Here is a 113,602-nt window from a genome sequence, read left to right on the forward strand (position 1 = left end):
CCTCCATCTTTCCCAACATCAGGGTCTTTTCCAGGGAGTCTTCTCTTCTCATGAGGTGGCCAAAGTATTGGAGCCTCAGCTTCACGATCTGTCCTTCCAGTGAGCACTCAGGGCTGATTTCCTTCAGAATGGATAGGCTTGATCTTCTTGCAGTCCATGTGACTCTCAAGAGTCTCCTCCAGCACCATAATTCAAACGTCTCCTAGAACTGTGCTAATGCCTTTTGGATGCCTGGATGAAGAGATGTGGTCATGGGGTTGGGTTTTGTCTGGCTGGAATATAACCTACCTACACACAAAGAATTGCACCTGTGGATCCATCCACTTTGACCTCTGGCCCTGCACACCTTGTCGTGCTGCGCCAGAAAGTTGTCTAGTGAGGGAATGCAGCTTTAAAGCATCGTTTACATCAGGGGGAAAGTAATTCAGCCCAATCTTAAGAGAACTTTCAGGTGCTGCTTGCTTGCAGTCAGCCCAGAGATAAATGTGGGTGGAGCACCAGGTGTGACTATGACCTTTGTAAGGTAGGCTGCAGTAAAAGTGTCACCTGCTGATTTCTGGACATCAGTGGCAGAGACACAAGTCAAGCCAATTTCCCCACCTTCCTGCAAGATGAAGCAGACCAGTGCAGGACCAGTTTGACCCCTATTTATGTTTCTCCCACTCCCGTTCATACCGATGGTGGATCCCTGTCACCTTTCCTGTTTCTCCTTTCATAAAAACAGGCCAGCCTGTTGGTCTCCAACAGGCAACCTTCGTCATCTCACAGCAGAGAGCAAAACTCAAAGGCCGCGGGCCAGAGAGTGAGAAAGCGAGTGAGCCAAAGAACGGTTTCTAAAGCTATCAGCCGCATCCATCCTTAATCATCTCTCCCTTGCCCAGGGCAGCTCATGTGAGAGCACTCAGGAGCAGAGAGAGAGAAAGGCAAGGGGAAGAGAAATGGACCAAAACAGTAATCAGAGGCTCAGAGGAACAGGGGCTGGGCAGCCACAGTCTGGAAAGCACAAGGGCCAAGGAGCAATATCTCTGTCATCCACCACTTCACACACTTCAGCGTGCGTAGGGATAGGTGAACCTGCCCATTTCAGCTTTTCTCAGTTGTCTCATTTTTCAAATCTTAAGTTCAGTTCTCCCCATTTCTATATCAGTTTTTGGATTTCTTTGGATTTCTTTTTCATGTCTTCATGAAAATTCAGCAGCATTTCTCCTAAATATGCACATCATTGTTTGCATTTTTCTCCTGGAAAGCTGCACTGCAAAATTTGGAGAAGCGCATATTTGTTTTGAGAAATCTGGAAAACGGGTGGGTTTTTCTTTAAATGTGAACTCAGTTGATTCCCACCCACCCCCATCCTTAATGTTTGAGTAAACAACTTATTCCTTTTACCTTTCATGCCTTCCAAGGATGTCTTGTTCTTATCTAGCAGAATTAAGAAAGTATTTTCAGCTGCACCGCAGGATCCCTTGCAAATGTCACAGAAGAAGCATTGCAAGGAACACCAGGCTGCACCTCACAGGCTCTGCAATGCTTCACAAGTTCCTCCCCACGACCACTACTCCCAAATATTAGCATCCCATTTTAAGAGTTAGGCTCAAGTGTCTCCTTCTCCTGCATCTCATGTCCCCCTGTCTGAAGTCCAGGATGTGGCCCACTCTTCCTGCCATATCACAGGTGCGGCCAAGTGGTCCCAAATGTCCTTATGGGGAAGGGGCCAGGGCTGAGTGGATAGATCTTTTCATTCAGATGGTTCCAGGTTCAATCCCTGACATCATTTCAGCTAAGAGTAGCTCAAGTAGCAGGCAGCCAATCAGAAGGCACAGAACTGACTTGGTTTATGGAAACATCAGCAGCCGAAATGGAGGGGGATGTCCTTCCATTCCCTTTCAGGCAGATGTAATGTCTGGGGTGACATCCACACCCATACATTTGAATCACTCTCACACCACTTTAACAGTCATGGCTTCCTGGGAATGTGCAAAGTTGTGTCACGTGATGAGCCGGTGCCCTGAGCCTTTAAACACACTTGTCAATCGGAGGGAGAGCAATTGCCGTTTCTATTTATTGATTTAATGTTTATGGTGGTTTTCAGTCCTTCTCTCTTTTAATCTTCATTTCGCCACCGTCTTCTTGTGAGGAAGGCTATGGTATTCTCAGCTTAGATAGAGAAGCTGTGGCTGGAAAAAAAAATGTACTTAGCCAAGGTCACTCAGGGAGTCCCAGTGGGGAAGTGAGGGTCAGCAATCCTAGATTTCTTTCACCTGGAAGGGGCTGGCGCAAGACATTTTGCTGCCTGAGGCAAAGGGCAAGATTGTGCCTACCCACCTCCATCCCAGGGTACAGAAGCTGACAGAACTGGCAGCTGAATCTCATTTCAGCACTGGAGATGGGACAGCGTTTTCCACTGCAGTGCCCTTCAGACTTGGGTCCCCCAATGTTGTTGGACTACAGCTTCCATCATCCCCACCCAGTATCGTCAGGATGATGGGAATTGTAGTTCAGCAACATAGAATAATAGAATTAAAGAACATCTGGGGAGCACACATTGAACAACACTTCTTTAGTGAACCTGAAGCCAGCATGCTAGTCGAATGTGTGATGGGCCCATGTCACACACAGATCTTATATCAAACATGGAGAACAGCTGGTGGGAGGGGGGACTCGCAAGATATGACAGTGCCCTCCCCCCCCCAGCATCTGCCACCTGAGGAGAATGGCTCACTCTGGAGTCAGTGTGGTGTAATGGTTAAGCGTAATCTGGGGAACCGGGTTCGCGTCTCCGCTCCTCCACCTGCAGCTGCTGGGTGACCTTGGGCCAGTCACACTTCTTTGAAGTCTCTCAGCCCCACTCACCTCACAGAGTGTTTGTTGTGGGGGAGGAAGAGAAAGGAGAATGTGAGCCGCTTTGAGACTCCTGAAGGGGAGTGGAAGGCGGGATATCAAATCCAAACTACTACTACTACTACTACTACTATTCTTCTTCTTCTTCTTCTTCTTCTTCTTCTTCTTCTTCTTCTTCTTCTTCTTCTTCTTCTGCCTAATGGTAAAGCCAGACCCTCCACTGGCTCAGGCAGAGATCTCTTCAAATATTGCTGCCCCTGGGAGGATTATGGGATGAAGGCATTCCTGAAGGCATCATTTACCTGGAGCATTTGGCCGATGGAGCAAGTTCACTCCATTTCCTGCCCCGGCTTTTTGTGGTGTAACAAGGCAGCCAAGGGAATGATTTTCCAGGAGCCCAGCAGGAGACAGAATGCCATGCCTGACTTCAGTAGCGGTAAAAATAGCTTCAGAACATGGCAGAGATGAGAGAGGAAAGAAGCAAAGTAGACAAGAGGGATTCGTGGGCAGATTTAGATCTTGGTTCAACCACGTCCTAGTTCTCCTGAATCTGGTATTCTGCAGAGCCACAGCTAACATCAGGCAGAATGACCTCACAGCCTCAGGCACTTGATTTTGGGGTGTCATGAAAGGATAGCCAATGGCTTTTTATTTACTTTATGATTATTGCAATTTTGCTCCGAAGGAGTGGCGCTTGTGGCATTTTCTGCCTAATGTTCCGAAACAAATTGACTGCGACTAAGCTGGTGTTGAAAGAGATCTTCGGGTCATGATGGAGAACTTGATGAAGATGTTGACCCAGTGCACGGCAGGTTTGGGGGGAAAAGCAAATTCCAGGCGTGATTAGGAAAGGGGCTGGAAATTGGCACTGCCAATATTGTAATGCCTTCTTAACAGTTGAGGTTTCCTAGTTTCAAGAAAATGGTTTCAAAAATAGGGGGACAGGTCAGAGATTAATAAAACAGTGCAGGGTGGATAAAGCAGATAGGGAGCTTTTTCGCCCTCCGTCATCATAATGCTAGAACTCAGAGTCATCCAATGAAGACTAATGATGGAAGATTCAGGACAGAAATGGTGGAAGATTCAGGACTTTGCTTCCACATGATGTGGTGAAGATAGACGTCAACTTAGGATATTTCTAGACTATTGTTATTTTTGGGTGGGATTCCATGGCACCCTAGCAGATTCAGGTTTTGGGCAATTGAACGTTATTTTGGCACTGTTGTGCAACTCACCCAATTCCCTCCCCCAAAAGCAGACAAGGAAAGGGGATGGGGAAATGTGTCAGATAAACATGGGACAACGCTTGCTCGATGCATTGTGGTATAAACTGGCTGCCAACAAATTGGAAGGAATGCTCAGTACACAGCTGCCGCCATCTAACCTCCCCACAAACTGTATGTAACCAATCAGGATGAATGCTCAATATGCAAGTTGTCTCAAAGTGACCTTAGGTGGCTCTAAAAAGTCTACTCATGGGGTGGGGGGCGGCAGAAGAGGACTACTGCCCCCATGTCCTGCTTGCAGATTTCCTAGAGGCAGCTCTGGTTGACCACTGTCCAGAAAAATGCTCCTGCTTCAAAACTGTCATGCAAAGCCTGTGTTGGCAGCTGCTGTCCAGCACGCTCTTCTCTGGTTTTCACCTAGGTCCTGCCAGCCATATCCAGTAGCTGGATGCGCTCTGCTGTGTAAGGCTGCAAGGCACAAGGCACAAAGGACATTGCTCTGCCTGACCTGCTGCCCACACTGAGCCTCCAAGCAAGCTACTGTCTAGATTGCAGTCAAGCGTCTTGAAATTGTTGTTGTTGTTGTTGTTTAGTTGTTGTTTAGTCGTGTCCGCCTCTTCGTGACCCCCTGGACCAGAGCACGCCAGGCGCTCCTGTCTTCCACTGCCTCCCGTAGTTTGGTCAAACTCATGTTTGTAGCTTCGAGAACAGTGTCCAACCATCTTGTCCTCTGTCGTCCCCTTCTCCTTGTGCCCTCCATCTTTCCCAACATCAGGGTCTTTTCCAGGGAGTCTTCTCTTCTCATGAGGTGGCCAAAGTACTGGAGCCTCAGCTTCACGATCTGTCCTTCCAGTGAGCACTCAGGGCTGATTTCCTTAAGAATGGATACGTTTGATCTTCTTGCAGTCCATGGGACTCTCAAGAGTCTCCTCCAGCACCATAATTCAAAATCATCAATTCTTCGGCGATCACCCTTCTTTCTGGTCCAGCTCTCACTTCCATACATCACTACTGGGAAAACCATAGCTTTAACTATACGGACCTTTCACTACCCTAAGGAGTCTCAAAGCGGCTAACAATCTCCCTTCCCTTCCTCCCCCACAACAAACACTCTGTGAGGTGAGTGAGGCTGAGAGACTTCAGAGAAATGTGACTGGCCCAAGGTCACCCAGAAGCTGCATGTGGAGGAGCAGGAATCGAACCTGGTTCACCAGATTACAAGGGGCGTTGCTCTGCCTGACCTGCTGCCCACACTGAGCCTCCCAGCAAGCTACTGTCTTCCAGTCAAGCATCTTGAAATTACACTTCCTTATTATGTACAGGAGGCAGTTGGTGGGGTAGGGGGCAACATTACTCAGTTAAGCGCTGTTTAAAGAACTGTTTCTTATATATTGTGTGACTTTTGATACTCATTTCCATGCCCTGGCCCTTCCGGTTGGCTGGCTTGGGAGGGTGCAGAGTTAAGCTTTGCTAGACTGGAGTGATTCCCGGAAGGTGTGGGCCTGCCCCAAAGTTCTTGGGGAAGAGCAAGGGATGCGCGCTGGCGCACCTGTCTCCCGCACTCCTGCCTACCTGGGAGCATCCCTTGCACAGCAGAAAGGAAGGCAGGAAAAGCGGGAGAGGCGATGCAGAAAGGCGGAAAGACACCAGGAAAGGGGTGTGCGATGAGAAAGAGAGGGGTGGGGACTCGGAAAGGCTAGAATGGAAGGAACGGAGCCGATCTCTCCCTCTCCCTCTCATACTTAATGCATGGGGAGCGGAGAGGCGGAATTCACCGTCCTGGGTTCCCCCCTCCCATTTGCACTCCAATCCTCTCCAAAGCCGGGTGCATTAAAGCGCGAGGATTTTCCGAGCGGATTTCCCTGCCCGCCGCTTCGCTGCCATCTCCAATTCCAGCGGGCGCCCAGCGGCAGGGCAGACGGGGCGTCAAGGCGCCACCCGCCGCCGCCTGGGGACGCAGGCGAGCCCGGGGGAGCCCGAGATGCCGCGCGGAGACGGCGGCGAGAGCCAGGGACCCCGAGGACAGGCGACACCGGCGGGGGACCCCGGGGTCAGGTAGGAGGAAGAGGGCGGCGGGGGCGCAGAGGAGCGGGAGGGGAGCGCTTCAGCTCCGGGGACCCCCAGTGCAAAAGAGGGGGCGCGATCAATAGAAAGGCAGTGCCTCTGAGCGTGTGCAGAGGGCTTTCCTCTCGCCGCTGCCTTCTGCGGGCTGCATGCAGTGTTAGCCCGGATCAGAATGGACCCGTCGCGATCAAGGGACGTGACTCCCTCAGGTCCGTTGGTGTCAATGGGTCTACTCTCAGCGCAACTTAATGGTATATATACAGCCCTGATAATAATGTCAAGCCGGTTCCCACCAGATGCAAAAGAGGACTCCAAGCCTGTTTAATTTCTACAGGACAAAGAGGCGCGGCGGGTTCAGATGCGATTAGAATTGCTGCCGCCTCTGATCTGAAACCCTCCGCGGAATCACTCGGGGGATGAAGGAAATGCACTCTGTACCTGCTCAGAGGCACTTTCGTTTGTTTAATTTTCTAAACTGGACTCTGGGCTGGAGCTGAGCCCTCGGAACAAGTCAACGCCGCCTCCCTCCAGGACAAGGCTCCTTTCCTTAAACAATTGCAATGAGAGGTGAGGTTTGTTTGGTGTGAGGGGTTATAGAAACAGCTTGGGGGGGGAGAGAAGAAGCTGCCGTGGCTGTTGGGAGTACCTTCTTCTACACAACAGTTGTTCTTAGTGCAAGGCAACAAATTACAAAGAAATGAGATTCCGACTAAACATCAGGTGGGGGAAAACTTTCTGATCGTAAGGGGTGCTTGACAGTCTCCCTCTGGAGGTTGTGAAGTCTCCTTCCTTGGAGATTTTTAAGCAGAGGTTGGATGGTCATCTGTCATGGATGCTTTAGCTGAGATTCCTGCATAGCAGGGGGTTGGACTAGATGACCCTCGGGGTCCCTTCCAATTCTACAATTCTGTGATTCTATACCTTCTATGAACATAGAATATATGAAACAGACCCCCCCAAAAAAGCATGAACCAAAACAACAACGACACCCCACCTTCCCTTCAACTAACCACAACCCCATTTTACAATTAATTACCCTGTTAAAGAGGCACAGAGATGGCAGGGAAATGGGTCTTTGCTTTTGCTAACTTGGACAACAAAACCAGCAGGATTATTATTCTTGGGCCTTACAGGTCAGGGCAGAAGTGGCTTTTCCAAAGGATGAGGTGAGGATTGGGGGAAAGCATTAAAGACCGCAGCAGTGGCATGCGGTGCGATTTTTCATAGGGGAACAGTTAGGGCCAGAGATGCGCGTGAGCATCGTGCCTCCTCCCTTAAGCTGGGCAGAAGCTTCCCGGGCTTTGGGGAGGAGGCACCAGGCTGTAATACTTTAATACTCTAATTTACCAGGAACATTTAGGAGACTAGCCTAGTCCCCCTAGTCCACTGACCGCACGCCACTGGACCACAGGGTGGGAGAAGGACAGATCTGTTCCACTGGAGACAATGTACTGCACATGGTAATGCTCTTGTGCAGCTCTTGTTCATGTCAAATAATTTTGTGCAGGAGAACTTCCCAGTGGGCTGAGACCAAAGATAATTTCTGCACAAGGAAGTGCCATTTTGGATATTTCCAAGTCAGGCACAGGCTGGGCCCTGGGCCCGCATCAGCTCTGAGATCAGTGCCTCCTCTACAAAAAGACAAAGACCTCACACTGTCACTCAGCCAGCGAATTGGTTGGGAGAGTGATCATTGCTCCCACTTTGCAGGTGAACAAACCGAGAGGCAAAGAGCAGCTTCTGCAATGGCCTCCAGGAGCCACCATGCTGAATTCTGGTGTAAAGGCTGGTGCAGGAGGTGCTGCCTGGTGCAAGGGGTCTGGTGCAAGGCAGCAAAACGGAAGGGAAGAGCTCATCATTTCAAAGAGGCCAGCAGGGCACATGGGGAAGCAGCCTGTTCAGGGCAGCTAAGTGGAAAGAGCAATCCCTTTGGTAGCCAAAGCCCCAGAAGACAGGCCCAGCCCATGAGCCCAAGTAACCCAAGGGGCTGCTAGGGGTGGTGGTATCTTTAGCAGTGCCCATGAAGCAACACACTCTCTCTAAGGGAAGCAACCCGCAGGGTCTCTTGTGATGACATAGAAAACACACAGAAGTTGCCTTATACTGAGTCAGACCATTGGTCCACCCAACTCAAAACCGGCCCATCAGAAGCTCTCCAGGGTTCCAGGCAGTGAAAAGTCCCAGCCTTTACCTGGAGCTGTCAGGAATCGAACCCGGAATGTTTGCATGCCAAAACAGAATTCTATGCCTGGAGGGCTACAGCCCTTCCTCTTAAAGGTTTCTGATCATGTCCAAACTGTGCATGATCTCCCAGCTTTTGAAATTCTTAAAGGATCCTCTGGGTCAAATCTCTGGCATCCATTGTTTCATTCTGTTCTTATAGGAAGAGTCGTGAGATACTCCTATAAACACATGATCAGTCAATCGCTGCTGCTGCTGTGGTGCAAGAGAGCACACTCAGAGTGGGTGACTTTGCTAGAGTGAAGTCTACAGGCCTGCCATTCAGGGATTAAAAACTGGGTGAGTTTTGCAGGGCAGCTGTGCACCGGGGCATCTGAGCTAGCAGCTCTATGAGGTGAAGCAAAAACAAGAAGGTAGAACGTGCTAAAAGAAGTCAAAGGACTTAAAAGATTCCTCTTCGTTGCCTAACTGTGCCCGCCTTGTCGGCTGTCATATGGAGAAGACCAAGGGATGCTCTTTGGAAGTATAGATAGAAGGGCATGTTTGGGTAGTGGTGCCATCTCTTGACCATCAGAGACATCGAATCATGAACTGTAGCGTGGGACAGGACCCCATGGGGCATCTACTCCAAACCCTCTGCAGTGCAATGCTTTTAAAGCAGGGGTGGGGACCCGTGGCCCTCCAGATAGTGTGGGGCTCCAATTTCCATCAGGCTTAGTCAGCAGAGCCAATGGTCAGGGAGGGTGGGAGCTCTGGAGGGTCACGTGCTCCCCAGCTCTGCCCTAGAGCAGCTGGTCCTTGCTCTGGACTGGATCTCTTCCTTCCGACACCAGGGCCTAGTTCTCAGGCTAGTATACTTACATTCCGCCTTTCCTCCAAAGAGCTCAAGGTGGCACACAGAGTTCTCCCACCTCCCATTTTGTCTTCACAACAATCCTGTAAGGTAGGGTTGAGTGATTGGCCAAGGATGACCCTCTACAGTTTTAGGGTTTTAGGATTGCCTGGTGAGTTTCATGGCTGGAGTGGCGATTTGAACCCAGCTCTCTGTCACTTGAACCACCACACCACAAGGAAAACCTCAGGGTGACAGGTCAGAGCCAAAGGGGCCAGGTGTATCCTGTGAAGCTTGAACACTTTTGTTATTCACTCTACCTTGGTGCCCAACAGCCCTGTCCCTTACTTGCTAGTCACAGCCAGGTTCTGTCCTCAACCTGCCAAGCGATGTTCTTTGCCCCCTGCAGCTTCTGTTAGCCTCTCCTGCTGCTGCTCTAGCATCCTGCCCCTTCTTAGGAGCTGAACCTGAGGAGAATTGGCCAATGCCTCATCCAGGGGTGAGGAGGCCTCAGACCCAGGAAATAAATGCCTGGCTTTAGGAAGTCTCCCCAGTCCTCACCCTCTACCAGTCCTGATTCACACACTCCTTGAGGGTTTTTGCCTGCCTGGAAAGTGTCCTTGCCCTCCAATTTTATCTTCATCTGCCTCTGCCAGACAATCATCTGACATCTTGATCATGTCAGGTGACGGACAGGTGAGCGGTCCTGCCCAGCTGTCAAAGTTGACCTGCAGGGGGTGGGTTGAGGGTGTTTGCTTTGCCAACGTGCTCCCCACAGGGGAAGCAGCACCCAGCAGGATTGAACCCCAGTCCTGCAAACCCATCAGCTGAAGCCACCCAGTGACATCAGTTAATTGATGGGCGGATGTGGTTTGGGGGACATGGCCAAGCTGGATCCTTCTGGCAGAACCAGATTGACCCATGAGGCCTCAAAGTTCTGCCTGCACTGGCTGAACAGCAGGTCTGTTGGCCGCTCTCCTGGCTTGTTGCCCCAGCCTCAGTCCTGGACAATATCTGTGCAATGCCATGCAAGGCAGCAGTTGCAGTCGATCCAGGTGATCCAAGGCGGCCATCTCTGGACCAAACGGGGCAGGCATTGAGCCAATGCAAATCAGATGCTCTGAATCAGCCCAATAGAAGGGGCCCAGAAAGGAGAGGTTCAGTGGAAGAGTCCATGCTTGGCTTGCAAACGGTTCAGCCCTTGGCATCCACAGATAGGACTCGGAAAGACTCTTGTCCAAACCTCGGGAGAGTCACTGCCAATCACTGTAAACCAGGAGAGGGGAAGCTGGATCCAGCCAGATCGACAGTGGCGGCCAATCCACTGTGAGTCCACTTTCCAGCTGGGCAAGGAAAACCACTTGTCAATCACCTAACATCATATGGCGTCCAGTAATTGTAACGTCAAACTGCAGCTGCCAGTTCTGGGCACCACAGTTCAAGAAGGACACTGAGAAACTGGAATGTGTCCAGAGGAGGGCAACCAAAATGGTCAAAGGCCTGGAAACGATGCCTTATGAGGAACGGCTAAGGGAGCTGGGCATGTTTAGCCTGGAGAAGAGGAGGTTAAGGGGTGATATGATAGCCATGTTCAAATATATAAAAGGATGTCACATAGAGGAGGGAGAAAGGTTGTTTTCTGCTGCTCCAGAGAAGCGGACACGGAGCAATGGTTCCAAACTACAAGAAAGAAGATTCCAGCTAAACATTAGGAAGAACTTCCTGACAGTAAGAGCTGTTTGACAGTGGAATTTGCTGCCAAGGAGTGTGGTGGAGTCTCCTTCTTTGGAGGTCTTTAAGCAGAGGCTTGACAACCATATGTCAGGAGTGCTCTGATGGTGTTTCCTGCTTGGCAGGGGGTTGGACTCGATGGCCCTTGTGGTCTCTTCCAACTCTATGATTCTATGATTCTAAGGAAGAGTTGGGAGCACACACTGTCGATGTGGACCATACAGAGCTTGATGGTCCAACTTGGATGGCATGAGGCCTGCTTCCTGTATCCCAAAGTAGGCAAGGCTAGGCAGACAGTTGCTCTTGCCCAGGCTAGGAGTGTGGGAGGTTGGGGTTGGAAGAGACCGTTGATCCAACGCAGAAGGCAAGGGAAAAGGTTTGCTGTGGTTTTGGGGGAGGTGCCTGTGCATGAGAGCAGGTCCCCAAATCCTGCTTCCCTCTTCCCATCTGCCCCCTAACGTGCTTGCCCTGGGGCAAGCTCTCCCCCACCCACCCCTTGCCTGGCCAGTCGTCCTCTTTCCTTTTTAATCCTATTTGGAAAGAAGAGACCCTCCATTTTCATCCCCTGGCCCCAGCCTGATCTCCGCAGATGCATTCCCTTCTCTCTGCCTAATGTACTGTGCTATTATCCCAGTCGTCCAGGCTTTGGCACCAATCCCCTTTCCCCGGAGAGAGGGAGAGAGAGGGAGAGAGACCACTTTCAGCTTTAATCGGCTGCATTTCAGTCACAGAGGGAAGTAAATAAATAACACGCACAAACAGCGCTCAGAAATCGCAATTCCATATTGAGGGTCTTTAGCCCCGGGTGTCTACCGCTGCCTTTCCTCCCATGCAAAGCCATCTCCACCCTCCTCAGTTCTCAGCCTCTACCAATTCCACCCCCTCCTCTTCAGACAGATTCCAGTCCTTGTTTCTGGGTTCAGATCTGACTTGTTCATTTGGGGGGTTTTCATAGCGGTGGTGGTAGTAGTAGTAGTAAATAATAATGCTTCTAGTAGTTAGGACTTCAGATAAATCAGAAAATTATATAGGCAGATCCTGATGGCCGCTGGGTTCAGCCAGACTTTGGATGAGGCTCAGCACTCTGCCCAGCTTTTTGCCATTCCACCTTCCTTTCCCCTGTCCCTGCAGCCCCTTCCCCAATTCCTATTTCCCCAATTCTCAGTCCTTCTCATACTATTCCGAATTCTTGGGAAACCTGACTCTTCTACACAAATCAAAAACAATGTTTTTTAAGTATGTAGTTTTCCTCAATGTGTGCACTGTACAGTGGTACCTCGGGTTAAGTACTTAATTCGTTCCGGAGGTCTGTAATTAACCTGAAACTGTTCTTAACCTGAAGCACCACTTTAGCTAATGGGGCCTCCTGCTGCTGCCGCGCCGCCGGAGCACGATTTCTGTTCTCATCCTGAAGCAAAGTTCTTAACCCGAGGTACTATTTCTGGGTTAACAGAGTCTGTAACCTGAAGCATATGTAACCTGAAGCATATGTAACCTGAGGTACCACTGTATTCAGAATGGTGAAGTTTCTTTTGAAGCAGGGGAGGAACTGAGCAGCCGGGATCCAACCCTCTTCTATTCTATGCTCAATTGGTAAGAGCATGAAACTCTTATAACTCAGGTTTGTGGGTTCAAGCCCCACATTGGGCAAAAAGATTCCCACATGGGGGGGTTGGACTAGATGACCCAATGGGACCTTTTCATTCTATAATTCTATTCCAGCCTTGGATTCTCTGACACAGACTGCCTCTTCTCTCTTTGGTAAACACACAAGACGTAACCGGCTGTACGTTTGAAAAAATAATATATACTATTCATTGTATTGAATTGTAGATTTCCACAAAAGTAGCTCATAAAGTTCAAGGAAGAAAGTAGAAGACCCAGTGGATCAGTTCATTCTCTAATCAGTTTATGCATAAGGTCCATATACAGGGGTACCTCAGGTTACAGACGCTTCAGGTTACAGACTCCGCTAACCCAGAAATAGTACCTCGGGTTAAGAACTTTGCTTCAGGATGAAAACAGAAATGGGGCAGGAGGCCCCATTAGCTAAAGTGGTGCTTCAGGTTAAGAACAGTTTCAGGTTAAGAATGGACCTCTGGAACGAATTAAGTATGTAACCAGAGGTACCACTGTATGTGAAAGTGTCTGTTCATAGAGTCCAACAGTCCACACGAAAGGTTGTTGCAGTTCCACAGAATCCTTTCACAGAGTCTAAGGCAAGAATTTCCGGAATATTAGCCTTGTTTCGCCATCTTGGGCTTCATTAGTAGTACAAACTCATATATGATATCACAGGACAGTGGATCTTATAGCATAGTGGTAGCTGCTGACTTTTGTTGAAATCTACAATTCAGTACAATGAATAGTGTATGTTATTTTTTTCAAACGTACAGCCGGTTACGTCTTGTGTGTTTACTGAATATGTTTCACGTAACCAGAGGTTTGTTGTTTTGCGCATCTCTCTTTGGGGCAGGAGGAAGCATTCCTCACCCAGCCGTCGCTGAGAGCAGTTGCAAGCGGAGAGTCAGGCAGATTTCTGGGGGAGAGTCATATTGTGTCCAAGGACACTCAAGCCCCAGACATGCCTTCTGGAGGAACCACCTATAGCCTCCAACCTCTCAGACCAAGTGGGCTGCAATAATACTTTGACACAGGGGCCACACACTGAATTAAATTCCTGTAGCAATAATTTAAAGTGTTTGCAATAGAGTTAATACAAGACAATTTGTTGCTTGTTGTTGTTGTTTAGTTGTTTAGTCGTGTCCGACTCTTCGTGACCCCATGGACCAGAGCACGCCAGGCACTCCTGTCTTCCACGGCCTCCCACAGTTTGGTCAGACTCATGCTGGTAGCTTTGAGAACACTGTCCAACCACCTCGTCCTCTGTTGTCCCCTTCTCCTTATGCCCTCCATCTTTCCCAACATCAGGATCTTTTCCAGGGAGTCTTCTCTTCTCATGAGGTGGCCAAAGTATTGGAGCCTCAGCTTCAGGATCTGTCCTTCCAGTGAACACTCAGGGCTGATTTCCTTAAGAATGGATAGGTTTGATCTTCTTGCAGTCCATGGGACTCTCAAGAATCTCCTCTAGCACCATAATTCAAAAGCATCAATTCTTCGGCGATCAGCCTTCTTTATGGTCCAGCCCAGCCTTTCGCATGATGAATTCTGCATATTAGTTAAATAAGCAGGGAGACAATATACAGCCTTGTCGTACTCCTTTCCCAATTTTGAACCAATCAGTTGTTCCATATCCAGTTCTAACTGTAGCTTCTTGTCCCACATAGCGATTTCTCAGGAGACAGATGAGGTGATCAGGCACTCCCATTTCTTTAAGAACTTGCCATAGTTTGCTGTGGTCGACAGAGTCAAAGGCTTTTGCATAGCCAATGAAGCAGAAGTACTGTATTTTTTGCTCTATAAGACTCACTTTTCCCCTCCTAAAAAGTAAGGGGAAATGTGTGTGTGCGTCTTATGGAGCGAATGCAGGCTGCGCAGCTATCCCAGAAGCCAGAACAGCAAGAGGGATCGCTGCTTTCACTGCGCAGCGATCCCTCTTGTTGTTCTGGCTTCTGAAATTCAGAATATTTTTCTTCTTCTTTTCCTCCTCCAAAAACTAAGTGTGTCTTGTGGTCTGGTGCGTCTTATAGAGCGAAAAATACGGTAGATGTTTTTCTGGAACTCTCTAGCTTTCTCCATAATCCAGCACATGTTTGCAATTTGGTCTCTGTTTCCTCTGCCCCTTCGAAATCCAGCTTGCACTTCAAGACAATATTCACAATTAATCCATATAATCAAGCACACAAGTATTAGAGTTGGTGTATTTATTTTTTAAACAGATCAGAGGCTGCCAGGTGTGATGGGGGTTGCTGGATGCAGGCAGGACTCTGGTCAGGAAAGAAGGGGGAGGGAGAAAGCAAGAAAGCTCTTGCTAGCTCAGGGGGCGGGGCGGGGGAGGCAAAATTTATAGTAAGCTGTAACCAAGATGCTTACAGTGATGGCAAGGTGGACCAGCAAACGTACACCCCATACATGTAAAGCCCACTTAAAGCACATGGCTTCCTCCAAATATTCACAGGAATTGTAGTTTACCCCTCACAGAGCCACAATTTCCAGCACCCTTAAGAAACTATAGTTCCCAGTAATCTTGGGGGGAAGTTGTGTGCTTTAAATGTTTGGTGTTTCTGCATATTCCTAACTCATTCTGCCCCATGTGAATGAATGGAAATCCCCATTGGGGTTTTCCATCCCAGGCAATCAAATGTCTTGGCCTCACCCTTGGCGTGATTCTCCCATGAGTGATTTTTCAATGCCATCTGAGTGCAACATCCCATTCATGTGTAACAGATGGAGAAGGTGTTTTCATTTCCACTAGGAACAACAGCCTTGCTGTGGGGTACATGTACTGTACACAATCATGTTGCTGTCAAGCACTTTGCAAAAAAAATAACAGCAGCTAAATGAGTATTCATGAGAATGGGTTTTGCTGGAGAGGAATGCAAAAAGTTCAGAGAATAAGGCAGAAATGAAAGAATGTTGTTGATGATGTTGTTGTTTTAAAAATGAGATTGGATGTGGGGACAGCAAGACGAAAGCATCTGATGGATGTGCCTATGAAAATGGCTGTATCCAATGCTAGTCCTACTCAGAGTAGACCCATTGAAATTAATGGACACAAGTAAGTTAGGATTATTCCTTTCAGCAGGTGTGTGTTGAATAGGGCTAGCATTGAAGACAAGCCCCTGGAATTGCCCTAGCAATGAATGTGCTGTTTTGGAAGAAGCTTTGCATTTCCCCTGCAAGCAGATCAGAATGAATGCACGACAAATAGCCATCGTCGTTTAAACTCCCTGCAAGCTTTGTGCAAACAAATCAGGATGGATGCACAATAAACAGGTTCTCTGGAAGCAGCCACAGTCCACAAGGAAACTGCAGAATAAAAGCAGCAGAGCCAACAGCTGAAATCTATTTAAAGGAGACAGGGTGAGCTCCCGTTGCTTGGTCCCTGCTCCTGCCAACCTAGCAGTTCAAAAGCACGTCAAAGCGCAAGTAGATAAATAGGTACCACTGTGACGGGAAGGTAAACGGCGTTTCCGTGCACTGCTTTGGTTCGCCAGAAGCGGCTTAGTCATGCTGACCACATGACCCATAAGCTGTACGCCGGCTCTCTCGGCCACTAAAGCAAGATGAGCGTCGCAACCTCAGAGTTGTCTGGGGTCCCTTTGCCTTTTAAATATCATTAAAAGTGTGTAATAACTTTCCACTTTCCCCAAGAGAACTTACAGTTAATTCATTACCCTTCCTACATGTCCAGTCCAAGGATTCTGCCCACCCACCAAAGTCACTTTTCACTTCCCAAAACTTGTACCCTGAGTAACGGCATTCTTGTATTGCAAGGAACAGAAACCTGTATCCTTCCAGATGTTGCTGAACTTCCATCAGTCCCAGCCAGCATAGTCAAGGATCAGGAATACGGGAGCTGTAGCCCAACCACAGCTGCAGGCCCAGAGGTTCACCCTCTGCCTCCCACTGCCTTACTGAATACTTCTCAAGCTTTCATGTGGAATCCTTGATCTGGGCAAGCAACCACACTCATCCCCTGCTGGTGCACAGGGCTGTCGACAGGAATGGTGGCAGAGTCCATGTGGCAACAAAGACCAAACACCTCACTCAGAAGCCGGGCCAGCCAAGACATTTCGGCACAAAAGGGCAACACCCTCCCTGCCAGGGCAGAAGGGCCGAATGAACATTCCTTCACTGCAAGAAGTAAAGTTACAGGGAACCAGGCAGAGGGCCTTTTTGGTAGTGGCTCCCTCCCTGTGGGACGCCCTCCCATCAGATGTCAAGGAATGAGCAACTATCTGACTTTTAGACAACAACCCTGTATTGCGAGGTTTCTAATGTTTGAGGTCAGGGGTGCCAACTCACCCTCAGGATTGTGGGTGCCTTCTACGGACGTGTGACGTCACACACACTACGTGCAGGTGTGTGCATGTGACGTCGCACGTCTGTGTTGCAGCAGCTGGCGGCATCGCCTCCTCTTCTCCGCAGCCAGCGAGGTATCCTTTTCCGTGGCGAGGGGTTCGTACTCAGAGTCTGCCTTCACGTCCGAGCCCCCCACCCTGGTCGAAAAAAGGTGCTTTGCTCACTGGCTGCAGAGGACGGAGCTGAACTGCTTCTTTCTCGGCTTTCCCCACTGGCTTTGCGGGTGCCCAGCCCCCACAATTACAGTGGTACCTCGGGTTACAGATGCTTCAGGTTACAGAAGCTTCAGGTTACAGACTCCGCTAACCCAGAAATAGTACCTTGGGTTAAGAACTTTGCTTCAGGATGAGAACAGAAATCGTGCTCTGGCAGTGTGGCAGCAGCAGCAGGCCCCATTAGCTAAAGTGGTACTTCAGGTTAAGAACAGTTTCAGCTTAAGAACGGACCTCCAGAACGAATTAAGTTCTTAACCCGAGGTACCACTATGTAGTCATACCTCGGGTTGAAGTAGCTTCAAGTTAGGTATTTACGGGTTGCGCTCCGTGGCGACCCAGAAGTAACAGAGCGTGTTACTTCCAGGTTTCACCACTTGCGCATGCTCAGACGCTCAAAATGATGTCATGCGCATGCGCAGAAGTGGCGAAACGCGACCCGCGCACATGCAGATGCGCAGTCACGTGTTACATTTACTTCAGGATGCGAACAGGGCTCCAGAACGGATCCCGTTCGTATCCAGAGGTACCACTGTATATTATTATGGGTGCCCAAGCCCCCACGACCCCCTGGAGTTGGCGCCTATGTTTGAGGTTTTACTATGTTTAGAGTGGCTGGGGAAACCCAGCCAGATGGGTAAAGTATAAATATTGTTGTTATTATTATTAGCAGGAACAAGGGGGAGGGATAAAGATGAACATCAGGGTCTGCTGCCCCTGTGGATCCTGCTGCCTGAGGCAGTCGCCTCAGCTTGCCTCATGGGTGGGTCGGCCCTGCTCCAAAGAGTACCTTTTTCTGATTGCTCCACTGCTGCTCATGTGCACCGAAACAGAACTATGGGAAGTGCACATAAGGAGACAATAACTGGCAGGGTTGAAGAAGGCATGTTTAGCACTTTAGGGCTGCCTTGGTCTCCTGCAGTGCAGAAGCTTAGACTCAGTGGTGGAGCCAAAATGCAAGGGGCAGTGCTGTAAGATAGACAGTAGCAGCTATTGCCTTCTTTTAAATTCTCCTTTCAACACCAGCGCAGAATTACCCACTGCAGAATCAGAACCCTCTTTCCTTTGTGCTTTCAGAAAGGTTTGTTACTTGCAGTCATACAATGGGGGAACAGCTATAGCTCCGTGGCAAAGTGTCTGCTTTGCATGCAGAAGGGCCCAGGTTCAATCCCTGGCATCTCCCAGGAATTGTATGACTGTAACTAACAAGCCTGCTTTTTAAAACACAGTAAGAGAGATACCGTATTGGCCCTAATATAAGCCGCATCCGAATATAAGCTGCACCTTTAAAATTGGAAGGGGGGGAGGGAAAAAAAGAAAAAATACCCGAATATAAGCCGTTCTGTTCCTCGCTGCTCCTGGCTGCATACTGGAAAGTCGTGAATATAAGCCGCACTTTAACTTTTCATGGTCGGAATTTGGGGGGAAAGTGAAGCTTATATTCTGGCCAATACGGTAAGTGTCTCTAATGGCCTTCTTTAAGATGGTCAAAAGCTTCCTTTTTAGGGTCATAAATGGTTCCTCCTTTTCAAAGTGGTTTTAATTGCTGCCATTATATTATTTTTGATGGTGGTTGCGTTTTTAAATAAATATTTTTCTTGTATGTACCTTAGTGTTGCTATATTTATTGCTGTGGTCAAATTGTTTAAAAAATGGTTGCATTGCTGTTAAAGGTCTTTTGTGAGCCACTCTGGGCTCTTTGGCATAAGTGTTTCAGGCGGCAATCTTACGTGGGCCTTACTCTGCAGCAAACGACACCATCGAGTGTTCCCCCTCCAATTTCCATGGACTGAAGCCGGCCAGCCAGCCAGCTAAATTTAGTCCCGGCACTGGACTGGCAATGGGATGGCATTCTCCACCATGGCTTTCCTTCACCCCTGAGGCCTCAGGTGTTGTTGGACTACAACGCCCACCTTCCTCAGCCATCTCACCCAGTGGTCAGGGATGGGAGTTGTTGTCCAACCCCCCCCCCAAAAAAAAGAATATTTGGAATAGTAGTTTAAGGGTGCTGGGAATTGTAGCTTTGTGAGAAGCAAGCTATAGTTCCCATAATTCTTCAGGTGGAAGCCGTCCATGAAAATAGCTTAAAGGTCCTGGGCCCTAAAGCAGCCAGACTACCCTCCACCAGGGCCAGGGCTTTTTCAGTGACGGCTCCGACCTGGTGGAATGCTCTGTCCCACGAGACTAGGGCCCTGCAGGACTTGATCTCCTTCCGCAGGGCCTGTAAGACAGAGCTATTCTGCCTGGCCTTCAGTTTGAATTACCCTGATCCTCTGTTCCCCTTTCCCTTTCCCTTTCTATGAAGAAACCCTTCTGGGACCCCAAATTTAAACTCTTCCCTGGTCTCCTCACTGGCCCTAGTAGGGCCAACTTGGCCAGTTAGCCCTGGTGATCATTTGATGTTTACTGATTGGGGTTCTCCCCCCCCCAAAAAAAAAAAACCCTGAATTTTTGTATTTTATTGTCACTGATGCTGCATTTATGTTGTATTTTATGCTGTTTTTAGGTCACATTTTTAATCAATGTTTTATATCTGCTGTTAGCTGCCCTGAGCCCGGTTTTTAAACCGGGACGCAGGTGGCGCTGTGGGTTAAAGCCTCAGCGCCTAGGGCTTGCCGATCGAAAGGTCGGCGGTTCGAATCCCTGCGGCGGGGTGCGCTCCCGCTGCTCGGTCCCAGCGCCTGCCAACCTAGCAGTTCGAAAGCGCCTCCGGGTGCAAGTAGATAAATAGGGACCGCTTACCAGCGGGAAGGTAAACGGCGTTTCCGTGTGCGGCTCTGGCTCTGGCCAGAGCAGCGATGTCACGCTGGCCACGTGACCCGGAAGTGTCTCCGGACAGCGCTGGCCCCTGGCCTCTTAAGTGAGATGGGCGCACAACCCCAGAGTCTGTCAAGACTGGCCCGTACGGGCAGGGGTACCTTTACCTTATACTGTTTCTGTAATTTTTAAATTGATTTTCTTGTTTTTTTGTAAACTGCTTAGATGGCTTCCCCTTTTTAAAATGTTTGATATTTTACTATGTTTTATGTGTGCTGTAAGCCACCCAAAGTGGCAGGGGAAACCTAGCCAGATGGGTGGGATATAAATAGTAAAATCATCTTCTTCTTTACCTTTAGCTGCCCTGAGCCCGGTTTTTAAACCAGGAAGGGTGGGGTATAAATAAAAATTATTATTATTATTATTATTATTATTATTATTATTATTATTATTATTAAATGTATGCTGTGTGTGCAGTCAATGGGACAGGGGTTTTTCCAAGAACGCTGTGCCACCCCACCAGAGGGCAGCAAACTAGTTTAAGGTGCCAACCCCTCACTGCCACTCCTCCTGCACCCCAGCACCTGTCACCTGAGGCAGCTGCCTTACTCTGCCTCAGGGTAGGGCCGGCCCCGTCTGCCACAGGAAGAGGGGAGCGGAGATGGGTAGGCAAACAGAGGCAGATTTGTCTGGGATTGCTAGAAAACAGAGAGTCCCTCCCTCCCCAGTGGCCTCATTTCATCCCAAAGCGGAGCTGTATCTCTTGTTTCAGAGCTGAAGCAGCTGAGAAAGAGTGCCCTTGTGTGTCTTGGGTCGGGTACTAGGAAAAGCTTTTAGAGAGCCTTTCCTTGCAGCTTTCCCTCTCTGCCTTTTCCTCGCTCCCTCCTTTCCCTCCCGTCCCTTTTAAGCGCCTTCCTTTCTCACTGGTTTTCTTAGCTTTGGCCGCAAGTCGGTTGGGGACAACTCTTTCAGGCTGCGGGCCACATTGCCTTCCAAGCAGCCTTCTAGGGGCCACGAAAGAGTGATGGCAGGTGGGACAAGAAGAAGTGCGCAGAGCAAGGAATAGAAACTTTTGCCATATGTGGTGGGGGTGTAAGGTGGTTAAGACAATTTTGGAACGAGGTACATGAAGAGATCAAAGAGAGCCTCAGGAGCTCTATTTTTTTTAAAAAAACCAGAGTCATACTTATTGAGCTTATTAACAAATGACATACCCAAGGACAAAAGGAATATATTTTTGTATATAACCGTAGCTGCAAGAATACTTATGGCAAAATATTAGAAAACAGAAACGGTACCACAAATGACAGAATGGCAAGTTAAGACTTGTGAGTTTGCCGAGATGGCAAAAATGACGGCATCAGTCAAAAATTATATACAGAATGGGAATGCATAGGGGAATACATGAAGAAATATGGTGTTAAAGTAGAACTCATAATAGGCAATTGTTAAGTGTGTATGGACAAAAGAAGTAATTATAATTTATCAGTTTTCATGTTATTTTATTTTGTCAAAGGAACTAAAAAAATATGTTAGGAAGATCTCACACAGGTGAAGGGGAGCCGTGGGGAGGAGGGGAGGGTTAGGTTGAATTTGGGAAATAAAATAATATATGGGACAGCAAAGGATATAATAGATTCTTATAGAATAGTAATATATTGTAACCAGAATAGAAGTTCAAAAGGGGAAGTAAATGTATTTTTAGTATTTTCATTATTGTAATAGTTATTATTATTTCTTAGCGGTAGAAGGCAATGTTAACTTAGACTTATTCGTTTTGCTGTCTGTATAATTTTCTTAAGTCAATAAAAAAAAGAAAGGGGAAAAAAGAGAAACGTTTGCCTTTGTAATGTAGGGTAGTTTCTAAACACACACACACACTCCAGCCTCCACCCTGACAAGTGCAAAAGCATTCTCAGAGTTCACAGACACATTAAAGGTAAAGGGACTCCTGACCATTAGGTCCAGTCGTGGCCAACTCTGGGGTTGCGGCGCTCATCTTGCTTTATTGGCCGAGGGAGCCGGCGTACGGCTTCCGGGTCATGTGGCCAGCATGACTAAGCCGCTTCTGGCAAACCAGAGCAGTGCACGGAAACGCCGTTTACCGTCCCGCCGGAGTGGTACCTATTTATCTACTTGCACTTTGACATGCTTTCGAATTGCTAGGTTGGCAGGAGCAGGGACTGAGCAACGGGAGCTCACCCCGTCACGGGGATTCGAACCGCCGACCTTCTGATCGGCAAGACTCTGTGGTTTAACCCACAGCACCACCCGCGTCCCGCACAGACACATTATAGTGAGGCAAAAACACTCCAAGAGGGTGCAGAGTGTAGGGTTGCAATATGTCTGTAATTTACCAGACATAGCCACGATTTGGCTGTTGGAAGCCGTGTCCGGGCGAAAATTGCTGGAATATGGTAACCCATGTCGTAAGAGTAGATTTATTCCCTTAAAAATAGATCTAGAACATTCTTTGGGGGCAAAGCCCAACAACTTTGGTTCAGAAAAAAAGAAAAAGCTCAACATCTCTGCCCCAACCCCAAAAGCTTGTGTCCGGATTTTTTACTTTTTGAAATTGGCAACCCTAGCAGAGTGGGGCTGGTGATGAATTGCCTGAGGAGAAGGGCTGTGGCTGAGGAGGAGGAGGAAGAGGTGAGCCTGGGAATAATCTTGAGGGTCAGAGAGAGCGAAAGGCCTGGAGGGATACATTTGGCCCTGGGGGGTAAGCTTCCCGACCCCTGTGTTACTGCAGTGAAGGCGAAATGTGAACTCAACAAAGGGATTTTATTTTTTTTTAATAATCTTTATTAATTTAAATTACACACGTATACAAAGAATTTACAATCTCATACTACAAAAAGAAAATTTAAGAAAAAACAATTAAGAAAAAAGAAAAGAAAATACAGAAAAAAGAAAGAAGAAAAAGCAAACATACATAAAAAAATCTTCCTAATTAATACTTAATTAAACACTTAAATAAAAAAGACTTCTGACAAAATGAGTCTTCCCATCATTCTCATTGTACTGTTTATACTGTCATTTCCCCCCGCACAGTTTTATATTCTATAATATTGTTCCAGTCTACTCCACAAACGGTAATTGTTGTGTTTACAAGTATCACTCAAGTTCTGCCAATATGGTGTGATTGGTACAATACGATCTTATATAAATATTCTCCATTCTCCAAATATTTTCTGGTTTAATACTCCTCTAACTCTTCCCGTCAGTTTTGCTAGTTGTAAATATTCTAACACGAGTATCTGCCAATCTGTAATTGTCGATATTGTTTCGTTTTTCCATTTCCTCGCCACAAGAATTCTTGCTGCTGTGGTGGCATACATGAACAGCGGTCTTATGTCTTTTTTAATTTCTAATGGTAAAATGCCTAAAAGAAAGATCTCTGGGGTTTTTTTTAAAGGTAAGTGAATAATTTGTTAAATTCATTATAGATATTATCCCAGAATTTTTTTATTGTTGGGGTAAACATTCAAATGGCACATTCCCAGTGCTGGCTTCAAGTCTGAGGGTTCCATGGCCAAAAGTGCCCTCTGATGGACTACCTTACCCTGCTCCCTCTCCTAACTCTTCTTTCTTCCCAACCCAGACCGTAATCCTCCCAGCGTCCCAGCAAGACAACCCAACATGGACCCAGCCGGCTTCCTGCTGCTCTGTCTATGGTCACTGTGGACCTTGAGATGCAGCCAAGCAGCTACGCAAGCAGACTCGATCAAGATAGAAGGAGACATCACGTTGGGAGGGCTGTTCCCCGTCCACTCCCGTGGCCCCGCTGGAGTGCCGTGTGGGGAAGTGAAGAAAGAGAAGGGGATCCATCGGATGGAGGCCATGCTGTACGCCCTGGACCAGATCAACAGTGACCCCGACCTGCTTCCCAACATGACGCTGGGCGCTCGCATCCTGGACACCTGCTCCCGCGACACCTACGCCTTGGAGCAGTCGCTGACGTTTGTCCAGGCCCTGATCCAGAAGGACACTTCCGGCGTGCGCTGCTCCAACGGGGAGCCACCCATCATCGCCAAGCCTGAGCGGGTGGTGGCTGTCATTGGAGCCTCTGCCAGCTCTGTGTCCATCATGGTGGCCAATGTGCTTCGCCTCTTTGCCGTGAGTAGAGGGGCAGGACTTAAAAATGGCATTTCCCCAGAAAAGGCAGAACAGCTATGGGGTGGGGGGCAGGGTAGGAATGGGGGGAAATCATAGAATTGCAGAGTTGGAATGGACCACAAGTGTCATTAGTCCAACCCCTGCAGTATAGGAATCTTTTGCCCAACATGGAGCCAAACTCACATAATTCACAGCTTCTGAAGCAAAAGAAGAAAGCACCTAATTGTCAACACAACCTACAACCTTTGACTGGTTGTAATAGTTCTCTGGCTTCAGTATATTGAAATGAGCTCTTCTTAGCCATTGTTGTTGTTGTTTAGCCGTGTCCGACTCTTCGTGACCCATGGACCAGAGCACACCAGACACTCCTGTCTTCCACTGTCTCCCGCAGTTTAGTCAAACTTTCATGCTGGTAGCTTCGAGAACACTGTCCAACCATCTCGTCCTCTGCCGTCCCCTTCTCCTTGTGCCCTCCATCTTTCCCAACATCAGGGTCTTTTCCAGGGAGTCTTCTCTTCTCATGAGGTGGCCAAAGTATTGGAGCCTCATCTTCAGGATCTGTCCTTCCAGTGAGCATTCAGGGCTGATTTCCTTCAGAATGGATGCATTTGATCTTCTTGCAGTCCATGGGACTTTCAAGAGTCTCCTCCAGCACCAGAATTCAAAAGCATCAATTCTTCGGCGATCGGCTTAGCTCATACCCTCCAACATTTGTCCAATGAAAATAGGGACGTCCCATTCCATACTGATAATTTTACTGTTTATACCCCACACATCTTACTGGGTTGCCTCAGCCACTCTGGGCAGCTTCCAACATATATAAAACATAAGAAAACTTTAAACAGAAAAAAACCTTCCCTTTACAAGATTGTCTTCAGACGGTCAGGGGTCAGATAACTCCATACCCTCTAGCATTTCTCTAATGGAAATAGAGACATTCTAAGGAAAAGCAGGATCAAATCAGAAACCGTGACGGCTTCTCTGAATCAGGGACGTCCCTGGAAAATAGGGACACTTGGAGGGTCTGTTAGGTGATGTGTGTTACTGGGTGTTCAGAAACATTCCAACTGCTCAGAAGTCAGCACACTCAGGTTAAGAACCAGATGGCACTGTTCAGGTCCTAAGAAGGGAGAAACATCTCTATCAAAGTGACAGTCAACTGCTACTAGACCAAGAATGGGGAATCTGTGGCCTTTCAGATGTTGTTGGGCACCAACTCCCATTAGCTCCAGCCAGCATGGCCAATGGTCATCGTGAATAGTGGAAGTTGAAGTTCAACAACATCTAGAACAAGGCTGAGAGAGCTTTTCTGAATGGAGGAGAGAGAGAGAAAGTGTGCACGCTAAAAACCGATGTCTTGTGTACACATGTCTGATGCTGCCCGAAATGTGGGTGCCTGAGAATTTTGGCATTCATGTTTTTAAAAAGTTCCTCGTCCTCATGTTTGTGGAGATGTGTTTGAATAACAGGACTGAAACTTCTAAATTTATTTGGGAACTTCTCCCTTTCTCATGGCTTCCTCCTTTTTACCCTTACTGCTCTTGCACTTCATAGCCACATAGTTATGGTAGCTAAAGAGGTTTAAAAGTACAGAACTTTTATATTTGCAAATACATCGGAGAGGAGAGTTTGCATAGGTTGGGGACTGAATGTTCATTTTCTCCAGCAAAGATGGGGAGAAAAGCAATGGGACCGAGCATTTGATACCAGACCTTAAAGGCTACCATCCCTTTTTAACTCAACTCCTGTGCCTTTAACCCATGAGGCAGAAAACCAGCAGCCACATGAAATGTGATGATGGGAGAGATTCACCTGTGGAATTTGTGCCTGTCACGCTGCACCTAAAAGCACAGGAGGAGCCCTGCAAGTAGAGAGAAATTGAGGCAAGCCTCCCTGAGCACTTGATCATGGATGAGTAGCCCAGTCACACATAAACACATGCCTGACCTTTTAACTATACTCAGCTGGGAGTCTCTGGGGTGGTGGGGGGTAGCAGGGTCAGTTTGAGCTGTAGGACAGATGGCTTTTCCCTGACATGCCAGATTTGGCAGAGGAGCTTAGCAGCTGCCTAGGGAGGGAAGCTAGAACTGGCAGGGCTGGTAAAAGGGGCAAGGGAGGTGGGCTTGGGTGGAAGGGTAGGCAATAGTTGCAAGGCAGATAAGTGAGTGTGGCAGGGAGCATGGCACCACCAGAACACCACCTTAAAACCATTACAAACTGCAGGAGTTTGGGGCGTCTGCACCACACACATCTCCCCCCCCCCCTTGTTTCCCTTAACCTCCAGCCCAATGAAGCGTTCTGCGGAACCTGGAAGCTTGCTCATTATTTTGTGGCATTTTGCACAACGTCAAAGGAAGGTGCTGCCCTGTTGCAACTTTGGAATCATGGGGCTCGTAGCCAGATGCATGAACGCAATGCGATGGACCTGCATGTTTATCCATGGGGGCCCTTCCCCACACCCCACACCAGGGGTCAGCAAACTTTTTCAGCAGGGGGCTGGTCCACTATCCCTCAGACCTTGTGGGGGGCCGGACTATATTTTGGGGAAAAAATATGAATGAATTCCTATGCCCCACAAATAACTCAGAGATGCATTTTAAAGAAAAGCACACATTCTATTCATGTAAAAACACGCTATAATAATAATAATTTATTATTTATACCCCACCCATCTGGCTGAGTTTCCCCAGCCACTCTGGGCGGCTTCCAATCAAGTGTTAAAAACAATACAGCATTAAATATTAAAAACTTCCCTAAACAGGGCTGCCTTCAGATGTCTTTTAAAAAGAAGATAGCTGCTTATTTGCTTCACATCTGAAGGGAGGGCATTCCACAGGGTGGGCGCCACTACCGAGAAGGCCCTCTGTCTGATTCCCTGTAACCTCATTTCTCGCAATGAGGGAACCGCCAGAAGGCCCTCGGCGCTGTATCTCAGTGTCCGGGCTGGACGATGGGGGTAGAGAAGCTCCTTCAGGTATACAGGACCGAGGCCTTTTAGAGCTTTAAAGGTCAGCACCAACACTTTGAATTGTGCTCAGAAACGTACTGGGAGCCTAGAATGTCCCTATTTCCATTAGAGAAATGCTGGTGGGTATGGAGTTATCTGACCCCTGACCATCTGAAGGCAATCCTGTAAAGGGATTTTTTTTTATGTTTAAAGTTTTCTTATGTTTTATATATGTTGGAAGCTGCCCAGAGTGGCTGGGGCAACCCAGTAAGATGTGTGGGGTATAAACAGTAAAATTATCAGTATGGAATGGGATGTCCCTATTTTCATACGCTGGTTCCCAGACCGTCCGCAGGCTGGATTTAGAAGGCGGGCCTTAGTTTGCCTACCCATGCCCCAACTACATTGGGGCTGCAGGAGGTGGGGAGAGACAGTGCAAAGCTTTCCTGCCTGCTGTGCTCGCCTCATCCTTGTACTTTGGGGTTTTTGGGTTTTTTTAAGCATGCACATTCATTGCCTCCATGCCATTAACACCATATCTTGTTTGATGCTTCAATGGACACAGAGAAATGGAGGCAGACACAGAGAATGAACTTTCAATGGTTAATGGTTGAGCAACCTTTTTTTTACTATTAGCCAACACCCCAAGCCTTTCTAGAAACAGCTGTTTCATCAGGGCCAGCCCTACCATTAGGTAGATTCCTTAAGTGGCAGGTGGGAGGAAGGGGAGGTAGAGCCATACATGCCACACGGTCTACCCAGTGCCTCCAATGTCTGCTGAAATGGGTGGCAATGGGTGCCATCTTGCTGTTCCCCTCAAGCAGCAAAATGCCTAGGAGCGGGGGTGGGGACGTTTTTCAGCCTGGGGGCCACACTTCCCCAAAAGCGACCTTCTAGGGACCGCATGCCAGGGACAGGCAGGGAAAGAGTTGGCCAGGCAAAAGATAGTTAGATGGTCAGAACTAATGACTGATAACTAGTACCAGCCCCAAGGAGCAACCAATTTGTATCAAGTGTTCTTGAGTTTGCAGGAGCTGAGAACCGCAAAGGCGGGCCCAGGGGCTATAGGGACCTGCTGCTCCCTCCATGTGACTTGACAAGACACACCCAAAAATCATGAGCACAAGGGAGTCCTGAAGAACGCTCACAGGGGAAGAGCCTGAGATGCAAACCTAACAATTAAACCCCTGTGCAAGGAAATATCAGTAATATCCAAAGGCAACATGATGACCAAGTACAACAATGTGATGTCAATATAAACTCTTTATATAATCTATACAGAACATTGAACAATATGAAATATAGGAAATATGCACTCTCTGCAAAACCAAATAAACAGTGCTGCCGAAGTGGTCCTCAAACAGACGTCGTGAACAGTGATTCCAGATATACCCACTGTTTCATGGAATTCTTCTTCAGCACAGCAGAAGGATACGGAAATGCTTCAAAAACTGCAATTGAATTATTGAAATGATGACCTTTGGCAGTGTTGGACGTGATAAAACAAAGCATTACGGCTTGTTTCCTCCAAATAAGAATCTGACCCAGTGCTTCTTTCAGAGACTTGCATAGCCCACAAGGACTTTCAGAGACCTATAAGATTTATGTTTATTTGGTTCTATGTTTTCAAGAGAATCCATCAAGAGTGCATATTCTGTGGCTTTCGGAGATTTAGAATAATTCTGTTTATTTGGTTTTTCAGAGAGTGCATATTTCATATTGTTCAATGTTCTGTATAGATTATATAAAGAGTTTATATTGACATTGCATTGTTGTACTTGGGCATGTGTTGCCTTTGGATATTACTGAGATGCAGACCTGCCTGCCTTGTCCACATTCTTGCTATGCAGATCTAGGTAAATGTGCTGTTCCGCACATGGGTCCTGCTGAGCAGCCGCAGCCTTGCAAACTCCCCCCCCCCTCCTTCCCCAGCCTCAGCTGTCCCTGACTGGAGCTGCTGCTGCTCATTTTGCTAAAACCCCTCTAATCCCCATCACTAATCGCTTTAATGGGGCTTCTCACAGACCCAACGAGGGCGGGAAGCAGAGACATGCTGTGGAAAGGGAAATGGGACAATTTGGTGCAGCTAGGAGAGGAGGGTGGGGGTGGGGGGCAGGATAATGGAAGCCAGCATTCTCACCGGGAAACTGGATTTTGGTGAGGGGAACCAGGAGTCCTGGGATCCATCTGCCTCAAAGATTGGGAGACGATCCAGGAGACGTGGGTTGGAATTGGGAAAGAGCCAGGATGATCAGCTCAGTTCTGTTGGATGCCCTCTGCCCTCAGTTTCCTCACACTGCCCCCAAAATCTGGTATAAAACACCACTCTAATCTCTGCCTTCCATTTCCCATTTAGCATTTCTGTAATAATTATCAACAGACAAGCACAAGAGCGCTATGATATATGCCAGCTGTCCCCAGCCTGGTGCTCTCCAAATGGTTTGGGCTACATCTCGCAGCATCGCTGACCATTACCCATTGAGCTTCATCATGGACCTGGGTTTTGAACTGCAGCCTCCTGCATCTTCTAAACCCAACTCTCAGTCCTCTTCTGTCAGGGCGGCTCCAGCAGCTATTTTTCCGCTGCCTGGCCTGGTGCACAGCCTCTTGGGTTGCTTCTGCAATCAGCTGGAAGAGGGATTGTGCACCATGTCTACATGGCACTATGTTAAATGGCAATCTCCTTCCCCATGGTCAAAATCTTTCTCAAACGTTTACTTGCAATTGAGTGGTAGCCACCAATGTCCCCTGTAATGTTAACTGGTAGCTTCTTGTTTTCACATTCTGCTTATTTTATTCCTTCCTGTTCTACACAGCTGGAAGTTTTGTGATGCACTGCCCATCAATAAGTCAGGTTCTTTTTACTATTATGCAGGGAGAGCTTTAATTACAGGTTTAATTACAGCTTTAATTTCACTATTATTTTTCTTTTATAGCAAAATAACCATTTTTCTTTAAAAGAAAAGAAACTGGTTTATTAACTGCACCACTACTAGGCAGGAAACAGAAGCTACCTACCAATTAAGGGTCTCTGCGGGTGGCGCTTTGGGTTAAACCACAGAGCCTAGGACTTGCCTATCAGAAGGTCGGCGGTTTGAATCCCCGCGACAGGGATTCCCAGGGGGAAGGTAAACGGCGTTTCCGTGCGCTGCTCTGGTTCGCCAGAAGCGGCTTAGTCATGCTGGCCACATGACCTGGAAGCTGTACGCCGGCTCCCTCGGCCAATAAAGCAAGATGAGCGCCGCAACCCCAGAGTCAGCCACGACTGGACCTAATGGTCAGGGGTGATTTACCCTTTACCTAAGGAGCAATTGATCTCTAACCACCTGGCAGCACTGAACAGGAAGTGATAAACAGCACAGAACCTACAAAGAGGAAGCTTTTAATCAGAGCCACAGTAGTTAAAAGCCTCAATAGCATTTTGACTGCCTACAGTTGGCAGGCAGGTGCTGCAGTTATGCGTTATTGCAACCCTGCCCCTGAAAACCCCCTCAAAGTGTGGGGGGGATGCAGAAAACACTGGATTGGAAGAGGAGTATCATGATGTAATCTTCATTCTCTGAGAGGGGGAAAAGGCAATATGAAAGAAAGGGGCTAATCTGGAAGCTTTCCTGATCTCATCTGCTAGCAGCTTGGGAATACAATGCATATGAAAAAGAAAGCATATACCAGAACCTAGAACTGAGCCTCACATACCTCATTGCCCAGTTACAGCATCTTTGGGTTTGAATGGTTTCCTCCACTAGTCTGGAATTGTTTTGACAATACATATTTATAGGCTGGTACTTGGTTTCCTGTTTCAAGTGAATCATCCTTTTCAATTCTATGATAACAAAGCTTGGGTATTAAGTGCGCACATTGGGGCCAGACTAGAAACACTGTGTTTGCCATGTGACATATAGATGCTTCAATCTGCTCTGGAATTTGGCATGGCCGGGCAATGATAGTACCCCATAGAATTGTTGTTGTTGTTGTTGTTGTTGTTGTTACTATTATATAGGTTTCTTACCCACACTTCATAATGAGGTCCCCGGGTGAGTAGCAACCATTTTAAAATACAGTATTAAAATACTGATTGGCTAACCTTTGCCTGGCGTGCTCTGGTCCATGGGGTCACGAAGAGTCGGACACGACTAAACGACTAAACAACAACCTTTGGTTAGAGGGACACGGGTGGCGCTGTGGGTTAAACCACAGAGCCTAGGACTTGCCGATCAGAAGGTCGCGGTTCGAATCCCCGCGACAGGGTGAGCTCCCGTTGCTCGGTCCCTGCTTCTGCCAACCTAGCAGTTCGAAAGCACGACAAAGTGCAAGTAGATAAATAGGTACCACTCTGGCGGGAAGGTAAACGGCGTTTCTGTGCTCTGCTCTGGTTCACCAGAAGCGGCTTAGTCATGCTGGCCACATGACCCGGAAGCTGTACGCCGGCTCCCTCGGCCAATAAAGCGAGATGAGCGCCGCAACCCCAGAGTCAGTCACGACTGGACCTAATGGTCAGGGGTCCCTTTACCTTTACCTTTGGTTAGCATATTTGTGAAATGCTGCATCAGCCACTGGAAAGTACAGCAGCCCATTATCTATAAGGGTCAATTCATATGTAATAATTTACATATTTTTATATTTTATTAGGTTTATGTTACATGCACTCAGTGCTTTTTTTCTTAAAAAAAAATGTTTAGGGGTACTCTCATCTTCAAATATCTCAAGGGCTGTCACATGAAAGAGGGAAGAAGCTTGTTTTCTCCTGCTCTGGGGGGTAGGACACGAACCAGCGGCGTAGCATGGGGGGTGCAGGGGGGGCCGGCCGCACCGGGCGCAACATCTGGGGGTTAGGGTTAGGGGGCGCAAATCCACGGGTTAGGGGGCGCAAATTACTTGCCTTGCCCCGGGTGCTGACAACCCATGCTACGCCACTGACATGAACCAATAGATTTAAGTTACAAGAAGGGAGATTCCGACTAAACATCAGGAATAACTTTCTGACAGGAAGAGCTGTTTGACAGCGGAATATTGGGAGCTTGTGGACCCTCCTTCTTTGGAGGTTTTAAAGCAGAGGTTGGATGGCCACCTGTCCTGGGTGCTTTAGTTGAGATTCCCTTATTGCAGGGGGTCAGGCTAGATGAGTCTTGGGGATCTCTTCCAACTCTAATTCTGTGATTCTAATGGAGAAGGGAAGGATATTACAGGCCTAGAGAGGCCTGAGAGCAAGTCTGTAGCATAAATAGGGTAGGACAATGTACCAGCACCTAGCGATTCCCAGCGTGGTGTAGTGGTTCAAAGCGGTGGACTCGTAATCTGGGGAACCGGGTTCGCGTCTCCGCTCCTCCACATGCAGCTGCTGGGTGACCTTGGGCCAGTCACACTTCTCTGAAGTCTCTCAGCCTCACTCACCTCACAGAGTGTTTGTTGTGGGGGAGGAAAGGAAAGGAGAATGTTAGCCGCTTTGAGACTCCTTAAGGTAGTGATAAAGCGGGATAGCAATTCCAAACTACTACTCTTCTTCTTCTCTCCACCCCTCCAGATACCCCAGATCAGCTACGCCTCCACGGCGCCTGAGCTCAGTGACAGCAACCGCTACGATTATTTCTCCCGCGTGGTTCCTCCGGACTCCTACCAGGCCCAGGCCATGCTGGACATTGTCAAAGCAATGGGCTGGAATTACGTCTCCACGCTGGCCTCCGAGGGCAACTACGGCGAGAGCGGTGTCGATGCCTTCATGCAAATCTCCCGTGAGGCTGGTGAGCCAGAGGATACCTGACGGGTGAGGTGGAGGGGGGGCAGCAGAGCCAGGAGGAGCTGAACCCAGAGAGGCCTTTCCGCTTGACCCGCCACTTTCCTCCAGGAGAAACTGTGGTTTGGCGCTGAATCAGAACAAATGGCAATCCGGTTTTCTGCAGCTTGCTGTCTGTTCCGATTGAGCACCAAAGAGGGTTTTCCAGGAGGAAGCAGCGGGGCAAAGGCAAAAGTGCTCGGAAAGCACAGGGCAAGCAGAAGGGACAAGCAGAAACAGTGCCTTCAAGGAAGGTGTCCGATGATCGTAAAACGTTCCAGGAAGTGGCCGTAGCAGAGGAGGACAGAGTGGGGGGGAAGGTGAGGGGGGATTTAGCAGGCAGGTGGGGAAGCAGTGGCAACAGGATGGTGGTGATGGGTTAGAGGCAGCATCCCAGCATGTACCATCACAAAAAAAGCACTGAGTGTTGATGGGCCCTTGGCCAAACCCCCATGGGTGCAATGATTATGCCTGACATTCTGGAGTGTTTGTGGGGAGGGGGAGAAGACACGTGCCAGTCATGGGCATAAAAGCAGGAGTCTAGTGCCCCATACCCACCTGAGTTTATATAGTCAGAGAATATTTATCTAAGAAAAGATATCGTCATGCAGCTGTTTGTGCCCAACTGCAGCTTAGGGACGGAACAGCATGCAGCACAAGCAGGTGAGATTGCAAATGGGGGCCAGCTGCCTAGGATAGCAGCCACACGGGAGCCACCAGGATGGGCCAGGCAGGGGTGTAGGAAGGGGGGCGGTCCGCCCCGGGTTCCATCATGCAGAGGGGTGTCAAAAAGCAACAATTACTGCCCTACTAGGGCGGTTCATAAAAAACTTTTTTTTGAAAATGCCTGCTCCAAAGGTCTTAACTTACGACACTAGGGATTATATAGCTATATCTGAATTTTCATGCAGATCAGTTAATATCTTGACCCTCCTCCACGAAGATAACTGTTTACTTGGCTGTTTTCATACATTGTGAAGGCTGAAATTTCAATTCAGTGGAGCCAAAACACAATCAATCCTGTAGATTTAAGTATCTGTCCACAGTCCCCTCCTTGTTATCAGAGGCCCATAATCCACATTCCTTTGTAAGAAAATATGAAATAACGTAAAACTATTTTTGCAGGCAAAAAAATATATAATCAATGTGGGGGGGGGGGTGACAAGAAATTTTCAGCACCGGGTACCACCTACGCCTCTGGGACCAGGGCTGCTCTCCAGCAACCTCACACTGACGAGGAAAAAGCACTGGGGGGGACGGGACATTTTAAAGAGGAAAATGTGCCGAAGAGAATGGCTCACACGTCCTTTCCTCCCACAGTTGCACTTTGCAGGAGTGTCTCTAGCCTGTGGCTCTCCAGCTGCAGAGGTTTAAGTGCTGGACTAGAACCTGGGAGACCAGGGTTCAAATGCCCTCTCAGCCATGAATCCCATTAGATGACCTTGGGCCAGTCTCTCAGCCCAACCTACCTCACAGGGTTGTTGCGAGGGTAATAATGGAGAGGGAGGGATGTGTGTCTGAAACCTTGAGCTCCTTGCAGTGGCGTAGCGTGGGGGGTGCAGGGGGGGCGGCCGCACCGGGCACAACATCTGGGGGTTAGGGTTAGGGGGCGCAAATCCACGGGTTAGGGGGCGCAAATCCACGAGTTAGGGGGCGCAAATCCACGGGTTAGGGGGCGTAAATTACTTGCCTTGCCCCGGGTGCTGACAACCCACGCTACGCCACTGGCTCCTTGGAGAAAAGGTGGGGTAGAAATTAAATGAAATGAATAATAAACTCCCATAAGACCTGACAAACATGGCCAGTGGTCACGGGAGTCGTAGTCCAGCAATTTCTGAAGGCCCTTGCCTGCTCCAAGCAAGGCTCTGTCGTATCCCCTGGCACCTCGTCCTCTCTGAAATGGAGGGGCTAGAGACTGAATCTCTAGCACCATTGAGCTCCTCCCAATCGCTTCCTAAAACTTTCTTACACCTGTCAGGTGGAGTCTGTATCGCCCAATCCATCAAGATCCCACGAGAACCCAAGCCGGGAGAGTTTGACAAAATGATCAAGAGGCTGATGGAGACCCCCAACGCTCGCGGCATCATCATCTTCGCCAACGAGGACGACATCAAGTGAGTGTGCCGTTAGCGGCAATGCACAACGCGTCCTCCAGGGGGAGCGTTGGGTGAGGTATTACCATACTTTTCCGTGTACAATACTAGGTTTTTTTTACCTTAAAATTGTGTGGAAAACTGTCTTATACACAGGGCAATCTCCCCCCTATTTTCTTAAATTGGAGTCCTAAAAATAGGGGGCGTCTTATACATGTGGGCGTCTTATACATGGAAAAATATGGTAATAATAATACTATAATAATTTATTATTTATACCCCGCCCATCTGGCTGGGTTTCCCCAGCCACTCTGGGTGGCTTCCAACAAAATATTAAAATACCGTAATACATAAAACATTAAAAGCTTCCCCAAACAGGGCTGCCTTCAGATGTCTTCTAAAGTCTGGTAGTTGTTCTCTTTGACATCTGGCGGAAGGACGTTCCACAGGGCGGGTGCCACTACCGAGAAGGCCCTCTGCCTGGTTCCCTGAAGCTTTGCTTCTCACAGTAAGGGAACCGCCAGAAAGCCCTCAGAGCTGGACCTCAGTGTCCGGGTAGAACGATGGGGGGTGGAGACGCTCCTTCAGATATAACTCTCGCTTTCCCCCATGCGCCCCCTGCAGGCGAGTGCTGGAGGCTGCACGCCGGGCCAACCTGACCGGCCAGTTCCTGTGGGTCGGATCCGACAGCTGGGGCTCCAAGATCTCTCCTATTCTGAAGCAAGAAGAGGTGGCTGAAGGAGCAGTCACCATCCTACCCAAGCGAGCTTCTGTGGAAGGTAGGTGACAAGACGGCATTGTGGCCAATCATAGTGGGAGAGAGTACGACAGGTAGACGTAGACCCCACACCTTTTTGGACGGGATGTTTTGGGACATGGGACCTCAGCTGACCCTCATTCTTCCCATTGCTTTATTTCTCACCCAAACACACTTGCTTTCTAAATTTAATCTGCTCTTAAGCACCGCACCATAATTGCCCTGGCTGAGAATACGAGAAGGCGCTAAAGGACATTAAGGTAAAGGTAAAGGTACCCCTGCCCGTACGGGCCAGTCTTGACAGACTCTGGGGTTGTGCGCCCATCTCACTTAAGAGGCCAGGGGCCAGCGCTGTCCGGAGACACTTCCGGGTCACATGGCCAGCGTGACATCGCTGCTCTGGCGAGCCAGAGCCGCACACGGAAACGCCGTTTACCTTCCCGCTGGTAAGCGGTCCCTATTTATCTACTTGCACCCGGAGGTGCTTTCGAACTGCTAGGTTGGCAGGCGCTGGGACCAAGCAGCGGGAGCGCACCCCGCCGCAGGGATTCGAACCGCCGACCTTTCGATCGGCAAGCCCTAGGCGCTGAGGCTTTAACCCACAGCGCCACCTGCGTCCCACTAAAGGACATTAAGTGGTAGCTAATCCATTTTAAGGGGATCCCGGGTCTGTGACTTAACACACTTGCAAACCAGCCATTCATAGCTATGAGGAAAGACTCCCCATTCACTTTTGCTGCCTGCCTGAGGGTTTCAGTCTGCGAGTGACTTTGAGTACGGGGCCATGCCTGGCAGTCATTCTGAACTGATTCATCTGGAACCAAAATAGAGGAATGGAAAGATCAGGGAGCCTGAACAAATATTTGCTTGGAGGGTAGACTGACTATTTCTGTAGAAATAGGATCTTATGACTTGGGCTGCCATTTTTATTCACTTGACAGCAGCCTATGATGCAGGCAGAAATCAACAGGTGCAACTTTTCCCTATCTCAGCAGCTCTAGGCTGAGCAAAGCTGATTGATTTCTGCCTGTTCTGGGCTGCGGAACTGTAGTCTTCCAGATGTTGTTGGACTACAACTCCCATGATCCCTGATCATTGGCCATTATATCTAGGGCTGATTGGATCCAGAGGTCAACAACCTCAGGGACACACACACACACACACACACACACACAGATTTCCCATCCCTTCTTTAGATAAGATAGAAGGACTTATAACACAGAGGGTCTGATTTTCTGGCAACCCTCACCCCCCCTACAGGATCACACAGCATTTTAAAAATAAAGTACTGTAAAGGTTGGGTTGCCAGCTGACTAGAGAAAAAGTCATCTTGGCTGGCTCTTGGGCCTTTAATAGCAGGATGATCTGCTGAAATCAGTAGGTGAAACTTTTCTTGCATGGATGGAGAGAATATTATCAGCTGCTAATGTCTACAGAGGGATGCGGGTGGCGCTGTGGGTTAAACCACAGAGCCTAGGACTTGCCGATCAGAAGGTTGGCGGTTCAAATCCCCACGACGGGGTGAGCTCCCATTGCTTGGTCCCTGCTCCTGCCAACCTAGCAGTTTGAAAGCACGTCAGAGTGCAAGTAGATAAATAGGTACCGCTCTGGCAGGAAGGTAAACGGTGTTTCCGTGAGCTACTCTGGTTCGCCAGAAGCGGCTTAGTCATGCTGGCCACATGACCCAGAAGCTGTACACCGGCTCCCTCAGCCAATAAAGCAAGAGGAGCGCCGCAACCCCAGAGTCGGCCATGGCTGGACCTAATGGTCAGGGGTCCCTTTACCTTTATCTTAATGTCTACAGAGGTCAAACTCCTATTACAGCTGCAGCTACAGAGGCTGGTGAAAAAGTTGGCAATGCAGTAGAAGGATGCCTACAAAGGCCATGACCTCCCTGTTTTCTCCCCCAAGGTTTTGACCAGTACTTCACCACACGCTCCTTGGAGAACAATCGGCGCAACATCTGGTTTGCTGAGTACTGGGAGGAAGATTTCCGATGTAAACTGACTCGTCCAGGGTTGCAGCCTGATGAAGGGGCACGGAAATGTACTGGTATGGAGGCTTTGGGAGAGAGCTTAAAGTTCTCATTTGAAGATGAACCTACCATGGAATCATAGAATCATATAGTTAAGGGACCCTGAGGGTCATCTAGTCCAACCCCCTGCCATTCAGGAATCTCAGCTAAAGCATCTGCGGCAGATGACCATCCAACCTCTGCTTAAAAACCTCCACGGAAGGAGAGTCCATTCCACCCTCAAACAGCTCTTCCTGTCACAAAGTTCTTCCTGGTGTTTAGTTGGAATTGCCCTTCTTGTAACTTGACGTCACTGGTTTGAATCCTTACCCTCCAGAGCAGTAAAAAACAAACTTGTTCCTTCTTCCATGTGACAGTCCTTGAGATAGTTGATGATGACTATCACACCTCTTCTCAGTTGCTGCTTTTTCAGGCTAAACATGCCCAGCTCCTTCAACCATTCCTCATGTGGTTTGGTTTCCAAATTTGCACTTTCAGAAGCCATATGCGAACCAGAACACGGGCATCCTTCAAAATTTGCAGTGCAGCTGTTCAGCCAAGTCATATGTACAAAATGCATATGCTAGGCAAAAGTCTGCATAAAAATGCATGTATTTGTGAAAACAACATACAAACATGCATTATATTAGGAAATTTTGCTTTGCAAAAATGTGTGTGGTAGGCAAAATTGTGCTTGTTGGGAGAAGTATGCAGTTGAAATGCCAACACATTCTTAGGAGGATTTTTCTTTTAAAATCATAAATTGCTGCAGAAATGTGGGGAGTTGAAGTTAGAATGCAGAAATGCAAACAACTTCAGGGTTAGAAAAAGGAGAAAGTGAGAGAACCAAAAGTGACAGATCCTATCTGTTCCTTCGAAGATACATAGAACAGCTGTTGCCAAGTGCTCCCCATTCACCTGGTTCACAACTATTTCCTCCCAGCCTGGCTGTGCACTAATCCCTATTTTTGAGAGGCAGCGGTGTTAGAAAGGGAATATTATCGGGGAGCTGCAGGGCCTGGGTTTATTTCACCGCTCTGCAGGGAATGGAGGGGATTAGATTTCCAAGTGGTGCCATCCCAACCCCTTCCCCTCCACAGAATGTCAAAGTACTGGTTTTCCCTGCCTGGAGCCCCCAAATCCAGCCTCCCCTGAGATAGACTCGGGTTGAATCTGGCTTTTTTCTGAGGGTTCTGTTATTGCCATTATCACAAAGGTTCCCAATTCTTCTCACATTCTCTCCTGAGCTTCTGCCTGGACCCAAACCGCTCCATGTTGCCTGACAAAACTGACAGTGTTTGGGGGTTTGTTTGTTTTCCTTCTCAGCTGACACCCAGCTGTAGCTGAAATTACCAGTATGGTGCTGAATTCTTTGATCAAAGGATGTGCATCGTAAAATAATGAGATGTCTGAGTTATTACAGGAAATAAATTTTTATTATTACAGGAAATAAATTATTACTTGGAAATAAAACCGGCAAACGTCTGTAGCCAACAAAAAAATTTTACTGGTCCACTTGCCCACAATATACAGTCATACCTCGGGTTGAATATGCGTCATGTTGAGTGTGTTCAAGTTGCGCTCTGCGGCAACCCAGAAGTAACAGAACGCATTACTTCCGGGTTTTGCCGCTCGCGCATGCGCAGGCACTCAAAATGACGTCATGCGCATGTGCAGAAGTGGCAAAAAGCGACGCGCGCATGCGCAGACGTGCTGTCGCTAGTTACATTTGCTTCTGGATGTGAACGGGGCTCCGGAACGGATCCCGTTCGCATCCCGAGGTACCACTGTACATAAGTTGGCTACCTGTGGCCTAAAATGGGGAACTTTTTCTAAAGTTTCCTTCTTTGCCCACCTGGAGGCAATTCATACCCACAAGGGGCAAACAAGTGTCTCCTGCCTCTTTCCCATCTTGCTTATTCAGCTTAATTAAAAGTTGAAAGTACATAATCCTAGTGAGCAATGACTAAAGTGGTTATCCTGGTTTTGTTTCCTGCCTTAAAGTTAATCTTACTATTTGTCTGTGTGGCAACCATTGTTTCACAGGAGGTGCTGATTAGATTTTACTGGTAACCAGATTACATGTGCTGATCTTTACACAAAGTATTAGGAGCTCAGGATAACTTCCAAGACACAGACTGCTTCCGAGGTCAAGAAAGATCATAACGGAGGTCTCTGTCATATTAAGTTATGCCAGCATTTCCCCATGCCATAATCTACACTACAGCAATAGACCATGGCAAAAGTTTCAGAGTAACACTCACCTATTCGCAGTTGCACTCCAGCTCCCACCCTCTTCCTCGGCCGTTGGCTGGTTGGAGCTGATGGGAGCCACAGCTTCCCTTCCCATTGTCATACTCTAAGTAGACTCATCATTGGCTCTCCCCCCTCTGTGCTTGGTTCTGATCCACATTTTACCCTTCCCCTGCCACAGGCGAAGAGCGGATTGGAAGAGACGCAACGTACGAACAGGAGGGGAAGGTGCAGTTTGTCATTGACGCCGTCTATGCCATGGCTCATGCCTTGCACAACATGCACCTGGACCTCTGCCCAGGCCACATCGGGGTGTGTGAAAAGATGGACCCCATCCATGGCCAGACTCTGCTGCGCTACATCCTCGCCGTCAACTTCAATGGTGAGATGGGCAGAGTCCTTTTGACCGCAGTAGCGTCAGGTTGCTTCACCTGGCCTCCGATACAAAGGGCCCTTTTAAAGATTTGCATGCATTTAAGACTGAGGGTTGTCTCTAGTGCTAGGCCAACTCAAGAGTAGGTCAACTGAAATGAAGGAACCTAAGTGAGCCAGGTGTGCCAGGTTAGGAGCATCTCAGATCCTAAGATTTGAGGGCCAAAGCTTGAGATCTGGGGACGGCCCCCAGTGATGTCACAGGAGCAGCCCAAATCAAAGACATTCCCATCCACCTGGAGACTCAAGGCCACCATCTGCCAACAGGCAAGGAAACCTGAAGCCTTCAGGTCTGACCTGGAGGTCTGGAAACCCAAACATTGAGCTAACAACAGAGGCTGGTTTGGCCAGTTCAGTAGATCTCTTCTACAGCAAACTCCCATCTTACAGATACTAGATACAGGCTTGGTTGGGACCTGCAGGCCTCATCCAAACCAACCCCCAATCCTATAACAGTCTGAAGAGCCCTGATGGCATCCATCCCATCTAACTCAGGACCCAGTAACTCACAGTGGACAGTCAGACACCACAATGAAGTCTCCCACTGCTCTTCCCCAGCAACTGGTAATTTAGAACTGTGTTGCCATGTTGTCCTTGAAGGTATCATAAGCCATCGTGTTGATAGCCCCGTCCTCCTTGAATTTGTCTAACGCCCTTGGAGAGCCATCTCATTCAAGAGAGGCAGTGAGCATCCTGCTTGCAGTAACCCTCCCCTTCCTACAGGCAGCGCTGGGACACCTGTGATGTTCAACGAGAACGGAGATGCGCCCGGCCGCTATGACATCTTCCAGTACCAGCTGACAAACACCACCACCCCCGGGTACAAGGCGATTGGGCAGTGGACAGAATACCTACGTCTGAACGTGAGTGACCCAAGCATAACACTAGAGGTTGCTGTGGGGCCTGGAACACAGTGGGGATTTGGTCAGGAATCTGTGTTCTCATTGGCAGCCACATCATGTTGCATTCTGACACCATCAGACCAGGATATTTGAGGTGAAGAAAAAGGCCAGAGTGCAACACAGTCCTGCATATGCAAGGCAGGAACGCAGCATGGTCTCTAGGACAAACCACTCTGCCCTCTATATCTCTATGGTGCCTAGATCTATTTGCCTATTATTGGTTGCCTCACAGGTCATTCAGTCGGTGGCCTGACTTTGCCTTCTCACCTGCTCATCCCCACCCCTCTTTTTTGAATGAGGAGAGCCCATACTCTTTTCTGCTAAGTTCTCATTCAAAGCCCAGGCCCACAACTCACAACTCACCTTCCAGCCCAGAACCCATCACATTGTTCTCCATGGAAGTTGTCCTTCAAGCTTGTGCTTGAAGGCTGCACAAGTCCTATAGCCTCCTCCTCTTCTTCTTCTTCTTCTTTAAATGCACCACATTGGTTTAGCACGGTCCATGACAGCCATGGTTTGCAAGAGCCATATACCTGGAAATCCCATAACCATGTTTCCAATTTGTTGTACATTTGGGCAGTGTGTTCATGGGAATTTCCTCTGTCAGGCTGGCATTCTTTGCGGGTGGTGCACCTTTGTCTCATGGTCATTGAAGAAACATTTTAGTAGAAGAGGCGTTTCCACCTAAAACATAATAAAGATACAAAAAAGATACAATTTTTTTTAAAAATACAGCAACAACCCCCAGCCAACAACCCCCCCTAAGCAATACCCCCTTTGCTGTTCAGCACCCTCAGCTTTTGTAGCTGGAGTCAGTGAGGGCCCTGCCCTCTCAGGCCAGGTGGGAACAAGCCAGCAGGTTTCCCAGGACTCACAGCCACATTAATAATTTTTCTCTGCAGAGGTGTTTTAAAAGTGTTCTGCTTTTAAGAAATACTTTCCACAATGATCTTTAGGTGCCCAGGAAGCCCTGAGAGTCTACTATGGAACCCCCTGTTTGTTACAAAGGATTCTGGGGCATGCTCTGTGATACACTCGGTTCACAGGAAGGCCTCCACAGGTTGGGCCTCTCTGGCCTGGATGACATTGCAGAAGATGGCCAGTAAACTCTGTCAGGGAAGCTTCTCCACAATTACTGGTCCTCTCACTGGTTTATCCAGGGATGGGGAACCTTTGACTGTCCAGAGAAGTTGCTGGACTTCCATAATCCCTAGTCACTGGCTGAGCTGGCTGGAGTTGATGGGAGCTGGAGTCCAACATCTGGAGCTGCCAAGGAGTGTGGTGGAGTCTCCTTCTGTGGAGGTCTTTAAGCAGAGGCTTGACAATCATATGTCAGGAGTGCTCTGATGGTGTTTCCTGCTTGGCAGGGGGTTGGACTCGATGGCCCTTGTGGTCTCTTCCAACTCTATGATTCTATGATTCTAACATCTGGAGAGCTTAATCCTTGATACGCTTCCTGGAAATGCTCAGGTTCCTTGGAACAGTTTGGAAACCACTGCTCTGTAGCTCCCATCTTGTTTATGTATCTCCCCCTATAGATTGATGACATGCAGTGGTCAGGCGGCCAGAAGGAGATCCCGTCCTCCGTGTGCAGCCTTCCCTGCAATCCCGGCGAGAGGAAGAAGATGGTGAAGGGCGTGCCCTGCTGCTGGCACTGCGAACTGTGCGATGGCTACCAGTACCAGCTGGACGAGTTCAACTGCGAGATGTGCCCCTTTGACATGCGGCCCAACAGTAACCGCACGGCTTGTCGCCCGACCCCCATCGTCAAGCTGGAGTGGAGCTCCCCCTGGGCCATTCTTCCCATCTTCCTGGCCATGCTGGGCATCCTTGGCACTCTCTTCATCATCATCACCTTCATCCGCTTCAACGACACGCCCATCGTCCGAGCCTCCGGCCGCGAGCTGAGCTACGTGCTGCTCACAGGGATCTTTCTTATCTACACCATCACTTTCCTGATGATTGCGGAGCCTGGCATTGGCGTCTGTGCCTTACGGCGCCTCTTCCTGGGCTTGGGCATGGCCATTAGCTACTCTGCTCTGTTGACCAAAACCAACCGCATCTACCGCATCTTTGAGCAAGGCAAGAAGTCGGTGACGCCCCCCAAATTCATCAGTCCCACCTCCCAGCTGGTCATCACCTTCAGCCTCATTTCAGTCCAGATAGTGGCTGTGGTCATCTGGCTGGGGGTCGCACCTCCCCACAGCATCATTGACTATGAAGAGCAGCGCACGCCCAACCCGGAGTTTGCCCAGGGGGTGCTCAAATGCGACATGTCAGACTTGTCCATCATCTCCTGCCTCAGCTACAGTATCATCTTGATGGTCACCTGCACAGTCTATGCCATCAAGGCCCGTGGCGTGCCAGAGAACTTCAATGAGGCCAAGCCCATTGGCTTCACCATGTACACGACCTGCATCGTCTGGCTAGCCTTTGTGCCCATCTTCTTTGGCACAGCGCAGTCAGCAGAGAAGGTGGGAACAACCAGGCCAAGAAGTGGGTTGTAGAGGAAAGGAAACTGGGTAGGCGTGGCAGGGGTTAAGCAGCGCACAAGGACCAAGCTATTTATTTACTTATTTATTACATCTAGAGGCCACCTTTATCTTCCAATGATCTCAAGGTGGTGTGCATAGTTCTCCTCTCCATTTGATCCTCACAACAACCCTGTGAGGTGGGTTAGCCTAGGAGATGGTGAGTGGCCGATGGTCACCCAGTGAGCTTCATTGCTGAGTGGGGATTTGAACCCTGCTCTCCCACATCATAGTCCAACACTCCAACCATTACACCACACTGGCTAGAGCAGTGTTTCCCAACCTTGTGCCTCCAGCTGTTTTTGAACTACAACTCCCATCATCCCTAGCAAGACCAGTGGCAAGGGATGATGGGAATTGTAGTCCAAAAACAGCTGGAGGCACAAGGTTGGGAAACACTGGGCTAGAGGATAACATGTGAGAAGTTATTGATAACAGCAGCAGAAAGGGAAGGGATGTTTTTCCCTTCTGCCTTTTGTCCAGTCAGAATTGCCCTCTCCAGGCTTCCTTTCCCTCCTCAGGGAAAGGATGCAGGAACCCTCTGTCTTTTCAGTTAAAAAACAAACCCAAACTCCCAATTTCAGGAGACTGTTCACACATCTGCTATGTATTGTATGGTTTGGCCCTAGGAGCTCAAACAGGCAGGCAGAAGCTCTCTATGAAACGTTTCTTGCTGGGCTGTACCAATTCAGATTGCAGGTGGGAAGTGGGATGGGCACTTTCCTGAAACAGTATGAGAACTAAAACACAAGCACCTTTCAAAACTTGCATTTCTCTGAATTTTGCAATGCCAAATAATGGTTACAAAAATGCATATAATTAGGGGAAAGTGCACATAAAAGTGCATGTTAGTGAAGACAACTCACAGAAATGCATTCTATTAGGCAAAACTACTTTGCAAAAATCTGGATATTAGGGGAAATTGCATGCAAAACTGTTCATATTAGGAGAAATACACACTTAAAGTGCTGGTGAATTTTCATGAGGTCTTAAAACTAAGAGAAACCAAAATTGACAGAGTGGCCAATTTCTAGTCAAGACTTTATTACGCACATTTGTACAGTATATGTAATACCTACTGGTTTGTCCCTTGTTGAGTTAACCTGAGCTGGTCACGATTTCTCAGCCTAGCCAACCTTACAGAGTTGTGAGGAAAGAGGAAATATAACCCCACATCTGCTGCCCTGTGCTGTCTGGAGAGTAGAATACCATTGCAATACAGCAAGCAGGACGGGAACTTAAACCGATGACCCACCCCCAAGCCTTCCTCCAGTTCTGCGCTCCTGGGATTTAAATGTCACAACATTTCCTGAACTATCAAGTCTGTCATTCTCAGAGGGTGTGCAGCGAGAGAGCTGCTAGGGGTGCCATGATATGTCACATTCATTCAGTAATTAACGGTTGCCTAGGAGCGCAATGCGCCTGCCTGGCGCATCTCTGCACAAGGCGGTCCTCTCGCCTTTTTGCCTCCCACCCAGTTCATGTCGTGAGTGAGGCAGATTTCTCTCCCGGTGGGTAAATCCTGACTCTGCCCCATTTCCAAAGTGAACCTTCTCTGGAATAAAGGTGAGGCATGCGTCTGATTTCAATCCAGGGCAGAGGTGGGGGAACAAGGTTTAGCTCTTGAAAGGTTGGGGTGCGATGGACTTCAGTAGTTCAGGCAGACTCATATGAGCTGACATGGGACACCCAAGACAGCCTGATCCAGTCCTGAGTTATATAATAATAATAATAATTTATTATTTATACCCCGCCCATCTGGCTGGGCTTCCCCAGCCACTCTGGGCAGCTTCCAACAAAATATTAAAATACCATAATACATCAAACATTAAAAGCTTCCCTAAACAGGGCTGCCTTCAGATGTCTTTTAAAGATAGGATAGCTGCTTATTTCCTTCACATCTGAAGGGAGGGCGTTCCACAGGGTGGGCGCCACTACCGAGAAGGCCCTCTGTCTGGTTCCCTGTAACCTGACTTCTCGCAATAAGGGAACTGTCAGAAGGCCCTTGGTGCTGGATCTCAGTGTCTGGGCTGAACGATGGGGGTGGAGACGCTCCTTCAGTTGGGTGTCTCTTGGGGCCCCTTCCGGGCAAGGGTGCCAGTTCCTGGGGGCTGAAGCACTATGGGCCTCCAACCCTTTTTAAGGAGGCCAGGGGCCCTCTCCATATTCAGAGGGCCCCATGTGCAATGTCAGGACATTGTGTCAGGCCCCTTCAATCATTTGGAGAAGCTTCCATATCAGGGATGATTTGTGCCTACCGGGGCAGTCAGACACAATCCTGCTTTAAATGCTGTGCCTGCCTGCAAAAGTTTTGGGATTGTTACACAGCTTCATTTCCTATTTGTGCATATCCAGTCACTTCCTGCTAAAATCCTGCAACTTTTCAAACCATTAATGTTTGGAGCTGGGGGTGGGAGGGAGCTTCTGCTACAGCCCCATCAGACAGCAATAATGTGTTAGCATTGAGAAAGCAGCTAGTTAAACAGAACAAATCTGCCACTAATACACTATTATTGTGTCAAGAAGGTGTTGCAGAATGGGCCCACAATAAAGCACCATTCCGGAAGGGCCTTAAGTCCACTGACATCAACAGGCTTAGGCATGCAAACGCCAGTTAAATGCATGCAGGGCACGTTAAAAATCCATCACAGTCCACCTCTCTGTCACAAGTTGTTTCCCTGTTTGTGCTCAGGTTGGACAATCGGCAGAATTAGGCAGTGAAGCTCTCCTTGGGCTCGGTTGCAGGTTTGAAAAACATCCCTGGTTCTCGACAAATAACAGATCAGGAGAGAAGGGTGGGTTGAACCCTGCTGTGCTAGTTTTCTGCAGGCAGAGCTTTTGGAAACTCCGGGAAACACTCTAAACCTGAAATGATACAGGCTGGGATGAGATTTGCCCCCCGCAATTGTATGATGATAATGATAATGAAAATGAAAATATATTACTTATACCCCACCTATCTGGCAGGGCCTCCCCAGCCACTCTGGGCAGCTTCCAACAGAATATTAAAAACATGATAAAACATCAAACATTTCAAACTTCCCAAAACAGGATTGCCTTCAGATGTCTTCTATAAGTCAGATAGTTGTTTATCTCCTTGACATCTGGTGGGAGGGCATTCCACAGGGTGGGCGCCTCTACCGAGAAGGCCCTCTGCCTGGTTCCCTGTAACTTCGCTTCTCACCATGAGGGAACCGCCAGAAGGCCCTCGGAGCTGGACCTCAGTGTCTGAGCTGAATGAAGTGGCCCCAATCCAGTAGAGGGAGAAAAGATAGCCCTCCTACTTTCTTGGCCAGCCTCCCGTTCTTCTCCCTGCCAGATCTACATTCAGACGACGACGCTGACCATCTCGATGAGCCTGAGCGCCTACGTGTCGCTGGGGATGCTCTACGTGCCCAAGGTGTACGTCATCATCTTCCACCCGGAGCAAAACGTGCAGAAGCGGAAGCGCAGCTTCAAGGCAGCAGCCACGGCCGTCAACGCCTCCACGAGGCTCTCGCAGAAAGGGGCGCAGAACGGCGAGAGCAAAGATGAGAAGCCGGACAGTAAGTAGCCAGAAAGTAGGTATCGCTGTCTTATTTTCTCTTTTGATGGCCCCTTCCTGACGTGCCTCAACTGACCTCCGTCTGCCCTGTAAGTACCACCCCCTTCCTTCTGCCACCCCCAAGGTGTTCCCACTCCTCCCAGTACCACGACCGCTGTGCCTTTGGGCCTGACAGAAACGGGGGCTTTTTGCCCCCCGTTGTTTGGAGGAAAGGCCAACTTTGATCTTTCTCTCTCTCTCTCTCGTTCCTCATTGCAGTAACACACCAGAACCAAAATAGCCTCGACGTGAAAGGAAGTGTGCTCTTAAACTTCAGCCCCACTGGTTTAAAAAATTTAAAATTTCCATCAATAAAAATGGGCCTTACCAATTAATCAACTGACATTTTCATTGATTAATCTATCAGTTTAAGTTTTCAGACCTAATAGGAAATCCTGAAGAGCTGGGAGAGTTTCAGGGCCTTCACCTAATCGCCCTTTGTTTCTCCTGTTGGAAAGGCCTGCTACAGTAGTAGATGATAGATAGTCAGGGCTTCTTGCTAGTTGGGAATTTGCAGCAGAAATGGGGGGGGGGGGAGGAAGGACAGGGGTGGGGTTTGAGAGCCCCATTCTCTCTCTCAAGCAAGCTGGACCTCACTGTCTTCCTGATGGTTTGTGGGGATCTCAAACCTCCTCGATAAGTTTACAGTAAGCCTGGTGAAGTCCAAACATAATGTGACTTCAACATGCTTGAGTTAATAGTGCTACCCTGGAGCTATTGTCATCATTCCTTGCAAGCCTGGAATAGACATGCCACCTTGTCCTTTTCAAAGACCAGGGAAAACCAGGAAGTTGTGTTCATTCAAATTTTGTTGGACTGCAGCTCCCACTACCCCTGGCCTTTGGCTGTGCTGGCTGACGCTGACAGGAGTTGGAATCCCTTTTATTTAGAATAATTTATGCACTGCTTAATCAAAGGAACCCTATGCAGTACACGTAAAATGTAAAGCAAGTATAACTTAAAACAATTATCAACATACAAATAAAATCAGCATAAATTAAAGATAAGTACAGTGGTACCTTACAGGGACGCGGGTGGCGCTGTGTGTTAAACCACAGAGCCTAGGACTTGCCGATCAAAAGGTTGGCGGTTCAAATCCCCGCGACGGGATGAGCTCCCATTGCTCGGTCCCTGCTCTTGCCAACCTAGCAGTTCGAAAGCATGTCCAAGTGCAAGTAGATAAATAGGTACCGCTCCAGTGGGAAGGTAAATGGTGTTTCCGTGCACTGCTCTGGTTCGCCAGAAGCGGCTTAGTTTCTTAGTCATGCTGGCCACATGACCTGGAAGCTGTACGCCGGCTCCCTTGGCCAATAAAGCAAGATGAGCACCGCAACCCGAATCAGTCACGACTGGACCTAATGTTCAGGGGTCCCTTTACCTTTACCTTTTACCTTGGCTTACGAACTTAATCCATTCTGGAAGTCCATTCTGAAACCGAAACCATTCTTAAACTGAGGTACGCGCTCCCTAATGAGGCCTCCCACCGCCAGTGCCCTTCAACCGTTCATATCTGGTTCTTAGACCAAGGTAAAGTTTGCAAACTGGGACACTTCTTCCGGTTTTGCGGAGTTCATAAACTGAATTGTTCATAAACAGGACTGTTCTTAAACCGAGGTACTACTGTACATACCACTTCTTTATGTGCCGGGGCAGGCCTGCTGCAATGGAATTTATTTTGAGCAGGCATCTGAAACAGCACGACAGGTGGAAACTTGTCATCTTTATTTGCTGCTTTGCCTACGTCTGCCTTTGGCTTAGCCCACTTCTGACATATGGACCCCAGAAGGGGAAACTGGCCCTTGGGCTGGAAAAGTTACCCACCCCCACTTTAACAGGAGACAGGCAGGGCTTGAGCCTGCCCACACATACATCCCAGCATCCATGCACCCCTCTGGGTCACCCGTCCAGACAAGTGAGAGGCACGACCAGAGTTCAAGGGCAAATTCCAGCCAGGCAAAAACTCCCAAGAAGAGTGTGAAGCAGGAATAGTGGGTGTGTGGGCTAGGGCCAGGACCCTGGAGCCCAACAGTGAGCCTTTGAGGTCTGCATTTGGCCCATGGGCTCAAGGCTTACACCCCTGTGTTCAGAAGTTCAGGCACCAAAGATGAACAGGACCTCACAGAAGCCTGGAAGCTTCCCCTAGGGCTCCTGTGTGGCGAAGAAGACGGCAGATTCGCTTCCGTCGCGTTTTCTGCAGCTGCAAGCAGGCCTGGAGCCCCTTTGCACACTGGCCTTCGAGGGGAAAGCGGGGCGGGGGTGGCTCTGGAATATTAATAGCCACCCTCTGGGTGAGGATGTCCCAGAGCAGATGGCAAGCGCTCACAGCCAAGAGCGCACGCCTGACCAAGCAATGCGCAGAAACAAGGCGAGACGCAGGAACCTTGCCTGTTCACGCTGCCTCTGCCCTCTCACTCTGCCCCAGGAGATGCTACTTTGCCCTCTTTCTCAAGATCACATCCTTTACTTAAAACAACAACAAATCAACAAAGCAATAGCTTAATGAACATGAAAGAAAAGCCACCCCCAATTTTGTCTCTGCTCAGGCCAGTGGGGATTCAAATCCCCATTCCGTTCTTCTGCATGCATTGAAAGAGGGGCAGGAATCCAACTTTCTGCCATCCCAATTTAATATTCATTGCTATATATATATACATGGCCCAACTGTAAGAACATGGGATTCCCTTGCTGATTTAGACCAAGGGAAATTTAATCCAGACTCTGCTTCCAAATGCAGCCAGCCCCAAGTGCTTGGCTGCTCATGAGCAGGGCATGAGTAGACAGGACACACACACCTCGGTGTTAGTTCCCACTGCCTGCCATTCAGGGGTATACTACAGTACTGCCTTTGAACATGGAGGTTCTGCTTAGTTGTGATCTTAAGAAACGTGTAGCGATGGCGTACCTAATGGCTTTTTTGAAAAGCAAGCCGAGCTTTCACCAATTCCACTGCCCAAGAACCTCACCCCCTCTGCTGTGTTTTAGATCAGGAGTGGGGAAGTTCTGCCCCCACACCAAGATGTGGCTAAACCACAACACCCATCCACCCTAGCAAGCATGGTCAAGTGCCAGGGATTATGGGAGTTGTAGTTCAGCAACATCTGGTGAGCCAAAGGGTCCCTACATTTGTTTTGAGTTATCATGGCAGCTTGGAAGTGTGGGAATGTTCAAGGTGGCAGGAGAGGATATATTGTTTATTAATATCCTTCCTAACTTGCACTAGCAAGTTCCTTTACGTAGCAGAGTTACATTCCCCCTTTTATATGCACAGCAGATAGCTGGTTGCAGGCTCGTGTGAGCCTCTCACTATTATACAATTCAATCTGTCTCAGATTGAATTGTACATTCCTGGTAAGTTCCCTTGAATCCCTCTTAAAAGAAGAGAGACACAACCATCTTATTCAAAGTCAATAAAATAAGTTTACTCACATCAGTTGACAGTTGGAATCCTGAAGGCAGACTTAGTTACAAATATGTACATGTGGATCTACCCCATATGGGGGAATAATCCCAGTGCTTCTGCTAACTGAGAGCTAGCAGAACAGTCCTAGCTAGAAGCTGGTCAATTGAAGAAGGAAGTCAAAAAGAGGGAGGTGTGCTGCGTGATTTGTCCTTTCGTTACCTGGACAAGTTAGGTCATGCCCACCTTCTATCACATGCAAAAGGAAGGACGCTCCAGCCAGGAGGAACAGGAAGTTTCGACTGGCTGGACCAAACATCCCTCGCATGTCTTCTCTAGCATTACAAGGAATATTGTACTTGACTGCCTCTCATGGATCACATCCCACAGAAAGCATGGTGGTGGCAGAGTGTATATGTGCAAGGGCCCATTAGTCTAGAGCAGGGGTCGGCAAGGCTTACTGGGCATAGGCTGGATCACTCCCGCAGAGATTCTCCATGGACCAGACCGGCGCAGTGTGACGCCGGAAATTGCGTCTGTGCAAGTCCGCAGTGCAGGAAATCGCTTCTGCACATGCCCAGACGCTGAAAACCGTGCCTGCGCAGAAGTGATTTTCAGTGTCTGGGCATGCGCAGAAGCAATTTCTGGTGCTGCAGACATGCGCAGACGCAATTTTTGGCGCCTGGGCATGTGCAGAAGTAATTTCCGGAGCCACAGAAGAGAGTCTCCACACCGCGCTGTGCCAGTTTAGCGCAGCACGTGGGGACTCGCTGAGCAGGCACCTCGGTTTGGGGGCGGCTCGTGGGCCAGTTAAACGGCCTCCATGGGCCGCTTCTGGCACATGGGCCTTAGGTTGCCTACCCCTGGCCTAGAGCAGGCATCCCCAAACTGAGGCCCGTGGGCAGGATAAGGCCCGAGGGACTCATTTATCTGGCCCACGGCGACCCCCGCTGCCCGCCGCCACCCGCTCTTACTGGTGCTGCGCTGTGCGGCTGCCCACTTCTGTGTCGGTGAAGCACCGGAAATAGCTTGTGCGCATGTGCAAGCATTATTTCCAATGCACATCCACACAAGCATTTCCAGTGCTCCTCCAACCCGGAAGTGCGCTGGAAATAGTGTATGTGCACGCGCTCCCCCGCCCTCTGGCCCGCCACGTGATCAGCGCTGGAGACACCACGCCTCGGGCCGGAGTCTCCAGCGCCGAGGTAAGTTTGCTGACCCCTGGTCTAGAGCCAGGGTTGACATAGGTAGGAGAAACTATTGGCCCTTCAGATCTTGTTGGGACTCCACTTCCCATCGGCCCCAGCAAGCACAGCCAATGGTCAGGGATGATGACAGAGGCAGTCCAACACGAGGGAGACTGAAGTGTCTCCGTCTCTGATATAAAGAGCTGGGCTGCAAGTCTGTTGAGGGCTTTTCACGTTTGCCCGGACAACTGTGTGGAAGCTCCCAGATTAAGCTCCCAGGTTCTTGACTTAAAGTCCTTCCCCCAGTAACTGAACAGCTCCCCGCCTCCGCAGGCAGGTTTTCCTATTCGGGGTCCCAGCGTGGCCCACCCCTCCCCGCACCCACCCCTCTCTAACAACTCCCCATTTTGTGTCCTTTGCAGGCCTCCCTAAGGTGATGTACATCAGCTACACAGAACTGACCATGGGGCCCACATGACCGAAGAAAAGGATGGGCACAACCATTGTGGGGAATGGGAGGGGGGAGGGTTTTTTGCGGGGTGAAGCTCAACAGAGGGGGCTGGGGTGGGCATGTGTTGGGGAATAAACCTGTATTTTTACAATACCACTTAGCTTGTTTTTCTCCCCCAGCTTCAGCCTAAGGGCATTCAGGGGGCCCTAACTGAGGCCCGAGTGCAACCGGGCCCCCCCTTCCCTACTTCTTCTTGGCAGGGGTAGAGAACCCATGGAACTGCAGATGTTTGCTGGGCCACAACGCCCATCACCCCTGCCCATTGGCCATGATAGCTAGGGTGGCTGATGAGAGTTGGAGTCCAATGACAAGGCAACACAGGCTCTAGAACCCAGCTCTAGAATGGAACTGCCCATGTCAGAAAGGCATCGTATTCTCGGTGTGCTGCCCCTCTCCCAGCCCTCCTGTTAAAACAGTGAAGGCACCTGGAGGTTCATTGCCTAGTCCAGATCTGGGCTGCAGAAAGTGCCCCCTCTAACCCGAACACCAAGCACTGGCGATTGGGGGGGGGGCGGGTGTTATTTACAAGGAGCAAAGGAATTCAACTGGAACAGACAACTTGGTCATACTTCTGTAACTGGAGGGATGAGTGAATTCAACTCCAGGCAACCCCCACAAACTGGGGGTGACTGGCAGGGGGATAATTATGCCCTCAATTATGCAATGTGGTATCTTCTGAAGCAGCCAGTTCCCTCTCCTCCATCCCCCCCCCCCGCCTTGTGCCAGACATTTTGCTACCTGATGCAGAGCCCAAGTGAGTCCCACCCCCCTGCCAGAGAGACAGCGTTTGATTGGACTGGACACTTGTCATGCTGTGTCCTCCCCACATACTGAATGTGCACATATCCTGGCATTCAGTGATGAAGTCCTAGCTGCTGAGAAACTTGGCTTATTTTTTAAACATTTTATTATTATTAAAATTTGTATACTGCTCTTCTTCTGAAGATCTCAGGGCGGTTCAGTGCATAAAAATACAGAATAAAATGACAAAGTACATAATAAAAACAAGAACAGAAACAAAATGATACAAATACAGTGGTACCTCTGGTTATGAACTTAATTTGTTCCGGCGGTTCTTATCCTGAAACCATTCTTAACATGAGGTGCCATGAGTGAAAGCGTGCCTCCAGCTTGCTATTTCCGCTCACATCCCAGGGCAAAGTTTGCATCCGGGAGCAACTACTTCCAGGTTAGCGCAGCTTGTAACCCGACGTGTGCACAACCAGAAGCGTTCATATCCAGAGGTACCACTGTACACTTAAAAGGACATACAGTGGTACATTGGTTCTCAAACTTAATCCATTCCGGGAGTCCATTCAACTCCCAAAACCATTTGAAAACCAAGGCGTGGCTTCCGATTGGCTGCAGGAGCTTCCTGCACTCAAGCGGAAGCTGCATCAGACATTCGGCTTCCAAAAAACATTCGCAAACCGGAACACTTACTTCGGGAGCCAATATTTTAGGAGGCCAAACTGTTCAAGAACCAAGGTACCACTGTAGACTGTTTGTCAGCTGAAGGCTTGGCTGAAGAGGAAGGTTTTCACCTAGCACTTCAAGATGTATAATGAAGAATATATGCTAAAGTTTTTTGGTTTTTTTAAAGCTAAAACTCACATTTAAACATTTCATCTGTTAACATTTAATATCCTTCACCAAGGACAGGGAAACTGCAGCCACCCAGATGTTGCTCGATTTCAAGTCCCATCATCCCTAACTATTGTCCTCGATGGCTGGGGATGATGAGAGCTGGAGTCCAACAACACAGGGAGGGCATCCAGTTGGGGAAGGATGGCTTAAGGGAAAGACCATCGCTCAGTGGCAGAGCATCTGCTTTGGACACAGGAGGTCCCAGGTTCAGTCCCCAGCATTTCCTGGAAGAACTGAGAGAAAAACGCATCTGAAATCCTGGAGAGCCATTGCCAGTCAAGTGTAGGCAAGACTGAACTAAATATACCAACAGTCTGACTCTGTATAAGTCAGCTTCCTGTGTTTTTATGTCCAGAGCCAGCCCATTTTTGCTGCTTGAGGACATTTAAAGGGCATCTAAGGAGGATATCTCTAAGGGACGTGGGTGGCGCTGTGGGTTAAACCACAGAGACCAGGGCTTGCCAATCAGGTGAGCTCCCGTTGCTCAGTCCCAGCTCCTGCAAACCTAGCAGTTCAAAAGCATGTCAAAGTCATAGCTGTCAACTTTTCCCTTTTCTTGCAAGGAATCCTATTCGGAATGAGGGAATTTCCCTTAAAAAATGGAAAACGTTGACAGGTATGGTCAAAGTGCAAGTAGATAAATAAGTACCGCTCCAACGGGAAGGTAAACGGCTTTTCCGTGCACTGCTCTGGTTCGCCAGAAGCGGCTTAGTCATGCTGGCCACATGACCTGGAAGCTGTACGCCGGCTCCCTCGGCCAATAAAGCGAGATGAGCGCTGCAACCCCAGAGTCATCCGTGACTGGACATAACAGTCAGGGGTCCCTTTACCTTAGGAGGCAATCTACAGGGCCATGATGTGGAGGATGGAGCAAGCCTGAACCAATGACTTCAAGTTGCAAGAAAGGAGATTCTGACTAAACATCTGGAAGAACTTTCTGGCAGTAAGAGCTGTTCAACAGTGGGACGGACTCCCTCCGGAGGTGCTGAACTCTCCTTCCTTGGAGGTTTTTAAGCAGGGGTTGGGTGACCACCTGTCCTGTATGATCTAGTTGAGCTTCCTGCACTGCAGAGGGCTGGACTAGATGACCCTTATGGTCCATCTAAGATTCACTCCCTCTAAGTGCTCCACTCCAATTTCATGTACAGTACAAGCAACCAGACTTCATTTCAGCACTTGGACAGCACCCTCCACCACAGTTGAAGACAGCAAGCTAGCTGGAGCGGGGATAGCATTCGGCTCTGTTCTAATACAGTGGACGCTCAGGTTGCAAACGTGATCCGTGCGGGATCCACATTAGCAATCTGCAGCGTTCGCAACCCGCAGTGGTGTGTCTGCGCACGCACGGGTTGCAATTCATCGCTTCTGCGCATGTGCAACCCCCAAAACCCAGAAGTCACCTATTCCAGTACTTCCGGGTTTCAGCGGGTCCGTAACCCGAAAAAGCCCAACTTGAAGCGTCTGTAACCCAAGGTATGACTGTACTTTGCCAATGCTCCTCCCCTATATCCGCCATGATATGCTGCCTGATGGCAAGGCTGGTCTGTGTATAACCACCCATGCTGTAGCACTGAGCAGCAGCCTCCTATGAACAACCACATCCCATCATTTCTCTCCACAAACACACTTCTTTGGCTCCTCCCTTTTGGCTCAGCACTTGCTGTTGATACAGAACAGGCATCCAGTTTGGCTGCCCACACTGCTCCCTTTGGCACCATCCCCTGGGAGGGGAAGCGAGCGCAGAAGCTGCTTTGGCAACAGCCCTTTCCCAGAGGCTTCCAAGCGCCGCCATGGCAGAGCTGCCAGGAGCCGCAGCGCATCCGCTGCCTGGAGCTTCGTTTCCCCCACCCACCCACCCACCCTGACTACTTTGACAGCCACCTCTCTGCCTAGGCTGTTGGCCAGCAAGACCTGGAAGCATGCTTGGTCACCCAAAGCCCAGCGCCATCTCCCCTCTCATGTTAAATCTCTCTCACACACCACCACACACAAAAAACCCACAAAAACCCACAGGGAACTGACAAAACTGGGCAGGGAAACAAGAACAGATGGCTCTGAATTGGGGCACAATTGGGGTGCCTGAATGGAACAAGAAGAGGGGTGAGAGGCAGAGGTGCATAACCCTCCATATTTTGCTGGATTCCCATCAGCCAGCATGGCCAACTGCCAAGGGTGATGGAGGGTCCCAGGCTCTTCCTCAGCTCTGAACTAGAAACTGGATTCTACACCCTGCCCACCGCTGACTAGCCAACTTCTTTGGGTTGCCAGATGACCAGAAAAAGACTAGCCTGTTTTGTGCCCTTTAGCAGCAGAAGCCAATAGCTGGTTTCCTCTCTTCTGCCCCCCACCAGCAGAAGTAAATTGCAGATCACATTCCAATGTCTTGCGGATCACACTGCACAACTACAGTACAGCTGTTTGAGAAGCTGGCGAGCATGCAACTGCCTGCTTGGTGTTTTCTCCCCATTGACTTGGGGTGGGTGGGAAAGGGAGGAGGAAAAGGGCACGCAGATGAAGTGTGGAGCTCTGATGGAGTGGTACTATCTGCTCCAGCAGCAGAGGGAGCAGGGTGGACCTGTGGGGCAGAGTGTTGCATGTAGATGGTCCCAGTTTCTAGTCCTGATGTCTCCACTTTGCCCTGGGACTGTCCTGTCCAGGAAGTCCTGGAGAGCCACTGCCACTCAACGTAGGCAGATGACACAGAACACTCCATATAAGGCAGCTTCCTATAACCATTTAGACCAGCCTTTTTCAATCTGCGGGTCCCCAGAGCTCAGGGATGATGGGAGTTGTAGTCCAATAACATCTGGGGACCCACAGGTTGAGAACCGCTGATTGAGACTCTACCTGAAGCAGCTGACATGTCCTTCAGACGTCAATAGGAACCATTGCCTTCTATGGGGGGAGGGAAGGAGGAGTGTGGTGTGTTTTTGCAGTTCGACTTGCCACCTCCTGTGGGATACTTGCCATGCTTTTGGGTCAATCCAGGTTCCACTCCTTACATCAGATAGGGAAGTTGGGTTTCCTCCAGATGTTGGGGTATTCCAGCTCCCATCATCCCTGACCAATGGCGCTGCTGCTTGGCACTGATGGGAGCTGAAGTCTAATGACATATCAGGGTGCCACAAATACCCTATCTATAGGCAATCCAAGCCGTCTCCCACCAACTCATCTTCTTCTTGGTCCTGTCAGCTGGAAGCACTGGAGTTGGGGCCTGCTGACAGTTTTGCATTCACTCATTTGGATATCTGTTGCCTTGCTAGAGCTGACAAACAGGTCCACCAAATCTTACATTTTGGTTCCAAGTGATCAGCTACATGATGCTGTTGGTCTCCAACTCCCATCTGCCCAAGCCAGCACGGCCAATGCAGGGCATCCGTGTCCAGTGTTGACTACCGCTGCTCTGGGTACTTGACAAGCCTGCCATGAAGCTGATGGTCTTGGCTTGGTGGTTTCCCCCCAGCTGGTATTCAAGGTATACTGCCCCCATCCATGGAGGTTAGCTTTTAATACTGCCATTAAATAAAAAATGCCCCGCAGTACAGGCTTTCCATGTTTAGGGATATGATATACAACTCCTTCAGCTGAATATTTTTATTTTTTAAACAGTTCATATTCAAAACATGCAATGCAACAGAGCAGAAATGTAAGCTATGTTGACGGTTACGAAAGGTATTGTATACACCACCCACCCGCCCCCTTTAAAATGTGCTAAAATTAGCTCTAAAATGGACTAGGATGTTCCAACAGAGAGCATTGCCTTGTTGAACAAGTACAAAAGAATGGTTTAAAGAACAGGATGTAGAAAGCCCAAGGACATGGCGTAAGCCTAGAGAAAAGGCTCAAAAATTAATGTCCTCAGCATGTTCCAGAAGCCAGTTAACAGAGTCTTAAAGAAAGAGTCAGTATACAGAGGCTACATTTAAGCCCCTTCTGGGCTGAGGAGAGTGTAAAAAAAGAAAAATCAGAGTAACTCTGGCAAAAAAGTGGACTGCCTCTGTCCAGACAGGAATTCTTACAGCAGGTGTCACCAAGCTTGTGGGCACATTTCAAATTTTGAGAGCGCTGGGGGGTGACAGTCACAAAATGGCTGCCACAGATGGGGCATGGCATAACGCAAAATGGCTGCCATGAATGGCCCAACACAAAATTAGCGGGACAACCACCCCCAACCAATTTATGCTTACCGTATGAAGTAAGCTATGGTTTGCTGGTTCTGCTCATAGAAATCTCTCTTTCTCACACACACATATCAATAGCATTCCTCAGTACTGGGGGAAATATACAAGGTATTGACCACACTTGTATTTCAGAGAAATCAGTTAGGAGTCCTTTACTTTCTGGGAGGACCAAATATCTTTCTTTTAAAAAATAATAAAAATAAAAGCTCAAAGTTTTTCTAAGGCACTTGGCCCAGAGGCACCACTAGAGGCTTTCGCAGGTGCCATGGTTCCTGTGGGCGCTGGGTTGACAATTCCCTTTATCAAGGAATGGATTTGATGAGTGACCTTACTGTCAACGAATTCAGCTGGTTATTTAAAGTCCATGAGATTTATCACCTGCTTGAGAACCAGGCCTTGCATATAAGGTAAAGGGACCCCTGAGCATTAGGTCCAGTCATGGCCGACTCTGGGGTTCTGGCGCTTATCTCGCTTTATTGGCCGAGGGAGCCGGCGTACAGCTTTCGGGTCATGTGGCAAGCATGACTAAGCCGCTTCTGGCGAACCAGAGCAGCGCACGGAAATGCCGTTTACCTTCCCACTGGAAAGGTACCTATTTATCTATTTGCACTTTGACGTGCTTTTAAACTGCTAGGTTGGCAGGAGCTGGGACCGAGCAACGGGAGCTCACCCTGTCACGAGGATTTGAACTGCCGACCTTCTGATCGGAAAGCCCTAGGCTCTGTGGTTTAACCCACAGCGCCACCCGCGTCCCTGCATATACCCTGCACTTAAATGAAAGATTGTAAAAATGGCAATATAACTCACATTCTGCATCAAGAATTCTTTGGGGAGGGGCATGTTGCAGAATTCATTCATGCAAATCATGCAGGTTCACACTGTATATTAAGCATTTTCATATTCCGTCTTTCTTCCATCATGGAACCGAAAGTGACATACATGAAAGTGCGCCAGTGGCCTCCCATCCAGAAATGGACCAGACTCAAGACACACTTTGCTTCCACCAGGCCAGGTTCTCCTTCTGAGAATCCTTTTCTCCATCACACCCCTCCCTTCTCACCTCAGCCTGAACTCTCTACTCACACAATATTTTATTTCCTTCGCCTTGACCCATTTTTTTGCCTTCTCCATCCCACTCTGTTCCTCCAAACAGTGGCATAGCATGAGACGGCAAGGGGAGCAAAATTCTGACACTGGCTTCCACAGGGATGCCTGTTTCACCTTGGCCAAGGCAGCAGAGTAGTCCATCAGGAGGCTGCCACCACTGCCACCCAGGCCCACCTTGGTGGGCCCCATCCCCAGATCCCTGCCGCTTTTCTGCCTGCCTGGTGCTGGGGGTCTCTGGGCCCCAGAGCGCAGCCTGGCCTCGCTGGCACGTCCCCAGCAGAAGCCAGCAACCATGCACAGCCCAGCCAGAGGGCTCAGGGTTAGGGCTGCCACTCAAACAAACAAAATTTGGAAAGGAGGGTGGAGGGAGATCAAAACAAAGCATGAGAACAGGTGTCCTCTGCTCCCTGGTGTTCATGAGTATCCCTCTCTCCCATCTAGGCTGGCTTCTGTTATGTGCCAAGGTGTTTTCACGCATCCAAGACTGCGATATCTCTTTCAATGACTTCCTTCATTGCGCATCCCATTCTGCCTCGTGACCCCGATGTTGTCAACCTCTTCCCAGCCAACCTTATCCAAGCGCCACTTTTCCGGAACAAACGCTGCCCAGTTCTCAGACACTGTTTAAATATTTCATTGTGCAAGACCAAGCAGAAAACGCTCACTTAAGGCTTTTCCCGACTCCCACTTCAGGTGGGTAAATATTTCATGGGAGGCAGCCTCACCAACCCCAGCTTGCTTTGCATCCAAGGGCAGAAAATCGAGGTTTGTGGGCAGGTCAGATCCAGGGGCAGCTTCCATCTTGAGCAACAGGTTGATGACCCAGGACCTGCCAAATCATGCGGAAGATCTGCAGGTTTCAATTCTCCCCTCTTAATAAAAAGAAAAAGAAAATAAATGGTGGGGACCTCTAAAGGGGGCTCCTGTTTCTCAAGACACACTTTCCCATTCCCACCTCTGACAAGTAAAAAAGCTCCCTAAACCAAGTCCTAATCCAACCTGTCCCAGGAGCTTCAGTAAGTAGCTGCAGGCTGACAAAAAAGAATAAAAAATCTCACATTCTCGGGCTGCAGTTCTATGCACATACCTAGGAAGAAGTCCCATTGAACTGAGTGGTACTTACTTCTGAGGAGATATGGATGGAACTGCACTGTAAACAAGCAAGATGACAGGCTGGAAGTGGAAGGGGACACACACAGAATTTAAAGATCAGAGCTTAAAAATATGGCAAGGCTCAAAAGTTGCCCCCCCCCCCCGCTTTGTCCCTAAATCACATTTGTCTGTCCCTAAATCAGCCAGCCAAGAACATTGCACTGGCCCCCATTATCTCCTGGCAGTTTAGCTTTCCGCCTCCCAGACCAGGGCCCTGAAACCAGCCATAGACAGCCCCTCATGGCTCCCTCTATTTACGTCATCCATTATGCCTTGATCCTCTCAGAAAGAGCCAGGCAGCCACATTTATCCCTTATGCGGCAAACAAAGCCCCCTCAGCCCCCTCCTCACAACTCTGGCCTCCCTGGAAACCCAGACCCTCTTAACCTAAGCCAAGCTGATCTGCAGCAACATCTCCCCCACCCCCAATATTTTAGGTAGGCAAGGAAGGGAAGGAGCATTTAAGAGCTGCAACAGGAAGAGGCAGCGAGCAAAGGCAGATGCCTCAATTCTTGACATCATACATGGTTTCACCCTCAGCAAATGTAAGAGAGCATACTTGTGTGCACATACAGTGGTACCTCTGGTTACGAACTAAATTCGTTCTGGAGGTCCGTTCTTAACCTGTAACTCTTCTTAACCTGAGGTACCACTTTAGCTAATGGGGCCTCCCACTGCCGCCGCGCCGCCAGAGCACGATTTCTGTTCTCATCCTGAAGCAAAGTTCTTAACCCGAGGTACTACTTCCGGGTTAGCGGAGTCTGTAACCCGAAGTGTTTGTAACCCGAGGTACCACTGTATAGGGAGGGAGAGAGACAATGGTCTAAGACAGGGGTCAGCAAACTTATCAGGCCTTGGGCCGGTGTCTCCAGCGCTGATCGTGCGGTGGGACGGAGGGCGGGGGAGCGCGTGCCCACACGCTATTTCTGGCGCACTTCTGGGTTGGAGGAGCACCGGAAATAGCTTGAGCACATGTGCACGGGCCTCCTCCAACCCGGATGTGCACCGGAAATAATGCATGTGCATGCGCACAAGCTATTTCCGGTGCTCCTCTGACCCGGAAGTGGGCAGCCGCACAGTGCAGTACCGGTAAGAGAAGCCGGATAAACGAGTCCCTTGGGCCTGATCCAGCCAGCGGGCCTTAGTTTGGGGACCCCTGGTCTAAGAGTTCTACCCTTGCTTGTAGAACTCTAAAAAGGAAGTGGTAGTCATTAGGCTGGTACCCAATGCTCCACTTCAAATTCAGCATTCATGGTGGGAGGGTAGAAACCTTGTGTGTGTGACTCAGATACAATTTCTATTGGGGGGTGGGGAACCACTTGCCTAGAATCAAAAACAAGGAGGGGGGAAAGTAATCCCGGGTGAAGGGGGGTCCGAAAGATCACCCTCTAGAGTTGCATCTGTCGCTCCAGGTAAGGCTCTCTCTTCGCAAGAAGCGTGGTGAAACAGCAGCACCAAGTGGCAAGATGCAGAACTCCTCCGACCAACAGGTGCCTGCTTTAAGCACATAGGAAGTTGCCAAATGCTGGGTCCGAGCATCGGTCCATCTGGCCTAGTACTGTCCACACTGACTGGGACACACTCTCCAGGATTTCAGACACGATTCTCTTCCAGCCTGACCTAGAGATGCCCAGGACTGGGTGCAAAGCAGCTGCTCTGCCATGGAGCTACAGCTCTTCTGCACGTGTTGAGTTCTCATCACCAAATTAATAGTATTTTTGGTTCATGTAATGCATGGCTACATATCCCCACACACACACATCTCTAATGTTCGGAGTTCTGCTTTTTTCTGTTTCAATTTACTTTAGCTCTTACTACCTTCAGTCTGTTTGTGTTCTTGTTCTAATTCAGTTATATCTCCAATAGTGAATCCTTCATTTCTTTCCTTTTAAAAATGATTATTTGCACTGATTCTTGTATGACAGCCTTCTAAGTGCCCCGTAATAAGGCTTCCGAGTACTGTGATGAATCATTCTGTATATAGAATTCCTTGATTTTTAATTTGATGCTGGGTTTTATTGAACAGAAAACAGCAAAGTTTTTCAGAATGTTTAGAAGTAAAGTCAGACACAAACACATGTAAGGATGAGAGGGGCTTGAAATGTACAAGAGGAAGATCCACTCAAGACAAAGAAATCAAAACTGAGCAGGGGTTGAGGAGGGAGGAACTGAAATGGGCCAGCACAAGGAAGGAGAATGCAGCTGTCCCTAGTAAAGTCTCTTATCCTTCCCCAAGATAGAGGCAAGGAGAGCAGCTCCTTAGCAAGGTTCTAGTCCCAAACCTTTCTTCACCCTGCATGGGCAGAGGGAGCAGCAGCTGCTCAGGCAAGGAAAGGAGCGTTGAAGTCCACGGCACTGAGATATTCCAGCCAGTCCCGCAGCGAAGGTCTCTCCTGAGGGGGCTGCCAGAAAGAAAGTGCATCATGGTCAGGGCTCAGAAGAAGAAGAGTTTGGATTTGATATCCCACTTTATCACTCCCCTTCAGGAGTCTCAAAGCGGCTCACAATCTCCTTTCCCTTCCTCCCCCACAACAAACACTCTGTGATGTGAGTGGGGCTGAGAGACTTCAGAGAAGTGTGACTAGCCCAAGGTCACCCAGAAGCTGCGTGTGGAGGAGTGGGGAAGCGAACCCGGTTCACCAGATTACGAATCCACCGCTCTTAACCACTACACCACTCAGCCTCAGGAAACCACAAGGAGCTCCTAGGAAATGGTTGCCCAGGAATCTGAGCATCTCGTCTAACTGGTGCAAGGCAGGTTACTGAGAGTTTTATGCCGCTGCTTAAAACAAAGAGAAGGGCACTGCCCCTCAGGTATCTTCCATAAAAGCATCTCATGCCTCTGTGATCCCACCGCTGTGTCCTTTTGAGTCACTTTTAACATGAGATGGAGGGTTACGGCCAGAAAACAGAGAAGGGAGAAAGCAAAAGCCTATAGATGAGGGACCTTTAGCCTTTCACCCAGAAAGAGGCCCCTCTCACCTCAAAAAACCATGATTCCCCTAGGAATTGCAGAGAAGCACTCCATTCCTTTGGACCATCAGCAGCCATTTTACAAATCCCATCCTCATTTCTATTTGCATGCCTAAAAACCTAGGGAGCAAGTGCAGCTATGCTTAATAGGGCTGGAAGCAAAGGGTCAAGAATGAGCATGGGCAGAAGCACTGACCCACAGTTCCTCTTTACAGCTGCACTTCCATGCGCATCCCCAATGTTTGGTGCCCATTTTTCTACCCCAAATAGATCTCTAGCCAGAAGGCAGGAGAACAGAGAAAAGTGCGACAGCTGGGCACGAGAGGATCGACGATTTTAACAGCCTCCTCTCCCCAGAGTCTTAATTCTTGCTGTTTCGTTTACCCCCAATTCAAGATCACCACCCAGCGCTAACCTTATAGGAAGTTGCGTCAACTGTGCCATGCTGAACCTTCACTGAGCAGAGGGAGATGCCACCGCTGGCTGGGTATCCTGGCTCCACATAGAGGTTACAAGTGGAGCTGGGCTTCAGGTAACTCAGAATCCTTTTCTCTTGCTGCCAATCAATAGCAAAACTGCAGAGGGAAGAGCAGAGGGAGGGTTAAGGCATCAGCAATGGCTGGGATGGAGACAGTCAGTGGGGATGGAAATACAACCTCCTTCCAAAATGGGGGGGATTCCCTTGAACGCAGCAATCCCCACTGCACATAGAGGCCAGGCAGTTCTCCAATAACAGGGCAGGTCGATGCCTAAGTGACAGCTAGCAAGCACAAAAGAGCCAGGTCTCACTGATGCCAGGGGTTGGCCCCAGCCCCAAGGCTGCCGGCTGCCAATCCCTACTAAGAGCCCACTGGACAGATACCTTGGCATGACTCTATTCTGTGCAGTGCCTAAACAAGTATGAAAAGGGATTAAAAGAGAACAGAATCTTCTAGGATCATGGATGTTTTGGTGGATGGAGGGCATCTCACAGCCTTCGTTCCATTCTTTTCCAGCCTTGCTTTCATCCAAATGGCTTGAAACACACACTCTCAGTGCTCCAAGCGTTCTCAGCTGTCTTTAGAACCAGCCAGAGGAGCAGTGAAAAGGTGAGAGTGTGGCTTGGTTAAGAAGACCACCCGAGTTTCTGACGAAGGTAAGATCCCAGTTGGGGTCTGAAAACACATCAAAACAGATATCTCTAAACAGCTGCATCAGTGCAGGCGGACTAATGCTCGTGTACTGGAAGAAGCAAAGATCACCAGTGTCGAAGCAATGACTCTTCAACATCAACTTCGTTGGACTGGTTATGTTGTGCGGATGCCTGATTATCGTCTTCCAAAGCAACTATAGTCATACCTTGGGTTACAGCCGCTTCAGGTTGCGTTTTTTCGGGTTGTGGACCGCCAAAACCCGGAAGTACCGGAACGGGTTACTTCTGGGTTTCAGGGGTCGCACATGCGCCAAATCGCTAAATCACGCTTTGCACATGCACAGAAGCGCCAAATCACAATCCGCGCATGCGCAGACGTGGGTTGCAAATGCTGCGGGTTGTGAACGTGCATCCCGCACGGATCACGTTTGCAACCCGAGCGTCCACTGTACTCTATTCCGAACTTAAAAATGTAAAGCATAATGCTGGTGGTCAATAAAAGAGGTTTAAAGACTCTCTCAAGGCAAATCTTTAAAAATGTAGTACGGTGGTACCTTGGTTACAGACGCTTCGGGTTACAAACTCCACTAACCAGGAAGTGGTTGCTCCAGGTTAAGAACTTTGCCCCAGGATAAGAACGGAAATCGCGCACCAGCGGTGCAGCGGCACCAGGAGGCCCCATTAGCGAAAGGACGTCTCAGGTTAAGAACCGTTTCAGGTTAAGAACAGACCTCTGGAACAAATTAAGTTCTTAACCCGAGGTACCACTGTATAAACACCGACAACTGGGAAACACTGGCCTGCGAATGCTCCAATTGGAGAACAGCCTTTACCAAAGGTGTCATGGCCTTTGAAGATGCTTGAACTCAGGACAAAACGGAGAAACATGCTAAGAGGAAGGCACGTTTAGCAAACCCTCACCGTGATCAACTCCCTCCCAGAAACCTATGTCCCCACTGTGGAAGGACGTGTGGATCCAGAACTGGCCTCCACAGTCACTTACGGACTCACTGTTAAAACCGTGTTCATGGAAGACAATCTTACTCGGCTATGAGCGATTGCCCAAGAAAGAAGAAGCTATCAAGTGATCAGAGAAGTGTCGATTTCACATCACTGTGAAGGGACGTATTCACAAAAAACTGGAAGCTAGCCAAGAAACAGAGCAATGTGCACTTTAGTCTTAACAACGCCAACCTTTCTCTCTGCAGCACTCATGCTGTTAACTCCCCTCCTGGAAAAGGTTAAGACAGCCCCTCTCTCTCTCAAGCTTCAGGCAAGCAATTAAAACTTTCCTATTTTGCCAACCTTGCAGTGTGGGTGAAAAGTTACATCTCCCTGCTTTTATATTGAATTATATTATCCTGCTATTTTGAGTATTTCAATTTTACTTATTTATGAACTGCTTCCTCTGAAGTATGAGTATCTCAAAGCAATTTCACAATACAGCTCTGTTGCACCCAACTCAATTTTACTCAGAGCAGAGCCACTGAAATTAGTCATGTCCATTCCTTTCAATGGACCAACTCTGAGTAGGAACCAACATTGGACACAAGCCAGTATTATCATCATATATAAATTTTACACAGTTCAGTATACCCAAAGATGTACTGCCAAAAATAAAGCATAAATCTCTGATTGCAAAACAATAAATTCCTCACTGCACATTATAATATTTTCTATAAAGACACAGAAAGATAAACATCACTATTCATAGTTACAGGTAGGTAGCCGTGTTGGTCTGCCGTAGTCAAAACAAAATAAAAAATTCCTTCCAGTAGCACCTTAGAGACCAACTAAGACCAACTAAGTTTGTTACTGGCACATGAAAGCTCATACCAAGAACACACTTAGTTGGTCTCTAAGGTGCTACTGGAAGGAATTTTTTTATCACTATTCCTAGTTCTCATCTTAATAGTTCTTCCTCATAAATTCAGAAACTCAGTCCTAGTATTGACAGCTATTTGGTTATGTTTTGAATTCAACACGCAAAATTGATTTGAGTGACGTGAGCTGCTTTTCTTGAGTTTTATATGTATTATCTATATTTTTTATTAACTACTTTGCATTTATTCTTGACAAAAGATGAGGGCATAAATTTCTAAATAAAATAAAAAAAATTCAATTTGAGTAGCTAAACTAGCAGGCTTGCCAAGGCGGTTTCGGAGCCCCTGTGATCCAACCCCACTTCACTGGGTCTACTTCATTTGGCAACGGGTCTCTGCACCGCTCCCCTACATGCTCCAAACTGGAGACGCCAGGAAATAAATCAAAGCAAAGTCTCTGGTGCTGAGCTACTCCTGCCCCTGCAACTTCCTCTCTGTGTAAAGACAGAAAAACTTCAGCTCAACCGTGAACTCCAGAGGCCCAAAACAGCTCTACAAAAGCCATACAAAAGCAAGGAAGCTCACCAGCTGTGCAGCAACTCAATCTCAGCCAGAAGTTGTGCTTGCTGGAAGTAGCTATTCTGCAACTCCAGGACGATGGCTCTGATGTTGCCGCAAGTGCCTTCGGGAAGCACCAAAGAGGGAGGGAAGAAAGGGCTGTCGCTCTGCACGGGAGAAGGAGATCCAGTCATCGGTCTGAAAACTCCAATCCAGGCCAGAACCCGATTCTCGCTGACTCACCTGCAGCATGACACTGCCATCATCCCTCCAGTGCAAGCGCAGCTTCAGGGCGTGGGGAGTGGCAGCCCCCGGCTGTGCCAGGGAGATCAGCTCAAACTCCAGGTCACTCTTTGACTCAGAAAGCAGTCTGACCCCTTGCAAAGTCTCCAGAAGGGACCGGAAGTCAGAGATCCTGCGGACAATGAACAAGTCCAGTGCGGGGCAACAAAGAGGAGGAAATCTGGAGGCATATCTCCAACAACAACTCAGGGTGGAGCTGTCAGGGTGGTGGCTGGAGTAGTGAACGGCTGGATTCCTCCCACCCTAACCTTTTAAAGGCAGCCTTAAGACTGAAGATTTTAACCCATGCTATAAAATAAGGCAATGCGTACTCCAGACAGACAAAATCTGAACTCTGCACCAGGTAACCTGCAGTCTCTTGTGGATTATAGAAATTACCGTATTTTTCACTCTATAAGACACACTTTTCCCCTCCTAAAAAGTAAGGGGAAATGTGTCTGCCTCTTATGGAATGAATGCAGGAGGGAGGCTCTGCCCAGCGCTCCCTTTAAAGAGCCACGTGGAGCATGTGTGCAGCTCTTGGGGGCTTTTCCCCGAGGAGGAAGAAGGGCTGACTTTCTCCCTCCTTGGGGAAAAGCTCCCAAGAGCCACACACACACTCCGCACGCTCTTTAAAGGGAGTGCGGCTCTTGGGGGAGCCTTCCTCCCCCTGCCCGGGCGATCCTGCTTGCTGTCCTGGCTTATGGCTATTCCAGAAGCCAGATCCCTCTTGCTGTTCTGGCTTCTGGGATTCAGAATATTTTTTTCTTGTTTTCCTCCTGCAAAAACTAGGTGCATCTTATGGTCTGGTGCGCCTTATAGAGCGAAAAATGTGGTAGCATGATTCCCTTATTATGCATAGTATGATTCAACCACCATTAGTTACATTGAGCTGCACACATCTACAAAGGACACCGCAGAACTTCTCAGCCACCCCTCTGGCTGCCCAGCTGAAAAGAGGCAAGGCCCACACGCTTGCAAGCAGGCATCTTTCCCTGAAAAGCAGAACCTTAAGATTCAACGATGGGGTAGCTGTGCATATCCTGCCCCAACTGCAGATATGGAATCAGGGGGTGGCTGTTATTCCTTATTCCAAGTCCCAGGTCCATTCTTGGGCACATTTCAGATTCCATTCCCCGCAGCCGGAACCAGCGCCCTCACCTCTGGACCTCTTCCTGCCAAGTCCAGGCCTGGTGCTCTTCTTCCTCCAGCTCCCTCCGCAGTTGCTGCAGCTCCTCGCGCTGCGCCTGCAGACTGCCTTGCAGCTCCGCCATGCGCTCCTCCAGCCGCCGCCGCTGCTCAAACAAGGCGTCCTGCCGGGGGAGAAGCAACCAGGATCAAGCCAAGGGACTCAACCAGCTGCAATCCCCACTCCGAATCAGCTCAGATCTAGTTCACTTGCCCTGTTAGCCCCACCTGCTCCTTCTGCTGCCTCTTCTGAGCGCTCCTCGCCTTCTCCTCCATCTCCAGTTTCTACAAGGGAAACGCAAAATAAGTAAGTGCAGGAGTCCCAAAGGGCTGGGTCAAGACCTACGCCTTATCAATATACACTGTTGGCTGGGCTTACAGACACGTGTTACCCCTGATGGAACATATAAACAAAGGGAAGGTGTACTCCATCCCACCCCCCATGATAATACTTTGGCTACTAAGGGGCTTCTTGAATTTGAACCCAATGAACACAGCATGTGGTTAAACTACAGAATTTGCTACAAGGTAGAGTGGTACCTCTGGCTGCGAATGGGATCCGTTCCAGAGCCCCATTCACAACCTGAGCAAAACGCAACCTCAGGTTGCCATTCGCGCCTCTGCACAAGCGCGTGGCATCATTTTGAGCATCTGCGCATGCACGAGTGGCAAAACCCAGAAGTAACCCGTTCTGTTACTTCCGGGTCGCCGAAGGCTGTATCCTGAAAAGATTTAACCCGAAGTGTCTTTAACCCGAGGTATTACTGTATTGGGGACGCAGGTGGCGCTGTGGGTTAAAGCCTCAGCGCCTAGGGCTTGCCGATCGAAAGGTCGGCAGTTCGAATCCCTGCGGCGGGGTGCGCTCCCGCTGCTCGGTCCCAGCGCCTGCCAACCTAGCAGTTCGAAAGCACCTCCGGGTGCAAGTAGATAAATAGGGACCGCTTACCAGCGGGAAGGTAAACGGCGTTTCCGTGTGCGGCTCTGGCTTGCCAGAGCAGCGATGTCACGCTGGCCACGTGACCCGGAAGTGTCTCCGGACAGCGCTGGCCCCTGGCCTCTTAAGTGAGATGGGCCAGAGTCTGTCAAGACTGGCCCGTACGGGCAGGGGTACTGTCAGGGGTTCAGGGAGAGAGGCGCAGAGGAGGGAGGAGACCGAGAGTGAGGGAGAAGGATTCCAGCCTGACGAGGAAGAGGACGACAATGACCCGAGATGGTCCATGAGTCCGTCCAGTGAATCGGAGGATTCCCAAAAGGGAGCCCCCCTGGTCAAGCCAAGGGGAGCCCAAGGGGGAAGCAGTCAGGAGCAGGGGAACGTAGGGGGAACCGCCAGTGGGAGTTGGAGATCGAGACCTGCTTCTCCACCGGAACGGAGTGAAGAGGGTGGAGTTACCAGTGTGTCGGGAGGAACAGAACAAGGAGCAGAGGGGGGAAGGAGATCGGGGCAAGACGTCCTGCCGGAAGGGGCGGAAAGCAGTACCGGGAGCAGTGTGGCTGTTGAAAGGAAGGTCAGGAGCAACGTACGCGCGCCAAGTTCAAATGTGGAGGCGCGCGGAAGTGGGGAGAGCTCTGGGGAGGAGCCTGGTGCTAAAGCACGAAGGAGGGGGCAGCAGGCAGGAGAAGACTCAGCCTCTGGGGAGTCCCGGAAAGAGGGAACACAGGGGGGCAGGAAGACCCTGCGGAAAAGGAAGGAGAGGAAAAGGTGGAGCAGCACAAGCCTCTTAAATTGGTGCAGGGGAGGGACGGACTCAGAGGGGACTTCTAACATCTAAGGGTAACAGATGTGGAGCCACGGAGTTTGGATGTAATGACGACAATGATCTTCAATAAAACCTTTTGTATATAACTTGGACTGGACTTTGGTCTCTTGTGAGCTGGGACCCAGGGTGGCTCTGACAGTAAGTCCCCTCTCAAGAACGCAAAAATTTTTTTTTGCAAAGCTCACGAACGGTGACAGCCATGAGTGCGGAGGAGCAGTTGACAGCTCTGCGAACTACAGTTTCCGAACTCACTGCTGCAGTCCTTGCGTCTCAGAAGAAGCATGACGAAATGGAGAAGCGCTGCCAGGACCTGCAAACCAGGTGGGAACGTGCAAGCAGGGAAGGGATTGGACTTGGACGGAGGGGGGGCAGCCTAGTCACCCACTTCGATGGGAACCTGAAGCACTACCCCAGTTTCAGAGCAGACGTTTTGTATGCATTGCACTTGCTTCGTCATGACTTTAAAGATGAGGAGGAGAAAGTGGGGTTTATTGTTTCTCACTTGCATGGGCCGGCCAGAGACTGGTTGCGCAATTTGTGGCGTGAAGATGGCCCTGCCCGCCGCGATGCAGATGAATTCATTAAAGCAATGGATGCCTGCTTCCAGTCAACTGTAGATGTGGATCTTGCACGCAGGGAAATTTTTGGATTGCGGCAAGGCAAAGCCACTGTGCGTCAGTACCATTCCAGATTTTTTGCTTTACTGACTGCGCTAAGCTGGGAGAAGGATTGTGCACCTGTGAGGGATTTGTTCTGGGAGGGGCTCAGCGGTCCCATTAAGGATGAACTTGCCAGGGGAGACAGACCCCAGACCCTGGAGGAGCTTGTGCAGAGGGCTTTGGCGATTGGGATAAGGCACGAGGGACGTCCTTGGCACACTGAGGAAGAACGTCAGGTGCGTCCACCAGCGAGGACGTCTTCTTTCAGCCCCAGGGAGTTCAGTCAGTCACATCCTTCGCCACTGGGAAGGCAGGGGGAGGAGCCCATGGAACTTGGTGGTGCTAAGGCTCAAGCAACAGCCAGAGCCCCAGCTTCCGGTGCAGTAAAGGCACAGCCTCCTAGAGGGACCAGGAAGTGTTACATTTGCGACAGTGCACAGCACATGGCGAAAGAGTGTCCCCAGAGGCTGCAGAAACACACTGCAGCTTTAGCAACTGTTGCAGCAGAAATGATGCAAGCAGAGCAACCTCAGGGAAACGACAGTGCCTGGCTGGAAGCAGAGCTGCTGGGGCTCAGCCAGGCGAATCTGTAGAGCAGTCCCCAGCGCTTTTGCAACGCACAGACCCTTTACCACCCAAGCCAGCGGTGCAGCTCACTGCAACACTTCAGTTGCCGAATGGAACCACCCTGGAAGTCCCCATCACGATTGATTCTGGGAGCAACGCAGATTTTGTGGGGACGCACTTTGTCAAGCAGCATCGCATAGCGCTTCTGCCAGCGACAACACCTCTGAACGTAGTCACGGTGGATGGCAGGAAATTGCTAGGAGGACAAGTTGTGCAACAGACGCCTCCCATGGTGATGAGGATTGGAAATCATCGAGAAGTCATCAGCTTCAATGTCACCCGCCTTTCAGACACGCCTATAGTATTAGGCATGAGTTGGCTGGAGAGACACAGTCCTGCTGTAGCGTGGTACCAACGGCAGATCACCTTTTGCTCATCGTACTGTGCTCAACATTGCATCCAGTCCAGCCAGGAGGAGGGAGCTGAGCAGCAGTTGCAACTTGGCATGGTGCAGGCAGTACCCCGCAAGTACGAGGGGTTCCTGGAGGTTTTCTGCGAGAAGGAAGCTGACCAGTTGCCGCCCCACAGGCCTTATGATTGTGCCATCGACCTGGTGCCAGGGGCGCAGTTGCCGACTGCAAAGCTGTATTCCATGTCTGAGGACGAGATGCAAGAACTCAGGGAGTTCATAGAGCACAATTTGAAGCGCGGATTCATCCGAGAATCGAAAGCGGTGGGGGGCAGTCCTGTTTTCTTTGTAAAGAAGAAGGACACGCCCCAAAAAAGACTCATTGTGGACTATCGATTCATAAACAGTAAGACCAAACCCAAGGCCTTCCCCATGCCCAAGATAGATGATCTCCTGGCAACCGTAAGGAAGGGGAAGATCTTCACCAAATTGGATCTGCGTGGAGCGTATAACCTCATACGCATCCGGGAGGGCGATGAGTGGAAGACGGCCATGTTCACGCCTCTGGGCACGTACGAATACAGAGTGATGCCATTTGGTCTCCAAAATGGATCTCACGTCTTTCAAGCATTTATGCATCACGTGCTAGCGGGACTTCTCTACAAGAAATGCGTGTGTTTCCTCGACGACATCCTGATCTTTTCGGAAACGGAGGAGGCCCATGAGAAGGACGTAAAGGAAGTCCTGCAGAGACTACGGGAGAACAAGCTCTACGCCAAGTTAGAGAAGTGCCAGTTTGATGTGACGGACGTGGATTTCCTAGGCTACAAGCTGTCCGACAAGGGGCTGGCCATGGACAGCGCCAAGGTCCGCGCGGTGTTGGACTGGAAGAGCCCTCGCAATCGGAAGGAAGTCCAAAGATTCATCGGCTTCGCCAACTTCTACCGCAAATTCATCAGAGGTTTTGCAAAGGAGACGGCAGCGATCACGGACACTCTCAGTTCCAAGAAAAAGAGGTTCGTGTGGACGGAACAGGCGGAGCGCTCTTTTCAGAAGCTTAAAAGCCTTTTCGCCTCCGAGGAGCAGCTGCTGCACGTGAATCCAGGCAAGCCCATACGAGTAGAGACCGACGCGTCAGACAGAGCGGTTGGAGCCGTACTCCTGCAAGAAGATCCACATGGAAACTGGAGACCCGGTGCCTTTTACTCCAGAAAGCTCAGCAAAGCGGAGCAAAACTACACCATATGGGACAGGGAGCTGTTAGCCATTCACGCAGCGTTCAAAGCGTGGCGACATTTCCTCATTGGAGCCAAGCACACAGTGCAGGTCCGCACGGATCACAAGAATTTAGAGTATTGGCGCACGGCGAAACTCCAGAGCCAAAGACACATGCGCTGGGCAGAGTTCTTCGCGGATTTCGACTTCAGGATAGAGTACGTCCCAGGGGACTCCAACGTTATAGCCGATGCGCTCTCCAGGAAACCGCAATATCTTGAGGAAGCGGCGCCAATAGCAGCCAGGCACATTTTTGCACCGCAGGCGTGGGCGTGCGCTGCCATCGCTGTCGACCTGGACGCAGTGCGACGCGCGTTGCAGGTAGATCAGTTTGCACAATCCAAAATAGAGGAGCTGCGTAGGGGTTCGCGGAGAGACGATGAGTTCCAGTTACGCGACGGACTGTTAACTCACAAGGGTGCCCTCTACGTGCCGAGCGACGAGCTCCGAGCAAAGGTTCTGCAGCAGTTGCACGACGCTCCCAGTGCGGGCCATTTCGGCAGGGAGAAGACAATAGAACTGGTGGCCAGGGACTTTTGGTGGCCCCAGATGCGAGGAGAAGTAGCGGAGTACGTCGCCAGATGTGACACTTGTCAGAGGTCCAAGCCAGTACACCAGAAGCCGGCGGGCTTGCTGGAACCACTGGAAACACCACAGCAACCGTGGGAGAGGGTGGCGCTGGACTTCGTCACTGACCTGCCCAGTTCCAGAGGCAAGACGGCGGTACTGGTGGTGGTGGACTTGTTCACCAAGATGGCGCACTTCATTCCCTGCGCGAAGGTGGCGACGGCGGAACAGACCGCCAAGCTCTTCATCGACCACGTGTTCCGGGCGCATGGGCTGCCGCGGGCCATCCTGTCCGACAGGGGGCGCCAGTTTATTTCCAATTTTTGGCAGAAGCTCCTAGGTATCCTGCGCGTCAAGATCAACCTAGCGTCGGCAAGACATCCACAAACCAACGGCCAGGCCGAGAGGGTCAACGCGATCATGCAGCAGTACCTGAGATGTTATGCAAATCAGCGACCCACAGCTTGGGTGGACTACCTACCGATGGCGGAGTTTGCCTACAACAACACGAAGCATGCGTCGACGGGGGTGACGCCGTTCTTCGCGAACAATGGACGTCATCCCAGGACCTTCCCGGGGTTCGTAGCACCAAGAGAGGGGGAGCCGCAAGAGGCCGACCAGTTCGCTGCAGAACTACAAGAGGTGCACGAGGAGCTGCGGAGACATTTGGAGCTAGCCAAACAAGCGTATAAGGTGCAGGCAGACAAAGGCAGAAGAGTGGGAGAGGACATCCAGGTGGGGGACTGGGTGTGGTTAGCGGCCCAGGCGATGCCAACCAAGTCGTTGGCCAAGAAGAAGCTAGGGCACAGGCAGCTAGGACCATACCAGGTGGAGGCTAAGATCAACCCCGTGGCTTTTCGACTGGCCCTCCCCGAAGGTTCCAGAGTCCACCCGGTTTTTCATAGGTCGGTGCTCACTCCCTACAAGGCCCCGCACAGGTTTCAGGAGTCTGAAACAGTACCGCAGCCACGCACAGAGTCACCTAGGAGGGAGGGATCGCCTAGGGTCGAACCACTCAACGAGGTCACAGAGATCCTGGACTCGAGATGGGGGGAAGAGGGAATAGAATACTTTCTAGTCAGAGAGGGTGCACCAGTCAGTGCCAGTGGGTGGGTGCCGGACTACGCTTTAGACGAACCTCTTTTAAAGGACGAGTTCCATGCCCTTTTCCCACATAGACCCATGCCAGCCGAGTACTTCGATGACTGGCTCTTTACCCCCACATGTTCAGGCAGCACTTTCCACGGCTTTTCTTCAGCCGAGGAAAGAACGCCGAACTCAAACTCGCCCAGGGGATCGTGTTCGGGGGTGGACACAGAGCCCTCTTATTGGTGGGATGAGCAACCAGAGGAAGCCTGGCGCAAGAAATGGCTGAAGGGGCCTTGGTCGGCAGCACCAGACGAAGTAGCAATGGAAGAGGGAACTGCGAACATTTTGGGCGAAGAACCCGAATTCGAACACACGTACACCGAGCTGCCAGCAGAGGTCATGGACGTAGCCGAACTGTATCCTGCATCTACCTCCGAGGAGCTGCAGTTCCCACAACCCGCACCCGATGGGGGGGAGGGGGGAAGGGGGGGCTTCGAGGGGGGGATGGATGTCAGGGGTTCAGGGAGAGAGGCGCAGAGGAGGGAGGAGACCGAGAGTGAGGGAGAAGGATTCCAGCCTGACGAGGAAGAGGACGACAATGACCCGAGATGGTCCATGAGTCCGTCCAGTGAATCGGAGGATTCCCAAAAGGGAGCCCCCCTGGTCAAGCCAAGGGGAGCCCAAGGGGGAAGCAGTCAGGAGCAGGGGAACGTAGGGGGAACCGCCAGTGGGAGTTGGAGATCGAGACCTGCTTCTCCACCGGAACGGAGTGAAGAGGGTGGAGTTACCAGTGTGTCGGGAGGAACAGAACAAGGAGCAGAGGGGGGAAGGAGATCGGGGCAAGACGTCCTGCCGGAAGGGGCGGAAAGCAGTACCGGGAGCAGTGTGGCTGTTGAAAGGAAGGTCAGGAGCAACGTACGCGCGCCAAGTTCAAATGTGGAGGCGCGCGGAAGTGGGGAGAGCTCTGGGGAGGAGCCTGGTGCTAAAGCACGAAGGAGGGGGCAGCAGGCAGGAGAAGACTCAGCCTCTGGGGAGTCCCGGAAAGAGGGAACACAGGGGGGCAGGAAGACCCTGCGGAAAAGGAAGGAGAGGAAAAGGTGGAGCAGCACAAGCCTCTTAAATTGGTGCAGGGGAGGGACGGACTCAGAGGGGACTTCTAACATCTAAGGGTAACAGATGTGGAGCCACGGAGTTTGGATGTAATGACGACAATGATCTTCAATAAAACCTTTTGTATATAACTTGGACTGGACTTTGGTCTCTTGTGAGCTGGGACCCAGGGTGGCTCTGACAGGTACCTTTACCTTTTATGACTGTATTGTCAACATGGATGGCTTTAAAGGAGGACCAGACAAACTTATGGAGGATAAAGGCTATCAATGGGAACTAGCCATGAAGACCACGCTATTTAATTTTTCAGGTTGCAAGAAAGGAAATCCCAGCTAAACACCAGGAAGAACTTTCTGACAGTAAGAGCTGTTCGACAGCGGAACCTCGGGAGGTTGTGGACTCTCCTTCCTTGGAGGTTTTTAAAGGAGAGACTGGATGGTCATCTATCAGGGTTGCTTTAGTTGAGATTCCTGCACTGCAGGTGGTTGGACTAGAGCAGGAATAGGCAACCTAAGGCCCATGGGCCACAAGCGGCCCACGGGGGTCGTTTAACCGGCTCACGAGCCGCCCCCGAACCAAGCAGCCTGCTTGGCAAGACCCCGCGCGCTGCGCTAAACTGTCGCAGTGCAGCGCGGAGACTCGCTTCTGCAGTGCCAGAAATTGCATCTGCACTAACACCGGAAATTGTGCGCGCAATGCAGCCCATGAAAGGATCTCTGCTGGAGTGAACCGGCCCAGGCAAGGTAAACCTTGCTGACTCCTGGACTAGAGCACCCTCGAGGTCCCGTCCAACTCTTCAATTCTATGATTTAATGTTACTTTAGAAAATTTCTATCTTGCCCCTCCTCCTCCCCAAAGGCACAAAACATCAAAAATTTGAAACGATTGTGTGTATGTAACATTTCGGAGCATTAAAAAAAATATCTAAAAGCTTTTCAAAACATTTTGAGCACCTAAAAACCTTTAAGCACAGTCACAGTTCAATGTTGCCACGCCAGTATCTTTCAGCTAATGGGTCCTGCAAATAGCTCCCTTGCACCTTCTCAAAGGTCATTTAGACTGTGGACACACCGTACAAAGCATGTGGCTTCCAAAAAAATCCTGGGAACTGTAGCTGATTCCTCGCAGGGCTACAATTTCTAGCAACATCAGCAAACTACAGCTCCTAGTTTTTTGAGAGGAGTAGTATGTTTTAAGGGACGCGGATGGCACTATGGGTTAAACCACAGAGCCTAGGGCTTGCAGATCAGAAAGTTGGTGGTTCGAATCCCTGCGACAAGGTGAGCTCCCGTTGCTCGGTCCCTGCTCCTGCCAACCTAGCAGTTCGAAAGCACAAAGTGCAAGTAGATAAATAGGTACCACTCCGGCGGAAAGGTAAATGGTGTTTACGTGCACTGCTCTGGTTCACCAGAAGCAGCTTAGTCATGCTGGCCACATGACCCGGAAGCTGTACGCCGGCTCCCTTGGCCAATAAAGCAAGATGAGTGCCGCAACCCCAGAGTCATCCGTGACTGGACCTAATGGTCAGGGGTCCCTTTACCTTTAATATGCTTTAAATGTACAGTGCTTACACAGCCTTATTCCTTAGCAAAGATGTGGAGTGGTACCTGGTGGAGAAGTGAAAACCTTTGTCTTTTGCCTGATAATGTGGGGGGGGGATCTCTTTTATTTTTCATTATTTAGTGTAAAAGATCAAAGCAAAGCAAAGCCAACCATTCCAAAACACAGCATTGGTTCCAGAGACATTCTGGGCACACATTTCAAAAGCAGGCAGCAGCAGAACATCTAAGATCTGTGTCAGGTGCCCCCTTTGCTTCTATGTTTTATCCACTAACCTCGCCACTTGTAAGAGAAATCTGATGCCCTTTTAAATGTGTTGTGGGTGTTAGTATTTCGTGCCTCCAATGCAGCAGATGTGTTTGGTGTAACTCACATGCCTGTCTGAGAAGAGTGTGGGAACGGAAGGCAGTCTTATCTCTTCCGCTGTATGTACTATTTGTACTGTACTTTTGCTTTTACTTGTGACCTGTTTGTCTCTCGGAGCTGGAGAGAGAAGACGCCATGAATCCTTTGTCTGTACATAGTGTGTAAATAAATACGTAGATTAGCTCTACAATGTCTCCTTGCTTTGTTATGCTAGAAGATTAGTGTGCATACATCATTTGATACATGTCGCTGAAGCGCACTGGAGAAGAAGGGAAAAGCCTTTTCCAGAGCTGCACATACTGGAGGACGCTCAGAGTTCAGGGGCTGCAGGGGCACCCCAGGGCATTTTCCAACAGTGGGAGGGGGGATTATTGGTTTATTTTTGTTATTTTGTTTTGTTTTATATTATGCACTTGGGGGGGTTGTATTGTAATTTTATGTTGTGCACCACCCTGAGATCTATGGATGAAGGGTGGTATACAAATTTAATCATACTAATAATTACTTTTTAAGCTTTCCCTCCACCAAATGTGCTGCCTGAATCTTTGTAAGGGTTTTTCCCTTCCCCTCCTTCGACCTCCAAAATTCTGCTGGCTGAGATGTCTAGGCCACTCAGGCTTTAGCATCTTGTCTATGGGCAGCTTGCTTTAATCCAAGGGCAGGAAATCTCTGGGCCTCTAGGTCTGGTTGCGCTAGAGCTCCCACCATTCCTGAGCCATGGGAGCTGACGTCTGGAAACATCTCAAGAGCCACAGGTTCACCACTATTGCTATAATCAGAAAATAGGGGGACAACTCCATCCCAGGCTCCCCATCGCCACCCCCAAATCAGCAAAGCACCTTGTCTCGGTAGCGTTGCAGAGCTTCTTCCAAGAGCTGAGCTCGGTTCCGCGCCTGCTCCAGCTTGAGCAGCAGTTGTGGCACATCCTTCTTGATGCTCTCCACTTGTTGTTGGTACTCAGCTTTGAGCTTCTTCCACTCCTGCTTCGCTTCGGCCACCTCCTGTCCTGCAAGAGAAAGAGGCGGCGGTGGGGAGCCCAAGATCAGCCTTGGAGATAGAAGAGGTGGGACATGGGCCCCCACCCTCAGTCGTTTCACCGAGTTTCTCAAAGTACCAGAAGTAGAAGCGGGAGTTTCCAACCCACACTATGACCAGCCACAATAAAAAAATAAACTCTCCAGGGAACAAGGCTGATGTTCATTAAACCAGCTTGCCCAATACACCCACCAGTCACCGGCTGAAGAAATGTAGCTCCACAGAGCACACTTCAGCACTGCTCAGCTTGGACTCTTGGACTGAAAGCACAGAATGTTTTCTGGGGAGTTTAAAAAAGCCATTTCCTGCTTTGCATTAATTTTTATTTTATTTTGTGGGAAATAAATGCAAGGCAGTATTTAAAAATATAGGTTAAGATTTAAAAAAATAAATTTAAAAATTTAAATTAATAAATGAAATAATAAAAATAAAAAACCCATTTCCTAATCCAGGGGTGGCCAACGTGGCACGCTCTGGATGCTTTGGACTACAACTCCCTGCCAACATAGACTGGTGATGATGATGGGAGTTGTAGTCCAGCAACATCTGGAGGGTCACAGGTAAGTTGCCCCCCTATTTTGGCCCTGGAAACAGTTTAAGGTTGTATATGGCAAGGAGGAAAGCAGTGGTGCAACGCTATGGCACAATTCCATGGGAGTCGATCCAAAAATAGGTCTAACTACACTAAGCAATCCACAATGCAAGGCTATTTTTCAAAATTAATATGCAAACTAGAGATACTTGGATTCACGCTACACCCTCATTAGTTTGGACACATAGAAAACCGTGACTTGTGCAGCACGCATACTCACGAACAGAAGATTTGGAGGCGTTCTCAACGCAAAGTCCAGAATCAAGGAAATCCAGACAGAACTTCAACACTTGCAGCTGCATCAACATAAATTTGTGGGCGTGCCTGGTGCTCTGGAAAACACGCACCAAAAGCAGGGTTCAGGTCAGCACCCTGGGAGCTCTCTGCCCGTTGAGCCAGCCAGGACTAAAGCCAGCATCCCCTCCAAGGGAAAAAAGGCTACTACTCACCACGGCATGCTCAGCCAAAACCTCAGGTGGTAGGTCAGCCTCCACCCCATATTGGGCTTGGCTCTCAAAGGCAAGTGCATCCTTCAGCCGAGCAAGAAGCCTAAGGAGGACATGAAGAAACCACAACATCAAGAAACTAAAAGAGCACTTTTCAAAACTTCCTATCTCCCAGGAAACATTTCAGTTGCCGCGGCAACCCTCCATACTGATGAAAGATTCAAGGTCATATTTTTCCTAGTCCAGGGTGGGCAAATGTGGGCCCCACAGATGTTGTTGGATTACAAACTCCCATTGTTCCTGGCCACTGGCTACACTGAGGCTAATGGGAGTTGTAGTTCAACACCTGGAGGTCACAAGATGCCCAGGCCAAGGGCATACATCCAGCTCAGCTGGGATACTTGTCAGGCTAACCAAGATTCAGAGTTGATCTATGCAAACAGGGAGCAACACCTTGAACACACCTAACACCAATGTGGTATAATGGTTAAAGTGTTGGACTAGGATCTGGGAGACAAGGGTTCAAATCTTCACAATCATGAAACTCAACCCACCTCAAAAGGTTGTTATGGGGATTAAACGGGATGGAGAACCACATAAACAGCACTGAGGTCCTTGCAGAAAAAATGTGGGATATAAATGCAATTAAATAAATATAGCTGTTCTGGTGGTCAGAAGTGACGGGAAAGTTGTTCTATACAGGGAAACATGCCTGTTCTTTCACTGCCTCACTGAGGAACCAGTCAAGCCTATGCTGCTGTTTAAGATGTTCTTGATTAATGATTATTTTGTACTGGTTTTTAAATGGGTGTTTTACGTTTTACTTGTTATATGTATTGTTATGAGCTCTTTTATGAGATGGAGGCATATACTTTTATAAGCAAACAACCCCCTGATGAACTTTCAAGGAACACCCACGGGTCTGTGGAAAATTCATAGAATTGTAGATTTGGAAAGGACCTGCAGATCACCTAGTCCAACCCCTTGCAATTAGAATGTTTTCAAGCAAATGCAGCAGCAGAAGCTAGGAAAATGCAGAATTATGTTTTTAGCAGGCACTGAAAAGTGTACAGTGAAGGCACCTGTTTGATCTCAATAGCCAGGGAGTTTCAAAGTGTAAGCACTGCCAAACTAAAGGATCAAGTTCAAGTGCATAAAATGGGTATTATGTGGCACCTGCTGTGGTGCCAGTAGCCCCAATTCAGAGTGGGCACAGGGAGGGCCAGGTGACCTTGCAAGCAAGCTGGTCCAAAGATACATACATGCGTGTATTTATATATATATTGTATATACAAATGAAAACCATTCTTCCTTCAACGCCCAACGAAATAGTTAAGTGCAAAGTGGGGGGGGGGGTGAGTACCGCAGCTCTCCCAAACGAGTCTGCTTGATGTATAAATGGTGGTTTTAGGCGACCTCGTAGGTAAACCGGTCCCAAGCTGTTAACCTTTTCGAGATTATATGGATTTTTAAAATTTAGTGTGTTAAGCAAAGTCCTGTCGCTCCCAGAAGCCCTTTAACCACTGGAACCCAAATACATCCGTCGCCCGGGGAACTAGCACAAGAGCATTTTATGTTTTATTTTATTTTTTTAAATTTTTTTATTAGTTTTCCAAATTTTTAAAAAACACAACAAGAACAACATACAGACAAACACATAAATTCATAATTTCTTAACCTCATTTTCATAAGCCTCTTTTCTCGGACTTCCCCATACCTTCCCCTTTTTGCATCCTTTTTTTTTTAACAATTATTCAACAACCCTTTTAACCAATTAAATTTGAATTCATTCTCCTTTTCAATTTCACCCTAAGTCAAACAAAATTTACCGCTGTAATTCTACGTCTTCCTCTCCCTTAACATTTTAGCACTCCAGCATTTTATGTTTTAATGCATTTATTTGTTTAATAAAATGGATACACCGCTTGGTTGTTCCAAATACTGTATTAAAAAGTCCCTGAGCTGTTCACAAAAAGGCAAGACTATAAAACCAGGAAAAGTTTGCCATATAAATGTTACGCGTCCAATAAACTAAAATAAGATTAAAATACCCTAAGATTTGTACCAGCTGAAGAGAAACCAGAGCACGTATATATTTTTTAAAATATCCCTATTTCTTGGGAATAAGTGGCAAATAAACAGCACTCACTCCGCAGCCTCCGAGGCCGCCATAGCCGCTCAATGTCGCTGCGCTCCTCGCGCCGTTTCATTTGAGTCCACATCGCCCCACTTCCGTCCTCCAAGCAGACCAATCGCTGCTCGGAGACCAAGCAATGCCCCGCCCAGTGGCTTGGATCCCGCAGCGCCATTGGACGGAAGCGGCGCGGAGGCGGGAAGATGGGCGGCGACCGAAATGAACGCTCGCCTCCATTTTGAGAAAGGCGTCTGGCACGGGCGGCCGGATTGGGGATTGTGGGGAGGAGGAAAGCGGCGCTGGAGGAGGGGGGGGGGGCTGGGGCGCCACAACAACCCCAATAACAAAACAACAACAGACGCTCAATGCCTAAAAGAGACATATTGGCCGTTTCCGAGGCTGGGGATGGGGGAGGGGTCCATCTCAAAAGAATGAGATTAAATAGAAAATATGGGCAGGTTTCACACCCCCCCCCAGCCCCACTTCCTCGTCTGCATTTGAACACGTTGCTGAAGTTGGTTCCCAGTTGCTTATGTGATAGGAATTTTATGGTCTTAGATATATGGCAACGTTCATAACCACACGTACATAGATCAGCACAGGAAAGCCAACCTGGAACCATTTTGATTCCTAAACTGAGCAAATGTTTCTCTGCATGGTCAAAATGCAAAAGCCTCCCCATTGTCTCTTCCTTCACAAATCCTGTCTTAATCTGTGTTTGAATAAGGGTGTGAGCCTTATCATTACAAAAGACTGCCCAGGCTCCCCAAGAAATCCAATCAAGTAACCTGCCAGACAGGAAACAAAGCGACAGGAGAAAACAACATGCAAATGTTCTGTTTTAGATCCGCCTTATCTGAGGGGTGGTCTTAGGTTACACCCCTTCTGTGATGAATGCATAATGTTTCTGGGGGTGGTCTTGATCTACAGGATGGGAATTTCAAAAGTCTTTATAAGCCCTTGCACAGCAATTTTGGGGGTCCTCTTCCTCTCCTGCGTGTGAGGGGAGCACCCTGTTGCAACAGATCAATAAAGATCAAGCTTACTAGCTGCTTTGCTTCTCAATATTCTCTGGTTGGCCTCTATTATTTTCTCCTACCAATAGGGAACCTATGTAAGGACTCTATATGGGCTCTTGGATACCCCATAAGGGAAAAGGGCATATTTTTATTTACAACACTTAATTTGCTCGAGATTTCGAAAGTACTGTACGCAGTTCCCTCAACATGAAAAACAAAGTTTATATGGCCCTCAGCCCCAGAAATAAAGCTTGGGTTAACTTATTGGGAGTGGTCATGTGACTACCCTTCTCAAGCACAGCAATAAGTTTATCCAGTCCAAAGCAGACTGCTTGTAAAATGTTCATAAATGCGTGATGACCCCCCCCCCATAAACATCATAAATGGGTTACGGAAGGGATCCCCATCTCAAAAACTGCTTTGGGCCAGGGTGAAGAATAATGGCCAAGCAGATGGCAGAGCATCCTCTGCGATGTGTATCCTGCCTTCCCACGGGTGTATGGAATGGTCAAGGGCATCCATGAACACCATAAATAGCCAAAATATTTAGAAATATTTGGGGTTTCCCCCTCCCCACCCCCCGCCAAGATGTGCTTCTGGCCAGAACAAATAATACACTCAAGCAAATGGACAGTGGCTTCTACAAGATGTAGGTGCATTCTGCTTGATCCAGAGCTTCGTTTGGGTGCATGTCACAATTAAGGACATAGAAAAAATAGGTAATGTGTGTGTCTACTCCATCCCTCCATCCATTCCTTTTATTTGCATGCCATTTTCCCACCCCCAAAAAAATCATGCCCAAAGCGGCTTACAACAAAGAAAACAATAATGCATTTTAAACAAACACTACAAAAACAATTTCATGATAGCATATCAAAACAATATGAAACATAATAACATACAAAAAAACATTTCATTATTATAAATATAACAAGATTACTTAAACAACATGCAGCGTCCAACAGCAAAAATAACAAGAGCGCGTCAGTTTCACCTTAGTCCTAGAAAGACCCTACTTTCCCTGGTGTTGCTCACAGTCCCTTCCCTGGATGTCAATGACAGCAGGGATACCACCCATAGTGAGTATGCCCAATATGCCCACTACTCCATTGCCCCTGCACCTCTCCTGCAACAGCTTCTTATAAGGCTTCCAAAAGTATGCTCTGGGCCACCATGAATCAGGCACCCACTTCTTCTTCTTCTTCATCTTCTTCTTTCAACTTATACACTGCCCTATACCTGGAGGTGTCAGGGCGGTTCACATGAGATGATGGTGTGATATTGAATCATATGGAATACCACTTCTCCCAGAGGGTCCTCCTGGCACAGGCCACCATCAAGGAACATCTAAGCACACCAGCTTTAGTGAAGTGTTTGTTTGTTTGTTTGTTTGTTTGTTTGTTTGTTTTAACTTAAAGTAACTTTGGGAGATGTTTTGGTGTCATTAATTGAAAAGAAATTAGACAGCAATACTGACAGGCATTTGTACAGCATGAGCCTAGGCATGTTTATTCAAAAGTAAATTTCACAGAGTTGAATAAGGCCTGTTCCCAGGTGAATGTGCATTGTATTGTCACATTATCATAGCTGTCAACTTTTCCCTTTTCTTGCAAGGAATCCTATTCGGAATAAGGGAATTTCCCTTTAAAAAAGGGAAACGCTGACAGCTATGCATATTATGTATATTTTTAAGTTACTCTGGATGGCATAGTCACAATGAAGCTGTAGCAAGAAACTGAAGAATCTGGCAGATTTTTCCTTCTGTGCCTCTCACCCAGAATTCCTCATTAAGAGCTTAGGATAAAATCCAGGGTTGTGGTTCATTTGTGCATATGCATAATTGTGAGACATTTGTCTTTCAGTTTCTTTATGAATAAGCCTAGTTCTTTCCTGCATTTTATTCTGGTCCCACAAACTTCTGGTTTATATTCAACTTACAGCTCCCATGGATGTTTAGTCAGAAAGAAGTTCCACAGAGCTTAGGGAGTCCTACTTCCATGTAAGATTGCGTGGGAATGCTGCCTTTTAAGACTGCCACTTTTTCTTCTTTTCCCGTATTTAAGCTTCTTATTCCCACTTTTCTCCGTGTTAGGAAAATCATCTTGCTTTACTTCTGTGAGTCCGGCTAGTTAAAACACCTTCTGTTCTTGCCTTACTTCTCTAGTAAATAAATTATGTTTGGGGCTATAAATACATTGTAAACTTAGCTGTAGCTTTGTATGAAGGCTGCAGTTCTTGTAAGCGCTTAGTGGAGCATCTCACTGGAAGCAGCGGGGCTGTACTTGTGAGAAAATGAACATAAAGCTCAGGCTGTAATTGTAAAATCTCATAGTCCATTCTAGGTGGCCTATAGATGCCTCTCTGAGGCACCTAGGCTTATACCAGGCACTCCAGGAATTTGAACTACTTACTTTTTTTTTTTACTTACGCGCACACACACAGATAGAACTAGCCTTCCTTATCACCAGTTCCTTTCCCAAGCGGCCCCACCCTCTCTACAAAGGCCCAGATTGCAGCCTAGCAGGTGCATCTGGCTTCCCTGGGAAAGCCATGGAGTGGAATCCGGAGAGGAGGAAAAGAAGCTCCGTGAGTGGCAGCAGCTGGGGCAACACGAGCTGGATGAGATTCCAGTAAGTTTCCTTGGTTTGTTTTTCCTTGAGCTTCCTGGTGTGGCCTCTGGCTGGGTGGCTTGCAAAACCTTGTACAGACATTTTACAGGAAATGCTTGCTGGCATACTGTTCAACTCCTGCTTGAACTCTCCCTGCTTCTTTCCTTGATTTTTAACTAGTCCATCCTTTTTTGCTCTCCTTGCTCTGGATCACTTTGGTACCGTAAACAAGAGATTCTGCAAGGGCGCAGAGCTCTTAATTCAGTAGAATGGCACGAGAGTGGTTTGTAAAATGACGAGCGCAGAGGCAGGCAGGGTTAACAGGCGCAACTTGCTATACAAGGGTTTGGCATCGCCCAAATTCCTTCCACCCTGTTCTCTTGAATTGGAGACTGGTATTTCTCGGTTGCCTTTGCACCTCCCGCCCTCTGGTCCTCCCCACTCCCTAGCCGTAATGAAGACTGCAAGCCCTTATAGGCACGAACCTCTTGGGATGAGATGCAAGGGTACTCAGTGCTATGTAGTTAATATTATTGTGCAACTTATTGTACTATGTTTTTATACGTGTTGTAAGCTGCCCAGATGGGCGTGGTATATTGTTGTTGTTGTTGTTGTTGTTGTTGTTGTTACTATTATTATTAACTATATTGGAGCCTGTAGTTTAAGGGTTAATACGAGTCACTTTTGCGCAACGCAGTTTCAGCAAAAGCTTCCCCAAGTATATGCAAAACAACAAAATGTCCCCCCCCCCCTAAACACATATTGGGACTTTGTGATGACTACGGGCAGGGGTGCCAACTTGAATAAAACATTGGGGGTGGGGCAGGTGAGCCCCGCCCCACATAATCGATCACACGCACACTATCCGGAATGGCAATGCCCATCAACTTGGGGGCGTCTGTCTCCCTCAAATATTTTAATAGAGGTGGGGGAGGGAGGGACCTGGGTCCCTAGGAGTTGGCTCCTATGACAGCGGAAGTGGCTTCGACGTCGAGGCTGGATGAAGCCCCTTTTGATGCAAGAAGCAAAGGCGGGGGGAGCAGTGGGGAAAGGAGAAGCGGCGCGGGGGAGGGGAGAGGAGAGGAGGAGGAGGAGTTCTTCTGTGTTATTGTTTTACAAACGTGGACAAAGATTCTGGGGTTCACGTCCGCTTTGAAAATCTCACCATTTGCCTTCTGGGAGATGATCTGTAATGAAATGAAAAAGGTATATACCTTTCTGAAGAAACCAGAGGCCTTTCTCCTGGACATGGTCGGCCAATTGGTGCCAAAGAAGGACAGAACTTTTTTTATGTATGCTACAACAGCAGCAAGAATACTTATTGCAAAGTATTGGAAGACACAAGATCTACCCACCCGGGAAGAATGGCAGATGAAGGTGATGGACTACATGGAATTGGCGGAAATGACTGGCAGAATCCGAGACCAGGGAGAAGAGTCGGTGGAGGAAGACTGGAGGAAATTTAAAGACTGTCTACAGAAACATTGTAAAATTAATATTTGTTAGAAGGATGTTGGAATAATAATATAAAGGATTTGGGAATAACTGACTGTTAATTGGTGAAAGGAGGAAAAGTAAAATTACATTATATTAAGACAATTTACAGGACAAAAATTTTAAAAGAGGGAAAGGATTTGCTGAAATAGATAATCGACCTAGAATACAAAAAAGGGAGGTGTGTGGAGGTCAAGGAAACAAGCTAATGAAAGAATAGAAAGGAAATTTGATGCTTTTTCTTTTTTCTAATTTTGTTTTGTTTTAGTGGGTTTTATTTTTCTGTTTTTCCCCCCCTTTTTTATATTGTGGTGTGTTGCTTGGTTTTTGTTTAACGTGGTATGTTCATTTTTTCTTTTTGTAATTCTTGAAACTTTAATAAATATCATTAAAAAAAAAGAAAAAAGAACATCTCACTATTTGGTCGCTACCCGCCCCCGCCCCGCCTCATCCCCGATGGGGAGATTGCACTCTGCACGTGCTCTGGAGCTGCTGAGCAGCGAGGCCGGCGAGCAACCTCTGGGCGGCTGCTGACAGCGGCCTGCCACTCGCGTCCCCTAAGCGGCGCCCGGCCACCTCCGCCTCGGAAGGGCCGGGCGCTGCCGGGCCCGCATGCGCCGCCGCCGCCGCCGCCGCTGCTCCTCCTCCTCCTCCCGCCTTCCTCGCCGTCTCCGCCCTTTTCTCCGGCTGCTCTTGCTGCTGCCGCTGCCGGCCATCGCCGCGGCTGAGGACCCGGGAGCCGCTGCTGCAGGTACCGCCCGCGTCCCCAGCGCCCCTTCCATCCACCCGCGGGACCCCGATCCGACCCTACGGCCAGCTGCCCTCGCAGGATGAGGCCCCCCCTCCCCGGATCCGGTTGCCGTGGAAACGAGCCCGCCCCTTGCAAGGTTGGCCTCGTCTGCCTCTCCGGCGAGGTGGTCGCCATGGAGACCCCCCCGTGGTCTCCCTGCCTTCGGGGCATCCCGCGGACACAGGCCCTTTCTCAGCGCATCCACATCCCTCTTTCCCTTGCCTTCCTTCATCCCCCCTTCCTCTTCTCATCACCATAGTAACCAGCCCATGCCATCACCCCCAAAAACGTCGCTTCTCCCTTTGTGTCTCTCCCCCCCCCCCAATGTAATAGGGAATTAATTCTCCTCCCATCAAAAATGCTTACGGGATTATTCCGCTCCTCCAGCAAATCAGGCTGTCATTGCTTCTCATCCCCGAGATATCATACCGCATCGTGAGCCCGTTCTTCCCTTTTTCGTCACCCCCTCCCCCAAATCCGAAATTAGGCCCCTTTTGAGGAAAGAGCCAGCAAAAATTGTCCACTGCAAAGTCCAGTTGTCACAGATGATGCTGGTGCATATCCCCCTCTGACCTTCCTCTTTTCGGGGGAGCGCGTGGTGGGATATTAGAGACCAGATGGCACCGTGCAAAGGGCTGGATTTGGCTTAGGGTTCACTCTTATCTATCTCGTATGGATGCTCTAATGCAGGCACGGCCAATTTCTTAAGCTATGGGGACTGGGCCCCTTTTGCAAAGCCGCTGTAGGGGAGGGGCACTCCTCCCTGGGAAGAACTGCCAAGAATTATTAAGGTACTAATGTGCGGAGGGGGCAGATGAGAGTCATGCTGCAGGTCTCCTGACTGGACAGTTTGCAATCCCTCCTCTAGTACCTTTTGCAATATTGTGGCCCATATCCATTCCCTGTATTAGTGCTGTCTGTTATGTGGAGGGAACATCAGTGTCAAACCCAAACCTTTCTTCCCTCCCAGTAAAGCAAGTCAGCAGACTACACAGTGGCTGCCATATGTGGGACGCACAATTCATGCTCTCCCTTATGCTGCAGGAAACAAAATACTACCACCACACCCATTGGTGACTGAGTCCCATCATCTGCTTCAATTGGCTCTTCCTTAGCTTGTCAGAAGCACTGTCACAGAGCTGTTTTTCCTGTGCGAGGGGAGTGTGCCTTCCCTGTCCGTTGCCTATGGCCAGTTTCACAGCTAAGGCTTCTTTTGTCATAGCCATCTGTGCGCCTCTTGGCCTGGAAGTTGCATGCTAATGGATGGGCCATCACGTTGCGCAAGCCTTTAATCCCTCTCTGCGCCCATCTCTGAAGCTGATTTCTCTGTGACCTCTCAATTGCAGACGCCCACTTACAAGCTCCCCTGAGCGGCCAGTGGCAGTGTGGGGCATGGCAGCAGTGTGGCAGCAAGTGTTGGCTGTAGACGCACGGTAAGTGTAAAGGAGTAGGGCCAGCAGGGATCTTGGGAAGTGCTTTGTGCTGCTGGGGTCTACGTGTGCTGGTGGAAGTAGTGGCTTCTGCATATCAATTGCTGGAAATCACAAATGAGGAGAGTGCTACTGCTCTCAGGTCCTGCTAGTGGGTTTCCCACAGCCATCTGGCTGGCCGTTGTAAGAAAAGGATGCTGGGCCTTTGGTCTGATCCTGCAGGGCTCCCCATGTTATTATGGGAAGAGCAAGTCCAGAGAAGGAGCTAAATCAGTCTTGTCTAATTGTTCAGGGAGATGGGTGTCTTGTGTGAGAATTCTAGATCCATGTTTGGTGGGAACATCAACAATAGCTATGAATATGCTTTCACAATTACCCTTGGTAGTTTCTCCAGGTGAGTCAATCATTTTTGATGCCATACCTTCAATTAGTGCAGGAATTACCATATTGGTCTGAATATAGGCTGCATTCCGCTCTTCCCCAAGCCAAGCCTGTATAAAATCATGCTCTTATAGGTAGAAAAGCTGTGATTTTAAAAAAATCTCATTTTAGGGGTGCTTCCTATATTGGGGGAGGCTTGTATCCAGACCAATATGATCAAACCCCCACTAAAGACATGTCCTGAGAAAGGGTCAGTGTCTTGTGTCTTTGGACAACTAAGTTTTAGAAGCAAAATATCAATATTTTAGAGGTAGATGGCGGGTGGGTGGGTTCCTCAAATCTGACTTTCTACCAAAGGGATTTTATTTCCAATTGTTGAATGCTTTTCATTTGGTGGCCTCAAATATATTGTGTCACGCCATTACAGTGTTATCAGCTGGAGCACTGACCACAGCGTGGCAATGCAAGATACTGTGCTGCAGGGGAATCTTGAAGGAGATTCTCTCCGTTCAGTTGGTGCTAACCCCAGCACTATGCTAAAGAGCAAGAGAGAGCAGGGTGAGCTGAATTAGAATGCAAGTAGGCTCTGGCTTCCAGCAGCTGATGCACCAACCCCTATTTCAGGTACAACGCATACCGCACCCCAACCTTCCCGCAATTCCGCACACAGTACATCCGCCGGCGCAGCCAGCTGCTGCGGGACAACGCCAAGGCCGGCTACGACCCCTCGCTCCGCAAGCAGTACCTGCGGCTGCGCAGCCAGCTCCTGGCCCAGCGCTACGGCCCCCTCTCAGAGCAGAGCAGCTTCCGTGCCTACAGCAACAGCATTGTCCGAAGCAGTCGTACCACACTTGACCGCATGGAGGTAACCAAGGGCAGCCGGGTGGGACGACAACAGTAACACCAGCCCTGTGCATTTGGCCTGGGACATCATGTATTTAAATGAAGCCTATTCCATTGGTGGGAAGAGGGCCGTAGGTGTTTTGCCGAGGTCAGCACTTGCTCAGAGGAGAGAATGATTCCTTGCCAACACAGGAGCATTTGAGCTCCCACTCCGTGCAGCACAGTATTCTTGTCCAGTAGGATCAGGGCTGTGTGTAATCTGTCCGCCAGGGAAGCCAAAGCTAAACTATGCATGTGCCATGGGCATAGCCGGGGGGGGGGCAAGGAGAAGCAGCTCCCCCCTCCAGATCAAGTAAAACAATAGAAATACTTAACTGACCAACCACATCGGTTCTGCTCCCCCTAACAAAAAACTTGGCTACGCCCATGGCATGTGCAATAGACATACGCAGAGTAAGTTTATTTGTTTAGAGCCGCTCACGTCATTCCAATCCCAATATTCAGATTTTCAGAAAATTTGGCAGATTTGGGAAAACAGAAAAGAAAACTGGGAATGTAGAGAGCAGAACAAGGTAAGGGCACAGTTAAAGAGGTATTCCTCCCTCCGCAAAGGTTCCAGAGCCTTCATTAAAAGCCTCCCGACACATTTTTAGTCATCAGGATTAGAAAATAGACAAACAAATCAGAGGGAACAGAAGCACAGGTTAGAAATCTGAGTCTTTTATAAAGGCACTCTGCAACTTAAGTGCTGGCGTCCGTTTCCTCATCTTCTCATTGCTTCCTCTCTGGAATCCCTGACCTTGCAGATATGCCTGCCTCTGATTCCTTCAGTAATGCACCCAGCATAGCATGTCATCTAGCTCCTTGCTGTCTTCCAATGTAACTATTTTATGCATTGTGCCATAGGATTTTGATGACGACCCAAGGGCACTGGGTGCCCGAGGCCACCGCCGCTCTGTCAGCCGAGGGTCCTACCAGCTTCAGGCACAAATGAACCGAGCTGTCTACGATGAGAGGTATAAGGCTGACAGATCTAATCTGGGGCTAAAAGCGGGCATGGCATTCATCTGCTCATTTGGTGCATGTCAATTCTTTGACTTCCAAGTTTTTGTCAGAACCCTGGATGCTGTTCTGACTCCAGTACAGGTGAAGCAGCCAGGACAAAAGCTCTCTGCTCCCATACTGATCTCCCCACCCTCCATTCCATTGGAAGCAAAGTTTGAGGTCTGTGCTTATTTCATAGCAATGCCTTGTGTCTTCCTTTAGACCCCCTGGCAGTGTTGTCCCCACTTCGGTGGCAGAGGCCAGCCGTGCAATGGCAGGGGATACCACCCTAAGTGAGAACTACGCCTTTGCTGGCATGTACCATATATTTGACCAGCACGTGGATGAGGCGGGTGAGTAGAGCAGTAGCTAAGGTGTCATGGGGTAACTACTAACTGTCTCCATCTTGTCTTTTGATGTCACATTGGTCATATGAACCAGGGTGACTATGAAGATTGCGTTTTGGAGAGAACTATATAGAAGAAGTGACACACCACATACCCCTGCAAAAAAACAAAACAGACGACTCCGGGACAAGTAGTGAGATTATTATTCCTGCCTTCTTGAGGTGGAAGCGAGCAAGTGGAGGGTTGGAAGAGCCTTTACAGGCTGGTGTTGCTTCTTTTGCTGATAAGCATGCTTAAGTGCAGCTGTTAACTATTAAGTAGCCCAAGACAAAGCCTCCCTTCCCCCACAGCCTTCCTCAAATGCTCCTTAGAGAGCTCTGTAATTGTGTTGATGCAAAAAGGGAATCATGTTCTGAGTGGTATCTGGCAGAGAGATATTTGTAGCTGGAGTGCATGGAAATAATTAAGAATCCCTTAAAACTGTCAGCCTCTTAGAGGGTGGGTGCTGGTACTGCTCTTGCCCTTGCTGTCAACATCCGGCTAACAACCATTTCCCCTTTTCTTCCCCAGTGCCCAAGGTTCAGTTTGCCAATGATGACAAACACCTCTTAGCCTGCTGTTCTCTGGATGGTACCATTTCTGTGTGCCAGCTAGTGCCAACTCCCCCTGTGGTGCTGCGGGTGCTGAAGGGACATAGCCGTGGCGTGTCGGACTTTGCCTGGTCCCTCTCCAACGACATCATTGTTTCCACTTCACTTGACGCCACTATGCGCATATGGGCTACAGAGGATGGCAAGTGCATCCGGGAAATTCCAGATCCGGATGCCTCTGAGCTGCTCTGCTGCACTTTCCAGCCCATGAACAATAATCTCACGGTGGTGAGTGAAGGCCTAGGATGTAGTGCCCCTGCCCACTTCCACCTGAGCTAATAAACAAAGCACCGGGCCTTTCCCCTACAAGGGACATGTGCTTGCATACAGTTGAGGTTTCTTCCTTTCTCCCCACCCCCAAATGATGTAGGTACGGAATAAGTGGGCTGAATCAAAAGAAATGGGGACTGGAATCAGTACTGCTGGGGGTGAAGCAAAGGCAGTCTGGTCACAAGTCAAAGGGACTTGGCACAGATAAAAACATAAACTTTCTCCTCTAGGTGTTTCAGGTCCATAATTAACCAAGATGGTGGTGAGGGGAGAGTCTCTTGGGGGGTAAGAGGAAAGGAAGAGTGTGTGCCTGTTGCTCATTCTTCTGCTCTGTAGAATAGTATGAAACTGACATCTTTGTTTGTCCAAAAGGTGGGGAATGGAAAGCACAACCTCCATGTGGTGAACATCTCAACAGGGAAAAAAGTGAAGGGTGGCTCAAGCAAGCTAACTGGCCGAGTGCTGTCTCTCTCCTTTGATTCCCCTGGCCGTATCCTCTGGGCAGGAGACGACAAAGGCAGCATATTTTCTTTCCTCTTTGATATGGCAACAGGTGAGTGGAATGGGATGGGGAGCATAGCAAGGACAAGGATTAGCACAGATTGGCTTTAAGCCCTCTGCTTCCTTCTTCCCCCCTGCAGGAAAACTGACCAAGGCAAAACGGCTGGTAGTTAATGAGGGCAGTTCTATCACCAGTATCTCAGCCCGCTCTTGGATCAGCAGAGAAGCACGGGACCCCTCCCTCCTCATCAACGCATGTATTAACAAGCTGCTGCTATATAGGTGAGGGGCTTTCCATGGCATTGCTGTGCTAGAAGACAGACACTTGCTCTGCTCATATGTGCAGAGTGCCAGTGAGCCCCATATTAGAGGATAGAATATGTAATATATGTTTGTGTAATGCAGGCACCGAGAAGCAGTTTGCTATGATTAAGCTATTTATCCATTGTCTGTTCTTGTCTACTTTTTCCTGACAGGGTAGTGGACAACGAAGGGACACTCCAGCTTAAGAGAAGTTTCCAGATACAGCAGAGCTCGCATCCTGTCCGCAGCATCTTCTGCCCCCTCATGTCCTTCCGCCAGGGAGCTTGCATTGGTATGATGCCCATGAGAGTTCACTCTCATTGTAAAGGGGATGCTGGACAAGACATTCTCACTTGGAATTAATTGCAGGTTGCCACTTCCTTGCCTGCAACTCTGCTCCTGCATGCAGCTAATCTGTATGGCACATAATTATTGCAGAGCCTAATCCCCTCACCCCACAAAAAACAAACAGGGAAGCTTTTGTCCCCTCTAATTACTTCTCTTTGTGCATTTCAGTGACTGGCAGTGAGGATATGTGTGTCTACTTCTTTGACGTGGAGCGAGCTACCAAGGCTATAGTCAACAAACTACAAGGTCATAGTGCTGCTGTGCTGGATGTCAGCTTTAACTGTGATGAGAGCCTGTTGGCATCCAGTGATGCCAAAGGCATGGTTATTGTCTGGAAAAGAGAACAGAAGTAGCATTTCTTCCCTGATGAGTAGAAAGAAGTACACTCACTCAATATTGTTGAAGGAGACAGCCTGGGTGAAAGTCAGGAACCCTAAACACCATTTGTCCTCCTCTTGCTGGTAGTTTTATTTATATCTTCTGCAGCTGTGAAAGTACTGAGAACATCTTTACAGTGAACCAGCATCCATTTCTTCCCAGGTTTTCAATTAGTGGGATTTTGTATAGCAGACAAAGGATGCAGGTTATCCTGTGAGAAGTTTGGCTTACTTCTGTTGTGGTTTATGTGTTAGATGTCCAGGTTGCTGTCAGCTGCAATCAACAGGACACAATGTATGCCAAAAGGGAAGGTGGTAAATAATGCTGCAGAGCCTCTCTGCCAACTGGCAGCATAGGAATTGGGACTACATGGGTTCTTTGGCTCACGAGCATGAAATTTAGTGGCCCTAGCTCCCATTTGGTAGTAGCTTGCTCCTTGCTGCTGCATAACTACTTTGCTGTTGCAATGGTCCATTCCTTCCTGGAAATACCAAGGACATCAAACTCCAGAAAGCTGCATCTTCTCTTTGCCTCCTTCAAGTGCCAGACTGAGCCATCAACTTGGAAGGATCAGCCTGCTTTATTAGTATGCCTGTTGGACATGTGAACTTCTGCAGTTACAACTTTGTGGACAGATTCCCCTCCAACATGAAAAATCTTGCAGCTCATGTCTACATTGGGCTCTTAGTTCTGGCATGTGTTTCAGGAGCAGCTACCAGTGATGAAATGTCTTCCGATTACCGGGAAGAGGAAACTGCAGGTGCTGAATAGATTTGCTTGCACACCAACACAGCTTGCTTGAAATATTACTAGGAATGTGTTTGGAATATCAAGAAACTCAATCTGGAACATTCCTGACAACTGTATTCAAAAGCAGGTGGTGGAGTAGAGTCTGCTAAATTGAACTTTGCAGCTACTTAATGCAGTTGCTTTTTGCCACTTATCTTCCACAGCATGTGTGGCATTGTAACAGGGAAGGGGGTTAGTTGTATTGAAACTCTTCTGTATTGTGGCTGTGATAGTTGCTTTTTCCTCAAATTTGTTCTTTCTGTGGACTAGGAGAAAAGATTTCTAAATTCACTTTTACTTGAAAAAACGAGTGGTAGGATTTTCAGGCAGGCATGTGCAAGGTAAGAGCTGATGGGATGGTGCTTCAAATTTCCTCATAGGTGCCACATCAGTCACCTTATGAAGAACATGAGTTGAGCTAAGGGGACCCTGTACATAAGGCGGCAAGCCAGCCACTTCTTTGCATCAAACAGATTGCACAGCCTATTGCAGGGTTGAGAGAATCGTGGCACTCAGAACTGGACACAGCATTCCAGGTGTGATTTGACTGAGACAGTATAGAGCAGTAGTATAACTTCCCTTGGTCTGAACACTATACTTCTGTTGATGCAGCCTAGAATAGCATTCATTTTTTGACCTGCCAAATGCCTTTGGATCAGAGGCATACTTCCTCCAATCTTGAGGAAATAGTGCTTTCAAAACTAGTAGCCTAATAGCCTTGTCCTCTATGAATCTGGCAAATCCCCTTTCAGAGACATTTAAGCTTCTGACCATCATTACATCTTGTGATAGCAAACTTTTAAAGAAAAAGTGCTGTTTGAAGAACCTCCTTTTGTCATTCCAAAATATCCTGCCAAACAACTTTATTGAATGACTCTGGGTTCCAGTGTAATAAGGATTAAAAATTGTATTTCTACCCACTTTTTCCACACTACACAATTTTATAAGTTCCTGTCATACCCTCATACTTGCTTTCCCACCCTAACTTAAAAGCCCCAAGCACCATAGCCTTTTCCTTATTATAAGAAGTATTCTAAACCTCAGTTTATTTAGTTCAGCCTTTCTGCATCCTCTCAAACTAAACAACCTTTTTGAGATGTGGCAACCAGCACTGTACACAGCACTCCAAGTGTAGTCACTACACTACATGTTTATAACGGCATTGGAATCTCTTGGGCACATGAACGGCGATACAAAAAATATAACACACTGGCAACCTGGACAACAACGCAATAAACTAAACAATGGCCCAGTTTGGTCTCACTATGCTTTAGTGAGAAGGAGCAAGCTTTGCTCCTCCCCTGGCCTTGCTGTTTTCAGACTACCCAGAGCTCACCATTTGTCTTCCTCAAAGAAACTACCAGTGGCAAACCAATAACAAACGTCAGTTGTAACTCACGGTTCATTAGGAATAAATGAGGTAAAGGTAAAGGTACCCCTGCCCGTACGGGCCAGTCTTGACAGACTCTGGGGTTGTGCGCCCATCTCACTTAAGAGGCCAGGGGCCAGCACAGACCTGTCTCCTTTGCCATGGGCTAATGATGGAGTGCCCTTTTCTTCTGGCAAGAATTGCATGGCACCTGAGCTTGGATGCTACCAGCATTCTGCTTTTTGAGAGAGGTGGAAGGGGACTGCTTTTCCACACCACATTGTAATAGTTGCATGACATGCATAAATTTAGCTCATGGAAATGAAAATGATGGGGAAAAGATCACCTATTACATATTTGCCTGGCATGCAACTATTAAAAACAGATAACCTCAGTCAGCAAAAAAGCATAAGATCATACTAAGCAGCTTCTTGAGTTTCTACACTGTGAAAGTCAAATACGTTGCATTTCACTAAAATGAAAGCAGGATTGATGGCGCTAAAAGCTTTTTTCAGTTTTAAGCAATGAAGAATGAACAAGTGTGTGAATAGACTTCTGATATTTCTTACAGAGATTTACAAGGATGTAGGGCCAGGGACTATCCCCTGAAATGGACAGAGCAAAGCAGGATCAAGCTCCACCTTGCACACTGAATGAAAATGCAGAAACACTTAACTTCCTCTCCACACATGACATGCTAGTTTCTTTTTCATTTAACATGGCATCCAAACCTAGTATCCTTATTCTTCGTGAACTCTCAGTTTAGAGGGGCTGCACCTAGAGATGTCCCATTTAATTATCTACAGAAGTAGGATAGAGAGGCCTGGCCCCTAGACTTGAGGTTCCCTACCACGGATTTATACAGCTGATTACTTGTGTGAATGACGGGTACATGGAAAATGGATGCTAAATAAAATTACCTGAAATTAGTAAAGCCTCAGTTCTGTATTCCAAACCTTAGTGTATACCCCCTTTTGTAGTTCTTAGGGCTGATGCAGGTAGCACAAAACAAGTGAATGAGCTGAAGAACTGGAATGACTTTCTGGAATATGTTAGGCTAACACTGGTTTCTAGTTCCCACTTGCCACACACACTGAAGTTATCTGAGTTTTTGCTTCAAAGAAGGAAATACAAGATGATACGTCACAAGCAAAATAAGGAACCCAACCATCTAATTCATTTCGTCAGTCATAATTAAAAAGCTTCATCACAGCTTCCAAAATACAGTGGTTTCCAGAAGCTAGATTCTTTGCCCCAACCCATTTCCAATATATATATATATATACTGTATATTTAAAAACATATTCTCTTCAAAACAAATGCATTAGTTACAAGAGGCAACATTGTGGCTTTTCACTTTGCATAGGGCTTTATGATGGTTATTAAGTGCGACTTCAAGTACAAATTACATGGGCCTCTCCCATCCTCAATGAAAGCAAGTTCGATGGATGAGGAAAGGTGGGGAACAGTCATACAGCACACTGAGGTAATACAGAGTCTTTGTGCAGATAAATCCATTTTTAAAATGGTTTGTGTTTTACCACTTACTCATAAATGTGGCTAGAAAGCAGTTCTGCTGTAAAACCAAGACTTGTATCCCTTAGAAAACCACACTGAAGATAAGAAACTCGTCAGTGTTCTCTGCCACGTTGCACTCACAATCAAGCCTTCAAAATAGTAAAAAGCTATAACGGGTTCTAATAAGACATCCAGAGACTTATGAGATACTATGCTGTGTTTTTCCAACCAGTACATCAACAACAAGTTTGACAAATCAAACCAATCTCCTGCCTGCTGAAGAATCTCTCAGCTGCTGTAAGAATATTTCAGTCTGGCAGTAAGAAGCAGCCAGTCATGGCTGGGTAGCATAAGAAATGTCAGTTATTGCTCTCTCTGCAATTCAAAGTACTGGGTGTTTTTTTGTTTTAAGCAGGTAAGTTCCTGACTCTTACCCTCTGCCTTCAAACTTTCAGCAACTGCCACTTCTGTATTGAATTCTAGTCCAAGTCTATCCAGACAACTGTAAAGCAAAACTGGCAAGGAACTAGAAGAGGTATTTCCGGCAAGACTCTGTGCCACATTTACACTCAATGCGCATCCGCTTCTTTGGAGAGCCAGCCAGGCCTCCAACTAGGCCAAAATTAGAGTCCATCCTTGTGCTTTCTGCATTTACTGGGTCCACTGTGGGAGAGATAGGGAAGGTGGGAAATCAGCACTGGAACTAGAATATCTTACATCGTAGCAGACCTGTCACTGAATTTTATCTAGCGAATGCACCCTATCCACAACAAGGCTACATACTGGCCAAAAGGCTAAACTCATAAAAGTTCCCTATTCCTTTAAGCTCCTACCTATCACACAATTAAAAAGAAAAGATATCAGAATTATCTTAGAATACTGTTGCTATGCTTTATTTGAAATTCGAGGAAATCTAACCAGAATTTTTTAATGGTTCAAAACATGATCTTCATTCTTAATCCCTGCCTCCCAAAATGAACAGGTCTCAATGCCCACCTAAATTTCTCAAGCACTCCCCATCTTACCTTGCATGTTGTAGTCAAAGGTGAGTTCCTCACCTACACGGATAGGTCGAGTAGCAAAGAAGGCAATGCGTGGCAGCCTCTCATCCAAATTTTCAATGAAGACATTGTAAACCTGTAGGTTAGGGTTACACTGGAAGCAGAAAACAGGAGTAAGAGGGAAGTAAGACAAGCTCTACATTAAAAGTTATGTTAAAGACATGGCTCCCTCCCCACTGTGATCTACCCCACTCACACTATGGTTGACAAAATGTGAAATGTTGCCATAGTATGCGGCATCCACTGTGTATACATCTTCTACGTAATCAAGGTCAAAGAGGTATGTGGCACCCTGTCGATCATAGATCTGACCCCGTCGTTCAGCCTCCTCTGATGTGATTATCTGGGAGAGATGCAAAAAACAGTAAGCACTGCAAAAATGGGGCTATTGCATCTTTCTTAGTAATCTATTGAAAATATTCATCCAGATCTCATTTGTTCCCTAATTTCTGCTATCTCTATGCTGGGTAACCTTTCTACACATGCTTCTACACATGCTTTTGGTTATGAGTTTAAATCAAAGTTCTAAATTCTCAGAGAAGATACGATCATGGATAGAAAACCTTCTAAAGTCATTCCCACCATGGTACATTAATTTGCCAAAATGTTTTTCTTCCATGAATCTTTGATGTTCAAGATACTGAAAGTTGACTGCCTAATTATTTCAGTAAAGACTTAAAATCTTGACCATCCTTTATGGTATCTTCACCCATCTAAGTCTCTCTGTGACACAGGTATCCAGTAGGTGGCTCCAAAATGCCTCATTTCTGCAGCAAAACTCACTCTACAGGTTCTAATACCCACATGTTTAAGAGTATCAGGTAGGAATCATAAAATTATGGCCTTCTTGCTAATCAGCTGCATTCAGTGCTGTTTGTGTGCAAGTAGAATAGACTTCCACTCATGCAACAAGGCTCCCACTGGCCTCACAGTCCTCAAAATCTGCTCCTGAGAGTTCCTCAGTCCTCTGGAGCATATTTGAGGGCATGCAGGGCAGAGAAGAAAAGACCATAGAAGTCTGGGCACACAATATCAGAAATTTTATAAATAAACACTGGGCAGAATCTATTTCACAGTTTGATCAAATAAACCTTGAGGGGACTTATATGTAATTGCAATGATATACACACATGCATATTCACAAACCCAATATAGCAGCCCATAGTCCCCTGGTTGATGAATCACTAAATCTGTGGTGTCAATATGTCATAGGATGATTTACTGAGCAAAATAATGTTGATGTTCTTAGCTTTTGGCACTATTCCCCAAAACTATTTAAATTGTATAAAAGACCTCTCACTTTAAAATGAGATACAGTGGTACCTCGGGTTAAGTACTTAATTTGTTCTGGAGGTCCGTTCTTAACCTGAAACTGTTCTTAACCTGAAGCACCACTTAAGCTAATGGGGCCTCCTGCTGCCACTGCGCCGCCAGAGCACGATTTCTGTTCTCATCCTGAAGCAAAGTTCTTAACCCGAGGTACTATTTCTGGGTTAGCAGAGTCTGTAACCTGAAGCGTATGTAACCCGAGGTACCACTGTACAGTTTATTACAAGGGCAGGGCTGGCAAGGACACAACTAAGATTTTAAGAAAATTTACATCAGATGAATGTTCAAGTTTGAGTGTCAACCACAATATCTATACAGTAAATGTTCCTTTCTTCCTGAATTTGTCCATCTACTTGTCCCACTTGAATTAGCAAGACCTACAGAAACCACCCACAGCCTTCCAGAGCCCAGTAAAATAGAGATCATCATACGTGGGGGGGGGGGGGCTTATTCCAGGGATCTTCCTGATTTCATGCAATGTTGCCTTTTGTGAGCGGACCTCAGGAATGTAACTCCTGTGTAAGTTTTGGGCCTACTGCATTTAAACTCCACAACTTTCATGTTTGAGAACCCCTCAGAATTCAGGGGTCGGCAAACTTTTTCATCAGGGGGCTGGTCCACTGTACCTCAGACCTTGTGGTGGGCCAGACTATATTTGGGGGGGGGGGGAATGAACAAATTCCTATGCCCCACAAACAACCCAGAGATGCATTTTAAATAAAAGGACACATTCTACTCATGTAAAAACACACTGATTCCCAAACCGTCCGCAGGCTGGATTTAGAAGGCAATTGGGTCAGATCCGGCCCCCGGGCCTTAGTTTGCTTACCCATGCCTCAGATGGATCAGTCACAAAGAGCCTCACTATCCTTGTAATGTAACTGATATCCCCCGTTCCCTGATCAAAGCAAATCTTGTCAACTGACCATATAAAGATAAATTTTATCACTTTGGAAAGTAAGTGCAAATATAACCGCTCCATCTTAGACTGGAGCCCATGCAGTATAGCCGTCTATTTAATAATGCCCGGTTTGACTTCCGGGTCGGCGCCATCGCCCAATGGCGGACTCCCTCCGAGCTCCGGAGGGAGTCGGCTGGGTAGGGGTCGGGTCCTGCCATGCCGGCGACGCGGGGACCCTCAAAAACCATGGGCGGAGATGCCCATGGACTTGGTGACTCGGCGGGCACCGTTTGCGCCCCCCCGACCCGCGAAGGAGCCTTTTTAAAGGCTGCGGAGCAGGTGACGGGGGGGTGTGGTGCTGTGAGTCCAATGCTTCCCCTGCCCAGCGAAGCCGCATGCCATTCGGCGGAGAGCAACGACTTCTTCTTTGAAAATTTCGGATTTGGACTAAAAGGAACAACCCGTGAGTAAATTGATTGGACTTAAAAGGGAAATTTGATCTTTGAATTTGGAGCGAGCGGGGGGAGTGCAAAAAGGAAGTCCGCCCCCCCCCCCGTTGTAGATGGCTCAACGCAAGGATTTGACAACTAAGATCGAGAGATGAACTTGTTTACCTGAAAAAAAAATTTAACTTCACGAAGGGAAATTACAGTAATTGTGCTGGAGGAGAAGACTGATTTGTGGGAACTAAAATGCAACCCCCCCGGGAACCGGGAACGATCCGCTATGAGAGACTGGTGAAGAGACACAGAAACTTTGACAGCTGTCAAAGTAGCTGTCAAAGCAGGAAAATAAAAGAGAACTTTGTTACGATGGCTTTGCTGGTTAGATTTGTTACAATTTGGACATAAATTATTGGAAATAAAGGCAACAAGTTATTTGACTTTTGGGTCTGATCTGGAAAGAAATTAAGTTACCATATTCCCTCTAGAGGGAGGCTGGAACATTGCAACAGTAGCAGCAAGTGGAAAAATACTATGAATTTGAGCAGGATCTGTTATCTCTTGGGAAAGCTGCAAAAACGAAGCATTATTTTGTCTACAGAGGTTTCTATACTAAAGGAGACAATGGATTTATCTATTGAAGAAAGGAAGGGACTTGACGCAAGTTATGTTCCTGAATAACAAAAGCCTCTGTGGAGAACAAGAAGTTTCTGAATTAGAAGGTTTCTGCAGCAGAACAGGAAAAAGCAACCTGAGGAATAAGAGCTGGACCAAATTTGAAGCCGGAGTATTTGGAACATCCAGACTTTAAAAGGACCAAGAAATAGAATTTAAGTTAGACTCTTAAACATAGAGGTCTGGATGGAAGAACAATGACTTTTTCTGAGAGTTTTTTCGAGATTGGACTTTCTGAAATTAAAAGCTATCAAAAGATGGCAAAGTGGAGTTGAGATATAGACGTGGATACACCAGTCTGGCAGTAGACAATGGATGAACTTTGGGGATTGGAACCGGGGAATGGGGGGGGGGGGGAGATTTGGAATCCAAAGGCTGTAAAATTATATATTATTTCTTTCTTTTCTTTTTTCATGTTTGTTGTTTGAAAATAGGGGAATTCGTGGAAGGGAAATGGGGTCGATCTTAGGGAATTATATAAAATATAAGGAGAAATGGTTCATTAAGATAAATAAGATAAATTAATTTGGAATAAATGGGTTATTTAAAATTACAAATAAGGTTTTAAAATTTGGGGTAAGAATCTGTGGAATCAATTTAAGGGAAATGGAATACAAGAGGGGGAGGGGGGGGAGTCCGGGAAAGATGCCACTGAAACCAAGTGTAAATCATATTTGTTTTTTGTTTTTTTCTTGCTATCTTTCCTTTTTATTCTGGAAAATTTTTAATAAATATTATTTTTAAAAAAAATGCCCGGTTTGACTGGAATATTTCAAGTTCCTATCCTTGTCGTGGGTAAATATGCAGAATACCTAGCCCTTTTAGAATTTTGGTGAAGAGTTGCTTCTGACTGACTGGAGCATTTCAGAAAATCAGAAAACATTACAGGCAGTTAAAATAAGTCATACCAGAGCAGAAAGAGAAAGAAAGAGAGAACGTAAGAGATATTTCCATTCTTTATAGTTTCAGGGGTTTTTTGTTTGGTGTTAGCAACAAGTGATATGGATTATATTTTGATAAAATGAAATGTTTGTTGTTTATTCCCAATATACTGTTATGTTTTATGTGTATTGTTTTTAATGTATTAACTGAATTATTATTATTATTATTATTATTATTATTATTATCAGACACTAATAAATCCAACTAAGTTTAATGGGGTTTACTCCTAGGTAAGTGGTTATGATTGAAACCTAAGTATCTCTGCCTCTTCGATGAGTCTGAAGTAAATATTTCTACCTGAAGCTCACTGCTGGAGCATGTCACGTACAAACATGGTGTTACTGCTTCACATCTTATAGAATGGAACAGACCAACCCAGCTTCAATTTTTCTTTCCTCCTGTACCCTGGATCACAACTAAACTTCTGGTCCATGCCTGCTCATCCTACCTCTCCTACATACTCCATGACAAAGCTGTTCTTGCGGATCTTCTCCAGTGTGCGCACACCCCAGCCACGTCCATTATCTGTCCGGAAAATGCAAAGATCGTAACGAATGCCTTTCTGCACCACACGGTTAGAGCAGTCAATCCCACAGCTGCAGCGAGAATTGCATTCATAGATGGGCATGCCAGCCTTGATCTTCACTTGGCCAAACTCATTATACGCAAATTTATGGTGTGAAGCACCAGGACAACAACCTCCTGCTGCTTCTGAAAAACAGTCCAAGCACTCACAACCCACAGCCACCTGGTTGAGAGTGATGCCCTCCCCAACCTTGTACTCATTAATGTAGACAAAGTCCCGGGGAGGCCCTTCCAAGTCCACCTCATTCTCTACCACAATGCATCCCTTGTGGTTGCGCTTGGCATTGAGTTCATATTCCCAATGCTGCAAAGCCCGCCGCTGTTTGGCCTTCTGCACTAGGTAGTTGGAGATGCCTTGGTCAAGCAAGCGTGTATTCTTTCTGAGCTTGCTTCCTCGTCGAATCAATGCCTGCTCTAGGTCCCGGTGGAACTGTTTGAGTATACTGATACAGCGCAGGTTCTTTCTGGGCTCCCAAGTGTTCTGTGACTCAGGGTAGCCCCGCCACTTCACCAGGTAGTATTCCTCATCCTGAGTAAAAGGTAACCATGCACAGTGTCAGCTTAAAACATGACAATTCTCTTCCCAGAACTGAAAACAAACCCCAGAAAATAAGCTCTCCCAATAACCCCTTCTCCTCTAACCTACTAAAACCCAGAGTAAAGGACAAAACCCAGGTATCTCATGCAAAATTAAGCAACTCTGCAACATTCTCTCTTAACAGCTTCAGTCCTGTAAACTATGGGCCACCAATCAAAGGAAAGGGAGATTATCTGGATCAGTAATGCCTGGCTAAAAGTATAAAGAGCAGAAAGAGGGGTGAAGGAGTGCCAACAAACACCAAATCTCAATGTACAAACACTTAACTGAGAGCTAGGGAGAACAGATGCAAGGTGGAATAAAAGGTGTTGCTAAAGTTGCAAGAGGGCCCAAGTAACTCACCCGAGCTTTCTTGTAGTCACAGAGATATTCTACTTCAAAATCACAGAGGTTTTTTCTGGTAATACCCAAACCAGGGCAGCAAACTTTCTGCAAACGGCAGAGATCCTGGAGGTGGGACCAGGTTGATTTGCAACAAACAGTGCAGGCTATGGGAGATAAGGCAGATATACATTAGAATAACTGTATATTTTCCTTTAACAAAAAGTGGTAATATACTTTTCTGACTATCTCTATCATTGTTTTTAGGATCATAAGGAAAAGGGAAATCTCAGAATGTTAAGTCTTACACACATTTCTGATGTTTGCTGCCACAGAGGGCAAGAACTCTAAAATTTGTGCAATGCATCCTAGAAGGTACAGATTTAATTTCCCACCTCTGTTCCCATTCCAGTACTAAACATACCACATTCCAACCATAATTCCTTGCATGTGTTTCACTTTCACATCTGAGGTTTGCTTGTTCTTTTGCAAACCTATTTGCATATAGTGATGAATCTTAAAACAGGTTGATTCCCTGAAAACAGACTCAATGCCCTGAATACCAACCCACAGCAAAACGTGGCAATGTAGCACAAGACTTGGGCTGCAATGCCTCATACATTTTTGTGATAGCTCTGTCATAATTCTTGCTCTCATCCCTATCTTCTAACAACCCCTGAACAGACCTGTGTCCTAGTTGCTTATCCTTAGATAGCTAAGCAACATACTTACATAAAACTATGTCAAATGTTATGTCCCAAGCAAAACATTTTCTGTTTGGCAGCATTTCTAACCAGTTCAGGTCCCAAAGAGCAGGATTACTTCCCCATTTTACACAGAAGACTAAACATACAGCTTTTCTAGGGAAATTACTAAAACACTTCACTGTTCTAAGAGTTAAAAACCTTCTTCTGGTCTCCAGCTTCTATTTGTTGATGGTCCATTTGCTGTCATTATTATTATAATTTATAAAGCATCAAAATTGCTAGGTGCTGCACAGAAATAACACAGCCCTTGCCTTCAGACTTACAATCTAAAAATAAACTTGACACACTGGGGGTGAGGGAATTATTTTTTTCTAATGAACAGTGGCATACCTGATTCTCCTCCACCTCCTCATTTAATCCCTACAACCCTGTGAAGTAGGTTAGGCTGACAGACAGTGACTGACCCAGGGTCACCAAGTGAACTTCAGGGCCAAGTGAGGATTCAAACCCTGGTCTCCCAGAGTCCTAGTCTAACACTTTAGCCATTACACCACACTGACTCTGAAAGGAGAATCAAGCCAAGGTGAATAGGTATTAAAACATGCAAATGAGAGTTTTCAACCCACTTTCCCATGCAGTGTCTAGCTGATGGAAGAGTTCAAGAAGGTAGTAAAGTCAGAGAACCTTTTCCATGCAAAACAGATGCTCTACCATTAAACTACAGCCCTTCCCTCAAGTCCTCATTGTTTCTCTCTTCTTATTAGACCCAAGGTATCTTTAAATGGTGGTTCCATGCGCTGCTCTGGTTCGCCAGAAGCGGCTTAGTCATGCTGGCCACATGACCCGGAAGCTGTACGCCGGCTCCCTTGGCCAATAAAGCGAGATGAGCGCCGCAACCCTAGAGTCGGCCACGACTGGACCTAATGGTCAGGGGTCCCTTTAGCTTTACTATCTTTAACATAAATAAGCAATTCTCCCTTCTGTTCAAAATATGTTAACAAACTCCTGGAAGGCACCATAGCTCAATGGCACAGCACCAGCTTTACATGCAGAAGATTCCATATTCAGTCCTTGCCTGGCATTTTCAGGTACAGCTGAACAAGTTCTCTGTGTGAGACCCTGAAGAGCTACTGTCAATCTATATATAGATAACACTAAGTTAGGGTAACCAGTGGTTGAATTCATAAGGCATCTTTGTATGTTCACACAATCATTTCGGTGGATTTTCTTGGGGGCATTTGAGTATAAATTCCCCATTCTGGGGCTTTGATCAACAAAATCCTAAGTGAACAGAAATTAAGATGCTTTGTAAAGTCTCTAGGAAATTAGTTTGTTCAAACAGCTTGCCTTTCACCTGCAGGATCCTTGTTCTTTTCAAGCCTATAAAGCTGATAGCACTAGATGCAAGGTGAACACCAAATGGGTCAAAGATCCGGAGTCTTGTAATTAGCACACTGTCATCAGCCTTAAACCTTTGGCATCAGACAGACTATAAAATATGGTGCAACAAAAATAGATTGCAAGGACAATCACAGTTGCATTTTGAAGAGCTAATTGGTAGGTGGAGGTTATCATAAACTTACCATAAAATCCATTTATTTATTAGATTTATATACTGCCCATCATACGATCTTAGAGTGGTTCACAGGATAAAAACATGTAAAAAAAACTAAAACAAAACAGCAAAATAATTACCCCCCCTTCCCTACTGTACTCTGAAGGTAAGATTAACATAAGCATACTGAAGTGGAAGCGCCATGAAGATCATTTCTTTCAGTAATCTCTCATTATGATGAGAGATCCCCCACTCACTATTCTGAACAACTTTAAAAAAAAATGCAAGAGTGCACTGCACTAAGAACACATGTACAGTTTTACATAAATAGGTTACAGGGATTGCCAAATCAGAATTGTACTGTCATCTTAAATTTACGAGGAAGACCTACTTAGGGAACTAAAGTTCCTGTGAGCGTTTTAATCAAAGTGGGTTTTTACTTTTCCACCAAAAAGTGGGAGTATATAAATACAATCATTGCTGCAAATATTAAGAAAACTAGAATAACTAATGCCTTTTCTCTGGCTTCTGGCCCATGTAAACTCTCTGAAGTTTCTCCACCAGGTATCAAGCTCACTGCCTCCTCCTGCTCCATGACAGGAAGGTATCAGGATTGGGGGGGGGGGGGCTTCAAAACTGCACGCCCAGGGTAGTGTCCCCCCGAAACAGGGCCGGTCACTCTTAGCCCAGGGGTTTCACAGCTGCTTCCCCGTCTCCACCTGCTACCAATCTCCCGGCTTCCGCACACCAAGTTCTTCTAAGTGGCTGAGCTGGCTGTCTCCCTCAGGAGTCTGACAGGCCAAGGGGTCCGAAAGCAAGGCAGCCTTTTGTGCCATTTCCTACCCCAAAACCGAGAGGGCCTAAATGAAACCGAAGCCTAAATGTTTAAAGGCGTTCAGGGCGGGCAAGAGTTTTTCAGGGGCGGCAGAAGGAAGCAAGCACATGGCGGGGAGAGGGACACAACACACACACACACACAAATAGTGAGAGGACGGTTGGCAGAAACAAGTGACGGGGGGGGGCAAAGCTCCGCTGCCCGCGAAAGAGAACTCGGAAGGGCAGGCCGGCGTTTCGGTCGTGGGGGGGGGGGGGGGGGCGGGGAGAGGGGCGCTTCTGCCTCTCAGCAAGCGAGACCCCCCCCCCACACACACACATTCCCCTCACGGCTCCCGTTCTTTCTCTCCCCCACACGCGCGCCGCCGCCGCCTCCTTCCTCCTCCTTTCCCGCCCTCAGCGCGAGGCCGCCGAGCCGCTTACGCCGCCTCTTGCGCGCTCTCCCCGCCCCCGTAACGGTCGCCCCCGTCCTCGCCCCCCACCTCCGCCACCGAACGCCCGGCTGCCGAGCGCCGCTTCTGCCCGCGCGGTTCTCTCCATCGCCGGCGCCGCCTCACGCGCCCAGCCCGAAGCTGCGCCTCCTCCCGTCTCGCTCGCTCGCTCTCGCCCGTTTTCCCTCTCACCTTTTAAATTTTCCGCCATCTTGCGCTCTTTTCTTCCCCCCCCCCCCCTTCCAACTCCGCTCCAGCCACTGAGGAGGCCGCCGGAAACTTTTTTCGTCTCTGGCGGGGAGCGCGAGAGGGTCGGAGCGGCGGAGGCGGTGCCAGAGAGTCGTAGGAGGATCCTCGGAGCCATCCGCGCGCGGCCCAATGGCGAGCCCCGCTCAGCTCTGCAGGCCCCGCCCAGCGCCGCCCGCGACCAATGGCCGCTCGCCTGGGCCCCGGCAGCCTCAGCCGGCCTCGGAGTTAGTGGCCGCCTTGAGCCCCGTCAGGGAAAAGGCGGCGCGTCAGTAGGGACCGTCACTTGGGAAGACTGGCGGACTGATGGCCGTGTAAGCAAAGGTCACCAGTGTCGAAGCAATGATTCTTCAACATCAACTTCGTTGGACTGGCCATGTTGTCTAATTGTCTTCCAAAACAACTACTCTATTCGGAACTTAAAAGTGGAAAGTGTAATGCTGGTGGTCAACAAAAGAAGTTTAAAGACTGTCTCAAGCATAGCTGTCAACTTTCAGATTTGAAAATAAGGGATCAGCAGCCTCACCTGTCCCTGAGACGATATCTAACAATCCGGGACGCTGAAATAAGGGAATTTCCTGCAAAAAAAGGAAAGGTTGACAGCTATGGTCTCAAGGCAAATCTAAAAAAATGTAGTATAAACACTAACAACTGGGAAACACTGTGAGCGCTCCAGTTGGAGAACAGCCTTTACCAAAGGTGTCATGGGCATTGAAGACACTCAAACTCAGGACGCAAGGGAGAAACGTGCTAAGGGGAAGGCACGCTTGGCAAATCCACACCGTGATCAACTCCCACCCGGAAACCAATGTCCCCACTGTGGAAGGACGTGTGGATCCAGAATTGGCCTCCACAGTCACTTATGGACTCATTGTTAAAACCATGTTTATGGAAGACAATCTTACTCGGCTAAGAGTGATCGTCAAAGAAGAAGAAGACAGAATGACCACTTAGGAATTAGTACCATGTTCTTCCTCCTCACCTCCCTGAACAGAGCACAGCAACACACACCACACACACCTGCTCATCTAACTAAGGTCTTATTTTATGTAAACATTAAAAAAATGTTTCTGCAACTTCCCAATCGAACTGACTTCTATGGAATTCCTTCATCTTCTCCACCATAGGTAAAATACAGAGGGTAAACTGTACCTCATTTCTGCCCTTGTCCATCAGCCAGACACAAGGTTTTCTCTGGCTGGAGCAGAGAAAGTGGGAAAGGGTAGCATTATTTATTTCTCAGCAGCTAGCAACTTGCACATTTTAATCCACACTCCCAATACGTATATTTTTTATATATAAATAAATCTGGGTCATATGGTGCCGAGTCCAGGCAATGGCCATGCTCCTAGGTAATACGGCAATGCTCCTATTTACTTATTTAACACACATAACTGGCTTTTTGTTGGAATACTACTGCCTCTTCACAAACGAAGGATGAAGCTATTTCTTATAGAGAACACTATTCTACCTAAAAAGAGGATTTATAGGAACCATGGCTATTGATCCCTTCCGGAGCTTTAGGTCAGGAGATGTTGACAGGATCTCATAGGTACATCACACCTAAGAATCTAGAGAATCCAGTCCTTGGCCATTTGGGGAGTGGGAAGAAGCCACAGTTGCTCAACTATCTGTAATGCAATCCCATGCAGGTTTCCTCACATCTAAGTGCCACTGTGTTCAGTGAGTGTTTATGCCTAGTATTGCAGCCACAACAGGCTTGCGAAACATTGCAGTTTGATTTCCCAATTATTTCCCATCTCTTCGGGCATTTCTAAAAATCTGACTTCTCCCATCTTGGTCTCATGATTGCCCAGGGCCTGTATATAAATGCCTGGCAGTGAACCATTCTGCCATTAAACTTTTTGCTCTTGAACTGCTGTCAGTACTCTTCAGGACCATACTGTCCTCTTTGCCCTAATTTTCCAGTGCCTACCTTTATCTGCTCTCTGTTCTGCCCCTACCGGCTGCTATCTGCAATATTGTGTGGCTATCTTTAGTATTTAGTCTGAGAGCTGCACATTCTCCTATCCTGAACTGCATGAGTGTGTTACTTAATGCTCACCAGGGTTTATCTAGATCAAGGGTGGCCAACTCCCAATAGACTGCGATCTACTCACAAAGTTAAAAACTAGCAGTGATCTACCCCCTTTTAGGGAGGGGGAAAGCCACGTTTTTGGGGGGTGCAAGGCAAAGATGTTGAGTTTTTTTTAGGGGAGCCAAACTTGTTGAGCTTCTTTGGGGGGAGCCAGTGATTTACCAGTGATCTACCACAGATGTCCAGTGATCTACCGGTAACTCACGATATACCCGTTGGACATGCCTAGATTCTAGATTGGGTACACCATACCTGCCACCAGATAGACCAAAATGGAAGTCTTGTAGTAAATTAGTCTTCTATAAGATTGAGGCAAGTATCTTCAAAAGATTCTGATATAACAACCTTAAAAGATACAGTGGTACCTCGCAAGACGAAATTAATTCGTTCTGCGAGTTTTTTCATCTTGCGAATTTTTCGTCTTGCGAAGCACGGATTTTGGAAAAGCTTCAAAAATCACCAAAGTCTTCAAAAACCTCAAAAAAGGCTACCACACCGCGTGCTATGAGTTGCTCCTCGAAGTCAAGTCGCAACTGCACCCCCTGAATGCACCCTGGGTATTAACAGTTTTAAGAAAAAGGAAACAAACTTGCAAGACGTTTTCGTCTTGCGAAGCAAGCCCATAGGGAAATTCGTCTTGCGAAGCAACTCAAAAAACGAAAAACTCTTTTGTCTTGCGAGTTTTTCGTCTTACGAGGCATTCGTCTTGCGAGGTACCACTGTAATCATGCTTTACAATCTGAAATGCACAACCTATGTCTTCAAAAATAGTGCAAAGGAAAAACCAGTGATGGTGAAAACAAGGGCTACCTTCTGTACATTTGTCACAATATAGTAATATGTTTTGAATGCATTATAAACGTGCAACACCGGATGGCACCAGAGAGCAAAAAGGAATTTTTATGGAATTTTACATAGGCTTCTTGTTGTTATGATTTAATTCCTGACTTATTTATAGCGTTTTTAACCTGTGTCTAGATCCATCCCAGCTCAGAGTCAGGCAACCATTTGGCTTCTTTAACAGGCCTGTTGCTGCAGAATATACAGTTGTGTCTTCTGCAAAAGATCTGCTTTTCCCTGCTGTGGTATAATTAGGGTATGTTTTTTAGCCAGAACTCAGTTCCAGTATCTCTCAGGTGGGTGCCATTGCCATTATAAGAGAACAAGAGAGGTGTTCGTGGTGAGTTCTAGCACCTATTTTTCTAGAAAAATAGCACTGGGAATAATAATAATAATAATAATAATAATAATAATAACAACAACAATAACAATAACAATAACAATAACAATAACAATAACAATAACAATAATAATAATAATAATAATAATAATAATAATAATAATAATAATAATAATGGTGTCCTGCTTGCATCCAGGAAGGTGCTGCTGTTGCACCCTCAGTAATGTAGTAAGATTCAGGATGTCAAGATTCTTGGCCACATGGTGTTCAACAATTATCGCCTCTCCCTGTGCAAATAGGGTTGTGGATTCCACATACTTGGGGGATATCCTGGGTTGTATCCAGTAATCCACAAACAGAACTCCACTTGCACAGCAGGGCTTCCTCTTCCTTCCCTCCATGTGCCCCCAAAATCTGTTCCAGGAGGCTCTCCAAGTCTCTGGAGCTGATTTTGTGAATGCACAGGAGGCTGCAGGGGAGAAGAAGAGAAAGTCTAGTGGAAAATGAACAGTAGTTACTACCCCAGGGTATACAGAAGTAACTAAGTTTCTGAAATGAAATAAAATTACATTTAAAAAACTTTAATGGAAACCTTTGATTTTATTTAGTTACTCTGTTCATAGCTGTTGAGCCTGTAGAAAGAAAAAAGGATCTAAAGAAACAAGAAAGACTGTGGGCCAAACTAGACATAACACAATGTGCCACTTTAAAATATGTTACAGTTTTTAAAAATATATATATATTATAGGCACATAGGTGGGTGTCAGTTTTAATAAGAACTGCAGCACGGGGAGTGGAAGGAAATTTAACCCTTCTTTCCCTAGTTATAATCCTGACCAAATTTCCTCTTCATGGTGCTATTAGCCCTAAAAGAATAAAGCTCACATTGGCACCAAATTTATAATGTTCATATACTACCAGACAGCATTTTCCCACCCTGTTGCCACCACAGCACAATGTACTACTTTTATGTTTCACTAGCAACCCTCTAAATATGAGAATAATGAATCAGGAATAGAAAAAAAGTGTGCTTGACCTCAGAAGGTGAAAAGTACAGGAGGCTGAGGTTCAGTGCCCCTTCAGACAACCCGTTTATTGAACATTTATCTGTATTTACTTGCATAAAGCTTGATTATATCCTATCATTATTGAGCATTTATCTGGATTCATTTACAGAAAGTTTATACATCTGCCCATTAGTCATATGTTCACCCCACATGTTTCTATGCATTTCACTATCACTTTCTGAACAACAAAAAGACTGATTCCCCCCCCCAGTGGATTTGTTGAACTATGGTGACAGAGCTGTTTAATCCACTTTAATTATGCAAACTCAAAGTTCTGGTATGTGCTTGAATCCGTGGCCTCCGGAAGGCACCCTCAAAGGAAAGGATCCTGTGTCTATTCTCCAAGCTGCCCAGTTTCTTCTGCACAATGTTAAAACACCAAAGGTGAAGCTAAGATTTCCTGTGTAGAGCTACTCACTTGAAAAGTCTCTAGTTACTACAATATTAATTCCATTCAAAGGTAAGTGGCATAAGCTATTTATCTGTGGTCTTCCAGGCATTTTTTTGTTTTCGTTTTGTTCTGTCCAACAGGCACATTAAGATCCAAGCCAATTTCCCTTCCCTGGAATAGAACAGAGTTCATGGAACTGGACTTTCCCACCTCCCCTTTCTTTC

The 113,602-nt window shown here is 48.0% G+C and overlaps 4 protein-coding genes across 7 annotated transcripts; 2 read left to right on the forward strand and 2 right to left on the reverse strand.

The window, feature by feature from the left end:
• The first annotated feature begins 6,017 nt into the window (after positions 1–6,017).
• Positions 6,018–52,314, forward strand: LOC307206685 (metabotropic glutamate receptor 6-like). Its single transcript, XM_079960009.1, has 11 exons — positions 6,018–6,119; positions 23,431–23,945; positions 32,414–32,630; positions 34,641–34,776; positions 35,380–35,534; positions 37,424–37,564; positions 39,961–40,161; positions 40,935–41,074; positions 42,652–43,587; positions 46,964–47,189; positions 52,234–52,314. Exons 2-11 carry the CDS (start codon positions 23,469–23,471, stop codon positions 52,287–52,289), a joined length of 2,685 nt encoding a protein of 894 aa, XP_079816135.1. The 5' UTR covers positions 6,018–6,119; positions 23,431–23,468; the 3' UTR covers positions 52,290–52,314.
• A 10,089-nt stretch (positions 52,315–62,403) lies between these two features.
• ZWINT (ZW10 interacting kinetochore protein) lies at positions 62,404–88,289 on the reverse strand. Of its 2 annotated transcripts, none has more exons than XM_079960109.1 (10): positions 88,210–88,289; positions 79,801–79,900; positions 79,572–79,683; positions 78,564–78,730; positions 68,594–68,650; positions 68,339–68,490; positions 67,139–67,310; positions 66,923–67,062; positions 63,798–63,957; positions 62,404–62,811 (listed from the first exon to the last, which is right to left on the reverse strand). In XM_079960109.1, the coding sequence occupies exons 1-10, from the start codon at positions 88,275–88,277 to the stop codon at positions 62,731–62,733; spliced, it is 1,209 nt and encodes a 402-aa protein (XP_079816235.1). In that variant the 5' UTR covers positions 88,278–88,289; the 3' UTR covers positions 62,404–62,730. The 2 variants fall into 2 exon arrangements, with proteins under 2 accessions (XP_079816235.1, XP_079816236.1); XM_079960110.1 differs by lacking the exon at positions 88,210–88,289 and adding an exon at positions 81,947–82,050.
• On the forward strand, positions 85,429–97,430 carry WDR13 (WD repeat domain 13). 3 transcript variants are annotated; one of them, XM_079960088.1, is made up of 10 exons: positions 85,429–85,580; positions 89,190–89,276; positions 90,279–90,519; positions 91,404–91,513; positions 91,764–91,894; positions 92,459–92,766; positions 93,181–93,361; positions 93,450–93,591; positions 93,786–93,904; positions 94,129–97,430. In XM_079960088.1, the coding sequence occupies exons 1-10, from the start codon at positions 85,501–85,503 to the stop codon at positions 94,311–94,313; spliced, it is 1,584 nt and encodes a 527-aa protein (XP_079816214.1). In that variant the 5' UTR covers positions 85,429–85,500; the 3' UTR covers positions 94,314–97,430. The 3 variants fall into 3 exon arrangements, with proteins under 3 accessions (XP_079816214.1, XP_079816216.1, XP_079816215.1); XM_079960090.1 differs by lacking the exon at positions 85,429–85,580 and adding an exon at positions 87,685–87,804; XM_079960089.1 differs by lacking the exon at positions 85,429–85,580 and adding an exon at positions 88,513–88,634.
• A 416-nt stretch (positions 97,431–97,846) lies between these two features.
• SUV39H1 (SUV39H1 histone lysine methyltransferase) lies at positions 97,847–108,730 on the reverse strand. The gene is made up of 6 exons (XM_079960102.1): positions 108,589–108,730; positions 104,891–105,036; positions 103,814–104,479; positions 99,272–99,418; positions 99,040–99,169; positions 97,847–98,677 (listed from the first exon to the last, which is right to left on the reverse strand). The coding sequence occupies exons 1-6, from the start codon at positions 108,605–108,607 to the stop codon at positions 98,541–98,543; spliced, it is 1,245 nt and encodes a 414-aa protein (XP_079816228.1). The 5' UTR covers positions 108,608–108,730; the 3' UTR covers positions 97,847–98,540.
• Between the last annotated feature and the right edge of the window lie 4,872 nt (positions 108,731–113,602).

Source organism: Podarcis cretensis (assembly GCF_951804945.1).
Source record: "Podarcis cretensis genome assembly, chromosome: 17".
Lineage (NCBI taxonomy): Eukaryota > Metazoa > Chordata > Lepidosauria > Squamata > Lacertidae > Podarcis > Podarcis cretensis.

Excerpts from the sequence above, each read along its gene's own strand:
- LOC307206685 (XM_079960009.1), top strand. The coding sequence starts at position 23,469 with ATGGACCCAGCCGGCTTCCTGCTGCTCTGTCTATGGTCACTGTGGACC. Across the intron at positions 37,565-39,960 it reads AGGGGCACGGAAATGTACTG|GCGAAGAGCGGATTGGAAGA; the intron begins GTATGGAGGCTT and ends CCCCTGCCACAG. Across the intron at positions 43,588-46,963 it reads CAGCGCAGTCAGCAGAGAAG|ATCTACATTCAGACGACGAC; the intron begins GTGGGAACAACC and ends TCTCCCTGCCAG.
- WDR13 (XM_079960088.1), top strand. The coding sequence starts at position 85,501 with ATGGAGTGGAATCCGGAGAGGAGGAAAAGAAGCTCCGTGAGTGGCAGC. Across the intron at positions 90,520-91,403 it reads CCACACTTGACCGCATGGAG|GATTTTGATGACGACCCAAG; the intron begins GTAACCAAGGGC and ends ATTGTGCCATAG. Across the intron at positions 91,895-92,458 it reads CCAGCACGTGGATGAGGCGG|TGCCCAAGGTTCAGTTTGCC; the intron begins GTGAGTAGAGCA and ends TTTCTTCCCCAG.
- ZWINT (XM_079960109.1), bottom strand. The coding sequence starts at position 88,277 with ATGCGGTATGATATCTCGGGGATGAGAAGCAATGACAGCCTGATTTGC. Across the intron at positions 68,491-68,593 it reads AGAGGCAGCAGAAGGAGCAG|GACGCCTTGTTTGAGCAGCG; the intron begins GTGGGGCTAACA and ends CTCCCCCGGCAG. Across the intron at positions 67,311-68,338 it reads TGGCAGGAAGAGGTCCAGAG|GATCTCTGACTTCCGGTCCC; the intron begins GTGAGGGCGCTG and ends CATTGTCCGCAG.
- SUV39H1 (XM_079960102.1), bottom strand. Across the intron at positions 104,480-104,890 it reads GTGACTACAAGAAAGCTCGG|GATGAGGAATACTACCTGGT; the intron begins GTGAGTTACTTG and ends CCTTTTACTCAG. Across the intron at positions 99,170-99,271 it reads CACATTTTGTCAACCATAGT|TGTAACCCTAACCTACAGGT; the intron begins GTGAGTGGGGTA and ends TTCTGCTTCCAG.